This window comes from Pteropus medius, unplaced genomic scaffold (assembly GCF_902729225.1).
Source record: "Pteropus medius unplaced genomic scaffold, Ma_sr-lr_union100, whole genome shotgun sequence".
Taxonomy (NCBI): domain Eukaryota; kingdom Metazoa; phylum Chordata; class Mammalia; order Chiroptera; family Pteropodidae; genus Pteropus; species Pteropus medius.
The window spans coordinates 238456-382634 of record NW_024351544.1 but is presented as its reverse complement, the minus strand read 5'-3'; the positions used below and the strand labels follow the sequence as shown (position 1 = coordinate 382634).

Sequence of the window (144179 nt, the reverse complement as noted above, 5' to 3'; positions counted from 1 at the left end):
TTTTTTATAGAAATATAGAAGATTAATTTTGAAATGGTCCCTTCCCTAATAAAGGAAATAAACCACTAAACACTAATAATTCCTGTATTCCCACTCAATCTCTGTTTGGCAGTTTGGTACATTTCCTTTCAGTTCTTTTTTTGTGTGCATATGTGCACATGCATGTGTGTTTGTGTGCATTTAAATAATACTTTTAATTTTGTATTCTTTTTTTCACTTGTTTATTTAATTGGTATGTTCCCTTGTCATTGTATATTTTTTATTCCTATCATATTTAATATCTTTTCAGGTAGTTATATCATAAATATTTTCAGAGTTAGTCATGTCTCTGTTATTGGATACTTAGCTTCTTTTCTTTATTGTGGTTTGTGATATTGTAAATAACACTGTAAAAACAACCCTTTTGTACGTATACATTTTCTTTAATTAGGAGTATTTTCTAATTAACTCCTAGAGTTAGAATTACTGATCAGATGACAAGAACATCTTAAACACTTGAAGTCTCTAGAATCTTAAATCTTTCTTTCTTCATTTAAATTGATATATTTTCCTATTAAATATGCTCACTAATAGAACATTTATCTTGCGTTTACTTTGTGTCAGGCATTGGAGAAAACAAGAGAAATAATACATGGTCCCCAACTTCAAGGGATCCTCAGTTTAGAGTTATCCAATGATCGGTGCCACAATGAAGTATTTACTTGGTGTGCCGGTGACACAGGAGAGGATGGCTAACTCTTGACAGAGGAGACCAGATGTTTGCATTAAATTTTGAAGAATGCACAGGAACTCACCAGACACAGATCCTGGAGAAGCATGTTGTGCTGAGAAAATTGCAAGTGCTTCATTTTCATTTGAATACAGTGGGGAACCAATAAAATAAGAGCACCTGCTAAAACACTTGGCAAGCTAGGTAGCAAGTACTTGCTAAATTTTTATAGACATCATTTTCATTAATCTTCACAACAATCTGCGAAGTAGGTATTATTAGTTCCATTTTACAGATGGAGATTACTTTGTAATTGAATACTGATAAGCAGTAGATTATAGGCGATGCCCTTAATCCTTGTTTTACTACCAGCTGGATGCAAAAGGGACCTGAGGTAAGGAGGGACCAGATTATAGATGTCTTTATAATTTGTGCTAAAGAGTATGGCTTTTTTTTTTTCTTCAGTGAAGCAGTACTGGTTATTCTCTCTTCTGTGCTCTTGTCAGACTGTATATACTTCTATTACAACACTCCTTATACTTATTTCTAGTGACTGTTTGCAAGTTTGTCTCCTCTATTAACCTGAGTTAAGTCGAGTGTAAAGACTGTCTCTCATTTACATTTATCTTTCTAAGCTCAACACCTCACAAAGCCAGGGATGAAATCAATGCGAATGAATGAATGAATGAATTATTGAATGAATTTTTGAACTTTTAAGACAGATCATTGATGTGCTACAGCAGGCTTCTTCTGGCTTGCGATTGCTGGTATTATATTCTCAGGAATTATCTGAGCTTGTTGAAAGACAAAATAGAAACAAGCTTATAGATACAGAGAGCATTTTGGTGATTGCCAGATTGCATGAGGGGATAGTGGAGAATGGGGGAAGTAGGGAGGACATTAAAAGGTATAAATTGGTAGTTACAATTATTCATGGGGATGTAGGCTATAGCATGGAGAATATAGTCAGTAGTATTATAATAACTATTTATGCTGTCAAATGGGTACTGGATTTATTGGGGTGATCACTTCACAAAAAAAAATTAAATTATGTGAACTTACAATTTAGTGTGTTATATTAAAAGCAAAGGTAATACATTGTCAAAAGTCATAACTTTTTAATTATTTTACTGTATTTTACCATTACCTGTGCTCTTGAAGTGATTTCATCTAATGCCTCTGAATGGTGGAAATATTCTATAATGGTGAGCATCTTTTCTAACTGTGTTCACGTTGGTAACTTAAATTTTTTCACTGTGCCAACCTTCTCTTCTTTTGGAACTCCTCATTGGCTTTTGTGATGTTCATTATGCTTATCTCCCTGTTTTTCTGACTACTTCTTTTTATTTTGTTTCTTTCTCTTTATTTTCCTGTCTTTTAAAAGTGCTTTCTTTGATCCTCCTCTTCAATCTTCTTACTTTGGGTGATTTCACCTACTTCTAAAGTGTGTATTATTTCTGTAGAAATGACTTTCCATTTACTACCTCCAACCTCACTTCTCTTTTTGGCTCCAAAATGCATATCTCATTTCCAAATACCTGCTGGGTATCCTGAGCTAGATATTCTAGAATGAATCTCGAACTGTATCCATTGCATTGTCTGAGACCAGCCCTCACCCCTTGCTGCCATTCTGGCTTCCATGTTTATGTTGATGGAAGCATAGTTACTTAGTTACCTGAGCTTCATTTTACTTAGTTACCTGGGCTTAAATTCTTAATGTTATCCTTGTATCCTTTCTCTCATTTCCACTGGCATTTTTCTTGAAACCATCTGATAATCTTCCTTATGTTCCCTTTCCCACTGAATGTTGTATAGTTGAGATAGTTTTACCATGTTTTGCCTTATATTGTAGTTATTTACGCACTTGTCTTATACTTCTTAGATAGCAAGTCTTTTAAAAGGCAGGAACAAATTTTTAGACTTCTTGGTATTTCTTAGAGCATTTAGTAATATTATACATACTAAATTCTTTATCTTTATTCTTTGACCTTCATTGAGTGAAGGCCTGAAGGAGCTCTCTTATGTTTAAATTGTATTGACCTTATGAATACATTTTGGTATTCTGAAGGCTTCCTTGGACTAATTTCAAGTTCTCGGCTAGGGCTTGCATAATGTAGATTGACAGATAAATAACTTCAAAGTAAGAATTTGAATGTAGTAGGATGAATAATGGCCTCCCAAAGATGTTCACATCCTGATCCCCAGAACCTGTGAATATGTTATCTTACATGGCAAAAGAGATTTTTCAGGTGTGATATTAAGGATCTAATAATGGGTAGATTATCCTGGATTATCAGAGTGGGTCCAATATAATCACAAAGGTCCTTATAAGAGGGAGGCAGGAGGGTTAGTGTCAGAGAAGATCTGAAGACAAAAGCAGAAGTTGGAGTAATGTGGGCCCAGGAACCAAGAAATGCAGGGGTCTTCTAGAATCGTCAAAAGACAAGGAAATAAATTCTCCCCTAGAGACTTCAGGAGAAATGCAACACAACTAACACCTTAATTTTAACAAACTGAGACTAATTTTGGACTTCTGACCTTTAGAACTATAAGATAATAAGGTTGTGTGATTTTAAACTTCTAAGTTTGTGGTAATTTGTTACAGTAGTTATAGAAAACTAATACAAGGGATCTTGCTGGAATGTACATTTTAATATTAGATAAAGCCAAGGAATCAGTTTTTAGTTGTGGAATTTCAAGTATCTGTAACCTGGTTGGAGGAGATAGGTTTTGGCCAATGTATCCTTAGATTTTAAGTCTGGCTAGCTCCATGACTATGAAGTACTGCTAAGGTCTCAGAGACAGAAAGTGTTCAAGTGTGTACATGCTCTTCTAATCGGGAAACAATTCATGTAAACCCAGGAGTTAAATTAACCTTCGGAGAATGAGAAATCAGAGAGCTAGAAACTTCCCAGAGAGTATTCTTTCTATTAGAGATAAAGAGGGTAGAGACTAAAGTGTGAAGTTCGGCCTATGACACAACTACATCATGTTAAGCTAGGCCCAGAATCCATGCTGAGCTGGGACTGAATATTTGTCCTAATTCAGTGTTCTTTTCTCTTTATTTCACTTTTTAGCCACCCATATATTCTAAGTACTGTTGAAAGCTTTCACTTTTCATTCTTTAACAAGATTTTGGCAGATGTGATTGTGTATATTTGTTATCTATTGCTGAGTAGCAAATTACCACAAAACCTAATGTCTTAAAACACATTTATTGTTTCTGTAGGTCAGAAACTCAGAGATGGCTTCACTGATTGTTTCTGGCTCATGGTCTCTCAGTAGTTAAGGTGTTGACTGAGTTTACAATCACTTGAAGGCTGAATGGGCCTGGAGGATGCACTTTCAAGATTGAAATTGGTGCTGGCTGTTGACATGAGGCCTCTGTTCCTCTCCACATGGGCATCTGGGCATCTCCATAGGTATGCTTGAGTGTCCTCATAACATGGTGGCGGGTTTCTCCCACATCATGGAATCTAAGAGAGAGAGAGAGAGACAGAGACAGACACACACACACACACACACAGAGAGAGAGAGAGAGAGAGAGAAAGAGAAGCCTTTCTTTTTATGACCTACTTCTGAATTCACACATCACTTTCATTATATTTGATTCCTTAGAAGTCATTGACTAAGTTGGCTTATATTCAAGGGGAAGAAGATTAGATTCTATCTTTTGGAAGAGTGTTAAAGAATTCTGAGGTACATTTTAAAACTACTGCATCATGCCTTAGAAACATAATAGCTGGAGCAATTACCAACTAACATATAAGGCATTTTGCATTTCACAATGTATTTCCATATTTACTACATGAATGAGCCTCACAAATGGTTTGCAAAGTAGGTATTATTATTATTATTATTATTATTATTCCCATTTTATAGAGAAGGAAAGTAAGGTCTAGAGAACTTAAGACACTTGCCAAATCTAATATTTGTGACTCAAAAACTAGTGCTCTGTTTTGTCCTCCACTTTCACTCTTTATTTCCCCAATACCAGTGTCCTTATGGAGTAAACACAAGAAGAATATAGACTATGTCCCTTTTTTTCCTACATACTTTAGTGGCTCGTTAAGAAGAAATATACATTAAAATGAGATGTACTTTGTGAACAGATCAGCATACATTTTGACCTGAAATCCATTTCCCACTCTCATCTCTTCTTGATCTCCTGCCCTGCATGAATAGATACTCCAATAAGGTGGCCATACATAGTCTTGCTATGGCTGTTAGCTATTGGGGTGCTCAGGGCTGCTAGAAGACAAAGAGTGTGGTTTGTAACAGGACACAAAGGTGTCCTTCTCCAAAAACACAGATATGCCTGGTGAAAAATAGATGTGTTGCCATTTTAATTCACATGGTCACCTGCTTTTCCTTAAAATCCAGTAACTCTACCAAGGATAAAGAAAGGAAAAACAATGTTTATTGATCATCTGATATGTCCTAGATATGATGTTAGTAGCTTTACATACTGGTGAGGCCTTTGAAGATAAGACTTATTTATCTTTGTCTCTTCCTTCTCTTCTCCCAAACAGTGGAGTTCCACAGGGCTTGATTTTTGCACCTCTTTTCTCCAGATGTGCTAACTCTTAGATGACCTCATCCAGTCATAGCTTTAAATGTCATCCATATCCTGATGGCTCCCAATTTGTATCATCAACCCTAATCTCTCCCCAGAGCTACATACTCACTTATCCAGATGCTTACTAGACATCTCTGCCTGGTGTCTTAAACTCAATCTGTACAAAAATGAACTTTTGACTTATTTTCTCTTTTGAACAAATTTCTCAATCACAGTGAATGATGCTAATGTTCAGCTAATTGCTCAGATCAAAAACAATTGGAGTCCTTTCTGACTTCTCTTCAAATACCCACATCCAACACATTAGAAAATTCTATTGATTTTATCTTCAAGATCTATCTCAAGTCCAACCACTTCTCAGCACCTCCATCACTACCTCCCAAACTTAGTCACCATCCTCTCTCCTAATCTGTCCTAATTCTTCCTGCTTTCATTCTCATCTGCCTTCCTTCAGTCTATTCTCCAGTCAGAGTGATCCTTTGAAAATACAAGTCTATGTCTTGTCATTTCCCTGGTCCAAATTCTCTAGTGGCTTCCCTCAACACTCGAAACAAAATTTAAACTTCTTCCCAATGTCTCAAAGGCCTGACACAATCCAGCCCCTGCCCACTGCTTTGACCCCATTTCCAGCCATACTCGCACTTGCTCGCTATGCTTCAATTATAAGTTCAGATTTCCTTGAATGTGCCAAGCATGCTCTCACCACAAGCCCTCACAACTCCTCTCTCCTCTGCTGGAATGCTCTTCCACCAGATAGCTACTTGACTTGCTCCTTTATTTCATTCCAGCTTCTGCTTAAATGTTACCTCCTCAGATAGACATTCCCTGGCCACTCTATTTAGAGTAGTCCTCTCTTCTCCCCTCAGTCTCTGCCTCTTAATATACTCTACTTTTCTTTTTTTTTTACATATATATTTTTAATTTTTTAATTACAGTTGGCATACAATATTATTTTAGTTTCAGGTGTATAACATAGTGATTAGACCTGTATCTATCATACGAAGTGATCACCCTGATAAATCTGGTACCCATCTGATACCATACGCAGTTATTAAAATATTATTGACTATATTTCCTATGCTATACTTTCATACCCGTGACTATTCCGTAACTACCAATTTGTACTTCTCAATCCCTTCCCCCTTTTCACCTCCCTCCCCAAATGTCCCTCCCTGGCAACCATCAAAATGTTCTCTTATCTGTGAGTGTGTTCCTCTTTTATTTGTTTATTTCGTTCTTTAGATTCTACATGTAAGTGAAACACATGGCATTTATCTTTCTCTGTCTGACATACTCCACTCAGCACAATATCCTCTAGGTCCATCCATGTTGTTGTAGATGGCAAGATTTTATCCTTTTATTCCATTTTCTTCCATTTTAGGTATATACTACCTCTTCCTTATCAATTCATCTGTTGATGGACATCCAGGTTGCCTCCATATCTTTGCTATTGTAAATAATGCTGCAATGAACATATGGATTCACATACATGTCCCTTAGTACTGTTTTGTGTCTGTTCAGATAAATACCCAGAAGTTGGACTATTGGGTCCTTCTCTTGTTATAGCTTTTGTTTTAAAGTTTGTTTTGTCTGGTATAAGTATTGCTTCCCCAGCTTTTCCCCTCTCCCTGCCACCATTTTCATAAAATATCTTTTTTTTTAATCTTTTTACTTTTAATCTGTATGTGTCTTTCAATCTGAAGTGAGTCTCTCGTAGGCAGCATATGTAGAGGTCCTGTTTTCTTATTCATTTGGCCATTCTATGTCTTTTGATTTTACATTTAAAGTAATTGTGGATAGAGATGTAGTTATTGCCATTGTATTATTCATAGTTTTGATATTTTCTCTTCTTCTCTTAAAGAAGTCCCTTTAGCATTTGGTTTGGTATTGATGAACACTTTTAGCTTTTTCCTGTGTGGGAAGCTCTTTATTTGTCCTTTGATTCTAAATAATAGCCTTGCTCAATAGAGTAATCTTGGTTTGATTTTAATCACTTTGACTATTTCATGCCAATACCTTATGAGAGCTCCCTTGTAGGTAACTAACTACTTCTCTCTTGCTTCTTTTAAGATTCTCTTTTTGTCTTTATCCTTTGGCATTTTAATTATGACGTGTCTTGGTATAGGCTTCTTTGGTTTTGTCATATTTGGGACTCTCTGTGCTTCCTGGGCTTGTATGTCTATTTCCTTCCTCTGATGAGGAAGTTTTCTGTCATTATTTCTTCAAATAGGTTTTCAATTCCTTGCTCCCTTTCTTTTCCTTCTGGTAACCCTATAATGTGAATGTTGGTATGCTCGATGTCGTTCAGAGGCCCCTTAAATTTTCATCTTTTTGGATTTTTGTTGTTGTTGCTGTTCTGATTGGGTGCTTTCTGCTACCCTATCTTCTGTATCGCTGATGTGATCCTCTGCTTCATCTAATCTGTCGTTGATTCCCTCTAACATATTCTTCATTTTAGTTATTGTATTCTTCATTTTTGACTGGTTCTTTTTTGTTTTCAATCTAGATTTTTATGTTTTCTCTTTGTTAAAGTTCTCACTGAGTTCATCTACTATTTTCCTAAGTTCATTGTGCACCCTTATAAGCAGTGTTTTGAACTCTGCAGCTGATAGATTGTTTGTCTCCATTTTTTTGTTTTTTTTTTCCTAGAGCTTTGTTCTGTTCTTTCATTTGCCACATGTTTCTTTGTCTCCCCATTTTGGCTGTCTCCCTGTGTTTGTTTAAATATATTAGGTAGAGATGCTATGTCTCTTAGTCTTAACAGAGTAGCCTTATGTAGTAGGTGTCCTGTGGGGTCCAATGGTGCAGTCTCCTTGGTCGCCTGAGCCAGATGCTCCAAGAGTTCCCTTGTGTGGGTTGCATGTGCCCTTCTGTTATAGTTGAGCCTTGGTTGCTGTTTGCATGCCAGTGGGAGGGACTGATCCTCAGGCTGATTGGTTGTGAGTATTGGCTGGTGAGGGGCTGACTATGGAGCAGATTTTGCTTTAGCAAGGTTCCAGTGCCTGCCAATCTGCCCTTTAAGTGTGTCATCCTTGAATGCAGCCCCAGGTGGTGCTCTGGCTCTGGCCACTGAGTGTGCCAGAGCAGGCATCACCAAGCAATCCGCAGATGCCACCTGGCAGGCATCACCAAGCAATCCACAGATGCTTCTACCCCCACTGAGCTTGGAGGTACCTCAAAAGGGTAAACTGCGAACTCAGGCTGACTGCCACCCGTGCTGGGCTTGGGGTTGTTCAGCAAGAAGTACCAGGCATGCCAAGGCCTGGAGCTGCTTATTTTGGTTTTACAAACCTTTGAGAGTTCTTAGGAAAGTTTGTTTTTAGACAGGCTATTTGTATGGAAAAGCCACTGAAAATGGCTTGGGTGGGCTCACAAGTTGGGTGAGGTGGGGTCTCAGGGAATCACTAGGGTGGGGCGACCAGTTTTAGCCAGATTGATGAAGACTCAGATATGGCTGCTGCCTGTGTCTGTACATTGGGATAGGGTAGGGCTGGCTCAACAAAAGAACAGTGACCTCGGCCATCACTTCTGTCTGTGAGAAAGCTGCCCTTCCAACCCTCACCATGCAACCAGACAACTCAGTTCTTCTTTCTATGTCCCTGGCACTTTTCAAGCTACTGCTCCAGAGTAAATCCATCTCCAACTATGTCCTCATGTGAGCCCCTTAAGAGAAATGTCTACAATTCCAGCTGCCCTTCGTCTCACTCAGCCACATTTTCAGCTGTTGTTCACAGCCAAAAGTTGTGGGAATTTTCCTTCCCAGCACTGGTACCCGGAGCTGGGGAGCCAGGTGTGGGGCCGAGACCCCTCACTCTTCTTGGGGAGGATGTCTGCAGCTGAGATGTGTGGGTATGAGACCAGCATGATTGGCCTCTCCGTCCTTCCTACCAGTCTCAAGGGGTCCTTTTCTGTATGTCTCCAGTTGTTCAGCTAGACTTCATGAGACTCCTAATGATGGCTGTTCTGTAATTTAGTTATAATTTTGATGTGGTTGTGAGGGGATGCAATCACATCATTTACCTAGCTACCATCTTGATCAGACCTGCTCTATTTTTCTTTATAGCATTGATTAACTGTGCTATACATATTTATTATATATATTTATAATATAAATTTATTAAGTTAAGTGTGTTTTTTACCTATTTGTTTCAATAAGAGATAAACTAGAACTTCATTTTATCCATTAAGCTAATAGTAGGTGCTCAGTAAACATTTTCTGAATGAATGAATGAATGAATTCAACTTTTTATACTCAGTGTCTAATTTCAAGTCTAGAACATAAGAACTTCTCTATAATGGCTGGTTGATATTCATTTCAATTAATTCTCCTAACGAGTTGTAAAAATTTTTTATATAGAAATGTTGTGTAATTTGCCTAAAGGCACCCCCCTGAGCAGAAATTTGATTTATGATTTCTACAAATTTAGAAACTCTTTCGTTTGTACTTTCCCTTAGGGTTTCCATTTCTGTACACAGCTCTGAGGTCTTGGGATGGCTTAGATTACAATGAAAAGTCTCTGCAACATTGTGTTCCTATGAGAAAGCTAAGAAGAAGTCAGGGGAATGAGTTCTGGATCTCCAGAGAAACCCAGAGAAACACTGTTGGTAAATTCTAAGTACCAAGTCCTCTTGTGGGTGTGGGCAATGTGTTCCCTCCTCAAAGAGCTGTTCCAGAGTGCATCCTGTGAATTTTTCCTGGGTAACCAATAAAAAACCCCAGAAAGCAGTTTTTGGCCAAGTCTAGAAGGCTTCAGAGTCCACATCCTATTGCAATTTTCCTCAGATCTCAGGAGAGAAGACGGTGGAGAGAAATGTAAATAATAAATGGCACTCTGTGTATCATATATGCCTATTTCAAAATCCTTAGGAAGCTATGGGTGGGAGTGCTTGTGGTTCTTCATCTTTAGAGGAAACACTGGTGAAACAAATCTGTTACTTTTTCAAAAATCTTCATGTCAATAAGCCTTGCAAATAAGTCTCCTTAGTGTAGCTATCAATCACTTTGTAGCTACAGCTTTCAAGCCTGCCCAAAATAAAGGGCCATTTTCTCCAGGAAACCACCTTTAGTTATGCCAGCCCAAACTAATCAATTCATTACCTTAAAAATTAGTCTACTATACTCTTTGTTCCCTTACTGTCTTTCCTGCTGTTGGGTTTTATATTTTGTCCATCAGTTATAAAGTTATTTAATATTGTTATTGACTCTTTAACAGGTTCGTGGCTTGGTTTCCTAACAGAATTGTCAGCTCAACCACAGCATGCATTCCTCCATTGTCCTCACAAAGCCCTTTCCTTCCACTTTCTTTCTCACTATACTCAACATATAAGTTCATCTCTGTCTGGAGGTTCCTGAAATAATCCAGGCAAAGATAAAGAGTATATTAGGAAGCTTCCAACCTGCTCTCCCACATCCCATCTCAACCATAGTCTAGAATTAATTGTGCTCCACTGACTCATCGACTTATATACTAAGTGCTCTGGGCACTTAGCCGCCTAGACATATCTTTCCCTGAAGGCCTACACAGGTCACATCAGAGAAATTAGGTATATGATTTGGTTTTCTGCTCGACAGTCCATTTTCCCACTGGGGCTTAATCTTCTTCCTGAAACTAGTTTTGACAATTGGTAGAATTAGCGGCCAGCCTTCTTTTCCAGGCTGGATCCTGTTCTCCACCTCATCTAGCTCCTGAATGGAATTCTGTATTGATCAGAGTTGTTTTTCCCCACCCACTTGAGTGTGATGTTAGAATCTCTGCCATTGGGTCCACCTGCTGGTTTTGTTCTGGGGCATTCCATAATTCTGGGCACTCTAATTTAGACAGCAAACTCTGAGGCTCAGAGATCTGTTGCCTCATTTTCCACTACTCTCACTGACCCGTGTGACTGAGTTCCTTTCATGTCTTGCAGCTGAGCCCACCAAGAATTATGATAGCAGTAGAGCAGGAACTCAACAGTTCTAGCTAAGAAAAAAGATTGAGCATTTCTCTTGTGAATCTTTTCGTATAGTAAGAGATATTGATATCGGATGTTGGTACTATCAGTCTCATTTCATGGAGGAGAAACTAAAGCTTTCTTTAGATGAGAAAGAAGAATGCTAGAAGAATCAGGAATTGTGCTGTTTCCTGTCAAGTTCATCCGCATTTCAAAACCCTTCAATGCCTCTAATGTAAGGCCCTAAGAGTTTATCTGTCAGGCTACTTTAGATTTTCATAGCCTTCTAGAGTGTTATGTAACCATAAAATTAAGACTATTATGCTCTGTGTTCTCTTATTGTCTTTCCTCAGAACACTCTACCATTTAAGCCCTTTCCAGAGGTGTTAAGTGATCACCATTCTCTCATATAAAAAGGACGCCTTGAAAAGTTCACATTTATATACAAAAATGGTACACCTGACCGTAACAAGAGAACATGCACTTAGAGTCATATTTCCAGGAATGCAGAGAAGTCTGCTTTCAACTACATATATTGTCTTACCCAACAGTCTGGAGGTAGTGGGTAAAGCACAGAAAATATTGTTAAAGTTTTTGGTTTGAGGTCCATTTCTTTTACTTACTGACCCTATGACTTTTGGCAAATCATTAAACATCTTCCAGTCTCTGTTTTCTCTTAGGGCTTTTTGTGAAAATTAAATGATGCAGTATATATTAAAGAATTTAAAAATATATACATTTATTATTATTTTTTTAAGTTATTTACAAGATAACAGGAACAACCAAGATTAATAAGATAGATATGGTAATTAAATAGAGTTTTTATTTTGTGCAAAGCTAGCTGGCTCATCTGGGCATTATAACTGTAACTTTGTAAGGAAGAAAACAATCTTAGGGTGACTTTCCTTCTTAAGTAGTTCCAAAGACAGAGACTCAAGTGCAGATATTTTATTTGGGAGGTAATTCCATGAAACACCATACAGGAAAGGTAGTGTCAAGAAGGAATGTATTATTAAGCCAACTACAGAAGTGGGTGATTGAAGCTTGAAGATTTCAGGGAGGGGGTGTTAATTCCTGTCTTCCAGTCTGCCATGCAGGTGTGAGTGAGTGTGTGTGCATGTACATGTGCATGTGTGTGTGTGTGTGTGTGTGTGGCAGGGGTGGGGCTGGGAGTGAGAAAGATGTGTGTGGTTATAGTGCAGTCTTCTAAAACAAATTTTAGCCCTAGGCAAATAATTGGCTGTGATATTGTGATTTATAGCAAATATATATTTGGTCTTCCTCCTGGTTCTCCCATAGAGCTCTTAAACCATTGGAATTTCCTAAGTGATGAGAATGATAAAAGTTTCTTTTGTTATGTTTGTGAAGTGACTTTTGAAAAACACCTAGGTGGCCTAAGGATGGAACTGGTTCCCAGGGAGACCAACCATGTGATTAGAGGATTAGAAAATTTGGTCATATCCCCTGACTTCCAGAGAGGGGAGAAGGGCTGGAGACTGAATCAATCACCTGTGGCCAGTGATTTAATCAGTCAAGCCTTCATAAAAACCCAAAATGGATGGGGTTCAGAGAGCTTTCAGGTTAGTGAACATGTGGATATTTAGGGAGAATGGTACTTTCAGAGAGCATGTGCCCCCTTCCCACATACCTTGTACTGTGGGTCTCTTGCATCTGGCTGTTCTTGGATTGATTCTTTTATAATAAACTGGTAATTTAGTAAATAAAATGTTTCTCTGAGTTCTGTGAGCTGTTCTAGCAAATTAGTTGAACCCAATGAGAGGGTCGTTGGAACCTCCCATCTATAGCTGGTCATTCAGAAACACAGGTGACAACCTGAAGTGGTGGCTGGTGTCTGAAGTTGTAAGGGGAGCAGTCTTGTAGGACTGAGCCCTTAACCTGTGGGATCTGCTGCTATTTCCAAGTAGATACAGTCAGAATTGAGTTGAATTGTAGGACACCCAGCTGGCATATGAGAGTTGCTTGGTAATGTGGAAAACACCTCCTCTAGCCCTTCCACCACCACACACACATTGTAATTGGGAGAGGAATTCTTATTGGCAACTGGAGGTTGTGGGGAGCACTCCAGGCAGGATACTGACAAAATCTGCTATAAAATTTATTTGTGGTACTTGAACTCTATGCCACGCACAGAATTCATTATTTTCCCATACAGCTCTCTAAATTACTAATAAAAATTCCATGGCTCAGAAGACTCATATTTAGTTCTGTAATAAATTATAATCCTTTTGAGGTCAGGGATTGTGACTTGTAGCTCTTATAGTCCTAGTGGCAAGCACTGGACTCTGCACCTACGCAATGTTCCTTAAATGTCTGAGCTTAATGATTATGATAATTTATACAAAATCAAGTGGTTAATGACTGAATTAAGAATAATATTTTTATATCCATGATTTAAATATATTGGCGGTTCATGATAACATTATGAATTGTGAGCAAGTATTGTTATTACAAGCCAAATTCTACAGATGAGAAGCCTGACACTAAGTTATGAGATTGAATGATGTATTTAAAAGGCAGAAGATAATTATTTTGATCTGGAACGCATAATTCATAAAAAACTTACAGTAATGATAAAAGCTAATCAGTGGTTATTTAAAGGATTATGTAGTCAACAATGCCTGGAAATTAGAAGGAAAATTCCTTTTTATTTATTAAAGGACATTTAACATAAACTTTAAAAAATAGTTATATGCACTTTAATTGTTCTTAAACTGTTTTTGTAAAACTTTTGCCACACTGCCAGCATTTTTATAGAAGCTTGAAGGAAAGAAATTACTCTGTGAACTTTTTCTTACTAAGGCAAATAAATAAATAAAGATGAAACTTTGTGCATGTCTTTGAAACTCAGATAAGGGTTTCTTTGTGACTCTCACTAATATAGAAAAATCTATTTAAATTTTCTCACTTCCCCTTTCCTTTCAAACCTGATCCCAGTTAGCCTTGGCTCCCACCCTCTCTTTCCCCAGTTATAAAACCAAATGGAATGTTTGTACTGAAGGGACAAGTCTGTGCACTGACTCAGAGGAAACAAGCGTTTATAAACCATGTTTCCCTACAGCCTCGGCACAAACATGCCTGTGGCCCAGTTCCAGTTTGGACAGGGCAAAACTCGGTGGTATGGCCCTGGCAAAGGCGAATCGGAGGGGCCTAGCTGGAAACAAGACCTGGGCTGCAAATGGCCTTGAGGCAACAGCACACCTTGGAGCTCTTTCATCATTAAGAGTCAAAACAAAAATGGCTGAAATGAAGTCAGACAAAGAAATGTTAGGGCTTTGCTGGACTGAAGTAGTCCCTATAAATTTTTTATGTAGTTTGGTCTGACTGCAGCTTCCTTGATGGTGAATCCTTTCTTAATTGTGTCCATGAGCTATCTTCTTTGTGTAATATTTTTTCCCTGGGCACTTAGGCTGACCATATCTGCCTGGAACACAAAGGATTACAAAGACAGTTTGGTTTTGGCTCTGAAGTCAGCCAGATCAAATTCTGAATTCCAACTCACTATATCTTACTTTCACTTGGCAAATGTTTACTAAGGACTTACTTTGTGCCGGGCATGGTTCTAAGTGGCTCATTCGAGGAAGCCAGCAGGGTAGACAAGGTCTTCAATTCTAATTGAAGGAAATAGGAAAAGCAAAACAAAACAAAAACAGAGATGGTCTCACAGTGGTGGCAATCACGACATAAAAATAAATTAGGGAGCTAGATTGGGAAAGCCTCCACAAGATGGTGTGGAAAATGCTTCTATGAAGAAGTGACATTTAAGCTGAGACCCGAATGACAAGAAGGTGCTAGGAGGATAAGAGCACTCCTAACGTAGGCACACACAGAGTCCTGAAAGAAGAATAATATTGATTTGCTTGAGGAACTAAAAGACAGCCCATGTGTCTAGAGCACTGTGAATGAGGGGAGAGTAGGACAAGATGAGGTTAGGGGTGTGACAGATCAAAATGGTTACCTATTCTTCGAGGTGCCTGCCATAGAGAGGTGGGTCTGTTTTCCTTCCCCTTGAGTCTAGGCCAGCCTCTAACTGTTTTGACCACTAGAGTATGGCAGAAATGATGCTGTACCACTTTTGAGCCTAAACTTTAAAATGACTGGCGCTTCTATATTGGTCCTCTGTTGCACTAAACTGACATGTAAGAAGGCTGATACCTGCTAGAGAGACCACCACATGGAGAGGCCCTGAGAATACATGAAGAGGATGGTGCTGAGCTGAGTCCAACCTTCCAGCTGTTGTCCCTGCCAAGGTGCCAGACAAGTGAGCGAAACTATCTTGGACCAGCTTAACTGCCAGCTGAATACCTCTGAGTGACTCTAGTAAATGCCTAATGAAATAAAAGAACCGTCTAACTGAGCCTTGCTCAAAGTCCTGACATAAAAAATCATGAGATATAATTCAAAGGTTGTTTTAAACCACTAAATTTCAGGGTAGTTTGTTTTTTAGCAAATGATATTTGGAACAGAGAAATAGGCTGGGCTAAGTTACCTTGAGCCAGAATAAAGAGTTTGGCTTGAGATGGAAGTGGTACCTCAGGAGAATTTAATCAAGAGATATAGGGCATACAAGAGCTACATTACATTTTAAAACTTAGTTTAACAGCTATTTGTTCCTGACTTCCTAGTTCTTTGCCCTTGTAGAAGTAAACAGGGTTGTTTGAAGATTAAATAATGTAAAATCATTAGCATATAGTGCTTAGCACCTAGTTAAGGGCTTAATAAATTGTAGCTGCAATTATTATTTTTCTGGTTTACCTTCTACCTGAACATTTGAGGAGACTCCAGCTACACTCAAATTCTTCTCAACTAGTCGGCAAGCCCTTAGGGGAACTGTGTGTATGTATTCACATACAGAGACATTTGCCCTTTCAGTTGCTTCTAATATTCACCTGAATTGGCCATTATGTATCTTTTATGACTTCCTCTCCTCCTCTGACCCTCATAGATTCTCATAGATTTTCCAAAACAGCAAGCCATATTAGTCTAACTGAGCAGTAGCTCAGGCCTCTAAAATCTGCTGCTGCTGCTGCTTCATCCCCCAGTATGAATATTCCAGCCTGCTGCCTCTCTGGCTGTCAGTCGATGGATTCATTATCATGCTCAAGTGGAGCAAACAGCCTTGTTCTCTCCCTTTTGGAGAAAGAAACTGCTAAAAGAGTGATTCTTTGACCTCCAGATTCCTATAAAAGTATCAGTGATAAAAGTAATGTTACGTTATGTTTGTTATGTTATGCTATGCTATGCTATGCTATGCTATGCTATGCTATGTTATGTTATGTTATGTTATGTTATGTTATGTTATGTTATGTTATGTTATGTTATACAGATGCTCTATGACTTATGATGGGGTTATGTCCTGATAACCCCATCGTAAGTTGAAAATACTGTAAAGCGAAAATTAATGTAATACGACTGACCTACCAGACATCAGAGCTTAGTCAAGCCTACCTTAAAGGTGCTCAGAACACTTACATTGCCCTATAGTTATGCAAAAGCACCTCACTGTTATTGCCCAGCATTATGAGAGAGTATCCTATAGCATATCGCTAGTCCAGGAAGAGATGAAAATTCAAAATTCAAAGATGGTTTCTACTGAATGTGTATTGCTTTTGCACCAATGTAAAATCAAAAAATCGTAAGTTGGACCATCATAAGTTGGGGACCATCTGTATTACCTGTTTCAGTAATACCTAATAAAAGGTAACTTAGTCCACTCACAAATCAACTGTGGGTGAGCTTGCTCCCTGAACCTCCAGGTATGCTCTCCAGCTGGCATTTGCTGTCCTTCCCCTCGCCCAGCTTATTCTTCCCTAGTTGCTCCATTGGATTAGTTTTTCTCAAACTTGTGTTAAAAAACTTCAGTTTAGCTCTTCAGACATACTCCATGAAAAAAAAAAGTGCTCTGGTAACTCCTTTCCATCCCTCTATTTCAGAGACTCATGGTGCATAGTAAGACCTCGAAACAAACTCCAGCAAGAAACATTGTTTCATTTGGCTTAATCCGGTATCCAGTATTTCTTAAATGTATTTAATCATGAAACTCTATTTTGAGTCTCTCCTGTGAAGAATCTCCTATGAAGAAATGTTTGGTTTTGCAGCCAAGATTGAGAATGATGGATCTAGTAAGAAATGGATGACTTGTCAACTTAAATGAAGATTCTTATTTCTTAAAATCTTGCAGGGCTAACCCAAATTTTGAAATTCGGGGGAAATTTTCTACTTGCTCCTAGTTGGAAGCTATGGAGGTTAGTTTTATTATTGATGATATGATTTTATGATTTAATCTAATAATTTTTTTAAAAGAAGTGTTGTTTGAGAGATAATTCATTTAGTTTCTTCCACACTTCCACGGATTATAAGATTTCTTTAGTTTAGTTTTTACCCCACCTCTTTTAATTGTCATATATGACAAAGTAATACCAGATTTTTTTCTTTTTCTGGGTATTAGTTCTATTGCATAGTGAAAGTATACTGCCTGGGTTTCAATCCTGAATCCATTACTTATTTGCTGCATAACTTTGGGAAATTTACTTAATTTCTCTGCTCCTCAGTTTCCTTACGTGTAAAATAAAGATAATAATAGTACCTCCCTCATAGGGCTGCTGTTATGATTAAATGATCTCATGAATTAAAAGTGAGTTTCACATTTTCTGTTTACAAACATTAACTGCTATTGCTATAATAGTATTACTACTACTATTAGTATTTAAAACGAAGGAGTCAACAATTAGGGTCTATAAATATTTATTTTATGTAAAGATTTGTTCCACTTGAACTCAAATAACTCATCCTGTCCTTATTCTGAATCGACAATGCTCTAAAACAAAATCTGACTTTAGGACTAGTGTATACAGGAAATATATCAATGATATCGATATGAGAAGCATGTTAACTAAATGTTTTCTTCCTCCATTCCTGAATCTATGTAACACTTTATGACAATAACATTTGCTATCTTATTAGTGCTAATGCCATAATTGGAAAACCCAATGTTGATAGTACCATTTAAAATATAGTCATATGAATTTAGTATATTTTAGTCATTTCACATTAAATACCCCTGAAAGAAAAAAATTGTTGGGGAGGTGGAAGCCTCATGTTAACCAATCATAGATCCTAAGCAGTTAAGAGTTCTCTAGTTCATCAGTTCTCCCTATGTTCAGGAGAGAGCCACACATTGTGCAGCAGCAGTCAGCATTAATTATATTTTCTAAATGGGGCCTTCAAAGCATATGAGAATTTTATTTTTATGTTGCTGTCAGTCAAGCAGAAAGATACAGTCTAGTAATCAGAGTGGAGGAAAACATGATTGTCACCTTTCCAGGATCAGTAGTCACTATTAAGTGTCTTTTGTTTCGTTGTCAGAGCCAGACTCAGAGAGCGCAACATGGGATCTTTTGATTTCACAAAACAAAGTTAAGGCCAGGGTTTTGTCTTTGAACTGAAAGAAAGAAGAAGATGCTTGAATCAAATAGAGATAAACTATAGTTTATCATAAACTAAATTTAGTGATAAAAGAAACATTATATAGGTTCTCTTGATCTTCTTCTATATGGCAGTCTTCCTTAAATTATACGTATATTATCAAGAGAGAAAAGCAGGTTCGATGCTCTATTCAACTCTCCTTGCCTTGCTGTGCAGGCAGCTGCCCCAGTAGGAAGCATTCTCTGTATGAGAAAATATTTTGTGAGGCTATCCTTGAACACTTAAACTTATACTAATTGTAACTATACAGAACAGTCATTTTATAATCAGCTTTATTGACCTTGAAGCCTACTGTTTTAGAAGCCGTAAGCTTTTAGGTACATCTTTTGACAAATGTAATGATGGAAGTAATTTTGTAATGTAAAGTACAAGGGCTCCGTACAGAATCTTTATTGTTATCATTATCATTATTTTGGCTGGCTTCCTTGCTTGTATTCTCTCCATCCTTGAATAGAACATTATTTTCTTATGATTGGGAAGAATGGGAGTCTTATGAGGATCACTTAACATCCAGAAGGCAGGGCCGTGCCTATCTTGTTCACCACTGTATCTCTAGGGCTTAACAAGTGCCTGGCCCCAGAAAGTCTCAGGGAACATTAGCTGGATGAATGGATGGAGTGGTGAGTAAATGAAGTGTTTTGTCCTTGAATTATCCAAGTAAATTATTTAGATTTCAAATAACTGAATGCTTGTTTAGTCTTCCACTCTGCTATGGCATTGAAGATTGCTTTTTAAAAAGTAAAAAAATCAATTTGGAGCCATTTTTCAAGAACAACTCTTTCTAGAATACAATATATAACAGAAATATATGGTTTTTTAGTTTTCCACTCTGCTATGGCACTGAAGATTGCTTTTTAAAAAGTAAAAAATTAATTTGGAGCTATTTTTCAAGAACAACTCTTTCTAGAATACGATATATGAAAAGATGTCTTCTTTACTGTGCATTGCTATCTTTTTCAAGATAATTTTATATGTTGCCAAAAGCAAGAAGACAAGTATCTCTCAAACACAATGCAGACAAATTGCCTCCTGCTATTTAATGAAAAAGAAACAAAATTGATCTTACTTTGTGCTTTTATATAAATAAAAATATTTTTTAAACCCTCAGACCAGAAAATTTCCCTTGAGAAATATTGGATGATAGCTCGACATTTCTTTCTTTATAAAAATATCGATACCAACTCACTAATATAAGGGTTTTATCTTCTTTTGTGCAAAATCAAACCATAAAATAGTTAGCATATATAATATACACAGCTCTTTTTTTTTTTTTTTTTTTTTTTTACAAGATCTTCAAAACTTGTACTCTAAGATTTATCTCAAAGTGAATTTAAAAAGTTATAAAAATATTTCTATTGGCAATATATTTTTTCCCTGCTGTTTCACAGAACCAAGAGTGAGAAAAAGGTTCACTGGGAATACATTTGTTAGGAATTCACACACACAGTATCTTGGAATATTTTTCCTACGAATGACTTTATATTGGGGGGTGAATCTTCCAACAGCTTCTAATTCAAGCCATGTGTTCTAGATTTAATAGTAGGACTCACTCTCAAGTATCTCAGGCTTGAAGGACAGGAAATAGAACAGAAATTTCTCTAATAATATTGCAATATAATTACAAAAAAATAACAAAACCAGGAGAAAGATGTTGCCATAGATGTCAATATCTCTAAAGTTGGAACCGAGCTTGTTGTTCTGAGTATCTATGAATTCGGGTTAAATGTTCTTTATGAGAAAGAGAAAAGCTTTAAAACGCTGAGCTAAACTTTAAAACCAGCTTTTTAAAAAAATTTTGTCATTGCTGGCAACCAGAACACAAGTCACACATCAGCTTTTGAGCTCAAGTCTTGCTCTCCCCTTTTTGGGGGTGTGTGTGTGTGTGTGTGTGTGTGTGTGTGTGTGTGTGTTTTCTTTCCAAACTAAAATAATAACTTTATTGCTTTGCAAAACAAAAAACATAAAGTTTATGGGAAAATGACAGTTTGTGGGAAAACCTACTGGTTTCTATGTTCCAATAGTCTCATTAATTTAAAGCATTTCCTGTGCAGATAATTTTCTATTCCCCACCCTCTCATCTGGAAAGCATACATAGAGCCTTTCTTAAAAGTATGCCAGCCACTCATTTACTGAATCTCCATTGTGGACCCAGTATCGTCTTAAGCTCTGTGAGACATGATCCTGGCTCTAACAGAACTCATGGTCTAGCTCGGATTAGTAGATTTACAAGGAAGAACACTGGTGAATGAAAGGACATCACAGAAAACCACGTATCTATGTATTAGACAAATGTTAAAGATTTAAAAGTCAGAAGGTGTGCTTTCCTGCTTTTCTGCCCTTGTTTATGCTTTTCGTTCCACCTGGGATGCCATCCTCCTCCTTTAGAAATTTTACTCATTCTTTAAAAACTAGCCAATGACATTTCCTTATCCCTCTGGTCAAAATTGGTCTTCTCAGCCCTGTAGTTCTATATCTCCCCCCGCCCCCCCGTACTAATCCTATGGGAGTTATCACATGCAGGTTCCTATTGTATTATTTATGTACCTTAGCAAAAAAAATTCTGCTTCATTCCTGATGGGCCAACACTAGGTCTTTTGTATCTTTGGATATTCCACAGCATGTAGAATAGTTTTATCCACTCGTTAATATGTGCTTAATATGTGTTTATTGAATGAATGACTGAATGATCAAATGATTGAATCACAGGATTTTGTGCAAAAGCTCTGAAGCCTTTCTCATACATTATCTTTCTTAATTCTGTAAGGGAGTTACTATCATCACCACCTTACAGAATGGTAAATCAATGATCAGAGAGGTCAAGTAATTTGTTTAACTGCATAAAACAAGTAAATGACAATTGACATTCAAACCCAGGTTTCTTGGCTCCAAGTTTACTACTTGTTCCATTCCCTCATTATATTTCCTACAGTAATTCATTTTCTAGTCACTGCAGCATTTATTTAAATGCATTTTAAATTTTTAATAACTGTAGATTGTAAGCAGTTTTAGGAAAGACCACTAAGGTTTTTAATATCCTTGAAGGACTGATGTAACACCTCATTTTTATTGTTTTAATGACTCATGCCAATTGAAGAAGCAATGCTACTGATGTTGCACTAGATGTTACATATCTCAGGTTGAGGCCTTTTCAGGTGATAAGGCCCCTTTTCTCTTTCCAGAAAGCAGTTTTTTTTGTCTTTCTGTATCTGATAGGTATTTGTTTCAAATAGCAAACTGCTGTCCATAAATTAAAATACTCTCACATTTAATAATCTTGTTATAAACCAGGCTCCCCATTACAGCTTTTCTATTGTATATCACAGTTCTCTAACAGTAGTCTGAATGACATGTACTTGTAAATGCCTTATAATTCAAGTTTTAGATTCTCCTATAGCCAACTGGCTACAAAATATAATGTCTATATAGTTAAAAGCTAGTCTGGCAGAGTGAAAAATGCTTAACTTGGAGTCCAAAGACGTGGGTCAACTAGCTTTTCTTCCATTTAACTAGTTGTGTGGTGCTGGGCAAATCTTTAATGTTTGTAGGTCTTAGTTTCTCCATCTGTGAAATGGAGAGATTGAAAAGGTTTATCCCTAAGCTGCCTCCAGCTCTAACATTTCAGGATTCAATTGTCGTTTTGTTCAACAAGAAAGCCCTATGCTTCCTAATAGTTATAGGAGATTAGTTTTATGCAATTAAGACATCTCTCCCATTGGTTAGCTATGTGAAATTAAATAATTCACTTAAGCTCTCCCTTGGTTTACTCACTTGTGAGGCAAGGATAATAATAACCGCTGCACAAGATTTAAAAAAGACAATTTGTGAGAAAGACTTTTGTAAATTTCAATATCCTGTACATGTATAATTGGACCTCTTTTACTCAAACTGAAAATGCTACTTTGTGATATTAACAATCTGAAACTATCAAGGATAACATAATTCCTATTCTTTCTATTCCAGTTTTTCATTATTTATTACATAAGATTTTATAAAGACACAACAATACATATGCACATTTTGAAGCAAAACAAAATGAACACCCACAAACCCATCACCCATCCTGGATATTAAAACATTCTCAACATCATTGAAACAGCCCTGTATGTTTTTCCCGAATTTGACCCTCTGCTTTCCTGTTAGAATTTGTGTTTTTAACTTTCAAAAACAGTTTTACTACATATGTATGTATGAACAGTTATTGAATGATGTATTGTTTAGTTTTTTTGTTTTGGGGTTTAATAAAAGTGACATCATACTGTATGTAGTCTTTTGAAACTCCCTGTTTTTCCTCACTTAGTATTAAATTTTTTCAGTAAAATTGTAATTTTAATATATTAATGTTATTATCAGCTTAAGATAAAATGATAAATTATATGTTAATTACATATAGTTTATATATTAATATATAAATTACATATAATATGTGTAATAGTTATGTAATTTATGTGATATTTACATATAACTGTACTAATGTGTAAATTATATATAAATTAAAATAAAATTATATATTAATTACAATATTAGTATTATTGCTTAAATAAATCACTTATTTTTGCTATTGCATAATATTTCATTCTGTTAATATACCACACACTATTTATTAATTTTAATGAACATTTGGGTTGTTGACAGCAGTTTTACTATTAAAATAATAAAACCAAAGTAGTCAAGAGAAGTCTTGTATTTTCCTGGAACATATGAATAAGAATTTGTCCCCTTACACCCACGCTTAATTTTCTCCTTAATATTTATCACTATCTAGAATTGTGCATGTGTGAGTACTTGTGCATGCACTCACACACACACATGCATTTTGATAATTACCTGGATCCTCAACTGGAATATAAGATTATATTTTTTCAATGCCATATCCCTAGGACCTAGAAAAGAACACATAGCAAGGGCTCAAAAAATATTTGTTGAATAAATGAATGAATAGGGTTTTGTTTCTTGTTTATTAGTTAAATTATCCTGTTTGGATTTCCTATTGATGCAGAAATCAGCCTGAAATATTAGAGAAAGACCCTGATCGCACTATTCTGGGTTCTGATGCCAGATCTACTACTAACTAGCTGTGAAACTTTGGACAAGTTACTCAACCTTTCTCATTCAGAATGTCAACATTTATACAAAGGGGTAATAATGATTTCTGGGTATTGTGGTGCTTAATATGTGATGCTTATACAAATGTTTACAAACCATGAATTTATGAATATATACTAATTGTTGTTCTTTATGGTCGTTCTTTAAATTCCACATATTTATGGAGATTCAAAGAAAATGAACATGATCAAATTACCTGTTTTGTATCAAGAATTCTGAGGTAAGGCAGAGAGCTTAAAAGAAAATAACAGACTACAGAGAGTGAGAGAGCCTAGTTTTAGGGCCTCCTTTGATATACTTGTGTTGGATATGCAGTATCAAGCTTTAACTGCAAAATCAAGCTATTTTTAACCTCAAGAAAACATAAAGAACCTCTTTTTAAGTAGGGCAACCAAGATAGTGTGTTATCCTTTTCAATCAGCCTGCCTAAATGAAATATTCATCTTTTGTGTCAAAATAAGAAGTGATATATATAGTTGGGTACCAAGAAGGGAAGGAGTCTTTTGAGGGTAAATTCTTAAAAAGTCATGGATGTAAAATAACTGTAGCTGAAATATCCATTTATATTGAATTAAAGTCTTATATTCCAGAGAAATGAGATTTTCTGTTTTTCTTCTCTCTTCGTTTCACGTAGACAGGTGAAGGCAGAGGTGATGATGTCTGGGGGAAGTTTTTCTTCAGCCTGTGTCCAGGAGGCATAGTGGAAAAGACCCTGCTTTTGGGGCTGGCTTGTCCCTGTGTTGGCCAAAGTTAATAATATTGACCTCTGTTTTATCACCTGTAAAATGGTGTTAATAACAATATCGTCCCACTCTGGTTATTGTAATAATTAAGTATAATAATGTGAGTGAAAGCCCCTTGTAAACTACAAAGTATGATGTTGATATTATGAGAACTGTGTTACAAGATTTAGTGTCATGAGACTGAAATCCAAAGCAAAATGTGTTATGAGAACTAGACCTTAGGCAAAAATGTGAAATGATCAGTTTAATTTTGTCCTCTTCCTGTCGCCGTCACCTTTTATTAGGCATTCCTTCTTCCTTCCTAACCTTATCTTCCTCATGGGTTCCCAGCACTCATGCTCAGCCACTGCTGAGGGTCTCCGGCACCCAGACCTGGAACCATACATGTTCTCCACGTACATCTTGTGTCCCCTTCCTTTTAGTTTTGGTTCTGCCCTCTCCTTCCTAAAATAATACCAAGTTCTAGGAGAGTGGGAGACAAAAAGATCATTTGGCTTTGGGCTCACTGGGAGCCTTAAGTCCTGAGTTTCGATTTGATATCTAGATAAGGTATGTTGTCACCAAGATCCACTGACAGGACTGAGGAAGCAAAGGTCCACTGGGAAGCTTTAAATTTTCTAAAATTTGCCCAAAGATGTTTTGACATTTTTACATATCCCAGGAACCCGCTGTTAACTTTTAATACAGTCTGGGTGACACAGTTAATATGAGATTATTGTTAATAGATGCTCATGCAGTAGTCTCTATGGTTTTAACTCATTTTCACATCCCCAGTGAGACTTTAAATGGGTTGGTTAGAATAAACTTAGTGAATCCCTTAAGGGAAAAAAAGAACTGTTCCAAAATTTTTTTTTAAATAAAATATGGATAACCATGTATGGTTTGGAACTGGAACAGGAAACTAGCTTTAGAGTCCTTTTTTTTACCTCCTTCTCTCTCTCTCTTTGCTCTATATAGTTTCTCTTTTATTCTCTCAGTTTCTTTCCACACTTTTTATTCCATTCTCCATTCTTTCCAGGTCACATTCAAGAAGAACTTAGCTTGGCTGGCTTGGCTCATCATTACTGACCTGTTGTTTGAGGCTCTTTAAATTAATCTACCTAGTGTTATCTGGTCCACCCCACCTACCCTTGATTCAACCAGCAGCCAGCACTATGCAGAGAGCAGAACTGAGAGTCTACAGTTTTCCAATAGAAGGGGAACATGACTGACAGATCCAGGACAGTTAAGTGTCAGGGCTACGTGAGCATGAGAGAGGGAAATTGCTTTGAGTGGATCAATGTCTTAGTTTGAGAGGCCCCCTCAAGTCTTATAGTTGCACATTCTCCTCATTCTTCCATCTCTGCTATGAACAAAATTGTTCCTGTAGATGAGACTCTCTCTCTTTCGAATATATATTCAAATTTTCAGACTCCAAAAAGGTGTGGGCAAAGAGTTCTGGTCTTGAGGATTGGGATGGGAAAGCTCTTTCTTAAGGATACATCTCAAAATATTTCACTTAAGATTGTTAGAATTTAAGGCTAATAGTAAATTTTATTTCTCATCTCAAATCCCAGATCCCATTCTGCTACTTATTGTCTGTGAGACCTTGAGAAAGTTATTTTGTCTGTATAGCATCTACCTCCGTGCTTTTGTGAGGATTAAATGAGATAACAAATGTAAAGTGCTTAACTCAGTTCCTGATATGTAACAAGTGCTCAATATGCTTTAGCTATTTTTTATTGTTATTGCTTGGTTACTTCACTTATTAATTCTTCAAATGTGCCATTTAATCAACATTTATTGAGAGCTTACTCTGTGTGAGATATGCTAAAGTACTTAAGGCACCTAAAATCAAAGTTAAAGTGATTTAAAAGATTTAACAACCATCCGACTTACATTGCTAATTTTTTTTTTGCCATCTTTCCCCACAAATGCAGAATCTTATAATATCAGTGAGGTTCGGTATTGCTCTAGGCTATAGACTAAAGGAAATTTTTTTTTAAAGCACATGATAGTGAATCTATGTGATTTAGATGGAATTTTGCTTGAAATTTCTAAATAGTGGTTAGAGTTTATAGTATTTAAATAGACTGGCACATTATGCCAAAAGAGACATTGTCAAGCTTCAGAAAGCATACATTGCTTAAAGTCTTAAATCTGTATAATTTTTATGTGACATTTCTTCTCAAAACAAACATTTTTTTGAATGAAAAATTTTGTGCTAACTCATATCCTTCCCAAACATTCCTTGCCCTGTAATAACTTATCAGTGTGTGCACAGGATGGAAAAGGGAAAAAAAAAAAACTGAGGAAGTAGTTTTCAGTTTCAAGTTTCCAAAGGGTTGTTATAAATAACAACCAGTTTATTTAAACAATGGTATTTTCTAGTTATTATTTATTTATTTTTTTGCTTACTGGGAATTAACTCAAGTGCCTTTTTAAATTTCGATTCATGTTAAAATTCACTATGGGATGGTGAACATAAGTGAATTTTTCTTAGATAATTTGGTGTGCTGGGTCATGGGCAAAAATGTAAATTCTCATATAAGCATTCAAGAAACTTTGGTTGACTGTACTAAACTATAGATGTAGACCAGTATAGAGGAAAGAGCAGAAGATCTGTTAACTCCAGGACATGCTCTAGGGGCTTTCAAACATGTGTATAGCAACCCACAGTAAACAAATATATATATACATTTTGTATTGTAACCTGTTACCAGTAAACACACACATATGTATTCATGTAAATAGTTGAAAGAAAAATTTTGTAAAACTATACCTACTAGCTACAATGTATTCTTTTTATCCTATTCTGTTTCCTTTATAAAAAAGAATGGTATTTGTGACTTACTAAATTAATTCATGACCTATCAAAGACTATGACGTACAGTTTGAAAAACACCGTTTTGAAAAAACAATTCTCTTATATCAGCATGTTCTGCTGTTATTTTCATAATTAAGATAAGTGTAGAACTCAGGGGAAAAAGTTTTTCTAGTTATTTTCCCTAACTTTAGAAAAATACATTTAAATTTCTTGGTTAACATTACTTTTTAAATTTGAATTGACTTAAATTATCTTTCAGTTATAGTTACTTGAACAACAGCCTATTCCTGAAGATCTGACCTTAAAGAAATGGCTATATTTGATTTACTAAAGTTTTCAAACATGAGAGAATTATATGATTAATGAAGACTTTTGAAAAATAAGAAATTCTCAAAGATTACAGTAAAATTATAATTACAAAGTGTTGACAAGAAATTAAGATTTAAAAATAATCTAAGGGGGAAAAAAAACCACCTCATCAAGCCAATGAATAACTCGAGAGTCCTTTCTTCTGTGGCTTACTCATTTTTGCTTTTACTGGCATCAGGAATTATTCCTGTGGTAACCTAGTGTGTTTTCTTGCTATGGGGTGTGCAGCGTACAGTTCTTTAAAACAATTTCTTAACACAAAAAAACTTAGCATGTCAGATTCTTAAGATTTGGGGAACTTAAAACCTCCTATTAGGATAAAAGTGACTTCTTCTACTTTCTTAAGCCCTTTGATTAAGGGCCTAATATTGTCATGAGTGGGGATGAGGATGGTGGGGGTGGGAGTGGGGGATACAGATGTAATTTTTAATAGCAATGATATGGCTAGTTGTCAGCTTCAGGAGTGTTCTGTCATGTAGGCAAGCTCCTAGGTATTTATTGAGTGCCTGCTAGATTTTTTAGACAGGCCCATGGTTCTAGAGCTGTTAAATATTAAGCTGTCTTGGTGCTAGCTGCAAAACTTCAAATTTCTTTTCCTGTGGCTGCCATGTGGCTCTTTATATAGCCCAAGTGTTGTGCAATCAAATTTGGAAACTCCAGACACAGTTGCTTTTGATGCCAGAGGAAGTGAGTGGTGAGGCAGACCTGAGGGCTCCTACATTTATTCTCAGGCCTGACTCAAAGCGCTGTGTGATTTGAGGAATTACCCTAACCATGCTTCCCTATTCTCAGGGAGTAAAACCACAGGGCAGTTTAGGTGATGGGTTTGCTCCTATCTGGTGTCTGCACTGTTGTTACTGTCACTCTGAGTCACAGGGCGTTAGTGACTGTCGTGTGGTGTGCAGTAGTGTAGGAAAGGGTGAATAAATTTAAGGCTGGAGTGGGTTGATCATGGTTCACATTTCAGTTGTGCCACGCTAGCTCTGTCATGCTGGGTATGCTACTTGAGTCCTCCAAGAACTAGTTTCCTTATCTATAAAACAAAGACACTAAAATCTACCAAGTCAGGTTGTTGAGAAAACGAAAGAAAATTAAAAAAAGAAAGAAAGAAAGAAAGAGCTAACATGTATCAAATGCTTCTTATGTGCCAGGCATCATTCTGAGCACTTTTTGTGTTTTCATGAAAATTCAATTCTCACAACAATCCTGTGGGGTAGGTATTATCATCATTTTCATTTTCCAGAGGAGACTGAGATTGTTTTGTACAAGATGATGCAAGTAAGAAGTGCAGAGCAGGGATTCGAATTCAAACAGCCTGATTGCAGAAACTACACTCTTAATACAATGTATTTGTGTATTAATTAGGAACAAAAAACTTTAAAAATCGTTCTCTTACATTCAAAATTTATTCAATGAATAGTCAACAAACTTTCCTCAGTGTCAATTGGGTGTGAAGTGCTGTGCTAGGTGTTATGAGAAAGCAAATATAAGACATTGTTGTCACATCATAGGAAAAAAAATTCACCAGCTTCTCTATAATGGGGAGAAGTATGTGGAGATTTCTATAGGAATTTGGGAACTGGGCAAGGACTGAGTATTTGTGGTGTTGGTTGCTGACTAGCTGAGGGTGAGGTAGAATGAGAGGAGAAGTCAAAGATACTGCTGAGATGTCAAGCTCGGTGATCAAGAGAATGATGATGCCATCAATAGCATTGGGGCATCCAGAGGAGCAGGTGTCGGGTGGGTGATGGTGTTGGTCACAGTGAGACTCTCTGTAGATATCCCAGATTATATCATATAGCTAGTGTGTGTTATCAAATTGAACATGCAGTGAACATGTTTGCTCCTCATGAATGTGTGTCACAAATATTTAATGAGCATCTATTTTGTGTCATGGGCTCTTAGGCAGGCTCTGAGGGCCTTTCCATCCCAGAGTTCACATTTATTGTGAATTTGGAGGAGAAAGGCTATCAATCTGTTGGTCTTTTAAGTGTTATCTTCTTCTGTCTCAATTTGGTTTATTGACTTTTGTCTTTACTGATTCTTAACATTAGTAGTTCCTGGGGCAAGAGTATAAATGGTGGTCCAATTACTACATGTCTTAATTTTTAATGTATAAGTCAGGATAACAAACTGCTGCATAAAAGATATTTTATCTTCCTAATTTGACAAGGATACCCCATAAGCACTTTCACAGCAATGTGAAGTTGACAAGTGTTAGTCGGCTTGGAGTTCTTCGGTGAAAGACGGCAGTTTGGAAAGAGAGCACTGGCCTGTGGCCCAGCTGTATTCCACCTCAGGCTACTCAGTTAAAGGACCTTGGAAACATGTGTGGGGACATTCTGCCTGCATGTTTAAGCTATGCTCACCTCCCACCACCCCTCACTGTAGCCACTCGGCCATTTTGGGCCTAGCCCAATCTGCTCTCAGGAGAACTGACCCAAGAAAGGGGCTGCAATTAGTTCCAGAAATAAGATTGAGGCCATTTCTGTAGGGAATTCCAGAGTTCCAAGAACCTCAGGCATGGTCTAGAAGTGGAGACACAGGCTCTGGGTAGACATGTCCTTTTGCTCTGTGGACTTTTTGTCCAGGGGAGAGGAACCAATGGAAGAGCCTAGAATGTAACCTCTAAAGTGTGGAGCTGAGGGCAGGACCCCACTTGCCTGTGTCAAGGAGTACTACTGACTAATTGGAAGTTTGTTTTCAGTGCTTTTGTGTTTCTTCATTGAACAGCACATATATGTTTCTACAAGATCAAGATGATCCCTGATCTAACTTTTGATATCTGTCTAAATTGAAGTTTTCAAACATTTATTTTTTCAGGCATTGTCAAGAAAGGAAGGAAGGAAGGAAGGAAGGAGGGAGGGAAGGGGGGGGGGGGGAAGGAAGAAGAAGGAAAAGGAAGGAAGAAGAAGGAAGGAAGGAAAAGGAAGGAAGAAAAAGAAGAAAAGGAAGGAAGGAAGGAAGAAGGAAGGAAGGAAAAGGAAGAAGGAAGAAGGAAAAGGAAGGAAAAGGAAGAAGGAAGAAGAAGAAGGAAGAAGGAAGGAAGGAAGGAAGGAAGGAAAGGAAGAAAAGACAAAAAGACATTCATGACTCTGGTCTTATTAAGGGCAGCTGCTTAAAAAAAGTTCTCTGATATTTAACAGCCAAGCCAAGGCAGATGCTCCTCACTTTGCTATAAATTCTGCAGACATTGCCTTTCCACATAAAACCAAGGAAGCCCCTAATTTGTATTATTGAAATTTCTAGTATACTGCAATTCATTTCTCTCAAGATTTCTCCTAATAATTAATTCCCTATATTTGTAATTTGTTTTAGGTTCTTGGAGCTGCTTCACAGTATTCCATCATTTGCTGTGGATCTTAGTCAAAAATCAGGAAACATCAGTTTTTTAAAAAAAATTATTAGGACTTTGCTAATTCAATTCGATTCAAAACCATGCACCATACCCATTATGCCAGACATTGTGTTTGCTCCTAGAAATATCTAAATGAATAGGACCTGGTTACTACTCTTAAAAAGCTCATAGACTGGTGGTTGAGACAGACAGTTAAGCATGTCAATTATAATAAAAAACAATAAATGTTACTACAGGGGGCCATGTGAGAAGAGAAGACTGCAAAGCTGACACTCAGACTTGTGGAGGAAGGAGGTTTGAGAAAGTTTCACTGAGGAATTGGCATTTCAGCTGGGTCTTAAAGATGAGTAGAAGTTTGTCAGACAAGTGAGATAATCGTTATAATTCATTTTCCTTTTGAATTATTTATTTTTTCTACTTACATAAAATTCATTGGATGCCTTGATTTTTTATGTCGTTGCTCAGAAAAATCTAGATTTTTCTATATTTTCTTATTGTTCAACCCATTGTCTCACACATGGGACACAGTTTTGTGTATAAGCTTCAGTGTTATTTATAAAATAGAACTAAACTTCTTACTTAATAGAATTGTTTTTAGAATTCAAAGCAATAATGTGTCTACATGCTTAACACTGTTTCTGTGTGTGAGTTAGGATTGTGTTTGGCTGCATGTCATAGAACTCCAACTCCCACGACTTAACCAATTGTTTTCAGAATATCAGAAAGTCCTGAGGGAAGTAGTGCAGGGCTGGTATAGAAACCCCAGGATGGTGCCAGTGTCCCAAGCTCCTACAAACTTTTTGTGCTGTTTTTCTCAGCATGTGGTTTTCTTTTTATGCTTGTTGAGTCATGATCACAAGATGGTTACTCTACCTCCAGCGTCATGTCCCATTCAGAAAGAGAAGAAAGAAGGAAGGAAAAACAGAAATGCCATCATCAAGAAAGTAAAAACTTATCCTGAAATCTCTATCAGACTTTTGTTTATGTGTCAGAGGACAGAACTTTGCATGTGGCCTCCCCTGACTATAAAAGAATCTGAGAGGGCATATATTTTAGTTGGGTATTTTAGCATCATAAGCAAGAGTGGGGTTCTCATAGTAAAGAAAAGGAGCATGGATATTGTGTAAGCAACCAGCAGCCTCTGCTACAGCTGGCACACAATAACCACTCAATAGTTGGTATCGTCATGGATAAGATACTTGATAAATGTTTGTTCAGTTGGATAGAAAGAACCGTCTTTACACTGCCATTCTGGCTGAAGTCGCCATCATCTCTTGCTACAGTGAGCCTTTTAATTGATCTCCTTACTTCCATTTTTGCCTCTCTTCGATCTATTTCCAACCAGTAGTCAAAGTGCTCTTTAAAAAATGTTAAATTGACTTAAATATAAGAGCTAAAACTATAAAACTACTGGACGAAAATATGAAAGGTCCATGACATTGGATTTGGCAATGATTTCTTGGATATGACACCCAAAGTATAAGGAACAAAAGGAAAAAAAAAATAGATAAATTGAACTACATTAAAATTAAAACTTCTGTGCATCTAAGGACATAACCAACAGAGTGCAAAGGCAATTACAGAATGAGGGAAAATATTTGCAAATCATACATCTGTTAAGAGGTTCATATTTAGAATATATAAAGAACTTCTGTAACTAAACAACAACAACAAAACAAATAACCAAGTTAAAAAATGGGCAAAATATTTGAATAGACATTTCTGCAAAGACAACATGCAAATGGCCTACAGACGCATAAGAAGATGTTCAGTATCACTGGCCATTAGGGAAATACAAGTGAAAACCACAGTAAGATATCACCTTACAACCATTAGGATAGGCGTTGAAAAACCTAAAATAGCGTGTTGGTGAGAATGTGGAGAAATTACAACCCTTATACACTGCTGGTGGGAATATAAAATGGTACAGTCACTGTGGAAAACAGTATGGCAGTTCTCAAAAAATTACAAATAGAACTACCTATGATCTAGCAATTCAACTTCTGAGTATATACTCAAAAGAGTGGAAAGCAGATTCTCGAAGAGATATTTGTACTCCCATGTTCATAGCAGTATTACTCATAATAGCAGTATTATTCACAATAGCTAAAAGGTGGATGAAACTTTGTCATTCAGATGACCTCTCATGACCTGTAGGCCCCACTGACTTGGCAACTCCCGAACTCCCTGACTTTATATGAGGGCACTCTTCTGGCTCATTGTGTTCTAATGTCACCGATCTTCTCATATATTAAACTTGCTAATCTCATTTTTGCCACTGGACTTTTGCTCTGCTTTCCCCCTTTCCTGGAACATTCTTCTCTATTTTTACAGTTGTCTCCTTCTTGTCATCCATATCTAGGCTCAAATATTTTTCTCTAACTTCTCTAACTTTGTCTATGGGTGCCCTCTGCCATACCTTAGTCATCGTCTGTTATATAGCTTTAATTTATTTATGGTCCTTTCCATTATGCAAAATTTTCTAATATATTTATTACTTATCTCCTTCAGCAGAATCTCAGCTTAATGAGGGCAGACTTTGTGTGGTTTACTCCTGTATTCTCAAAGTTGACACATACAGGCATTCAATAAATATTAGGTAAACAAATAATCAAATTCGGCAAATATTTATTGGATCCTCCTTATGTTCCAGAATGTACTAGACACCAAGCATAAAAAAATATTATGTGATCGACTTCATAAAGATCTATCAGTAGACTATAGCCTTTCCTAAGACTGGAGTTTTAAGGACCAGCACTGACTGCAGACCTGCTTTAGAAGAAACGCAGAACTGAGGGATCTAGAGAGGCCCTAGATCTGACACAGATGAACCCATGTGTCAGACTTCACCTGAGATTAGCATGCTCTTAGACTTTAAAATTTCATGAAACTACAAGTTCCCGTGTGCCTAAACCTATTTGAGCTGGGTTTCTGCCCCTTGCAAACCAGAGCCCTAATCCATAAACACATAACAGAGTTGTAGAGAGCCACAGACTCTCAAGGCATTGTCAATGTACATATGTAAGAAGATGGAGGCAAATTTTTTCTCCAGAGTTCCTCTTAGGAAGAAGAAAGTATTTTTTTTTTTTTGAGAGAGAGAGAAAGAACTGAGATAGCCAGGCATAAGTGTAACTTCTCTACATGTGAGAGGGAAGAATGTCATTAACCTAGCAAAAGAAGGAGAAAGGAAAAGAAAGGAAGAAGTGATTTTGGAGACATGAGTTGCCAAGTTAACCCAACCTCGTAATTCCCAAATCATTAATAAAGTTATTAAACTTACAAAATGCTTGGGTTTAGGTGGATGTGTGTGTGTGTGTGTGTGTGTGTGTGTGTGTGTGTGTGTGTGTGCTGAGCAAGTAGTGTGGATGTAAGTAGGATATTTTATGCCTGGGCTGTATTAGTGACAGAACTGATGTGCAATATGAAAGGAGAGGCGAGTGAGCGGTTTGATGAAGAATGTCCCAGGTAGTCATACAGGTAGATATGTGTGTGCTTGGTGTGTGTGGTAGGTAGGGGCTCCAGGTGTGCAGTGCATGGTGGCATGGTGTGTGTGTGGTGCATGTATGTGGCATGTGCGTGTCTGGAAAAGTATGTCTGTGTGTGTGTGTGTGTGTGTGTGTGTGTGTGCGTGTGTGGGTGTGTGTGTGGTGTGCTGGACATTTTCCAGGCTGTGGATTTGAGCTTAGGTCATGTTGGTTCAGATCTCCCAGGGACAAGGGGCTCACGATGCTATCTTATCTGTATATATATATATATATATATGTATATATATATATTTCTTCTATTAAAATAAATATATTCTCAGTACACTACATTTTATATATGTGTTAGTATGAATAGTTATGTATATACATATTATAGCATCTTGGCTTTATATATAAATATTTTTTATCATACACAGAACTTTTTTTCCAAAGCCTTTTTGGCTATTTTAGAAGTTTCAGTGTATTTTATAAACTTCAACATATTTTAGAAGCTCCATTCTTATATTCTATAATTATTGTGAGGTTGTTACAATCATACCCACATCAAATGCTTTCACAGGAAATTGTTTTTCTTCTAAAAACATGGCCCAATGCCAGAACCTAATATAGATATCTGAGTCAATGGTCAGTGTCAACTCCACAAAGAAATGTTATGAATTTCCAACATATTGTATAATCCAACCTTTCTGAAATGACTGATTTTGTTTTAAAAATGAGAAGTATCACAGTACATACTGTGCTCCATGGCTTGTCACCATTGTGGATCAGAAGAGAGATATTGGCCAGATCTGGGACATAAGACCAAGTCAAACAAGACGTAAGTACAGACTTGCTGTCCTCCATGTGGAAGGGCCCACAGACCTTGGGCTGGAGGAAAGCAATTCTTAGAGATGCTGGTTGTACCCATCTCACATCCTTATTATTCAGTCCTTTGGCATTTACTGTGTGCTATAGAGCATGAAAAGATGGCGGGAATATGATCTCTATGGAGATTATAGAAAGCAGTTAAATTTACAGTCTTTAGTTCAGTCCTAGTTTTCTCCACCTTAAACCTCTTTTCTCTTTAAGCCCCATTTTCTTTCCCTGTAAATGGTGATAATTAATACCTACCCTGTAGAGTTGATGTAAGGATTAAGTACAGATAATGAGTACAAAGCTTTTAGCACAGGCTCAGTATGTACTTAGAATCCTCTCAATAAGAAAAGCTACCGTGTGTTATTACTATTTCCATCAGTATATCAATGAACTTATTCACCGATGTGAAAAGCAAGTATGTAGAAATTAATGAGAGGCTTCAGTAAAATAAAGCAAAATGTAGTAGAAACATGTAGACAAACTACATGCATCAGATAGATGATTATATTGTAAATGTTTTGATTTTGATCTCATCTATAGTGATTTGACTGTCTATTAGGTAAAATGAAAATTATTTGAAAAATCAAATTCTCACAATTAGTTAAGCTCCAAGAAATCATCGTGATATCGATATGTTAAACATAATAACAGATCATGATTTCATACACCACCCCCTTCACTCCTTACCTGCACTCTCCCTGCATTCTATTCTCTTTCAGCCTCATGAGAGGAAGTATGAACATTGTGACAGATAGTATGGACTTTCCAGTTAAGAAGACCTAAGTTGAAACACAGACAATTGCTAAACTGTCTGGATCTTTTTCCCTATTAAAAACGGGATCCTCTAACTCACAGTATTGTAAAAGTTTAGTAATTTAGACTCTCAAGTCATTAGTGAAGGGTCTACTACATACAAAGTAATTAATAAAGTTTTTTATTATTGAAAATTTCTGCTGCATGCTAAATGATAACATTCTAGACTTTCAATTGGCCTATTAAATAATGTGCTCAAACATCTTGAAAGTGTTGCTATTATCAAGATGTAGTTCATAAAAAAATATAGCTATTCATAAATTAGGCATTGGTTAGATCAGTATTTCTCAAAGCATAGTCCAGGGATGTCTGGGGGGTTCCCCAGATTCTTTTACGAGGGTCCCCAACACACTTTCATGGCATCTGGAAGATCAGATTCTCTTCTTAATAATACTATGACATCATTTGTTCTTATTATTCTCATTCTCTTATGTGCTTTCTGGCGGCTACTTGATGTATTACAAGAGACTGAACAGGCAAGTAGATATAGAAAATCAGCTGTCTTCTTTAAAACAAGACTTTAGAAACATTTGCAAAAATATAAACAATGTCACTCTTCTCACTAACATGTAATTTTTTTGTTTTGGAAATAGAATTATTTTTCATAAAAAGTTATATTAACATGCAATTGATTTATTATTGTTATTTTAAATGAACTAATAAAATATTTTTAAAATTCTCAGTTTTAATTTATGATATGATAAATATTGATAGGTATAATGCATAACCAGAAGCTCTTCGGAGTCCTCAGTACTTTTTAAGAGTGTAAGGAGTCCTGAGTCCAAAATGTGTGAAAGTCACTGAATTTGATACATTAAGGTCCATAATATAAAATATTATGCAGTCATTAAAAATGTCACAAAAATATATTTGTTGATAAGGGAAAATATTTGTGGTATATTAAGTGACAATAGCAGGTTACAAAATTTATTCTTTATTATCCTATTCTTGTTTTAAATGCATATACATATGAATAAAAGATGATTTTAAGTATTTATGTTTTTAGCCTGTTTACTTTTTCTGTCTTTTATGTATAATTAGCATGGATTACTTTAATAATAAGAAAAAAACCCTTAATTTTGAAAAAAAATCGGTTTACTAAAGTATCCATGGTTGCCTCATAGCAAACAGACTGATGACTCTGAAGATGTATATTTCTTCCTATATCTGACTACAGTAGCAAAAAGATTTAAAAACAGTACAAGATAAATTCTACGTATTTTGCGGATGATGGATTTGAAACATTTTGAAATAACAAATAAGAGTATTCACCCAAAACAACCTTGAAACTTGATAAGGCATTTAAATGTGGACTGAACCAAATTTTAATGTTCTGGAAATATATGATGTTATGAAGGTAGAACCAGCTGTTCATACATTAACCTCATGTCCTGTTCTTGGGATCTCTCTCTCTTTCTCTCTTATCTAGCTATCATCTATCTTGTACTTAATACTACAAAATGGTAACTTGTATTATTTTCTAACGGTATCATCCTTTATTAGCAGGATGAGATGGTGTGTGGTTCTTCAGAGTAGGGACAAGGTCTTAAAATTCTTTTGCAACAATTACAGTACCTGACAGATAATTCAATATGTATAAGGCACTAAATAAACACTTGAAATATTTAAATGTTGCATCTTTCTTTCAGAAGTATTATCTCATTAATTCATTCTCATTTCATGTTAAAACCTTCAAATGTCTTGAAGATAAGTCTAGAAGGGGGTGGAAATTTCTTAATATCAAAATGGTTAATTATTCCTGCAGTATAAAAAACAAAAATAAGCTTCTCTTCTATAATAATATACTGATTTTTATTACTTATAAACAAAACATAACTTTCTCACTACTCAAGTAGCTGACAGATTTCACACTCTTTGGTGCTAATTGCCTTATTTATGTGTATTTTTCCATTTGAAAACAAATGCATGACCAGACTGAGGCTATCCAGAAGGAAGGCTGATCTTCTGTATAAGATCTCAAGCTCTGATGACTTCTAGAAGAAAGGGGAATGAGACAGAAACCTACTGGAGGATTCAAATTATGTGGTGGGTAAGGAGTACCTCTGACAGAGAAAGCCCATGCTCTGACAGGGGCAGAGGAGAGATGAGAGGTGAGGCCAGTTTCCAAATGTGGATTTTTGTTGTTATTGTTGTCATTTTGTTTGTTTTCATCAGGCCAACAGAATTTGGTGATGGCTGGGTGTGAGGAAAGAGGAGAAGTTGGGCTAAGCAAAAATTTCTAGCTTGGGGGACAGGAGATTGGAAAGCCCATCACCAGAGTTGGTGGCAGAAGGAATAGGTTGAAGCGAGGCAGGGAAGTGGATATAATGGACTCACGTAAACTTCAGTCTGAGACTTATATGATACGTAAGTACTTAACTTCTTAGAATTTTCTCACCATTGATGGACATTATCCTCCTTCAGGCTTTCCTTCCTACTGCTCCTTGAGGGTGGATGACGTCTTTGACCCCAGTTTCCCTCAATTTTATTTATATATGTCTTGAGTGTCTAGTTTCTCCAGTTTCTAAGACCTAGTAGAAAGTTTCCAAATTACCTACAACTTCATCCAATGACATTTGTTTGGAAACCATATTAGAACATCATCTGTTTTTCCAGTTTAGTATATAGTCTGGTGTTTTCTATTTCCTTCTGTATTCAAAAGTTTCAGATTGTATTTAGATTACGATCACCCCCGAAGAAGGAAAACTATCTTTTATTACAATTGGTGTGAAAGTTTTGAAAGCAAACGGAACCATATTCCAAAAAAGGAGAGCATCTCATTGACCTTCAGAACCTGGAGCTCTGGGAAATAAACTATACGGGAATAAACTCTATGTTATATTGGGCAGAACGCCAAAGTGAGTCTTAGAATAATCTGATTTATTTTAGTCGCACCGTCCCTAATTAACTGTGTATGTATGTCACTTAATCTCTGCAGGCCTCAATTCACTCACCTGTAAAATTAAGAGGTGATATACTCATATAAAGCAAAATGATACTAATCATAGTTAGTATGTACTGATTGCTTACTGCATGTCAGGCACTGTGGTAAGCATGCACATTCTTTCTTAGCAATCCTTTGAACTGGGTACTGTTTTGCACAGAAGTTAAACTCTTCTGTGGTAATAGTTATCATTAACCAACAGCCAACAAGTACAAGTAATATCTTCAACTCACTTTAGGAGTATTCCCGGGTCAACAGCTATCAGTTCAAGTAAGGTGAGAAAACTGAGGCTCAGAGATTTTAAGCAATACGCCCAGTTTCAAAAGCTAGTAAGTGTTGCATTTGAATTTAAATCTGGTTCTATCAAATTCCCGTCTTTGCCTTTATCCACTAAACCACTGCTTCTCAATGTTCCTACTACTTCTTTCTGGAATTGTCATCTTAGAAACAATAACAAAAAATTAGATTGACCAAAATCAGGGTGATTTCTTCCCTACTTGCCAAAATCAAAATTTTTCAATCTTGAACAGGGCCAACACTTAATTTTAGTTGATACTCCAACATGCAGAGAATGCAGTCCAATAGCTGAAAGACGGACGCTGCCCACATTCCTGCTCGCACTGTGGGGAGGCCAGGAATTGCAGGGGTGTTTATTGGGCTCGGCTCCGTATGGTGGTGAGCTGCCATCTTCCCTGCTTACAGTTAGAGTTCATGCAGAAGGTGCTGTGGACATGATGTTGACTTCACAGTGCTGTTCTGAAGCTTAGGTGGGTGTATTAGTGACTGATAGCTGTTGACCCAGGAATACTCCTAAAGTGATTTGAAGATATTACTTGTACTTGTTGGCTGTTGGTTAATGATAACTATTACCACAGAAGAGTTTAACTTCTGTGCAAAAGTAATAAGTTTAGAAAACTACAGCCCCCTCCCCCTCAAAAACTAGTTAATTCAGGTCACAGTACCTCCTAAGGGCCAGTCACAGTGCTAGGTATTGGGGACATGAAGCTGAACAAGATGTCAAGTGTACCTTCAGGAGATGCGAGGAAGGAGACAGACAAATTAAAACTACAGTATGATGAGCTCTCTGCTGAGGAAAGCACCGTGCACTAAGAGCACAGAATAGGCTGAATCTAAAAATAATCTCAAGGAGGATTTAAGTTTATGGATGGAGGTCCCTAAATAGAAGAACCTTCCAGTTACACATCCCTAAACTAGATCGTAATCCAGTAGAGCAATCATTATGCTGCTATCTAAAAGAGAGGCTGGTGCAGCAGAGTCCATCAAACCAGACTTCCCTGCAGAGGAGATCTTCTAGGGTCTTATGAGTATCTATTGAAAATTTTCTATTAAGGACCATGTATTTTCAGAAATTAGGCCACAAATATTTGTGAGGAGATTTCTGACATAACAAGACTGTAGAAATGCACCATCGTATTAGTTAGAGTAGGCTAACTGTTGTAGCAGATAGAATAACAAGTTCAAATTAATTCCAGGTAAACCTGAGGAACCTGCTTTGCAAAGCAGTCAGATTAATGGAGGTTCTGCCATCTTCTATATGTAGTTTGCAACATTGCCCTGGGCATGGACATCTGGCCAGGATAGGAGAAAGCATGGAGGGTCTTCTATAAGAGGATTTTATGAGCTAGCCTGGCCAGGAAGTGGTACAAATCACCTCTGGTCACATTTAGTCACATTTGGTCTCTGGGCTACTGCTAAGTGTCCTTTCCTAGGGCAGCAGGAAAAGGCAATTCAGCTGTGAGCCCAGGAAAATGAAGAAATGATTTGGTGATCAGCTTATAGTTTCTGCCACAACCATAGATAGGGACTGGAGGACTAACCCAGAGAGACTTTTTGGACCCCCAATTAGAAAGAGGAAGGAGTTCAAGGGAAGGGAACAAGATAATAACACCTGTTGCAACAGTTTAAGTTCTCTTCCACCTCTCTCATGGAATAAGGCTGAGTCACGAATCAACAAACACCTCCAGATTTTGCAAGTAGATTTGCAGACTGAAGTCTGTACAAAATCTGTGTCTATATGCAATTTACAGCTTTAACGTAAGCTATGAGTATTATATAGTATATTCTAATGATTATACTTCTTATTATGACATCATATTCAAACGTCATAATTTTAGGTATTACAGGTGTGTTGGGCACCTGAGTTAAGTCACCAAAATTTGTATAGATGGAGATACTACATTGCAATTTTTAAAAAAACTTTTACTTTAGAAAACTTGTAGATTTACAGAAAAATTGAGAAGATGGTACAGGGTTCTCATGTACTCAAACCCAGCCACCCCTATTACTCAAATTTATGGCAAATTAGTTATAATTAATGGATCAATATTGGCACGTTATCATTAATTGAAGTCCATACTTTATTTGGATTTCCTTAGTTTTATGTTTGTTTTCCTTAGTTCATTTTTTTCTTTTTGGTTCCCTGCCAGGATGCTACATTATATTCAGTCATCGTGTCTCCTTAGGTTCCTCTGGGCTATGACAGTTTCCCAGACTTTCCTGGGTTTTGATGGCCTTGACATCAAATTTAAGGAGTACTGGTCACATATTTTATAGAATATTCCTCAATTGAGATTTGTCTTTTATTTTTTTCATAATTAGATTGAGGTATTGTGTTTTTTGGAGGAATACCGTGGAAGTGAAGGGCTTTTTTTAGAATCACATATCAAGGGTGCCTGCTATCAACATGATTTATCACTGTTGATGTTAAACTTGATCACTTGACTGAGGTGGTGGTTTTAAGTTTTCTCCATTCCCAAGTTACTATGTTACCTCTCTTTTTACACTCTGCTCTTTGGGAAGAAGTTATTATGCATAGCCTGCACTTAATGAATGAGGAGCTATGCATCACCTCCTTGAAGGTAGGGTATCTACCTAAATTATTTGGAATTCTTCTGGGTGGGAGATTTACATTACATTTTTAAAAGGAGCCAAAATGCAAAGGCTAAGTCAATGCTGTGTAATAATGAAATTTTTAAATGCATGGATATGTCTTATATTTCTTTATATATTCTCCTGCAACTAACTTAATAAATAATGATAATAATAATAATAATTAATAATAATAACTAATATATACTAGTTGTTATCAGCCAAAACTGAGTCTTAACAGAGCTATCAAGTAGTTACTATTATTACAAAAATTTTGCAGATAAGGAAATTAAGGTTTTGAGAGGCTGGATTATGAGCCGTTAATATAAATCATATAATGTTTTCTCCTGCTTAAAAATTTAGAGGCCTACAGGCCTTCTATAATATGATCCAGCTTTTTCTCTTATTTCTTCTCTTACTTCATTATACTCCAGTCTCAGGGGTCTTCTTTCTGTTTTGAACTCCAAGTTACTCTTGCTTGAGAGCCTTTGGACTTTCTGTTCCCTAGGCTCCAGATCCTTGAACGTCTAGTTTTTTGTCAATCAGGTTGCAAGTCAAATCTCATATGTTAAAAGAGGCCTTCCGTGGCCAACCTGTTTAAATTAGCTCTCTCCTCCCCAGAATCATTTTCCATCACTTTTCCCTGTATCATTTTCTTCATAGAAGTTGCCACTCTCTGGAATTATTTTGGTAATGCTTCTTATTCACTGTCTCCCTTTTAGGTTTTAAACTCCATGAGAATGATGTCCATACCTGTTTTGTTCAAAGTTGTGTTCCCAGAACCTAGTACAGTACCTAGCATGGAGGGCACTTAGTATTGCTGAATGAATAAATAAGAAGAATCTGACTCAAGTTATGAGATCAGCTGGTGGAGCTGCTCTTCAAACTCGTTTTTTTTTTTCTAATATCGAAACCAACTCATAACCACTTGCTGTAAAGTATAATAGGCATTCAGTAAACACTATTGATTGGTCCCAGCAGCAGTGTTCTTAGAAACTGAAGACAGGGACTCAATAGTCCTCAACTTCTATTAGTCACCTTTGATCAGGACGCCCTATTTGCAGGCTCATTTGCAACAAGCTACCAAACCCTCCAAGTTTGAGTTTCTCTGTCTATAAAAAAGGATAAAAATACCACTTGCCTCATTTAGTTTTTGTGAGGATTAAATGCGATAAATATGTGAAAATTCCATTGAAGTCTCTAAAATATGACATAAATGTTCGTTTTTGTCAGAAAGAAAAAGAAAAATACACATTTTCTTCCTCAATCTGTTCCTTGGAAGATGTGTTGATGAGAGAGGAGTAGCGGGTGGGAAGGAAGACACTGAGCTCTGTTTGGACAATCTTAGAAGGTGTCACATCAAGCCTGTATGCTGAGAATTAGGCCTGAATACTGTCTTGTCACAGTGTTCAATTCAGCAGACATTGGGAGCAGAATATACCACATGGGTTTAAATTTATTTTTCTCTCCAGTTCCTGGGAATAAATCTGCCCAAGTGAAAATTAGTTTCCCTGAGAACTTGACTCAATTATCGATTCACTCTGTAGTTGGAAGAAGGCCTTCGTGTCCGAAAGTGCTGACATAATCACCCTCAGCAAGGATGTGAAATGAGGTGTCTAGGTAATTGGCTTTTGTGACACCACCAGGTTCTAGTTTACCACCACACAGCTTAAAAGGAATTTGCAATAACAGCGATGGTGTCCGAGGGTGACGGGTTTTTGTCAGATTTCAGTTATAATTCTTCGAAGACTTCAGTGTACTGAATTGTCTTTGATACTTTGTTAGAAGTTCAAAGATACACAAGAAAAATGATTAATCTCTGATTTAAATAGATGCTTAACATGTTTTCCTGTGTGTTGAAGAGGAGTAGGTAGGGTCCTTAGTTATTCTGTCCACTTGATCACTTTAAAAAGGACACAGTGAATGAGATGTTTATCTAAGTTCAAGCAGCTATTATGTGACAGAGTGGGACTAAAACTCAGGTCTTCTGATTCTCAGAGTAGTGCTCTGGCCACAACATACATACAAAGAGTTCCATTTTTTCTCTCAAGCTTTTGCATTTACCGCATTATTTAGCTCATGTCACATCCTACTCTTCAGTTTAACACTAACTTTGGTTGAAAAGTAAGTAGATCTCTGACACATAAGCCTATGTTCCCCTTTACCAACAAAAATTATTGCAAATGCAGAGGTTTGCTTGCAGAAATGTCCAGAAGTCTTTTGTAGCTGCTGAAGCACTGATTAACTTGGACTTTAAGTGGAAAATATTCTAAGTCTATACCCAGACGTATTTCTCAGATGAAAGAGGCCATGACATTTTAAAGAACACCTTCATATTTTTCATAAGCTTGAGTCGATAGACTTTCTAAGTAACTTTTTTCCTCATGAATCAAGAAGCTAGTATATTATTTTAATTAAAATTTTTTTAATTGTGATAAAATGTGCATAATATAAAATGTATCGTCTTAAACATTTTTAAGTATACAGTTCTATAGGGTTAAGTTTATTCACATTGTTGTGCAGCTAATCTCCAGATCTTTTTCATCATGCAAAGTTGAAACTCTATACCCGTTAAACAAGAGCTTCCTACTTCCCCCTCTCCCCAGCCCATGCAAATACTATTCTACTTTCCATCTCCATGAATTTGACTACTCTAAGTACTTCATATAAGTGAAATCATATGCTGTGTGTGTGTGTGTGTGACTGGCTTGTTTCACTCACTATAGTGTCCTCAAGTTTCATCTATGTTGTCGTATGTGTCAGAATTTCCCTCCTTTTTAAGGCCAAATAATATTCCATGGTAAATTTGTACCACATTTTGTTTGTTCATCTGTCAGTGGACACCTGGGCTGCTTTCACCTCTAGGCTATTATTAATAATGCTGCTATGAACATTATTAATATCTTTTTAAGACTTTGTTTTAAACTCTTTTGAATATATAACCAGAAGTGGAATTGCTGGATTATATAGTAATTCTATTTTTTTATTTTTTGAGGAACTGCCATACTGTTTTCCATAGAAGCCCCATCATTTTGCACTCCTACCAACAGTAAACAAGGGTTCCAATTTTTCTCTGTTCTCACTGACACTTATTTTCTGTGTGTGTGTGTGTTTTTTTTTTAAGTAGTCGTCCTAATGAGTATGAGATGGTGTTGATTACATTTCCCAAATGAGTAGCGATGTCAAGCATCTGTTCATATGCTTGTTGGCCATTCATATATGCTATTTGGAGAAACATCTACTCAAGTCTTCTGCCCGTTTTTAAATTTTTTTTTTATCTTGAGTTGTAAGATTTATTTTTATATTCTGGATATTAACCCTTAGCAGATATGATTTGTACATATTTTATCCCATTTTGTAGGATGCCTTTCACTCTGTTGACTATGTCCTTTGATGCACAGAAGTTTTCCATTTTGGGGTAGTCCAGTTTATCTATTTTTTCTTTTGTTGCCTATGCTTTTAGTATCATACTTAAGAAATCATTGTTAAATTCAATGTCAAGAATATTTATTAATACGTTTTCTAGAGGTTTTAAGCTTTAGCTCTTAGGTTTAGATTTTTCATCTTTTTTTTTTTTTTTACTAATTTTATATATGATGTAAGGTAGGGGTCTAATTTCTTTTTTTTTTTTTTTTTTTTTGCATATGGATATCCAGTTTTTCCAAAACCAATTATTGAAGAGATTATCCTTTCTTCATTGAATGGTCTTGCTAACCTTGTAGAAAATTATTTGGCCATGTAAATGAAGGTTTATTTCTGGGCTCTCTATTTTATTTCATTTGCTTATATGTCTGTCTTATGCTAGTACCACACTGTTTTGATTATTGTAGCTGTGTAATAAGTTTTGAAATCAGTGTGAGACCTTTGACTTTGGTCTCCTTTTTAAAGATTGCTTTGGCTATTCAGTCTCCTTAGGTTTAGCATGAATTTTAGGATGGATTTTTCTATTTGTGCAAAAAATGCTGGTGAGATTTTGATAGAGATTGCATTAAACCTGTAGATTGCTTTGGGTAGTGTTGACATCTGAACAACATTGGGTCTTCCAGTCCATGAGCACAGGTTGTCTTTGCATTTATTTGTGTTTTCTTTAATTTCTTTCAGTAATGTTTTGTAATTTGCAGAGTACACATTTCTTGCCTCCATTAAATTTATTCCTAGGTATTTTATTCTTTTTGGTGCTACTATTAATGGAATTGTTTCTTTTTTGTATTGTTCACTGTTGGTGTATAGAAATACAACTAATTTTTGTATATTGATTTTGTATCCTGCAACTTGGCTTAATTTGTTTACTTTAACAGCTCTTTTTGTGGAATCTTTTGCATTTTCTACATGTAAGATTATGTTATTTACAAACAGAGATCATTTTACTTCTTCCTTTTCAATTTGGATGTCTTTTATTTTTATCTTGCCTAGTTGCTGACAAGAGCTTCCAGTACTGTGTTAGATAGAAGTGGTGAAAGTGAGCATAATTGTTACTGAATAAAAATGTTATCCTGTGTCAAAGGCAATAGGAACATATAGCAAACTGATTTCAAAGGAAAGCGGTGAAACTGATAAAACTTAGAGGAATTTCTGTAGGGATATTCTTAGACTCGTGGGTTGCTTTTTACTCTCAATGTGCTACAGCCACACATCACATTCTATGCCACAATCACATGTGATCTAGACCAGCGGTCCCCAAACCTTTTTGGCACCAGGGTTGGGTGCTCCTATGAGAAGGCCTGGCGATCTGAGGAGGAGCTGAGGTGATGATGCTAGTCCTGGGAGTGATTGCAAATACAGATGAAGCTTTGTTTGCTTGTCTGCTGCTCACTTCCCACAGTGTGGCCTGGTTCCTAACAGGCCATGGACTGGTACGAGTCCATGGGGACCCCTGATCTAGACCATGATCTCATTCAACACATATTCATGGATGATCAGATGCTAATATAGCCACTGAGATTTAGAGAACAAGATGCAGGGTCCTTGTTTAATAGAACTTACAGTCTAGTTTTGATATATGTGTGTATGTGTTGTGGAAGGGATAAACTACAGTCTAATCAAATAAACAATAAGGAAAAATTGAAAGTGTTAAGTCCTATAGAGAACATATAACAGGATTGTTGGATAGTGACCAGTGGATGGTTAGGGACATCTTATCTGTAAAGGTGACACTTAAGCCATGACGTAAATGAGGGGAAGGACCAGATATATGAAGACCTTGGTAGAGCATTCTAGACAGACGAACCACAGGTACACTAGTCTATGGCAGAAATAAGTTAGGCATGCTTACTATTTTTTTCTCATTATTTGTATCTCCAGCATTTAACTTGGTGTCTGACTCTAGTAGGCACTCAAGAAATATTTATTGAATAAGTGAGACTGGGTATATAGTAAACATCTTGGGATGAAATGAAATGTACATACTTTATTTCTTAGACACTTGGAAAACCTGAGGTAACAGATAAGCTTCCTCAATTCTCTTTCATTTTATCTCTCTGTACCCAAATTACAACACTGAGCTGGATTTTGGGAATGAGGTGTATATTGGGACTGTGATATTCACTTAATTTTTTCTCAATTTATCTGAACTTAGCCTTCATTCAACTAATTAAACAAATATTATTCAGCACCTACTAAGTGTCAAGCATTTGGGATACATGTGCTAGCAAAGAGCTACAATCCTTTCCATCCTGGAACATAAAGATTATTAGAGATAGAGATATTGAACAAATTATTTCACAATCCACATTTAATTATAATCATATTAAGTACTGTAAAGTAAAGTACAGTGTGTTGTGGAGAATGTAACTAGAGACTTAATGTAATTTAGAAATCTAGAAAAGGTTTTTTTGAAGAAATGACATTTAAACTGAGACCTGTAAAAATAAAATGATTGAATTGAATATTTTGCTATTTCCTCTTTGGCTTTGAAATCCTGTGACCATATTATCACTTTAAACACTTTAAATTCTTATGATGACATCTAGGCATAGAGATGGGTTGTAACTTTAAGGTATGAAACCAACTTCATCTACTGCAGACGACTCTGTAATAAGAGGCACACAGAGTCCTAGGCCAAATCGGCTAATACTGCTTCCTACAAGAATATGGATGAGTTCATGATGTCTCTATACTTGTTCCGCCAATTTTTCTAACTTCCTGTATTCTCATTCTTGTTGGCCTGCTTTACCTCCTCAGTTAACCTGTTAACACATCTCCAGTCTGAAAACTGAAGGGATGTGACTGAGGACAAATGCACTCCACTGGTAATGGAGACCTGATTTTGAATTTGAAAGAACAGATTAAGAGAATTCTAATATACAGACTCTCTCTATGTATTGGTGAGGATTCAAACAGCTATAATATATGTCATTTTTCTGGGTTCTCTTCTTTCTTTGGGACCAGCCACACGTACACTGCTCACCTTCATACTAAATGGAGAACACAAAATTCTTCATCTATAAAGATGGCTTTTCAAGGTCTGTTCTCCTCTAGAGCCCAGACAATGTAGCTGAGAGGTGCTGTCCAGCAATTATAGTAAAGTATATCTTCCTGGGCATTTTATTATAAAATATTGGAAGAATAAGTCACCTTAATTCAACTATTCATTGATATTTAAATCTCCCTTATGATTTGCTGATTAACCAGTAATTGAAAAAAACCCATACAGAGAGCTCATTGCCTCCTTAAGGCAGGCAACTCATTCCATTCTTTTAATGGCTCTATCTGTATATATAGCCAATATGTAGCTCCTTAGAATGTCTTCTCAATTGCTCCTATTTATTTTCTGCTCAAACAGGCATGGAGCTGGAATTTTGGCCCATTTTACATGTAGCATTTAAACAACACTGAATGCTTCTCTTCTTTGTCATAGTGATGCACTAAGCAAATTGTGCAAATTGTAACAACCTGGAAAGTTAGAAAAATTCAATGGAAAAAAAAAAGAAAGAAACATACAAAAAACAGAAACAAACAAAAAACAGAAACAAACAAAAAACCCACAAAACTGAAATTCTACTTCAAAAGCACCTAAAAATGTGCTTCTTTCACTACAAATATTTCAGCAGAGCCTGTTTCCTACCCAAGAACAATGTTGAGGAATCTTATTCTCAATCCTCAGAGCAGACCAAAGCTATGCATGGTAAGTGCTAAGCACATGGGATAATAGAGCCAAGGAGAAAAAGAAAAGTCATATGTGATAATTACACTCAATTAGCTGCTCTTCCTGTACCAGTGGTACAAGTAGAAAGAGAGGTAACCTTACTGGGAGAGACAACTGGAGCAAGTTTCTTTTTGAAAGCAGAAAGATTCTCTCCCACATTAGTAGGATTAAAAGCATATGGAGAGAAATAATGAGTTATACTAAATATAGAACATCATCTTATGCAAATGCTTGTACTGAAGAATGGCTGTCTAAATACTGAATGTACATAAATTATAACCATTAAAACAAGAGAATATAGAAATATAGACCTTGGATACCTTTATATTAAATGTAGTTAAAGAAAGTTACTTTTCTCTTTTCATTTTTTTTTTTTTTGAGCAATGTATCTCCTTAGAACTAGAGGGGAGATGTTTTCATTATGACACCAGTTCTTAAAATTAAACTTTAACCCATGGAGTTGTTATTCTCAGGACTATACTAATTGCTAGCTTTTATTAAAGCACCTGTAGGCCAATATCTTTATACCATCTCATTTAACCCCCAGCCCTATAAGATAATATAATACTTTCCTAATTTTTAGATATAGAAACTAAAGCTTTATGAAATTAAGCAAATTGCTCAAGTTTGCACAATCAGCAAATGGAAAAGCCAGACTTTGAACTCAGGTTAAGTGATTCAGAATTCAGGCATAAGATATTTCTCCCCAACACCCAATTATTGGGTAAGTAAGAAGGACCAACGGGAAGGAAAGCAAAATGAGGTGCTGGACACTCTCTCTCCTAAGGATAAACTTGGGTCTGAATAGTGTCATCTGCGATGAGGACACATAAAAATTAGGTTAAAAAAATCAGATAGTGGCAAGGAGCTAGCGGGCAGGAAAGGATGCTTCGATCAGAGGGAATGATATGTGCAAAAGCATGGAGGAAAGAGCGTATATGTGGTACTGTGATGTATCTGTATAGATGGAGCACCATGCGAGGATGGGGGTGAGGGGAATGATGTGACAAATTGTACTTTCCAAAGATTGCTCCTACAGTATCTCCTGTCCTACATGCTCTTCTATAGCCTTGCTACTGCCCCCCTACCCCCAATCACCAGATGGAGTCTAATCCTCTCCCCTTGAATATGGGTGGGCTTATGACTTGGTTCTAACCAATATAAAGTGATGGAAACTACACTGAGAGCTTTCTGTGGCTAGGTTATAAAAGGTGATGTTTCTGCATTGTTAGCTGGAACGTCCACCCTAGGTGCCTTGATCTGCCATGTGAAAAGTCCAATGTCCCTGAGGTCACCATGCTATGAGGAAGCCATGCCACATGGAGAAGCCATTTATAGGCATGTGACAGACATGTGACATAATCACAGACATCAACCATTAGACATGTGAGTGGAGATATTTCCAGATGATTCTAGCCTTCAGATGTTAAATCATTCCAGTCTTTAAGTTGGCCTAGCTGAGGCCCCAAACATTGTGAAGCAGAAACAACAGTCTTTGTTTTGTCCTGAGCTCTTCACCCAACCAATGGTTATTTTATGCCACTAAGGTTTGGGATGACCTGCTATGCAGCTATAGTAATTGGAACAGATGATTGCATTGTGCAAGCAGTTGAGTAAATATGTCTGGAGTTCAGGAGAGAAATCTGGGCTGGAAATTTAGCCCTCAAGAAATTTCTGCATTGTAAAGGAGAGCTGAAGCCTTAAGAAGACATGGAATAATCCAGAGGAGTGTGTAGAATTAAAAGAGAAGAATGTTAAGAATGTAACCTTGGGACATATCAACATTGAAGAGGCAGAAAAAGGATGAGGGACAATAAAGAGACCAAGAAGGAAGTATCAGAAGAAGGAACAAAATTGGGAGGGAGGGTTATTAAAAAAGGAAAAGGATGGGAATGCTTCATGAAATTCTAAGAGGTTAACACTCTCAGACGCTGCAGAGAGAACATTGGAAATGTGACCATGGATTTAACAATAAACGAGTGCCCTTGTCCAGAGAAGTTTCAGAGAGAAGTGAGGATGAAGGGCAGACTGGAGTGTAGTGAAAAGTGGATGCCTTGCATAGTAGGCACTTACTAAATATTTTTTGAGTAAATAAATCTGAGGTGATGAAATAGAGACAAGTTGGTTACAGATAGAACAAGAAATAGTCGTCAGAAAGTGAAGATCCAGGGAATCTTGGTGAGAGGTGGGGGCGGGAGGAAGAGAAGAGATTTTAGCATTTGCAGGTGAAGTTGCAGCGGACCTTTCTTCCAGTATCTATCCTTTGCTGCCCTTGGCCCATACCAGCATTTGGCATGGGACTTGTACAGAGCTCACTGCACACACCCCAGTGGCCAGAGCTCTCTAAAGTTCCAGCCTTGGGACCTTTTTTTTCACCACATCACAGCACTGCCTGGATGACAGTGACATGGGTGAGTTGCCAACAATTTCCAGAGCGTACAGTGTTTTGTTTAATAAGAAGTCAGGGATTAAGGGAAGGAAAGAGCAGTCAGCCAACTATAAAACGTCACAAATTGTGAACTAATATACAAGTGCCATGGAAAAGTTAACAACATCTCCTATTCTGACAGCACCTTCCTTCTTCCAAAAGCCCATAACACTCTATAACTCAGATTTGTTCTGCAAATCACTCAATCCAGCACAAACACACCACTTCCTTTGTGAGTACACTAGAGGGAAAAGGGAGGAGGGAGGCAGGATAATACTTTCGGACAATTTAATATTCTGATTTTTCACTTAAAACCAAGTCTAGAACCAAACACATTGTTTTTTTTAAAAAAAAAAACAACAGTAAGTTAGTTTTTTAATTAACTTCATACTTTCTGTCTTACGTTATCAATTTAAGCTGGTTTTGAGGTAAATTTGCCTGCCATGGATTCTTTACAGGTGACTTAGGGATGAATTATAACCAGATCCTGATGTTTAGTAAGTGGGAGAGAATCCTTGTCTAAATATACATTATAATATCAGCATTAAAAGGATAGTATTTTAATTTGGCTGCCATTCAAGCTTATCGATTCTCTGTTAGGCTGAAGTTTGTCCTGAGCTAGAGAAATTCTGGGTCAATGGAAAATTATGATTGCTTGAAGCAAGTTAGGAAAATGAGTGAATTATGGATCTTTGCCACATCATGTGCCTAAGAGGCCAACTTAGACTAATCAGGATAGCAAATATCCTTTTAAAAATGATCATTAAATACTCTTGCCCTATTTTCGCTTGCCAAATACTGCAGGAAGATAGTCCTCTCTAGGCTCTTATATTCTAAAGCAGCTTGTTATGAGAAACATTAACATCACATAATCAACTTGTTCTAAAGAAAAAATCTGCTTCAAGTCTTTTCCATGCCCTGGGACCTTATTTCCAGATGAGAGCCTTGAACTGGTGTCCTCTTATTATGCCACTGAAGCCAAGTAAAGAAGCTGCCAACAGCATGCTGTTCCTCTTGGCGAATCATCGTGAGACACAAATGTTCTCCACATCTCCCCAAATTTGTTACTAACCGAAAGAACATAAAAATGCTCCAGAACCCTTTTTCATCCTTAGCAGGTGTTAATGTTCAAAAATCATATTTCTTCCCACATAGACAATGGCTTCATTCAAGAGGAACATTAAAGTCAAGTCTAGGAGTCTTCAGAGTGGTCCCGTCCACAGACATTTTGGGTCCAAGAATAGTCTCTGTAAGATGGACACCCAGTGAGACAGACCCCAGTCTTTGTCTGTAGTGATAAGCTTTCCGGGCACCCCTGCTGCAGACCTTTTTTCCTCAAGCCGTGTGATAGTTAATTGTGTAAGTCAACTTGATTGGACCAAGAGGTGCTTAGATACTTGGTTAAATTTATTCTGGGGTGTGTCTATTAGAGTGTTTTTGGATGATATTAACATTTGAATTAGTAGAATGAGTGAAGCAGATTGCCCTTCTCAGTGTGGATGAGCCTCATCCAATTCATTGAAGGCCTGTATAGAACCAAAGGATGAGCAAAAGAGTATTCACTCTTTCTTCCTGATGATCAAGCCAGGACATGGCTCTTCTCCTGTCTTTGAACTCCAACTCAGTCTGGAACTTAAATCATCAGTTCTCCTGGTTCTTAAAACTTTGGACTGCAAATCTGGAATTCTCATCCTCTGTAATCACATAAGCCAATTCCTTTAAATGAATGAATGAATAAATAAATAACATAAGTAAATAAATATATATCTCATTGGTTTCGTTTCTCTAGAGGACTTGGACATATATCGGCCTCTTGTCATGCTTTTCCTGCTCCCAATGTTCAGGCTGCAAAATAAGATGTGGATTATGGCAAAGTCTTGGTGTGTGGAACTGTGCACTGTGACCCAGTGTTTCACACACAACACTGAGTGAGGGGCTTCACTCCTGTCACTCAGATGGTTAAATGAGAGTGGCTGTCATGTGGGAGATAGCATGATTATCTCCCCTCCCCACTCCAATCTTTCTTGAGTTGTTTGATATGAAAGCTCATTTATGGGGAGTTCCTTATTTAGAGAAAATAAAAATACAGATGACCAACAAATTGTTCTTCAAAACATCATTTAATTGACCACCTGGGTTCAATTGTCTAGTTTGCCAATTTTTTAGTCTCTTTAATACTAATATGTCCAGCTGCTCACCTGCTTGCAGGTTATTTTAGTACTAATTAGCAACTCACCCTGAAGAGGGTCATGAGACGTGGAAAAGAATGAAAGTAGAAGCGGTTGATGCTACTGCTCTCTTTCCTTCTGGGTTAGTGGAAGTAAGGCTGAGGTTTAGAAATTATACCTGGATTTTTTGGTGGCTTTTACTGGGGGAAAAAGAAGGGAGCATATCCCACCTCAAAAGATCAGTTCCCATTCTTATGCTCTTAAAATTAGGGAGGCATGCATGTCACTAGGTTTGTTAAAATGGCAACTGGTAATTTTATATATCAAAGAAGAGCTCAAGGAGAGGTTCTGTGAGACTTCGAAAGAAGAATTTATTTATTTATTTATTTATTTATTTATTTATTTATTTATTCATTCATTCATTCATTCATTCATTCATTCATTTAGAGTTAAAAGGAGTTTATTAGAAAATGAGTAACACTCCACAGACAGAGTGCGATCTCCTCTCAGAGGCAGAGAGAATATATTTTAAACATTCGACTCAGGTACTCAAATTTATTTAGGACATAGGAAATATTTCCACAAGAAAATTTAAATAAAATTTATAATAATAATTAGACTGACAGGAAGATGCAGAAGAAACTCTGAAAATCACCATTGCTTAAATTTATCATAATTTTTCTTCATGGTCTTTTCTCCCATTTCCTTCCTTAAATGTTTGATTTTATTTTGGAGTATCCCAAGTTCTCAGAGTAGACATTATTACATTTAGAAAAGACATCCTAAAGATCCCCAAGTCAAAGATTAATGTTTTGATTTTCTTCTCACTATTTGCCATGCTTGTTAGCACAAACGGGGGACAATTCACTGATACTTTATTGGTAGAATCTAAAATCATATTTTGTACACAACGTCTCATTGAGGATAGCTCAGCATCGTCATGAGCCTTATCTTCTCCAGGTAGAGTTAGTCAAAGTGCTGGGCAGAAATCTAAATCTTGTCTTGTCTGACTTTATTTTGGGGGAGGCCATAAAAACACCTTATGATGCTTTTACAAATACAGGTTCTTTTATCCTTGGTATTTCAAATAGTCTTTTAAAATGTATATTCAGTCTGCTAAAGAAATGGGCCATTTTTTAAGGTTCATAAAGCTAGGTCTGTGTTTTCAAAAGGTACCTTGAGATATAGACTGCCAAATGATACTACCACCTATGAAGTAAGAATCAGATTTTTTGTTAATGTTGTTACTTTTTAAAGTATCCTAGGAGAAACCCATAAGGAAAAACTCAAAAGAAACTCTCTGGTCTTTTAAATGATTTTCATTTTTACATCCAAGATTCAATAATGCTATCCTCACTAACCACAACACAAAGTGGGAAAGATTCTATCCATAGCCAGGGAATCACTTTCTATCTGCATTTAATAAAGTTTTTAGAACTCTTATGCCAAACCCCCATGAGGAAAATTACATAACAAGTACTTAGTCAAGCATGGTTGTTGATAAACCATTCATCTTGGTGAACTTCTCTCTCACTTTCTAATCTCACAGCCATGCCCATTGTCATCAGAAGCAGTAGAAAGCAAAGTTTTATTTGTGAAGACTGCTTATCAGAAAAGGAAAGCATTTCCTCTATCATCTATCTTCTATCATCTATCTATCTATCTATCTATCTATCTATCTATCTATCTATCTATTTATCATCTATCTATCATCTGTCTATCATCTATCATCAACCATCATCTCCTCACTCCGTTATAAGCCTCAGGAGCACAAGGATTGTGTTTACTCATCTCTGTGTGTTCCACAGCACTTAACCAGGAAATTAGGGAGGTTTTGAAGAATTGAATTATGTAACATCATTTCCCAAATGTCTAAAGACCAAAGTCCAAGATGCAGAGAGATAGCTGGTAGACTTCTAAATCCCAATATCCCCATTTCTATATGATAAATTGAAATAGATATATCCCCAAGATATTATAGCAATAACAACAAACTACCACTTATGTGGGTGGTACAGATTTTAAAAATGCATGACGACAGACTTTATTATTTGATTTTTTTAATGTGGTATGAGTATCATCCTGCTCACTTTCAGGATAGGGGTCTGTGGGTTGGAAAAATTAAGTGGCTGGTCTTGGAATACACATCTAGTGAGTGCTGAAGTCAGGATCGACACAGACTAAATGCTCTTGTCAATGCCCTAAATGAGATAAGGAAAAAACAAATCAGTCAGTTTCCTGTATGGTCCCAAATATGTATTGTCTAAAAGTCTGAGAATGATGAGTTATTGACAAGGGGAAGCAAAAAAACTGAGTTATCTAAATATTCTACACAAAATTAATGGTTATCTCAAAAATAGATAACTGAAACAAAAATAAACTATAAGCCATTTCTCACTGTTTTCCATCTCACCTATATGAATTGATGCACCAAGAAATTCCTCTGTGATTATATTTTTACAAGTAATATGATTTCAAGCCCAATCAGTTTTTCTAAAGTCAGCAAACTACTCTGTGAGCATAAACATTTGTGTGGAATCTGTGGCTTTGCAATAATTGTTCTCTCATGAATATCTCTGACAACATTGTAGGACTTCGCACATTGCAACCTTTCTACTTTCTAACCCACTGCCTTTTGTTGGGAGTTCTGCTAGTACTTGTGGCAACTGAAACAAGATCGAGAGAGGTTTGGACTTTAGTAGAAGTATCTGGTCAGCCTGACTTGCTGGAATCTGGGTCACGTGACTGTATAAATGTTCATATTCCAAATTTCTATTAGGAGAAAACGAACAATCTCTGAAGAGAAGGTTGGTTCTCTTGGCCTTTGAGAAATAAGTTGCTACCAAAAATACTAGACTAGTGACTACTGAAAAAGAGAAGATAAGAGACAAATAAAAAATCTTACTCCAGAAGAGAAGCTAACCCCAACCTCCCTTCATCTCCCATAGCAGTGGAACCAGACAGCTCTCAAGAGTTTTAGCCATGATATCCTGATGTCTATTACTATGACTAGGTTTTTCATTGAACTTATTGCTTTTTCAATGATGTCCCTTCAATTTTAGCATCAGCAGGCTAAACTAGCTGGCCAGTTGACTGAATTTTTAACTGAGCAGACTTGAATTTTTAAAAGTCTAGGGAAGAAAGCAATGGGAGAATGGATCTGGTGAAGACCTTCCTGGGGTAACCTGGTTTGTTTTGGTTCAAGCAAAAAGACAAAGCCTTTCAGCAGCCACTTCTTTCATGAAATGATACTCTCCTTTCATATGATCTATACTCTCTGCTCTAGAGGATTACTCTCTGTAAAGACTCCCCCTGACCGAACTGTTCCCAGAATAAAAATCAAATTCTTTCACAGAGCATTGCAGGTTCCTCACTACCATGGCTCAATGTACTTCCTAGCTTTATTCTTCCCTTTCTACATTCATATTCCAAAGAGAACAATTAATTATTCCACACACATGCATTCCCAACCCTACACATACCATGTGTCTGTGTGCTTTTCAATATCGTACATTCTGCCTGAAAATACCATCTTTCCTATCTCTGTATTTCTAGATCCTACTTTTTCTTCAAGACCCAACTAGAGCACTTCTTTTTTTTTTTTTTAATTTTATTTTATTATTAGTTTCAAGTATACAGTACATTGGTTAGACATTTACGTAGTTTATAAAATGATCCCCCTAATTGCTCTTTCTCTCCTCTGGCTCTCCACCTAGCTATTACATTAGTGCTAACTGCATTCCCTATGCTGTGCACTTCTTGATGAATGAAGCCTTCCCTGATTCCCAAGCTCACGCTAACCCACCTTCCCAAGTTCTCCCCTACCTCTGGAATCTGTTATTTATGTACATGTTTTGTCTTTCTAGACTGGTTTTCTGTTTGCATTACCCCAGTCTCCACCCAGATGCAGTGTCTGCCTTTCTATACCTTGTTCCATGCTCTGGGATGCTGATCCTTAAACATTTTTTCAGCTGTATCCCTTGTCTGCCATCTCTCATTTGATTTCCAGCCCATGGTGGGGGCACTAGCAGGAAGATCAAGGTTGAGGATGATGGCCCTTTGTTTCCCTCCCTGTTTTAGCACTGCATCTATGCCAAAAGCTGCCTCCTTCCAAGATTACAGTTTCTGCCAAATGGCCCTTCTTCTAGTCTTCAGTTTTCATCAGCTTTCAGTTACACTCTTTTCTCCTCTTGCTCCTTCAGCCATAGAATTAGTAATGGCTTAAAATAGTGTCTGGGTGCCTCAGCAGCCCTTGTTTATTCCTACAACCTACTGGCACCTCTGTATATAGTCCTTTCATTGAAGTCTTTTCATATGTATCACCTAGAGTAAGTTGTATTTTCTACTAGAATCCTGACTGATAAACTTTCTTACCAGATGTTCATCTTGAATGTATTGTTTATATGGCACGGAGAAGGGTTAAGGAGTGAATGTTCTTTTAGTTGAGATTCAACTCTGTCTCTCACTAGCTGCGGAATATTAGATACTCCCTCTCCATCTCTTTGCTCTAGTTACATTAATATGTTTGTTTTGAGGATCAAATGAGACTGTATGTTTGAAAGCACTTTGTATGTCTTTGTATAGGATTCAGTGTTATTCTAATTCATCTTTTAATCCTCCCAAAGTAGTAAGTACTTAATAAATAAGCTGTTTTATATAGATCTGTTGGATGAATGGGTGACAAAGATTGTCTTCTATTTTCTCAGAGTCAGCTATCCAGAAGAATAGTAAGCAGAGGAACCACATATGAAGGATTCAGAGTAATAGAAAACCAATGTGTAGCTTACACAGTTAGTAGAGGCCCAAATAAGGGGGTTTCTGGCTAAGATCTATTTTGTTGAAATATTTTACAGCAACCTTGATTTTTTAACCTATTTGTTCTAATGATTACCAAGAAAGAAGTGTTGGAAAGATATATTTTGAACTTAAAATAAATGGCTGAGGAAGTGACAGAAAGGAAGATACTTCTAAATGTTGACTTGGGACCTGGGATGAACTAACGTATTTATGGAGAAGACTTAATTTTCACCCAAACCTTGAACAGAGCTGGATTCATTAGGAAAAACAATGTGTGCAAGCATTCCAGAGGAAAATCCACTATAGGTCATTGTCCTAAGTGAGGCTAGATGTATTAGAACAATTTAGACCACAAAGTGATAATGTGACCTATTCAGGGGCTTCAGAAACTCAAGAGGGTTACTGCCTCACTTAATCCCTTGGGCAAACTGGAAGGAGATGTCAACCCAATTTTCCCAGAGCAGAAGGATATCAAAGTAGTACAAAGAACATAGGAAATGGAGAGGATACCACACCCCACTGCCAGAGGTGTTTGGAGAAATGACAATTATGTCATTCGGTAAAGGTAGCTTTACAAGCCATCTATTTGAACATGTTTAGTTGTAAAATAAACAAGCTTGGGACCTAAATGGTCCTGCTGGAAAGAGCTAAAATTTCTGAGGAATGCCTGAGGTGAGGGGCCAAAATAAAGCAGTACTTAAGGCATCTGTAGAATGCCATAGAAAACTCAAGGAAGCTGTGCGTCTAAGGACAGGAAGTGTTAAAATAGTGCCTAGTAAGGGCTGGAGCCAGATGGATTTGGCAATTTATCATTTGTGTGGAAAAAAATTCCAAACACATTCCATGTGAACGTTTTTCTGAAGGTGCTTTGTGGTTTGGAATCACTGCAGTTTCTGTGCACTTTTTCTTACTTCCAATAGAAAGTTAGGAAACTGTCCATCATTTACACCTCCTCATTCTCCCTCTCACAAGCCAAGGATAGCGCCTAAGAGAATTTATTCCATTTCCCCCTACAATAATTTATCTTTAGAGAACCTCAACTATTTCTTTAAATGAATAGCAATGCTCTGTAACAAATCTTCTGCATCAATCCAAGCCTCTTCTATTAAGACTTCTTGGTGTTGACCGATTCATGAAAAGAAGTCTACCCTCTTTCTTCCTTTTCATCTCTTCAAAATTCCAGGTCTTCTGAATTCGTAATCGCAACATTCTTTTTGTTGTATTCTTACTATTAAGCACATTGAACAAAAATGACAACTTAGGTGTTTTGGGAGTGAGGTTAGTAAATTTGTTTCTCCCTCATAAGGGACAGGACCAAGTGAGGCCCCAGAGACCAAGATTGGTTTCTTTCATTCATTCATTCATTCATTTATTTATTTATTTAATGCCTACAGCACCTGGTATTCCTAGGTGGTCTCCCATCCGAGTATTAACCAGGCCTGACCCTGCTTAGCTTCCGACAAGATCAGGCACGTTCAGAGTGCCATGACTGTAGACCCAAGATTGGTTTTAAGTATGTGTAGTGGTCACCCAGAAGTGGGTCCAAGTGAAAGATAATGTGAAACTCTGCCTAAGAGGAGAATGGAAGATTGACAGCCAGAAAAGCCATTTTAATCATCTGATCTGAAAGCAGAAAGCAGAGAGAGCAAGAGTTCATGGGCCAAGTGAGGGCCTGGGAAGGAGAGAAGCTTGAAGCAAGTTGGGAATGGGGCATACAGGACTCGATTTTGATTTGGTGCTAGCCATGTACTAATGGCAGGTCAGTTCAACTTCAATGAGCAAAGTCAGGGCAAATAGAAACAGATTTAGGCAGCGTTCTATCCTGTCTGTGTCTGAGCCTCACCCAATATGAAATCATATTCCTTTTTTTAACTCACTAGAGCATCTGCTATTGCAAAGACTGATTTAAAAATATTAATTGACTTTTAAACAAAACAATAAATACTGCCTGGTTTGGGGACTAATATAATTAAATTCCTTTTAATTCTTTGAGACTTAATAACCCATATGATTAAATCCAGTTAAGGACAGAATTTTTGGTTCCGAGTTCATCACAACTACTTAAGTCATACCTTTATTTTCCATGCCAGATCTTAAGTGTCTATTTATTGTACTTTTCACAACAGTACCCTTTCAAAATTCTTCTCATTTTACTTTTAACATCGATCCTCTTTGAATTCTTACATGTCTAAGTAATGAATCTTCACTGATTTTAAAAAAGAACAATATCTCAGACTCTCTAGACAAAAATGCTTTGTGTAACACTAAAGAGTTCCTTTACTATTGGTATTGTTACCTTTGCCATATGTTCTGACCAAAGTTTTCTGAGTACCTTTGAAATGTGATCACCTCTGACATATCTAAAAAATAAAAAATCAAGAAACATCTCATCTACCCAGCCTAATTCCCATAAGATTCCCCTGGAGACACTGAGCATATCTAGATCCAGATGGGGATGTATAATCTGAACTGCTGGTGAGGCCAGGAATTAATAGATCAAGCAGCAAAGAGAAAGCAGCTGAGCAAAAAGATGCATGACATATAGTAGAGAGAAGGCTGCAGCTGGAGTGCAATGAAGCGCTACACCGTTACTGTTGGAAGCTGTTGTGCAGACAGCAGCTAATAATGCAGAGCCAGTATTGGATCAGATCTACTTCTACCACAAATTGTACCACAAACACAAACAAAAGACAAAAACAAAACCCTGTTCTAGGGCGGGGGTGGGTGGGTAACATTTTGAGTTACAGAAGTACTTTAGCAAAAGAAATGTAATGAAAAAGAAAAATTCTGGGCTTTAGTTATACCCGGGAAGATTTCACAAAGAGCTACCTATAACAAAAAGCACTCAGATATTTCTCCAGGTTTGGTATTCTAGGGGTCCCAATGCCCTTCATTTGAGTTAGGTCTCAAGTCTCATGAAACCTGTTTAAGAGCATCACTTGAGACGTGAGGCCATCATAGAACCCACTGAAATACTGGCAGATGTAGTGGCTTCTTTGTGAATAGCGTTGATCAGGTAGTATTCCAACATTCTTTTTAAGAAGTCAGTAAACATCATCAAATGCCTATTATGCAGCAGGCCCTGGGCTAGGCATTGGGGGTGTAACTATGAGTAAAACACAGGTTCCACTTCTGAGGAGCTTTCAGAAACAGGAGGTAAACAGAACAGGATAATACAGAGAGATTTACCTACCTTAAGAGGAGGTGTAGCATGGATAGTAAAAAAGCAGACACTTAACCTGCATTCTGGGGTTTGCATCCTGGCTGTCACTTCTTAATTAAGTGAATTACTTAACCTCTTTGGATATCAATTTCCTCATCTGCAAAGTGGGTATAGCAATAATATCTCACAAGTTGGTGGAGACAATGAATGAGTTAATATATATAAAGCACTCAGAACATGGTCTGGCATATAGTGAGCATGTGTTAATCTGATGGAAAGACAAACGAGTGTTAATGGAAATACATAGGGGGAGCAGAGCATTTGTCATGTGGGAGTCGGAGAAGTTTTCCCTCCCAGAAAGTGACTTCTCAGTTGAAAGCCAAAGGGAGTAGGGGTTAGTGGGTGGATGGGGCACTTGGAACCTGGGGAATGTGGGGGACAACATGTGCAAAGACTGAAGCAGGAGCAATGTTGGCACACATCCTTTCAAATAATTTAATGTTCTTATGTTGCCTGACTCATTTGGCAAGAAAAACAGGTTCATAAGTTTGCTGCCTTCACCAGATGACATATTATTGTTTCTCCAACACTTCTTCTGTGAAATCGTTCCTGATAGATTTGGTTAGCTGCTCTCTTTGCTGTTTTTCCATACCCCTTTATGACACTGGTCACCTGATACTGTAATTCATTTACTTGTCTGTCTCTCCAACAAGACCGTCAGCTCCAGGATGACTGGAACTGTTTCTTTTACATACATCCTGGAATTCCCAGCATCTAGAATAAGATCTGGTTTATAATAGGTGCTCAGTGAAAATGTATTGAACAATGTAGTTTTGTGACAGAGAGGGATTCACTCCAAGATTCCACCTCTTCTAATCTTGCAGACTAATCTTAATTTATCCATTTTCAAGTATTCTATCTTTTCCAGATAGAATATTTAATCTCTGCATTATTCCAGGTGCAAAAATGTGGGCATAATTTTTTCCTCTTCAATTAAGTATTACCACTAAGCATTATGACAGAAAAATAATTAATAAAACATATTTAATATCAACGAGTCTTAAATGCAGGGAAGCTCGGCATTCATGAGGAAACTCTTGCTCACTATGCAGCAACAATGCAAAAGTAAATCTCACCTTGAAGGTTCTTGTTAACTTCGACATCAAATTTGGAATCCTTCCCTCAGTATTCCTTAACTTATCTCAGTTAATTCCTATTCACACGTTTTCCAAGGGCCTGTGCAAGAAGCCCATGGACAACTCATTCATGGGCATTCTTGGTCCTTCTCTTTCCTTCATCTTCTTGAAGATGGAGGTTGAGAGTTGCAACATGCATAGCACTGCTAGCCAAGGGACAGTTTTCTCCTCATTCAGAACCACTCAGCACCTTTGCACATTTCTTTGAGAGACCATCTGAAGTTCAAGGACATCCCCAATGCATAACTTCAAAGTCTTTTTCCACATCATAAATACCATATCTTGTGAAATGAGACTTATTGCACACATACTGCAACAAGGACGAGAAAAGACCCTCTAAGATCTTTGAATGGGAGGGTTGGAGTCAGGGAAGTTTGGCTGTCATTACACATGTGGAGGAAGCCTCAGATCTGTCAAGGCCATGTCCCTGAAGGAAGCTTTGAACTCCATGGAATATACAAAAATTATTGATTCATTTATTGAATCTGCATTCTGTGCCAGGCACTAAGGATAAAGCAAGTGCAAGACAGATAAGAGCTCAGTCCTCAGGGGGAGAGACAGACAATAAACACATGGAGATAAACAAGATAATTCCAGATAGTGACAACTGCTCTGAGACACATAATGCAGGAAAATAAGAGTGATTCAACCAGGGAGACACCTTAGATGGAGTGGTCAGAGAAAACCTCTCCGTGGAGGTGACTTTTCAGTTGAGATAGAATGTTGAGAAGGATCCAGCCATATGAAAACCTAAGCAGGAGAAAACATACCAGGCAGAAGTTAGTGTCAGAATGGAGACCAGATCTATGGTTTCTCTATTCCTGTAAGATTCACTAGCCACACAGAAAAAAAGGGAGGGAGGGAGAGAGAGAAAGGGAGAGAGAGAGAGACAGACAGACAGACAGACAGAGACAGAGAGACAGAGACAAAGAGACAGAGATAGAAGTGAAGGAAGGAAGGAGGGAAGGAAGGAAGGAAGGAAGGAAAGAAGAAAGAAAGGAAGGAAGGAACCATAACCATCTCCAGATTACTTAGGGTCTCTGTATGACACCATTCAGAATGTACATTGCATTCTGATGCCTCTTCTTTTAATGAGGGTGCTGGAGCAAATAGTCTGAGACAGGACCTTGTTGGGGAGCAAAAAAGAAAGCTTTTGTGGCTGTAGCAGAGCAAACAGATGGCGAAGGGTTTGATTTGACTGTTATTGCTAGGATATAACAACACAATAAAATAGCTAACATTACTAATGTTAGCTGATTCCTTTAAATAATTATCTTATTTGTCACAACAGCACTATAAAGAAAATGCTAACGTGTCCTTTTGTAGATGAGGAAAGTGACGCTTAACGGAGTTAAGTAATTGGCCCACATAACTACTAAGTGGTGGAGTCAAATTCATGTGCGTCACTTCCAGAACCCAGACTGTTAAGCATTATGTACTTTGCTTTGGAGAGAGACTGGGAACCAAAGTTCTAACTTCTTAACATCCAAAGCCTGGAGGAACAAGTAAAAATCATGAGAGATCTGGTTTTCACTTTCCCTATGGCCCTTTCTGGAAGAGGAAGAGTGAGCAATTTCCAGAGTGTTTTTTCCTTGACAATGAAAAGAAGGTAAGGGTCTCCAGAGAACTACAGTAAGAAGATAAAAAGTAGAGTTTAGGGAGCAAAAATGGTAAGACCATGAAGAAACTTAGACTATTGAAAGAGTCATAGGAATAGACAGTGAGAATCCTGACTTGCCGTTTTTATTTTAAGTTTCATTTTATAATTACATAAATTAATTCATTTAGTTTTCAGTTATTCTATGACATGGAACGATTATTGAACCCATTTTATGGATGAGGACTCAGAGGTCCAGGGGGGGAGCACATAATTTGCCCGAGATCTCACAGCCAGTAAGTATTAGAGCTGGAATTTCAGGGAAGCTGTCTGGCTCCAGAATACGAGTTGTTAGTCGCTACGTTGACTTCTCAGCATCATACTTTCTCTCTCTGCTTTACCACCAAAATATTTGAAATTGTGCCTCTCAGAATATCCAGAGTGCGTTGCCATATTACTGAAATCCTCGCTTTAAGATATCTAATATTTAATTGGCTGTATTTTTTCTGTTTAAAAAAAAAAACAACATTTATATTACAAAAGTAATACACACTTATCCAAAAGTTTAAATAATGAAGATGTGTTAAAAATAAAAAGCAAAATGCCACGGCTTGATTTTTAAAGGACTGTCATTTTACAGGTAATAGATTTTATCGTTTGTTTGTTTGTTTTTTATCTGTCTTGTAATTTACTCCCAGAGATTACCTGATAACCTGTCTCCTTTTAGCTGCTCCTTCTCACCTGTCCTCCATCACCATTTCTCAGTCCGTACTGCTTTCTGCAGACAATCTGACTTCCTCCTGATGCAGTGGCTAGACAGTCTCTTTCTCACTCTTATCTTGAAGGTTCCTGAAAACTGAAGACCAGTTGGGTGTCTATACACCGTGTGTATGTTTCCTTGCCACGTAAGACAAAAAACAAATTGAGTGGCGTGTATGATAAGACTCTACCCAAGGAACATCCAGTATATCTAAACAGAGGGAATTTGCTCAAGTTTTGATGAATTAGCTGGAAAGTTTTGATAGTTTAGAGCTAGAAGATGTCTCATAGATAATCTAATCCAAATTATTATTTTACAGATAAGAAAACACACTCAAAGAAATGCAGAGGAAAGAAAACATACTTTGGCATGAATCCTGGCTTTGCGTGCAGCTAGCTGGCTATGCAGGCTGGTCAGTTTCCTTGTTCTCTCTGAACTTCAGTCTCCAGTTCTATAACATTGAGAGGATTATTACACTTTACACCACTGCCACTGCCATCACTTTTTCTAATATAAACCACCATAATCCATTGTCTTTTTTCTGAAAGCCTGCTGACTTTTTTACTCCTTGTAATTTGTTCTCCATTCAACATCCAAAGTCCACTTTCATAAAACATAAATGAGATCACTTAAAGTCCTTGAAAGATTTTTCATTGCTTTCAGAATAAAATCCTATGAAGCCTCATATGAGCTGACCCTTGCCTTTCCTGGCTTTATATCTCTTCTTGATTTTCTTCCAGCCATATGGGCATCCTTTTTCTTCTAGGAATAAGCAAAGCTTGTTCTAGCTTGCAGACTTTTGCATTAGCTGTTTCTGTGTCTGGGGTGTTCGCTTCCTGTTTCTTCCCTGAATAGCTCCATCTCATTCTTCAGGTTTCAAATAATCCCTACCCATGGTCATTCTATACGACAAGGCCCACGTGTTGACCTTTATATATAACATAACACTTTAAAATTTTTTTTCACAGCATTTATCATCATCTGTTATTATATTGCTTTTTTAAAAAAAAATATGTTTTGCTTAAATTATCTGAATCTATTCCCAAAATATGTGGACAAGACACTTATTTTACCAGAACAGCATCTTACATGCAGGAATATTTCTCAAATGGTAGATATTTTTATTTGTAACAATGATAGGACACCTAATCATTTAATGTGTAATTATGGAAGGTAACTGCTTGTTCTCACGGGATTTCCTTTGAGCTATCAATCAGTTTTTGTCTTTTTCTATTTCCCTGGGATGGTCAGGCCAGAGTGGGGATAGAGAGTGTAAATAGTGGACTGAGATCAGAAGATAGAAGAAAGTGCACTGTAAGAAGTCTCGTGGGCATAGCCAGAGCTGAGGGGCGGGGAGGGGAATCGTTGTTAGTAATGGTGAGTGCTGCCAGGATCTGAAATCTGAATTTTGCTGAAATCCCACCCCCTGGTTATTCCCACCTCTGGCTATAGCCCAGGAAGTTAGACGTGGAGAGAACACTTAAGGACAGGGAATGCTTGGGAATGCTTGGGACAGGGATTACTCTCTGGGGCTTTCAGTTACCAGGTACTTTTGACTTTGGCTGGAAGGAGGGTCAAGGGTCTGCTTCAGCCACTTTCAACCCTGACACTCCATCACTAAACCATCCACGTGATGTTTCAAGAAAGTAATATTTCAAAGGAATCATCCCAAAACAGCATATTCCCAGGATACAAGAGCTTTTGAACTCTGCTCCGCCCACTGCAATCTCTATCCTCTTGTACATGTCCTTGACCAAGCCTGAACTCTCCCTGTTTCAAGCAGCTCTGAGAAGGAAGTAATAGCAGGGAGGAACTGTGCAGTCCAAGCTCAGGATGGAGGCAGCGGAGAGTCACCCTGTGAGCAGGAGGGAAACCTCTTCTATACCTTCAGGTTTTACACTGATACTTAAGGGATGGACACTTCTCCACCCCCATGCAGTTTTATTGAGATATAACTGACATAACATTGTATAAATTTAAGGTGTACAACATAATGCTCTGATATATGTAGATATAGCAAAATGGTTACAAGTCTAGTTAACATCCACCACTTTGTATTTTATACTTATATAGTTACCAGTTTCTTTTTCATTGTGATGAAGACTTTTAAGATTTACTCTCTTAGCAACTTTAAAACATGCAGTACAGTATTATTAGCCATAGTCGCCATGCTGTACATTACATCATAGAATGTATCTTATAACTAGAAAATCTCCCTTGCTTCCTGTCTCTGGCAACCATCACTCTCTTCTCTGTATTTACGAGTTTGGTGGGCTTCATTTTGTTTGTTTGTTTGTTTGTTTGTTTAAGATTCCACGTATAAGTACAATCATACAATATTTTTCTTTACTTGTATTACGTATTCCACTAGATATATCGCCTTCAAGGACCAATCATGTTGTCACAAATGACAGAATTTTCTTTTTTATGGCTGAATAGTATTCAATTGTGTGTGTATATACAGATATATGTATATACATGTACGTGTATGTATGTATATATGTGTATATATATGCATATATGTATTATATTTTCTTATCCATTCATCTGTCAATGGACACTTAGGTTATTTTCATGTCTTGATTACTGTAAATAATGCTGCAGTAGTGCAGATAGTTCTTTGGGACAGTGATTTTGTTTCCTTCAGATGTATACACAGAAATGGAATTGCTGGATCATATGGTAATTCTATTTTTAATTTTTTGAGGAATCTTCATACTGTTTTCATAGTTGCTGCACCAATTTATAATCTCACCAACAGGGCACAAGGATTCCTCCACATCTTCACCAGCATTTGTTCTTTTTGTTGACAAATTTATCTCACTAATCTTAATAGCTAAACCTGCTTCCTGTGCTCTTTTTGATCACTCTTAGCAAAGAAGATGTGAGCTTAACCTCAGAGCTTATTCTGGGTCTTCTATTTATTGTTCCTGACCATTGTTCACTGACCTGGGAATAACCAGCAGCTTGGGGGCAAAGGCTTCTTTCTTCCTTCATATCCCACCTTGCTTTATCCTAATTATCCCCACCTTGTTCAATCGGATGCATTTGGGACCGAGAACGAGAGAAGGCACATTTGATTGTGGAGCACGAGTTACCATATTCTACTTTCAATTACAGATGACCTGGGCTTAGAACTTCCTGCATCCATTCAGATCACGATTAAGCAGAGGACTTGGAATCGAGAGTATCAGGAACAGGGGGGTGTTGGGGGGGGTGGTAGTGGTAGGGGTAGAAGTTAGGGGTGCAGGGGCTAGATCAGCCTTTGACAATGAGAAGATAAAAGAAGACTGTGGGTACCTCCTTGAATTTCTTGATCTATGTCTCTGCCCTTCTCTCTATCCTTTTGGGAGCAAAGTTTTCCTTTGGCAGGGCTATGGTGCTTCTCCAATTAGATACAGAAAACCATCTCAAAGCCTTTTCTTCTCTGATCTTCGCAGGTTTGGCCAAAGCATTTTTACCATCATTGCTCAAGAGAATATCCTCCTTACACTGTGTCTTGCTGTCCAGGGTCCTTTGGTCTTCCTTTCTCAAATCTTGTTGGAAAACTGTCATCAGGACCATGTTGAGCTTTGCTTTGACCTCTTTGCTAAAGCTTGTTTGATTACCCTGTTTCCACTTCAACTTTCCCTATGATATAAAATACTTCATTTGGAATAAAATGGCACAGAATAAACTCCAAACTGTTACAGTTTTGTCCCTTTGTAACTCTATCCTCAAATATCCCAGGACATGTGCACATGCTGTTTTCTTAGCCCGGAAGGCTCTTGCTCCCACCCTTCTCATGGGAGGCCACTACAGGTCACCTTCTCGTAAAAGTCCTCACTAATTAATAGTCTTCAATGATTTCTTTTGTTATTTTCTCTTTTTTCTTCTTAGTACTTCGGGTATTAGATAATTTTAATATGTAGTTTGTCTACATGTTTTATGTCTATCTCCCCATTTAGACTATATGTTCTAAGAGGATAAGACAGAGGCTGTGCACCTCTGTCTACAGAGCACCTGGCACAGAGCCCTGCAGTATGCCGAGTACTCAGTAAATACTGGGAAGCAGCATCACAGAATGGTTAAACATATGAATTCTGGAATTATATTATTGAACTGGAATCCCGTTTTTATAACATACTGTGTTTGTTGAGCTAGGACAAGTTAATTAACTGCTCAGTCTTCCCATCTACACTATGGGGACAATAAGACTTAACTCATAGTGCTACTGAGCATACATGAAATGTTTAGCATAATACCTGGAAAGTTGTGTTGATAAATGTGACTTCTGCTGTAATCTTAATTCTGCCACTTTCTGTCTTGGTCCCCATGGTTCTTGAAGATGTGTCAGTAATGTCTCACTATAATATCCTAAGCTCTGAATTGTTCTTGACGTTCTTCTCTCTTCCCTTAGAGCAAATGTAATTACCTTGACTCTCATTCCTCAAGCCCTAGGTCTTGCTAGGAGGCCACACATGCTAACAGATTATCAAAATATCTAGCAAACATAAAATAATTCAGACCGTCATCCCTCCTCCTCATATATACACATAATGCTCAAGCTTTGGAAGGCCCAAAGATGAGACACTAAGGACAGAGATTCTGTTGATCATGTCATGCTAGTAAGAAGGTATTTCTTAATAAGCAGCCTTATTTTTGTTTCTCTATTAACAAAAGCAAGCTTTCGAAAGAGTTATAATGACAGCTGATACTTTTTGAACACCAAATGCTAAGCACTCTAATAGTCAAATAGTCACAACAACTTTTTTAAGGTAGTTCTTATTCACATTTCACCTGTGACAAGACAGAGGCTTGGAGATTTTGTCTAGACTCACACAGCTACTAAGTGGTCAAGCCAGGGTTTTCAATACAGGTTGTTTGACTCCAGAGTCACTTGGCTGGCTTTTGTGGTGGAGTATACCAGCGATGCTTCCTCCTAGGCTGGAACATAAGTGCTCAAGTACTTGTTGCTTTTGATGGAAGTAAATGGTTCCAGTTAAGAGCAAGACTAATTTTAGTAACATCTTTCATTTCTGGACAACTGATAAGGGAATTAGGAGCTTCATCTCAAGGCCAACCTAATTTTTCAACCTAAAACACAAAGGGCTTAATGTTTCTAAGGCCTTATAAAAATATCCTGGATGTAGCTGAGTGTTTCCATCTAAATGTTATCTCTGGTTTTCAAAGAAATTATTTTCACATGACTTCAAATGAGTGTCCTCTTGCCTTTCTAGTAAGAATATTTAAATTTGTCTTAAGTCACCTTGGAATTCTATCACTTCTCAATTACTTAAATGTGATGCTCTAATACAATCCCTTCAGTTCTATTTTATTTCTTTTCACCTAAATAATGATGACCTGACATTATTCATCTCCAAGATGAAAAATAAGACAGGTAAAAATCACTCTGTAGTTTATCAGCTTTTCCCCAAGCTTATTGCTCAGCAAAATTCACATTCTACATATCTCAGTTCCTCACTAGTTTTTTTTTTTTCTATATTGGGTCTTTTTGTGGGATTGAGGGAGATGGGAGAGGTATTTTACAAAATTGTGAATACAGGGGACTGCTCTGTATTATTTTTGCAACTTTCTGCGTGTCTATAATAACTTCCAAATAATTTTTAGATTGTGAAATATACACATAAAAGAGTATATTAAAAGAATATGTAAAGTACAGCACAGGGAACATAGTCGATAATATTGTAATAACTATATATGGTGTCAGTGGGTGCTAGACTTATCAGGGTAATCATTTCATAATGTATATAAAGGCCAAATCACTAGGTTGTACACCCAAAACTAATATAATATTGTATGTTAACTAATTGAAAAATAACTTTTTTAAAATAGGTATAATTTGAAGTGAATACCCATGTACCTTCTACCCCAGGTAAAAAAAAAATATAACATCCCATTCCTTTGGCTCTTAGCTTCCAAGATGACCAAAAAGGGACGGAATAACAGTTGTGCCAAGAAGTGTCATGGCTATGTGCAGCCTATTTGCTGCACTAATTGTGCTCATTGTGTGCCCAAGGACAAGGCTATTAAGAAGTTCGTCATTCAAAGCATAGTAGAAGCTGCAGCCATGAGGGACATTTCTGAAGTGAGTGTCTTCAATGCCTGTGTGCTTCCCAAGCTGGATGCGAAACTACATTACTGTGCAAGTTGTGCATTCACAGCAAAGTAGTGAGGAATCTCGTGAAGCCTGGAAGGACCGAACACCCCATCCTGATTTAGACCTGCAAGGGCTGCTCCACAACCTCCACCAAAGCCCTTGTAAGGGGATAACTCTGAAGAACAATACCCTGGAAAAAATAAAATGTAAATTACACTTAAAATATGTGTATATAACGTCCTTAGTACCATGTGCCTTGGAATTTCCAAGTTCATTGTCTCTTCCCCAGGGGTACCATCTTCTTGACTTTTATATTTTTTTATTGACTTACCACAGATATTTGTATCTCTAAATAATTTTGCATGTTTATTAGTTTATATCAATGGAAGTAGTCTGCATCATGTGAATTTTTCTAGGGTTTGAAATTCAACATTATATTCCTACAATTCATCCATCGTATTGATGTAATTTATTTTTAGTGCTGTATGGTATTCCAGTGTATGACTGTGCGACAGTTTCTTTATCCAGTCTATTGATAATTGACATTTAGGTTATTCCTAGTTCAGTGAGCAATGGTGCTTTAAATATTTCATATGTATTTTTTAATGCACGCAAGCAAGTATTTCTCTAGTGTAAGTAACTGAGTAGAATTAGTGGACATAACATAAACACATATTCAACTTTACCAGATATTACCAAACAGAAGTTCAAAGATTCTGTACCAGTTTACTCTCCCACCAACAGTGTATGAGAGTCCCCACTTCTCTACAGTCTCACTAACATTTGATATTGTCAGACTTATTACTCTATCTTATGCATGTATAATGATGTCTTATTCTTCTTCTAATGTACATTCATCTGGTTACTAACAAAATTGAGCATCTTTTCAATAATTTATTGGATATTTGAATTTCTTTTTTATTAAATCCCTGTTCAAGTCTTTTGTCCATTTTTCGTACTGGGTTTTTGCCCTTTTCTTATTGACTTGAAGAGTTTCTTTCTATATATCTTGAATGTTAGTACATAGCTGTATCTTATGTATTGCAAATATCTTCTCTCAGTTTGTGTCTTACTTTTTGCTCTCTTTACGGTGTCCATTCAAGAAAGTTGTTTTTAATTTTAATGTTGCTAAATTTTCTATATTTATCCTGTTTGTGCTTTTATGTCTTATTTAAGAAATCCTTCCAACCTGAGGTCATGAAAATATTTCCCTGTATTATCTTCTGAAAGGTTTATGGTTTTGTTTTTTCATGGGTATATCTTTAATCCATTTGGGATTGTTTTCTGTGGATGATAGGAAGTAAAGGTCAAATTTTACTTCTCCCCTGTGGGTAACGAGTTGTCACAGTACCTTTCTTTGAAAAGTTGTTTTGAGCTCTGTTGTAGGTTAAGTCTACATCTAAGTATGGGTCTGATTCTGGGCTCTTGATTGTGTTCCATCAATCTTTATCTTTGCACCGATCCAACATTGTCTTAATTACTATAACTTTATAATACATCTTGATATTTAGAATGACAAGTTCCTCACTTTTTCTCTCTGAATAACTTACCTTTCTTGGTACCTTTTGAATTATTAGAACCAGGTTATCAAGTTCTATTTAACCTATTTTAGAAGAATTGATGTGTTTTTGATTATTGAGTTTTGTAATTCTTAAATTTGATCTATTTCTCCATTTACCTAAGGACTAATGTCTGCAATGGACAGGATAGGCCAGTTATGCTTTGGTTACTGACAACCTAAAATGCTTAGTAGCTTAACACAGATTTATTTCTTGTCTATGCCATGTGTCCATTGTGGGTCAGCTGGAGATCTACTCTGTGTCATCCTCACTCAGCAGCCGGGCTGATAGAGCATCACCATCTGGACCACTGCTGGTTGCAGAGGCAGCAGAAAAGAAAGACAACTGAATAGCGCACCGGTCCTTAAAGCTCCTACTCATCTCTCTTTGCTAAAAGCAAATCACATTGGTCATACTAGGAGCAAGAAGGTGTCCAGAATGCAGGGAAACCAAATGTAATTGTGAACACCTGAGCATCTTTCAATCAACTTTTATATACTGCTTTGTAACTGTCTTGTTAGATTTATTTCTAAGTCTTTCACATATTTAATGACATTGAAATGGTTACAAAATTTAATTTTCTATTTGCTTCTGGTATATAGAAGTAAAATCAATTTTAGTATGTTGACTTTTATTCAGTAATTTTGCTAAACTCTTTTATTAATTCTAAGAAATTATCTAGAATCTATTTTGGATTTTCCTCATACAACATCAAATAATCTGTGAGTAGTAAAACTTTGTTTCTTTCTTTGTTTCTCTACCTGTTATTTCTTTTTCTTGCCTAACTATTCTGACTAGACTATTTAACACTATTTTGAATGAAATGGTAATAGTAGGCATCTTTGACTTGTTCCAGAACAAAGCTTTTTAACTTTTCATCTTTAAATGTGATATTTACTAAAGTTTTTGTTTGTTTGTTTATGTTTTGGTAGAAAACCCTTAAGTAGACTTCTTTCTATGTGTGGTTTATTAAGAGTTTTAAAAAATCATGAATGGGTGTTAGTTTTAGGAAATACTTTTTCTGCATCTACTAGGATAATCATGATTTTGTTCTTTTATTTTTTAGTGAATTGAATTACATTAGCTGATTTTCTAACATTAAATCATTCTTGGGATAAACTCACCCTGGTATTGATGGTTATTCTTTATAGATTTTTGTCCATTATGTTTGTTAATATTTTGTTTAGGACTTTAAACTGAATTCATGAGACAGACTAGTCTATAATTTTCCTTTGTCGTATGCATTTTTTTCAAGTTTTGGTATTGAGCTGATACCATTACAGTATAACTAACTGATCAAACCATCTGGGTTTGCATTTTTTTTTTTTTTGAGGGAGTTTTTAACTCATTAAAAATATCCTTGTTTTGAATGTATTTTAAAAAATTCTTGATGTTCTTTTTTTTTCTCATTCTTTTTAGACCATCTTTTGGGGGTATTTTTTAATGTTAGAGTTATAATTTGAAACTCGGCAACATACTGTGTAAGAAAAACTGCACATGGAAAACCTATTTCATTCAAAATGAGAAAAAATGCTATGGCTAAAGTGTATTAGGTCTGATTTGAAGTCAAGTGGATTTTTAAAAGCCATATGATAATTACAGTATATTTATTGAGAACAGTTTTATTTGTGGATAACTCACTATGTGTCTGGAATAGTTGTAAGTACATTGTAGGCATCACCTTATTTATCTATGCGATATACTATCTTATATCCATCTTATAGACAAAGCTACTAAGGATAAATGACTCGTCCAAGGCTGCACAACTACTAAGTGTCAAAGTCAGGAATCAATCCAGGCCTGTTTGGTTCCCCAAATCTCAAACTTAACCTCTGCATTATACTACTTCCATCATACATCAGCTCACATAGGACAAACAAAGAAGGGTCCCATTCCACTGACGATTCAATTTCAACTCCAAATGTTATGAAGATTTTCCTAGAATTTCCCAGTTTACAGCTAATTGTTTTTCATTTCTTTAAGCCTTAATTTTAGACTCAGTTTTAACCATAACTTAAAAATGGAGCAGATAGAAGTAGGTAGGAATGGTTAGTTTGAGAGCCATGAGTGATACCAATCTATCTGACAGACTCCAAAGAATTAGCTTTAATAGTCAGCAAATAGTGTAAACTTTTCAGGTTTATGTCTGAAATTAAATTCCTGTTACTGAGAGGCAGCTTCTTTCATTCTTCACTTAATTTTACTCTCAATACATTTTTCCTCTTATTCATTATAGACATTCTACTATAGATGTTTGGGTGTGATAGGGGTGTATGTGTAAGCGGGGAGTATATGGGGAGTGATAGATGTCCCAGGTTTTAATCAATTTGAAAATCAGTTCAGTCACTGACAACTCTGTTTGGGCGTGAGGAGGAGTTCTTTTAAAAAGAAAGAAATAGTTGATACCTGCATAACCTGTATTCCCCTTTTCCTTAGAACACTCATAGCAGTGGAATTGGTGTTCTCTACCTCCTTTATATTTGCCATGTAGGCTTTGTCTCTACTGAGTCTGGACATTAGGGAGGGAACCAATGATTCTGAATGTTGTTCCCTCGTGCCAAGAAGTTGGAGTGCCTTGATCTTAGTAGGAGATGATTTGTTAAGTCCACCTTCAAAGGCAGCCTCTGAAGACAACTCTCACATCCCTACCCCAAGATGAGCCTTTCTAATCTGTGATGAGGGTCCCATATGGAGATTTAATCATTTTATCTCCCCTCATATTCCTCAGTTGCTTTCCATGAGAAGCGATTGTAGTATTGCTAGAGAGGTTGTAAGGTAGGGCAGTAGTGGAGCTAAACTGTGAGGGGCCATAGAAAGTCAATAAGAACATAATTCTTATATTCCTAGGCTAGAGATTATTTTTTTGCCATATTAATGTCTCTATTCTCTATATTATTTCATAATCCTAAGTCATGGCCAACACAGCTTGTGTGTGTGTGTGTGTGTGTGCGGGAAAGAGAGAGAAAAAAGAGGGAGAACACAAAGTCCTATGATATTAAATAGTGATGGAAAGAAATTTGACTTCAAGTGGTGAACACACAGTACAATATACATATGACATATTATTGAATTGTCCACTTGAAAACTATATAATTTTATTAACCAATGTCACCCCAATAAATTTAATTAAAAATTTGTTATTAAAAAATAGATTTGAAGATAATTTCAACCAGTCAAGGTATCTTAATTTACCTTTGTAGTACACAGTTTTTTATACAAATGTTAGTGAGAGATGATCCGAGAACAAAGCGGTTCTTCTAAAATGTATCTTTCTAAATCCTGTTCCACAGAAGAATCATTGGGTATTTGGTGAACGTGCTGCCGTGGGTGGCAGCATGGACCCAGGTAGTTCTGGACTCACAGATATCTGAAAGGATATTATGATCATCTAATAACTGCAAAGTAGAAATTGTCATTGAAGATGTTCCACTTTAAAGGCTGGTCAAATAGGCACAGCCTTTAGAACAAAACAGTACTAGTAATAGGATCCTCTTCATCTCTCCATGGTGGGCATGTGTCTTAATACATGACTTATATTTAGCATTAGAGGTAATGCCCCTCTGAGCTCCCTTAGCCCTCAAATTACCCTTTGAAACCCTCTTACCTGTTCAAAGTAATTCAGTTATGCTGAATTACTTCGATGAGTGAGACTTTGTGTGAGATAAAGCTAAAAAGCGAAATTGGTCTGAATCTTAGAGGGCCTTCAATAGCCTGATCAATAGTCACTGCAGTTTCTGGATAAAAAAAAAAGGCAAATCATTGTATTGCACCTATGGAAGCTTAATCTAGCTTAAACTCAAGAGAGAATTAGAGATAGAGAGCCCAGTTAGGATGCTATTACAGTAACCTAGAAAAAGACAGAAAGGGCTATACTGAAGCAATGGGAAGAAAAGAGTACATATGGGAGAATTAAGAAGTAGAATAGGCAGAACTTGGAGATGTGAGATGAGTGTGGTAGACCCAGCATTTACTTCCATTTTCTTTCTAGTAAATTCCCAATTTTGTTTAGGAACGCACCTCTCCACCTAGTTCTGAGTTTCGGGAAGAAGGAAATTGACTCCATCCCAAGCACCAGTAGGTGGATCCTGGTTAGCTTATAATCCAATTGTGTTCATTCCACTCCCTTTGCCAGGGATTGGCTTAGAGGTAGACATATGTCCATTTTTAGCCAGAGTGATGTGGGGTAAACTGTCCTGGGGTTTTGGAAAATGATTTTTGTTCTTAAGAAAGAAACACCGTTAGACATGTCCCCTTTCTTTCTCTGGAGGTGGTATCTGAATCTCTGGGTAGCCATCTTGTTACCAGGCAAAGCATAGAGGATGGCAAAGCCAAGAGAATTTAGAGAAGTTGAATGGAGCCACCTGGTTTCTGGACTTCTCATCATGTGCGATAATACATTATCTTATTGTTTAAGCTAATCAGAGTCAGGATTTTCTGTGGCTGGCAAGTAAAGCCATCTTTATGTAGTTAATAAGAGAGATGAGAAGTTTAAGGTGACTCTAAGTTTTTAGCCTCAGAGACTAGGAGAATAGTGATTCTCCCATCTCGTGATAGAAAATGCTTAGACTTTAAAATCTGACAGATCAGAGTGCAAATTCCAGTTTCACCACTGACTATGACTTTGAAGAAACTGCTTAACTTATCTTAGCATGTTCTTTCTTTTCCAGAAGCATAATAACATACATATCCTCATGAGGATATTGTAAAGACTTATGAAGTGCTTGGCACTGTAAGCACTCTAAATTTTGGTTTCCTACTTCCCCAGTTCCATATCTATTACGTGGTTCCAGAAGAATAGAGTTTTTCTAAACCTAACCTATTAGCCTGTTGTTATGGACCCCAGCCCTTAGCACAAAGCCTACACAAAATAAATGATCAATAATGATTGAATTGAAATCAACCAAAAGTTAAGAAGCACAGAAGAATGAAGGCCATGGTTTTATGGGGGAGGGGGTTGGTGGGCTAGGCTAGGAGTAGGGCTTAGCCCAGTTTTGTAAATGCTTAGTTTAACAGCATAGTGGAATATCAGATGGGATAATCAGCAGGCAGTTTTAAAAGGGAAAAAATATAAGTCAACCACCTGTTTTTCCTATGCTACCACAGTACCATATTTGAGTGGTTTTAATATTAATTTTAATTTTAAGTGGTACTGGGAGGCATGAAGGAAGAAACCATGAGTACTAAGTCTCATATTTTTTAGTTGATAGAATAAGGGGCTAAGAGACTTGGGATTCGAGTTCTGTCTAATCTCTAAATCTTTCAACTTAGTGAGAAACAAACTCCTTTGTGTAATATCTTATAAGAAAAGCAATGTAATGTCTTAAATCAATTGGATGGGTGGCTTTGGCATCACACAGAACCAATTTTAGTCCCCCTTATTACTGCAGAAGTTCAGTTACCAGTGTTTGTATAGCACATGGCAGGCAGGGAACTGGGTACCAGAAGAGAGGCTCACCGTGTGCCATAAGCAGGACACTGTAGGAAGCCTCGAATTTGTGTTTGTGGTTAAAGCCCTCCTGTCAGGCTTTTCATGGGCCATCTCAATACCCGAGGAGCCACAGTGGGTATATGATACATCTAGTGCAACTGCAATAAATTTAAATTGACTTCATTTGCTCATTGCTTGGGTGTAGAAATTTCTGGATGTAGAAGGCCAGATTGAATACTAAAACAAATTAAATGACAATGTTGAATGCTGTAATCATATTTCCTGGTGACAAGGGCTCGGTCGTTTTTCTGCCAACTGAATAATCCTCATTTGAAAAAACACAGATGCATGTTGGCAGGGCCTGTGCATACTGTTAGAAGCTCAAATATAGTTATTTAAATTACCAGATGAAAGCACGAGTCCTCACCCAGCTCAGCTGTTGTAAATGCTTATAAGATCAGAGTGCTTGTCCCAGGCCTTGGATCACAATGTTTTTGGATGCAGGTGAGAGGAGAATTACAGGAGTAAAAATTTGGGAAGCTGAGGAAGAAGTTTTGCTTCTTCACATCTTGTTCTCTTTCCAATTTCTGCAGTAATATGAAGAAAGGTGTTGTATTACTTGCTTCCATCATGCAATGGGGCCTGGGTGTCTTCACAAAACCATGGCAAGTACCCAGAGCAAGCCTTTCTTTGTAGAGATCAGGAAACCTCCCCCATCCAATATGAAATGTAGATATTATTTATCAAGTGTTTGCTAAGTGCCAGTCACTGTGCTTACATGAATTATCTTATCTAATTCTAAAAGATATCTTGGAAGAAGAGTCTGTGGTTATTACCATGTTACAGATGAGGAAACAAAGGCGAAGATACATTAAGTACCTGACCCAGTATGACATGGTTGGTTAAATGGCAGAACACAGACTTGAACCTGAACTCAGGTTTCTTAGATTCCAAAGCCAACATTCTTAAAACTAGACTAAATTGTTCTAAGCCTACTGCCCAGTGAGTGTAGAGTATTGTAAAACAGAGATGGCCAATAACTCTGGGGCTTTGGAGCATTTCACAGTACTGGTAGACAGATATTTGGAACAGGGCCATATGGCTTCCTGAGTGAGAGAGCTATAGTCACAGGGTTAGCTTAATAAAGGAATTGCCTTTCATCCTTCACACAAGGATAATGAAATAATATGAGCTATGAAAACTTATCACCTGCTTGGCAAAAATCCCTACAGAGTTAGCCAGAAGAAACCTAAGATGATTTGGAGTTTAAGAAGTCTCACAAAACAATGTGGACCCTGTATCCAGTGCTAGGCTAGCTCTCCGGACAGTAAACTCATGCTCAGGCCCCAATGCATTTTCCTTCCCAATGCTTTCTTTTCCTATTGTCAGACATAGTGTGTTGGATTCTATTCCTGCCTAGACCACAATAGAGAATATTTGTTTCTCCCTTTCTGGCAACTTCTAGTTTCCTTTTGCTCATTCTCAAAAAATAAGAAGAGATCTTGCAGGAACCCTCTAATCATCCTAGATGGGGGTCCTTTTGGCTTATACGCTTCAGAAAAAGGAGATTCTATCATTTTCTTTGGTCTTCTGTGCTGCGGTCAACAGTTCTTCCTATGTTTCAACCTAAGTTTGTTTTCATACGGCTTTCCCTCATGTTCTTGAATTATTTTTGGAAACTGGCTACATGGAAGAGGGGCTAGCTAGAACACACGGAGTTGCTATGTGGATAAACTGAGTCCTGACTTAAGCTCAGCTTTGTAGAATTTGACAGCTCTGCTTATTAAAGAGAATATACTCCTTGTAAGTCTATTTTTATATCCTCAGATCTTTAGGAAGCTTTCATTGGAAGGGAGGCACTCTCTCTCAAGAGACTGAGCAACTTGGAAAGTAATAGGGGCTTTCAAGCATTTCAGGTGCTCTCTGTTAGAACCAATCTTTTTGCTTTTGAAATAGTTAATTGAATAGCATTTATATTCATAACACTACAAGAAATCATCCAACCCCATGTGCAGTTGTGACAGCTGGAAAGTATTTTTCAGTCATCTTCATGCATCGGATCTTATGGAACCTTTGTTGCCCCCTCTCCCTCTCCCTGTAAGCCTATAAAATACATTTTCTTCTGCTGACACTGCACCGTGAACTTTCTCCAGCAACTTATTCCCACACCACCTGTTAATAATGCCAAGAGCAATGTATTTAACTCCCTGCATACTGTGCCAAAATGTTTACACAATTCAGCTTATTTCAGACTTTAAAGTCCAGACATAAATCCTAAACTAGTTGTGTCCCTTCCAAACACTCAGGGAGTTGGTTGCAACATTTTTGTGGGTAGAATTGGGTAGATTTTTTCCAACTATTTTTTTAATAAAAAGCGGGATACTCCTTTGGGGCTACTTTGCTAATTGTTTTGGAGGTCTTTAAAAATGAACTGTGTTTCAGAACATTGTTAAATATATGAGTGCATCTTTTCAGTTAAGTATCAGTTTTACTGGCAATGCTCTTAAAACAAGAACTAAAACTTCTAAACTAAAAATTTGTTAATATAAACATCTGAAGATTACTTTTTATAATTCATCATCTGAATTAATAGTAATACAAACTAACATTTATTTTGTATTTGTTTAAAATTTTAGTTTATTATTATTATTATAAAAATTCTGTATTGTACAGATTTTAAAAAGCTACATTTTACTGCTGACAAACCTGAGACCTATACTAGGCAATGATCTGGATAAGATCCCACAGCTAGTAGATAACAGAGCTGGGATTTGCACTTTGATGTGTTTGCCTCTAAAGCCAAGAGTCTCTGTACTGCACTAAAACTTTCCAAAATGATTTTCTAAGAACATTACATGAGGAGATACTAATAGGCATGTCTCAAAAAGACTGTTCTGTTGTTGATACCTTTGGAAACCTGATAATGCGTTCTTCCTCTGGAAATTCACAATACACAAGCATACTGAAGGCTCTGAGAAGACCTGCAACAACAACAACAACAACAAACAACAAACAATTCTGTGCAACCCAGCAGTTTCTAAACTTACTTAAGCATGGTGTACTTTTTCCTTAGCACATCTATTAACACACAGAGGAACATGGTCTTTGAAACACAATGCGAGAAACACTTCGTCTGCCAGGCTACCTCCCAGCCAGAGTTAAATGCCCCAAGGCCCAGCTTCCTTCCCTCTACATTCAGTTTCCAACTGCCTCTGAAGTGCCTTTTAAAGAGGACATATATAAAGCTATTCTGTCTCCCCTCAGCCATTCCTTATTCATTCACTCAGGGCTTCTCCTCCCTGGTAATACTTTATCTGACTTCCTAAAAAGGATTGTTCCTCTGACCTTCTGCATATTTTGAAACAAATAACAAAAATAAGGCATGAATTAATCAAAGCTCAACTGTTTTATTTAGATCCTCAGTGTCAAACATATTTTCATTTGAAAACTTCTATTTGTCCAGCAGAACTCTTTATTTAAACAAACATTTTCATGAAACCCCACATAGTGACAAAGGCAAATGAATTGGTCAATTCCTTTAGAAAGCATTCGATATTGTATATACATCATCTAAATCTAAAATAGTGTCAAATGGTCCAATGACAAAATAATTAGTAATTCCCAAGATTCTGAATAAAATTTTTTTCATGAAAGACTATTGTCTACTAAATACCCAGCACTTAAAACTGAAAAAATCCTTACTTACAATCACTATAAATATTTGAAAACTCCTTAAGTTCTAATTGGAATGTTCGGTTTTTCCCAAACGCCTGGCATTGTGTAGATATAGACAGGAATTTTGAATCATTGGCTAAATTATTTCTCTCTGTTCTACAACTCATTCAGTTCATATTGTACTAATCTGGTATTTTATATTATGCAGACAACCTTATTATTGTTAGTTGGCTCCATGCCAGGAACTGTTGTTAGCTATACATATCTTTTTATTGGTAAATGAGTAAAATGGAAACTAGGCAAAACCAAGAAGAAATAGCTATGTTTTCCCTAAAAGAACTTTGATGCTAAATTTATTGAACGATGCAAATTTCTGTTTCCATCTCCTTGGTCTTGTCACTGTTATCCATTTAAAGTTATAATGTTTCTTTTTCAAGAGATCCTATAACAAGATTCAAAACTGAAAATTAAGAACCACAGTTTGGAGTATGCAGCATAGAAAAATCAACAGAAACTGTAAACTTCATATGACAAGAGCAATTTTAAAATGTCCAGGGGAGAAATAACCTAGCAAAGTAAGATATCAGATCCAGAGTCATGGATAAAAATGTCAAAACCTTGTAGCTAAGAATAAAGTAAGGAATTAAAAAAAAAAAGTTGTCCTCTGCATTGGATTTCCTCCAGGGCAACAACTACTGAGTCATTAAGAAAAATGAGAGTCTGAGAGTTCCTGATTGCCTGTGACAGGCTTCCATTTCAGATGGAATGAGTGCACTGCCCTTGCCAATAGCACTGATTCAGCCACTTCTGCAGGGTGTGGACAACATCTCTGAAGAGCAAAAGCAGAATCTGGCTGCATCTGGTTCTGTTCCTGGTCAGTTTGCATTTTCAACCTCAAAGTAAGGGAGTATGATTTAAATGCAGACATTTCTTAAAGTTCAGTTTAGTCCAGAATGTTTGTAAAAGGCCAAAGCTGCAGAGCAATGATGGCTTTCTTATACAAGGAACAAAATTAAATGTTGTTTCTCAGCTGGACTAGGGAGAAACGTGATCCAAGCCACATAATATGCTATTAGCATAACTACATACTATGTAATCACCATGATCATCTCCCTATCAGGGTTGTAATGATTCCAGAGTAATGATGGGGTTGTACCATGCTGGCGACACTCTTTAGGCTGATCAGAGTGATCATCCTTGTGATTAAGGGCATTGTTGAGTTTGCTTTCATTGGATAGACCTGAATTTGCCCCCTCTTTGGAGAGAGTAGCATCTGTGAATACTATTTTTCTTTTACATGGGAATTGTTCTTGCTTTTTGATGTACAACTTGCAGAAGTCTGCTATCCTAGAATCCCAGAGCCAGCAAGGTCCCTCGGGGTCACTGAGGCTGCATGTACATGCTACACATTAATAGGGTCAGGACGGTCACATCTGGCCATTGCAGCTCATTTATACAGCTGGAATCCAGAAACATCAGTTTCACTGTACATGCTGTGCTAAGCACCCCACAGAGCCTTAGATATAAACGGCTCCATCTACAGCACTGGATTCTGCCTACCCAGGCTGCTCATGGGTTGACCAGATGACACTGCGTGTTATGATTTGGGAAGAACTAGCACTTGTGCCCTCAGAATCTCCCCATCTGCTGGCTCTTTGCTTGAATTTCCAACCATTAGAGTCACTCCTTTGGGTTAAAGCAGTGGTTTCCCACTCTTTTTTCTTTCCCCTTTAGTACAAAGAATTCTTTTTTAACATCAAAACGTTTTATAGATCTCCTATATAATAGTTATATTTTTAGATTCTGATGACAGAAAAAAGATGCGAAAAAAAAATTCTACTAAAATCTCAGTGGTACTTGTACATGGATTCATATTTAATAAAATTTAGTAATACCTAATATATTTAAAAACGAGTCACCCATATATTCATGTTATAGTATTTATTAAGTTTAGAGATGATGCTTTGTAAACATATGGATTTGTAGATCTCTAAGTCTACATTCTTGCTTCTGACTCTCCCACTCCACATACTCCGTGCTTTATCACCAAGATTTATGGCCCATTGAATGGGGCCACAGAGTTAACTAGCGTTTTATAAACTTGTGTTCTCTGGAACATGTTTCATAGGGTTCAAAATAAGTATGCTAAGAAAAAGAAAACACTGGGAAAAATCTGGGTTATACAAAGTTGAATAGTTCTCTTTAATTGCAGGACTTTTCAGAACCTTAACTATTGGCATGCATTTTGAATCACTAAGAAGGAGGTACAGATTTCAGAATTCACTAAATTTCTTGAATCACAGATGCTTTTTCTAGGCATACCTATTGGCATAATTGAGAAAAGTGTTCTGAAGAACATCACTTTGGGTTAAAACACTGTTTCCAGAAGATCTGTGTTGAATATAAACACATAACCTGGGAGAGGGAAACTAGTAAGCCCTTTGCCTCCAGTAGGTTATTACCAAGATTAGCTCTATGAGAAATTGTTGAATTGCCAAGAGGAAGGTCTTGAAGGAGTATCTTCTCGGACTAATCTCCTCTAAGGATTCTGAAACATGTGAACAATATAGCTTCCTGTCTCAAGTGACATTTATGATTATGCTTATTATCTCATTAATTTCGCCCTCCCCTGCCCCTTATAAAGTAGCTCAGAGCCCATTAGAAAATCGGACAGCACAATGAATGAAAATATTCTGGTGCTACAAGGATAAATGTTCTCTAGATGTGGTATGAGAAAACAGAATGTAGAATTTCTGTCTTTACGGTGGATACAGGTTTTGCTTATTTGCTTTGTATGGCATTCAAGGTACACCTCAGTGACAGAATGGCAAGTTCTTGTTCCATTACAGTATGTGTGTCATGAGTAGATGTGAGCTGGCTAGTGACTACCTTCTGATAGCTTCAAATGTCCCCAAGCCTGAATTGCCCTCTAATTATCCACCTTCTCTCATTTATTGACATAAGCTGAGACCCAAATTATACCTATTAGAGTTTCACAGTGTAAAGACTGTGAATTGGATTCCTATTGAAATTCTCGCCTCCCTCACAAAGATAAAAAGTTAAATTTATTAGTCTTTAGCAATCTTAGTGTGATGCTGAAAACAGGATTGATGAGGTTAGAGGAATGTGTAGAAAACTGGAGAGCATTTGGGTACTGGGCACAGGCTCACTGCAGCCACCTAAGAGGGTGTCTCTTGATAGAGACCCAAGGGACTCCTAAGGGAGCTAGTTTTGCCCCCAGTTACGTGGCAAGCTTACACAGCAAATCGCTTGAGGTAAAACAAAGGGCAGACCATCTGTGCTTGCAGACACAGCTAAACTAATGTGAGAGAGAAAATAGGAGCAATTACTTAGAAATTTTAAAGCCTCAAGCAATTCTTCCTCAATCAAGTGAATATATCAGGTTAGAGTGATTTTTGGACTTGAGGTTACTAGCAGAATTGTTTCAATTTGTCATTTTTTCTTCATGTGTAGACACTGCTAATGAGCATATCTTTGCCACTCACTTACCTCAGTGGAGTCGTAATTTTGTTTTATAGCCCTTTCACACGACATCATGTTGATCAGTTAATAATTTATCAGGAACCTCAAGCCAAATAGTAAAACTAATGTGCACCAAACTACATCACTATATCTTTCTTCTGAACCATTCAAAGGGATAGGAAGAAAGTTAAATTACAAAACGTCTGTGCTACTTCATGGTCTTCTTACAATATGATTTTAGCTTTCTGTGCAATTAGAATAAAAATCATTCCAATTAAATGGTTAAACCAATGTGGTACTCCTATTAAAGTGTTAAAACACTTATTATGTCAAACAGGAAAAAAAAAATTTTGTTCCCTTTGAGATTTTCTCCATTAAACTAGTTTTCTAATTACTACATGCTATTTAAATAGCTTAGACTGCACTTCTTATCTCAAATGATACAGTTCAATTAGCCTGTAAAATATTTCAGGTCTTCAGTGACAAAGAAATTTCACACAAATCTAATCTATATAAGAGGACACATATCTCTTAAACTATTCTTGGTAGCTATCACCTTTCCTTGTTTTCTTCTTATGATCCCAAACTCAATTTCATTTTATTCTCTGAATGTGAACTATTATAATCAGTATTAATAGCAGCGTCAACTATAATTTATTAAGCATCTACTGTTATCAGGAAGATTATATGCATTCTTTAATTTAGTTATTTTAATAATAGTCCAATTATATATATACACACATATATATACATATACATAAACATATATAAAATCTGCTGTTTATAGATAAGAAAATAAGATGGAGAAGTAATTAGAAAGCTTTTCCCTTTAGTTAATCAGAGTCCGAAGTGAGATTTAAAGCCACTTCTTCATCACCGAAGTTCATGTCCTTAACTACAGGGTCTACTCTAATCTTTGTTGGTCCTTTAAACAAAATTTATTCAATATAATTGTCCTGTTCTAAGTTAATTAAACAACTAGTGTATGGTCAAAGTACTATTGTTCTTTCTTTGTATTATGACTTTTTAAAAATATACACAAAACTGAAGAAAATAATATAATGCATCCTCATATATACCAAGTGGTATATAATCTCTCTCTCTCTCCTCTCGCTCTCTCTCTCTCTCTTGCCACACATACACACACACATGTACACATATAGTTTAATTTATCTCTCTATTTCTTTTCAGGAGCATTTAAGGGCAAATTCCAGTCTTTGTGATCATCTCATCCATGACTATTTGGTATGTATTTCTATCTGGAGACATTTTCCAATATAGCCACCATGCCATTATCATACTAAACAAAGTTATCATCTAATACATAGTCTGCATGAGTCAGGGTCCTGGTAGGAAACAGCATATTCAAAAGAGGTAGTTAAAGAGATTTTAATGAAGGGACTATTTACAAAGGTGCGTCCAGGGTTAAAGAAAATCAGCAAGAGGTGGGGCAGTACCTGAAGGCTAGCAATAATGAAAAGCTATTATGACCTAAAGATGCAAAGGGAAGAAACATACTGGAACTTTGAGAGAATATCCTGATAGAAGGGAGGAAGAAGGGAGGATAAATACTTTGATCACTCTTCTTTCACCCTCAGAGTTCCTCTTGGTGCCTCCCATTAGCCAGACCCCCCAAAAATTCAGAGGCTAAGGGATCCCAGGTAATCCATACAGGAATTGACAATCTTTTTTTCTGTAAGTAGCCAGACAGTTAATACATTTGGCTGTGTGGACCACACACAGTCTCTTTTCCATTACTTCTTTGTTTTTCTATGTAACCCTTCCCCACCCACTCCATACCCCCGCCAGCTTTATTGAGGTATAATTGACAAATAAAATTATAAGATATTTAAAGTGTACAATATAATAATTTGATATACATATCCATCGTGAAAGGATTTTCCTCATTAATTAACACATCTGTCACCTCACGTACCATATTTACCTGTTTTTCATTGTTTTGTTTTGTTTTGGTGAAAACACTTAAGTTCTACTCTACTAGCAAATTTCATTTATATAATACAGTGTTATCAACTGTAATCACCATGTTATACATTAGATCCTCAGATCTTATTCATCTTATAACTGAAAGTTTGTACCCTTATCAACCTCTCCCTCTTTCCCCTACCTGCAACCACTTTTCTACTCTCCGTTTTTATGTTTGAGTTTATTTTTTAAAGATTCCACATATAAATGATACCATGCAGTATTTCTCTTTCTCTCTCTAGTCTATTTCACTTAGTATAATGCCCAGAATTTTCATCCATGTTGTCACAAATGGCAGGATTTCCTTTTTTAAAGCTGCATAATATTCCTGGGTGTGTCACATTTTCTTTATTCATTCATCTGTTGATAGACACTTAGGTTTTTTCTATACCTCTATTGTTAATAATGCTGCTATGAACACAGGGGTACAGATATCTCTTCAAGATAATGGTCTCATTTCCTTTGGGTATGTACCCAGAAGTGAGTTTGCTAGATCATATGATAGTTCTCTTTTTCAATTTCTTGAGGAAACTTTATGTTGTTTTTCATAGTGGCTGTGCAAGTTTACATTCCCACCAACTGTGTACAAGGGTCCCTTTTTCTACATCCTCTCCAGCACTTGTTACCTTTTCATACCAGGCATTATAACAGGTGTAGGGTGATACCTCATTGTGGTTTTGATTTGCATTTTCCTGATGATCAGTGATGCTGAACACTCTTGGCCATTTCTATGTTTTCTTTGGAAATACATCTATTCAGGATCTTTGCCCATTTAAAAAAAATTTTTCCTGTTGAGTCGTATGAGTTCCTTGTATATTTTGGACATTAACCACTTTTCAAATATGTGGTTTACAAATATTTTCTCCCATTTCAGAGGTAGCCTTTTCATTTTATTAATGGTGTTCTTTGCTGTGCAGAAGAAGCTTTTTAATTTAATGTAGTTTCACTTGTTTGTTTTTGCTTTCGTTACCTGTGCTTTTGGTGTCATATTAAAAAAAAAACAAAAAAAAAAAAAAACAAAAACTTATTCCCAAGACTAACATCAAGGAGCTTTTTCCTTATGTTTTCTTCTGGGATTTTTATGATTTTAGGCCTTACATTCAAGTCTTTAATGTATCTAAATTGACTTTTGCATGTGGTATAAGATAGGGGTCCAGTTTTATTCTTTTGCATGTGGCTACCCAGTTTTTCCAGCACTGTTTGTTGAAGAGACTATCCTTTTCCCATCATATATTTTTAGCTCTTTTGTTATAGTTAATTGATCATATATGCATGTATTTATTTCTGAGCTTTCTATTTTGTTTCATTGATTTATGTGTCTGTTTTGATGTTAATAGCATACTTTTTTGATTACCATAACTTTGTAATAGAGTTTGAAATCAGGAAGTGTGACGCTTCTAGCTTTGTTCTTTCTCAAGATTGTGTTCACCATTTGGAGTCTTTTATGGTTTCACAGAAATTTTAGGATAGTTCTTTCTATTTCTGTGAAAAAATACCCTTAGAATTTTGATAGGGGTTACATTGAATCTGTAGATCACTTTTGTTTGTGTGAACATTTTAACAACATTCATTTTTTTAATCCATGAACACAGAATAGCTTTCTGTTTATTTCTGTCTTCTTAAATTTCTTTCATCAACATCTTATATAGTATACAGAACTTTCATTTCCATGGTTGAATTTATCCCTAGGTATTTTATTCTTTTTGATGCAATTATAACTGGGATTATTTTCTTAATTTCTCTTTCTAATAGTTTTTTGTTTGTGTATAGAAACATAAGTGCTTTTTGCATGTTTATTTTGTATCCTGCAACTGTGCTGAATTTGTTTATTAGTTCTAACAATTTTTTGGTGGAGTCTTTGGATTTTTCTATAAATAATATTATGTCATCTGTAAATAGAGACAATTTTACTTCTTTTTCAATTCAGATGATTTTATTTCTTTTACTCCCTTAAGCACCGTAGCTAAGACTTCCAGTACTATGTTGAATAAAAATGGAGAGAGGGGACATCTTTGTCTTGTTCCGGATCTTACAGGGAAAGCTTTCAGCTTTTCATCATTGAGTATGACGTTAGCTGTGGGTTTGTCATATGGTCATTCTTATGTTGTGGTATATTCTCTCTATACCCTATTTTTTGAGAGTTTTTTTTTTTTAAATGACAAAGGGATGTTATATTTTGTAAAATGCCTTTTATGCATTATATGATCATATGTTTTTTACCCTTTTTAAAAATGCTGTGTATCACATTTATTGATTCATGAATATTAAATCATCTTTACATCCTTGGAATACATCCCACTTGTTCATGGTGTATGATCATTTCAGTGTGCTGTTGAATTTGGATTTGCTAATATTTTGTGGAGGAATTTATGTTCATCAGGAATATTGGCCTATACTTTTCTTGTAGCATTTTCATTCTGGTTTTGGTGTCAGGGTAATGTTGAGTTCAAATATAAGTTTGGAAGTGTTCGCTCTTCTTCTATTTCTTGGAAGAGTTTGAGAAGCATTAATAGTAATTCTTTTTTAAATGTTTGTTAGAATTCACCAGTGAAAACATTTAGTCTTGGACTTTTTATTCGTTGGTAGATTTTTGGTTCTTGATTCAATCTCCTTACTAGTAATTGGTCTGTTCATATTTTCTGCTTCTTCATGATTTAGTCATAGTAGGTTGTATGTTTCTAGAAATTTATCCATTTCTTCTGAATTGTCCAGTTTCTTGGCATAAAATTGTTTGTAGTAGTCTCTGTTGATCCTTTGTACTTGTGTGGTATCAGTGGTAATGTCTGCTTTTTTATTTGTAATATCATTTGAGTTGTCTCTCTTTATTACTTGGTACACCTAGCTAAAAATTTGTCTATTTTTGTTTATTTTTTCAAAATAAAACAGCTACTAGTTGTATTGATTTTTTGAAATCAAAAGAAAAGTAAAAATATCTTGAGACAAATAAAAATGGAAGCACAAGATACAAAAACTTACAGGATGCAGCAAAATCAGTTCTAAGAAAGAAGTTTATAGTGCTAAATGCCTACATTAAGAAAAAAGAAAGATCTCAAATAAAAGACCTAACTTTACACCTAAATGAGATAGAAAACAAAAGACAGACTAAACCCAAAGTTTGTAGAAAGAACGACGTAGCAAAGATCAGAGAGGAAATGAATGTATAACCCTTTAAAAATAAAATTTAAACATCATTTTCAATTCTTAGGATGTACATGAACATGCCATTGGCTAGATCTGACCCACTGGCCATAGTTTGCTGACCTGCCTTAGTTCAAAAAGACCAGCTCCCTGGGATACAGAAAATGTGAAGTACGGTATAGAGTAGTTCTGGAAGAGCAAATGGGAAATATCTAGATACAGTCATATTTGCAGATGGCTTGTTCAAATGAGGATCCTAACTAGGTACACACACTGCATTTAATGGCCGTGTCTCTTTATGATATAAACTCTTCCCTTTCCTTTTTGATTAAATGCTACTGATTAATTATAAACAAGGGCTTTTTCCTATAGACAAAAGATTTTGCTAATTGCTTTCTTGTGTTATCCTTCAGTATGTTTCTCTATCCTTTATATTTCCTGTAAACTGTTAGATTCAGATTCAAACTTTTAGGAAATAATAATTCAAAGTTAGTACACTATACTTCCAATTATATCGCATCATGCTTCTGACTGTCTCATGTTTACTATGCCAAGATTATCCATGGGTTCAGGTGTTGTCAGTCCTATGTCTCTATTAAATTTTTCATTAAACTTACACATACTGGTTTACTGCATCCACTGATGGTTATTTCCTTTATCCATTATTTTATGAGGTTCATAAAATAGTGATATTTTAATTCTATAATTCCTTCTGCATTTATTAGCTAGAATTCCTCCATAAGGAGTTTCTTTTCCTTACTATATATTTGGTTACTTTGAAATATAGTTCATATTGGAAATGCAAAATAAACACTTGATATTTTTCCTTTATCAATTTTAACTTATTGTTCTAGTAATCTCCAGTAGTAATCATGAGCTTTTAAAAAAGTATTATTTTGAAATATTAAAATACTTATATTTTATATGTATATTATATATAAATACTTATATTTTATAGAGAGAAATCCATAAATTTAAAATAAAAAAAATCACATACACGTAGTGTATCAATACATTGCAAACATTATTCTTTGTCTTCCTCACATTATCTCATTTTAGGCAAATAGGCACTTTTTCATGTTAGCTCCTGTCTCTCTCTCCCCCTTCCCTTCCATTCTCCTCCTCCTCCTCCTTCTTTTTTGGATGGCTTCAAGCAACAGAAATTCATATTCTCACAGTTCCTATGGCCAAATGTCAACATGTAGACACTGCTGCATCACCTCTGGAGGCTCTAGGGAAGATTCTGTTCCTTCCCTTTTCCAGCCTCTGGTGACTGTGGGCATTCTTGGGCTTGTAGATATAACACTCTAATTTCTGCCTCTGTCTTTACTCTGCCTTCTCCTCTTCTCTATGTGTCTCTTCTCTTTGTGTCTCTTGTCACATGAACACTCATCATTGGATTTAGGGTCCACCTGGATCATCATGTGATTATTAATTTAATTACATCTACAAAGACCCTTTTCTAAATAATATCACATTCATAGGTTCTGGGGACTAGGATGCAATCGACTACAAATGCCTTTTTGTGATTTATTTTGTGATGATTGATCTATTAACAAAAACTGTGTTTCTGAGGACCATTAATGCATCACAATCTATATTATTGCAAATACAGATACGTCGATTGATATTTTGTTTTATGTCAAAGTCACAAATAGTAAAAGTTTACTAATGATCTATGAAATATGAAATTATCAAATAAATGATATAAAGCAGCCACAGACTGAGAAAAAATACATTGCTTTTGCTAGTACAATTATTTGGTTTCCTGTCACCCTTTGGTTTTATATATGTATTTATGTGGGGATTGAAGAAGGCAGTAGGATCAGAGGTTAAAAAATAAAAGAATGCATCAAAAGGTTTTACTCCCATTTGATAACAGAAACTCGAATTGGCTTTTCACATCTTTGAGAATTCACTTTTACTTTTTGTTATAATAATTTCTATCCCAGTGATGTCTCACCACTTTTATATAATAGGAGAATGGCTTATCCATTTTGTAATAGTACAAAAGAGTTGTAAGATACAGAGGCACTAGATGCACTTTTTTCTATGTCTTTTGGAACAAAAGAAAAGTAAAGGAAATGTTAGATTTTTGTTTGAAATCCATACACCTCTTTTTCAAAGAATCATCATTCCGAAGAGAGAAAACTATTGCTTGCATTATAAGCATTCAGAGAGAGGTACCTTACGTACTCAGAGTATCAGTTTCATCTGTCAGTATCATCATAGTCGCTACAATGTGGATTCCTGTGTCCTTTCAATAGCTTTCTTCCTTTCTGGAAGAAAGAGCAAAATATCTCAGACTTCTCTCATACATTTCCTGTCCTACATCTGAAATCATCTATTTCTCCAAATAGATGTTGCTTTTAGTAGAAAATGGTATTTAGAGAACACAATATAGGTGCTAGGGATACTCACTCTAACAGATTGTCATTGTTTCTAGGCTCTATTTCTCTTAAAAGTAAAATGTTTATTGTTTATTTTCTATATAATTTGGTGAAATTACATCCCAGTTGGCCAGGGACATTCTGGGTTTATGATTATTCACCCAGCACAATTATTAATGGTACCTCTTAAAGGTATCCCAGTTTGGATAAGTTATATGACCACCTTACTTATAAGTGACTTAATCTGTTATTGTTGTGTGCCAAGAGAATGGTTCCTTTAGCTTTAAAATTCTGTAATTGCACTAGGATATGTATTGGTTTCCCCATCTGGGTAAGTTTCCTCAGATACATGGTACACTCTTTCAATAAGTCTTCTTTAATTTCAGGAAGCGATCTCATTTTATAGTTTGTAGGAATTATTCTGTGCCATGGCTTTGGATTTTTTATTTAGGCATTCTAGTCATATGTATGTTGAATTTTCTTTATACATATTCTATATCTATTGTTTTCTTTTTTTATTTTCTTATTTTTCTTCGATTTCTTCACTTTCTCTTTTCTGTTCTCTATTTCTCTTATTGTCCTCTCTGTTGTCTAGTCTCATATTTCTTTTAGTTTAATCTTCATTCTGAGGTGCTTTTTTTTCTTTATTTTCACAATGTCTTCCTAAACTCTGGCAGAAATTTTTCACATCCTGCTGGCTTTCAACCATCTCATTTCTCAGATTTTCTACTTCTCAGTTATGCTAAGTTTTCATAGCTCCCATACTGTTCTTATTTTTATCTTAGCTATTTTGTAATATTAGGCTATAGTTTTCATCAGCTTTGTGATCGTATTTTTCTGTTTTGCCTTCGTTAATGGTTAATTTTCCTCTTTTATTTCCCCCATAAAACATCCTTATATGGGGTTTGATTGCAATTCTTTTCATTTCCTCTTGTTTATTTAAGATTTTCTTTTTCCTCTTATTATTATTTTAAAAGAAGATTCCTGTGGAGACAGGTTAAGACGGTTTTCCTAGAGAAATGGTTCTAAGGCTCTCTCCTTTGTTGTTATCTTGAAATATTATATATATATATATATATGTGTATATATATATACACATATATATATATATATAGTCCTGCTTCCTCTGGACTCTTTTCTCTCCATTTTTTCACCATTATTTCTACACTGCTCATTTTTTTTTCTGTACATATAGCATTTTTTTTTCTCAGAATAAGTCTTTGTCTTTCCAGAGGAGAATATCTTGGATATATCTGAGGCCCTTGAGGGTATAGGCTTCCTAGGACCTTCTGATTTTCTCGTAGTTCCTTAGTATGTTTTATTCGCACTCATCTGCTCTCTAGAGTCTGTGGAGTTTCCTCCTTCTTCTCAAGGTCACGTGCTGAGGATTCCATCCAGAGTGAAGTCATATCTCTTTGAGACTAAGAATTTGATGCAATTTTTGTGTTTTAAGTCTCTTCAGATAATTGGAACTCTCTTTTCTAGCTGCTTCCACAAGTAATAACTGCACACACGTCCTGAATAGTTCCTGCTGTTGATGGTGGCTTGGCATTAATTATTTATACTCTGGAGGTCAGGAAACTCTTTGTCATCTATTTTGTTAAAGATATTGTTGTTTTTATTTTTAAATCTTGCCATTGTATTTTTTCTACTTGTTTTGTTTCATTTTATGAGAAGATTTGGGGATATTTATACAGTAAATGCCATAATAATTTTGTTCAGGCTGGAAATTTGAGGTCACTTTTAAAAAACTGACCTGACATAGTTAATTTCAGAAGCATAGAAAATAAGACATTCAATTCCATGCCACATGGGGAAAAATTCAACCTGAATCAGGAATTAGCTTTTCACGCCAGATATTGTCCTCAGGCGCTACCAATACTTCAGGCAAAATAGCAAGGAGGGCAAGTTTGTCTCTGGTTGCCTTCCTTCTACTTCTTTCAGCACTGCATTAGGGCTAATGGGCACAGGTGTTTTGGGTCTTCTGAGCCTTGCTGTTATGGGTCATTATTGGGCATACCCTAGAGGGTATAGGCCATGAATTCAAAGTCAGGCCAAATCAGGGTAAGTCAGAAAAGCTAGAAATGGGCAAAGGCAAAAGGATACCATCGTGAGTCAAGGTGTAGGCCAAGGAGTCTACAGGCAGAGCCAGCAATTGCTTTTGAAGGGCTGAAGAAGCAGATAACCAGAATCAGAGCAACGGGTAAGACCCTGACAGGAAGCCATCCAGGCTGAGGCCACTTAGACTTTTCTTTGCTTCTGTTCTTGCTGGCCAGATCTGCTGCATTTAAAATGTTCGCTCATTGTCTATTCCTCAGCAGGGCTATGTTCTTGGACAATAATGAAGCATCTCTTCTATCTTAGGAGCCTTAAAAACTGGTCTGAAATTTTGTTTCCATTAATAGAGCTACTGTTATCATTGTAACAATTATCTCTTTATTATCATTTAAAAATTTGAAAATTCTTTGCTCAGTATCTGAGGGCACATTTAAAACATTCAGAACAAGTACCCTGAACTACCTTCTCCTTTCTTCAAAAGGATTCCATCTCTCTATAATTCTTTCTTTCCCTACTGTGACAGAGAAAAAAGAAAGGTCTCCTTCTGACCAAACCTAAAACCTCAAGTGTTCAGAAAAAAAAAAAAAGTCCCAAAGACATTCAATGGAAAAACAACAAAAAATTTTACCATTTGCTAAAAGTTTATTTGCTAATCTCCATGCCATGAGTGTCACTCACATTATCTAATTTAAATTTTTATGAAAAGTTGTGTGGTTGGAGGCATCCGTTAAGGTTTAGTTCTAGACAACATGAACTACCCTTACTATTTTAAGAAGAAATTTAATATAGGGAATTAGGTGCTTAACAATCATCAGGATTGTTAGAGAAGCAAGCTCTAAGCTAGTCCTTCAGGAATGGCTCCCAGAAGAACCACACAGAACTGACTATCCAACCAGGAACTGCTAACTCCTTCACAATAAGGAAGCTGCTCTGGAATTTGATGCCTTCAAGATCCTTCTCTTTAGCAGTTGTCACTGGGTCAGGAAGTTGCTGCTAATTCTTCGTTCCAGGAATATCCTGTCTTCACAGTGACTCAGGGACAGGTGCCAAATGTATACTACCAAAATCGATGCCTTAGATACTGCCTCCCCCTCTCCTCACTAAACTCAGTTTCAAATTCAGATCTTACCAGAGTGCTTGTAATAGGCAGAACCTAAATTACATTAGGAATTCTTGCTAAGAGGCAGTCACAAAAATGCAGTTTTTGGCTTTCTAGCCTCAGAACTATAGATAAACATAGTAGGACAACTATGAGTCCTATTCACTGATGAAATGGAGCTGAGCTTTTACTGGAAGAACAAGTCATATGACCAGAACTGAAAGAGCCAGGACTTAATCCAGATCTAAACTCATGTTTTTGACTACCTCACTCTTCTGTCTGCCTCCCCCTCAAAATTCTTTGGTCAAATAGGAGTGAGAAAAACTCCTTTATAAGCGTGGTCAGGACTTCCTTATCCAGTTTTTACCCAGACAGTGTCACCTAATTGTTTATCAGTTATTAGTTCCCCATTTTTTCTGTCCCATTAAATTTCCCAAAGGTAGGAGGAATCTTCTAGTATCTTATAACTTATGAAAACTACTGTCATAGTTTTCAGTCTACTGTATATGGATAGGTTCATACTTTAAATATTCTGGATTATTTCCAAAGGTGGCAAATTATATTGCTTCAATTTATCATGGAAAAGTAGTTATTTCCATTAGTCAAATTGTTTGACTTTAAGACAGAAAATAAAATGGAAGTACTGGTTCCTTTTGTAGTGAGCCTCAGAAAGTACAAATGTGTATCAAAATGCTCTAGGCCATTTATTCGTGTACTCATATCTTAACATATTCATTCCTTGGGCAATATTTTATTGAGTGTCTATTATATGCCAGAAATATAGTGGTGTATATACGTGCACTGTTCCTGTTCTTATGGTGCTCACAGTCCAGAGATGAGGACCGACATTAAATAACCATGTAAAGAAGGTTAACATAGGAGAATAGTACTGTGGGAGTAACAGGGAAAGGGTGAGCACATGCTTTTCTGGAGGAGTTTCATCTAAGCTGAAACCTGAAGGATTTATAGAGATTAGCAAGACATAGAAGGAAGAGATAAGTGTCCTAGTCATAAAGGGGCTGCAATGCCAAAGTCTTGGAAAAGGGAGAAAGCAGGGTGCATTTGAGATAGTGCAGAATGATTGGGGAGCAGAATGATTGGAACGTGGGGTAGGAAGGAAAATGAATCAACATGAGCTGTAAAGATGGACGGGGAAGGTCATTTGCAGACTTGGAGATTGATTTAACAGAATGAAGCTGTCCGTTGCATTCAGTGTGCTGCTGCTAAGCCAGGTGGAAACACATGCTAAAATAGTAATTGCCAACTGGTTAGCTAGTTCATGTTAGTATAGAGAAATAGATACTACTGAAACATACATGCAATTGAAGGATTATTTTTTATTATGTATATTGTACCTCTGTAGTATTGAGGTAAGATTTAGCAAAGATGGACTCTTTGCAAACGTGTATTTCTAATATTCAATGAATATTCAGAGCAATGACATAGAAAATTATCATCCTTTAAAAATGCACTCATATTTTTCAGTATTCTGAAAACCAGGCCTCTGTTGTTTAATCATAGGAGATAGAGATTTCCACTTTTAAATAATTAAATTTTTGTCTTCTTTAAAAATTCCCTGCATTATTCATGGAGAGGGATTATTTCATAACGATTTATTTTTCAGAGTGAACATTGTAATGGTAATTTTTAGCTATTACCTTTAGAGGAAAAAAAGAAAGCAATGTTCTTCTTTCCCTAAAGTTTTGAGTTTTAGGATATTCTAGTGGTGAAGAAGGTGTTGGTGACTGGGAATGTGGTGAAAGCTGTCCCAATTGTAGGTACTGGGATAGCTGGAGGGAGAATATGTAGGTAGGTGGCATGGGGTATCAGGAGAGTATGACGGCCCATTACCAGTCAGTAGCTAGGCAGCCGTTCACATCTGCAAGGCTGTGGTGTTTCTGGCCCATGGGGGGAGCCCAGGTCTTTAACTGATGAAATTTTGAGAGTACTTCTTTGATTATCTGGCTGCCAACAAAATACATGACACCAGAGCAAGTTAGGAGGCTTTAAGATTCATGAAAAATTCACCCCTACATGTGTAAGAATGAAATGAATGACAGTGGAGTGGCAAACACACAACAAAGCCATGCTGCATGGGAAATTTGCTTTTGTTGTCTATTTCTGCCTTCCAGGGACTAAGTAAACTTTTCCTGCTCTCTCTTCTGTCCCAATTTATTCATTTCTCGAAAAGTATCAAATGAGCTCCTATAAGGTTCCAGGCTCTCAGCTAGGTATTGGACAAACAACGGTTCATTAAATCATTTGACAATTATTTACTGAATATCAATTATGTGCCAGGCAATGTTCTGATCACTGGTAAACAAGACAGACAATGATTCTGCATTCACAAAGTTTACATTCTGAAGGGGAAGACTGAAAATGTAGAAAAGAGCTAAACAGAGAATTTAAAATCAGGCGATATAATAGTAACATGGTGGCTACCTATCTTAGTTTGGGTGCTAAAGAAGGCTTCCTGGAGGAGTGACCTATGTGCTGAGATACGAATGGCAAGAAGAGTAAGTCCTATGAAGATCAGAGAGAGGAGAATTCCACACAGATAGACAGCTAGTATAAAGTCTCTATATCAGGAGTGATTTGGACATGTTCAAGGAAAATTCAAGTCCTTTGTAGCTGGAGTATACTGAGGGGGAGAGCAGTACAAGAAAGGTTGGAAAGGTAGAAAGAGAAATTTGGGGTTTCACAGGCAAGGGTAAGATGCTTAATTTTTGTGTATATATTGGAAAGCAACTGGAGATTTTTAAAAAATTATCTATCTTATCTTTATCTATCTATCTATCTATCTATCTATCTATCTATCTATCTATCTATCTATTATCTACCTACCTATCTACCTTTCTATATCTATCTGTCTTATCTTTATCTACTATCTGTCTCCATAGAAAATGTGTTGCTTTATTTGATATTGCATTCATGGTATGTTACCATTACCATTCTGCACCTGGCTATTTTCGTTTAACAATATGCCTTGGAAGTCTAAGACACTGGGGGGTTTTAAGCAGGGAGATGATGTGATATGATTTACATTAAAAATATGACTCTGGCAGCTCAGGGGGAATGCATGGTATGTGTCTTAGTCTGTTTGGACTGCTAGAACAAGATACAATGGACTGGGTGGCTTAAAAAACAAATCTTTATTTCTCACAGTGCCAGAGACTGGGAAGTGCAAGATTAAGGTGTTGGCAGATTTGATGTCCAGTTAGGGCCTGCTTCCTGCTTCTTCTTTTTGTGTCCTCATATGGAAGAAGGGGCAAGGGACTCTCTGGAGTCTCTCTTATAAGGGATAGTACCCTTATAATTTTTTTTAACGAGAGTCTTACCTCATGACCTAATCACCTTCCAAAGGTTTTTTTTCCAAATACCATCACATTAAGGATTAGGTTTTAATGTTTCAGTTTTGGGAGACATAAACATTTAGTCCATTGTAGTACGAGAATAGGATTGTATGGATTGTGGAGAGTTGAGAATGAGTGAGGTTGGACTCTGCCCTTAAGAAGCTTATAGTCTCTCTCTTCTCAAGATGTACATTTGAGTGTCAGCCTAGTGGCCTGTGTACTAGTCATTATTCTCCCAAACTGAACTGTGAGATCCTGGAGGCCAAGCAGTGTCTGTCTTGTTCATCTCTGTGCCTCAAACATCTAACAAAGTGAGTGACACTATAGTAGATACTCAATAAGCATTTGTTGAATGGATGAATTAACAAGGCTATAGAGTTTTATTAATTAAGCACCAACCCTGAATAGCATGACCTTCTTCTTGTGATAAGTCAGTGTTTGTGATTAAATATCTACTGTGAGATGTCTTAGAGAGACACCTTTATGTGACAAAATGAAGACTAATGAGTACGGTTTTGGGGTTTTTTTTTTTTTAATCTTTGGGATATAGATAACAATCAGGGTTGCTGAAGGCCCAGACACTAATTCATATAAAATGACTAAGAATATTAGAGATGTTGATGCCAGAGAAGAGAAGACTCGGGGCAACATGACAGCTGCCTTTAAATACGTAAGGAACTGTCATATGGAAGGGAGAGAGTGCCGACTTTATATTTCTCCGGGGAAAGAGGCAAGAGCACAAGATATCCATCTCAAATAAAGAAAGATAATTTTCTACAGCTACCCAGTAATAGAATAGGTTCCCTTGTGAGATAATGAGCACATTGTCTCCAGAGATATTCAAACAGAAATTAGATAATAATCTGTCAAAGATGCTGCAGCAGAGACTCTTGGAATTTCTATAATGATAACAATAGCTACCATTTATTTAGCACTTATCCTGTGCCAGACACTCTGCCAAGGGCTTTACAAATGTCATCTTATTTAATTTTCATAACAACTCTTTATGGAACAAATTATCTTTTTTTTTTTTTTTTAGATGAGGAACCTCAGTCTTAGAGAAATTAAGTGATTTTTACAAGGGCATACAATTAGTAAGTGGAAGAGTCAGGAATGGATCCAGTCTCTCTGACTGGAAATCCTTTATCCTTCACCACATTGGCCTCAGGCATGCCCTGGAGATTCCTAAACCATGGCCTATTTCTCAGTCCTCTTCAGGGTTAGGCCACAGCATTACCAAAGGGAAGAAGTGGTACTCAGAGGCAGAGACATTTACTGGCCATTGCTTGTGGGTGTTCAAGTCTAGGTGCAGTGAGGAGTCATTTCTGCTTCTTCTTTCTATGAAGCTGAAAGAAGAGAATTCTGAGACAGTTCTTCCCAAGAAAATCTTCTGTCATTTCTCTATCTATTTAGCTTCTTCTAGTCCTTTCTAATCCTTGCTTCTACAGGACACTGGAAGTGACAATATTATGGATTGAATATTTGTGTCCTGCCCCCTCAAATTTATATGTTAAAGCCCTAGCCACCAATGTAATGGTATTTGGAGATGGGGCCTTTGGAAGGTAATTAAGTTTAGATGAGGTCAGGAGGGTGGAATCTCCGTGATGGGATTAACGTCCTTATAAGAAGAGAAAGAAACTAGAGCTCTCTCTCTCTATCTCTTTCTCTCTTCACCACATACAGACAAAGAAAGTGTCTGCAAACCAGGAAGTGGGCTCTCACCAGAGCCCAAATCTGCTAGCACTTTGATCTTGGACTTCCTAGTCTCCAGAACTGTGACAAATAAGCATTCGTTGTTTAAGCCATCCAATCTATGATATTTTGTGGTAGCAACCTGAACTGACTAAGACATATAGAAAATAGTTTTTGTTTTGTTTTCTTTGCATTTATGGAAGAGAATTATTGAATGAGAGGACCGTTTTTATTTATTTATATTTATTTATTTATTTATTTATTTAGGCCTTTGTGGAGAAGAATATAGTGTTTATGATCTCCACAAAGCCAGGCAGACATATTTGGATTTTGATGAAACTAGCAATCTGAAAGGCCTGTCTAATATTCATGCATGATTGACAAGTTGGTGATGATGAAATCAGCATTATTTCCCTTTCTTTTCCCATGCTGTCCTAAGCCCCATGTGGGTAGTTTCCAGGGCAGCTCTGGTGGAAAGTGCTTCACTCTTGAGTACCAAAATGCACAATCTTTGTAGCCAGTGAAAACCAAAGGACCAGCTTCTCTCAGTCTAGACACAACACTGACCAATGTATAATATAGGAAATGCCACTCAGTCATGTACTTAAAGAGCAAGACGTTTTCCCTACAACCCAAAAGAGAACACTTGGAAAGTAGAGAACACGTGGATTGTTCTGTGGAAGAGAGCAGGGGAAAGAGAATGCAACCAATTTTTGAGTGGCTATTCTGTGTCAGTAATTTTTTCTGTTTAGACAACATAATCCCCTTCTCCTTGAACAACACTGTGAGGATGTTATTCTTTACTTATCAAAAAGTTAATGAGCCCAACTATGTGTTAGGCTTCCACTGAAGATACAGTTGTGAACAAAACCTACAAAGTCCCTGCTCGCCAAAAGCTTACCTTCTTGAGGATATAATAATAATGTTAATTTTTATTGAATAAACATGTGCAAGGTTCTGTTTTATGAGCTTTGTACACATTATCTCATTAATTATTTCAAAACTTCACAAGGGAGGGAATATTATCAGTCCCTAGTTTGCATCTGAGGGAAACCAAGGCACAGACAGAAGAAATAACTTGTGCCAGTCACTTAGCTAGTCAGTGGCAGAAGTAGTATTCTAACCTCACCCAAGGGGTCTGGCATCAGAGCTCATACTTATAATCTTACCTTTTACTGCCTCTATGATACAAATATGACCCAGATGAAGAGAATGGAGCTCATGTGGCCAGCGATTGGGCAGAGTGGGACTTGAACTCAGGTCTGTCTTGAAGCCCACCCTCTTTTGTCAGTCTACTGATAGTTGTAGAAATGTCGAGTCACTGAAACCAGATCAGATTGAGTTGGAATTAGTTCCTACCATATCAGTAGAGCTCTTCTCTGAAATTAAAAAAAACAACACACAATTTAAGGACGATCTGTTCTATAGTAAAATGTTTTGAACCTGTATATCATCGTAATAATATGTCCTTACCCCTTCCTTCCTTCCTTCCTTCCTTCCTTCCTTCCTTCCAACAAATATGTATTGAGCACCTTCCAATTATCACAGACAGTGCAAAGTGCTATATTCATAATACGGATTAAAAGTTTCTTTAGATACTTTGTTTTTAGTTATCAAGGGCTGAATAAGCAGAAGATAAAAAAGGTTTTCATTATTCAGCGATTTGGTCAATATGTATTTAATAAGTTTGAAAATTTCCCAGGACATTCAGAAAAGATGATTATTTTCCCTCCGATAGCAGTTATTTTTAAGCTGACAAATGTTACTTCTTTCTTTCTTTTTCTATCTCTTGGATGTTTTAGAATGTGCGCAAGTCAGCAAAACTTGGGTTGCTTTTCTTCTCTATTATCAGGTTTTATCCTAGAGGGCAGGGCCTGGCATTCCGGAGCTGGGATTTCCAAGTTAGCATATGTTTCTTCAGCTGGTCTTGTCATTGCTGAGCGCAGAGCAGCAGAGTGCCCAGCCTGAATAAAGTGTCAACTATGTTTTAGCTCTTATCATATTTCCCATGCTCAAGTGGACTAATAAATGGAGTCTTTCAACCAGCATGGTGGACAAATTGTGAAAACAAGGACATGTGAAATGAAGAATGTAAGGATGCTTCTTTGTGAGCCTGTGTTTACTGAGAGATGAGGCCTCATAGTCAAGGAAACAGCTCTGTTGTGAAATTGACAGTCCTGTAAAGGGAAAAAGTCATCAACACATCATGTTATGTGTGAACACTAGGAAGGCTCGGTTAGCACATCCCCTACTAGCTCACTCTCTTAGCAGTTCTGAGAAGATACGGAATAAGATAGGGATTTTCTTCACAGACTTACATTGACAAGTTTGATAAACACAAAACAACAACAATCTGACAGCTGTTACACATGACTTCCCAGTTCTGGTGTATGGTTTATTGCTTTGCTCAGGATGGCGGCGGATCTGGAAAGTCCTACTAAGGTATACCTTTCTGAGATCCTTGCTATGATTTACCCTTCTCTCTGGAAACCCACAAGCCATTCAGAGTTGGCCATCTGTCTTTGCCACGTAGTTACAGGTCACACCGTCTCTCACAAATTCCACAGAATGTGTACAGAATATAAGACAGCCACAAACCAGGAGTGTACAAAAATCTAGTTTTACTTTATAACTACAAGTGCTTTCCTTGACTCTGAGCTCTCAGGTCTCCCTAAAGCAAAGAATTTATTTTACGATATTTGTGTATTTTTAGTCCAACCAAGTGCATTTATCTAGCCTAAATAAGCTACTGTTCCCTCAGTCACCGTTTAGGTTCCCAAAGACCATTCAGTCAGTCCTTCTCAGACACAGTTCAGGTCAAAGCTCTGTCTGTCTGAGCTGTCTCCCCGCTACCATCACCCACCCCCACCCTGGTTCTGGGCTGTGCAAAAGCCAATTCACAGCTGCAGTAGAGCAGGGCAAAGGCAGGTCATATCCTAGGGCTGGTCAGAACTTGGTGACAGTTTGAATGTGAAACCTAAAGGGAGGGAGAAGTCAGAGGTGACACCTAGATTTGGATCCCAGATGGCATGGGGAATGATGTTTCCATTAATAAACACAAAAAGCAGACATAGCAAACACATGTAAGAGGAAGAAGAGCTGGTTTTATGAAATGGAAAACTCTGATGCATTAAGTTTGGAACATGGTGACTTTGAAGTACGGGCCAGATATTCTGGTAGGACTGCAGGTCTCGGGTTTGGGAAAAGACCAGAAATACAGATTTGGCGTTCATCTGCATAGAGTTGATGGTAGATGCTATTAGATTTGTGTGTCTTTTAAGGGGAGATGACTAAGAGAAGAATAAAGGAAGAATTGGAGAGGCTGGGGATTAACCAGAGTCACTGAAGATAAGAGAGAGAATTTCAGAATGTCTAGATGAACTATAAAAGTGGCCATTATGTTGTGAATTAAGTAAAAGAATGAAGAAGGTACTAAAAAAAAAATCCACATAAAAGAACAAGAGAAAGAAAGAGAGTCTAGAACAACACTTGTGGCCTTAGATGTCTCTACATAAATCCAATATAGGTCACAAAGTAAACTTGAAGTTAAACCATGCAGAAGGACACAAAGAGTGACACAAACTCATCAACATGTCAGCAAGGCATGGTGATATGGTCCACATGTCTGGAACACAACAGTGAAGAATGCTTTGTTCAAAAGAGCCACAGTTCACAGACAGTATAATTACATAGCAAGATTATTTACTCTGATATACATATAGATCCTAAGGTAGAGAGTATTTAGACAAAATAAAAATGTGCCAATTCACGGAAGCAGGACTGCTGTTGGAGTTTTCTATAGAAGGCCTGGTTAGAAGCAACAAAGAGATGATAATTTCCTAAGGCAAGCTGCCAATCTGGCACACAGGAAGATACTATAGTGGGCAGGGAGGAAGCTTTCAATTCTATGGAACTTTGCTCCCAGTTTTAGTTTACTGAAAATTAGGACATAAAAATTTCACTTCTTAGAAGATGGAGAAATAAATTGAGGTTACTATCAGTTTGGGTTTAACTACTACCAACAAAGCATTCACTGACTGGCCAAGCTCCCTTTGACAATTAACCCTCACTCCATCTCAGCCCACACTGCTTAAGCATCCCAGCCTCTCTTTCTGGATTGAGCTAGGCCAGCTAGAGCTGATCTTGGGATGCTTGCTCCAGTGATCTGTAAGAAGCGCTTGCTTTCTGCTACACTTAGGCCTCTATGGGTCACCGGCTAAAGGGAACCTGCCTGGGAATTAATCCAACAGAGGAAAGCAGAGCTTAAAGATGGAGACATCTTTCTGGACACATCATTGAACATGTTGATGAAGCTTTAACTTTGTGAAGCATAAAGTATCTGAAATTTCTCATTTAAATGGGCAGATAATTTTTATTTTATTTTATTTTTTTATTTTTGCTAAGGTCAGTTTGAATTGTCATTCTTGTCTTTTGTAACTGAATGAGACCTAATTAGTATGGCTTTTTATTTGGTCTTCTTGATTTTAATTTTCTGGCCCATCTTCTACTACAAGGTTGTAATATTTTCTTTCTAAACCAAAAATGTAAAAAGATCACTGCCTTGCTTAAATCCTTCTCTAGTCTTCTCAGTAACTACTGAATAAAGTTCACACTTCCTTAGGTATTACATAAAATCTGTTATTATCTGGTTTTAAATGATTCATATCTTGCCGCTTTCTTCTATCTCTCCTAAATTCTTAGTTTATTCCAGTGTCTTGCGGAGTTCATCAGCCTAGGACTAGATTTTATGTTAACCTCTTTGCTTAGAGTTCCCACACAGGAGAATAATGATAAGTTTGGACTGCATCTATTTATGAAGCACAAAGTTGGGGATTTTAATTCTTAGAGATGATTCTTTTCTGTCCATGTACTATTTTCGATGGGCAGAAAGTTTTCTTTTTGCTTCACTAGGCTAGTGAGTAGAGTTTTATTAGTTTCCTTTTCATAGTTAGTGCAGCCCTTTGAGACTCTGGTTTTAGGCAGGGGTTTCTGTTCAAGTGTCCTCTTTCCTTGGGTGAACCTAGACCATGTTTCCCGTTCCTTAATAGGCATTAAAGCCTTAAACTCTAGGGCCTATATCCAATATACTTGTCTGATATTTCCAGAGCTATAGCAGTGTCAAAGCTTCTTAATTCTCCAGTTCTGAACTCCTTTATTGCTGGTACATGGAATTCTCTTTCTTTCTTTTTCTGTCTGCTTTCCTTCCTTCCTGCCTTCCTTCCTTCCTTCCTTCCTTTCTTTCTTTTTCTTTCTTTCTTCTTTCTTTCATAATTCTGGCACATAGAATTCTCTTTTTTCTTATAACTGTTTCTTTGAATTTTTTTTCCTAGAGTTTGTATTGTATTGAAACTAAGGTTTCAATTTAGTTGTAGCTGGGGTACAGTTCCCTCATGTAAGCTTTTTTGTCCCTACCATATTCTACATCTTTAGCCAGATCCTATTGCTCAACATTTTTTTATACTGTGCTATTTTCATTGTCCATTCATTCATTCTGCAAATATTTTTTGCACGTGTATTTTGTGCCAGACATTCTTCTAGGTGCTTGGGATACAGCAATGAAAAAAAAAATTAGCAAAAGATTTCTGAGCTCATGAAGCTTACTTTTAGACAGGGGGAAACAGAAATATGATGAACTAGAGCTACATGGACTAAAATGAATGAATCTCAAAAATATGCAATTGTATAAAAAGTAAGCTTCAAAATGGTATATACAACACAATATCTATTTTCTTATGTTAAATATAGTATTATTTATGGATACATTATACCTAGTAAACTAAAATATGCAGAGGAAGGAGACCACCAAATTCAGAAAGTAGTTACTACTGGAAGGAAAGGAGGGAGAAGACGGCCCAGTAAGGACTATGCAGGAAGCTCATTTGCTTTGCTAATGTTTTGGAGTTTGTTTTTTTTTTAAATTATATATATTATATGTGAAGCAAAAGTGGCAAATATTAAGATTTAGCAAAATTGTGTTGTGATTACACATAGTTATTGTAATATGCTCTGCATTTTCTGAATGATTAAAATAATTCGTAATAAAATGAAAATTCTAAATAGCTTATAAGATGAAACTTAAAAATAATACAAATAATAAATAAATTATATAGTATGTCGAAGGATGGTAAGTGATAGGGAAAAAAGAAGAGGAAGAGTAGGGTAAGGGGTTTCAGGAGGCAGAAAGTTTGAGGTATTAAGTCGGGTAGTCACTGTAGCATCCCTTGAGAAGGCTTTTTAAGGTAACTGTGAGGAGATTTTAGTTAAGAGTTGAAGGAGGTAACCTCCTGCCGATCTTAGACAACCAAGGTGGCAGCCCTAGGAGGATCTTGGTGAGTATGTTACGGAAGCAAAACTGCAGGATTCGGTGACAAAGGAATGAGGACAGTCTACAGTGCATGACAGGTACATGATAGATTTTGCTACCTTTCAGAGAGACAGAAGATGTGGGAAGATAATCAGTTTCTAGAGGAAAGAATATGAGGTCTTTAGTTCTTTAGGGGAAGCAAAGTTCATCCTGGAACTTAGGTCAAAAAGACATTCCTCTAGGTGTTTGTTTATGTTGGGAACAAAAAGGTATGTGTGAGATGTATCTTTAATCAATGCATAGTATTTTTTAATGGATTACCCATGTGTAACCCAGGAATATAATAAAAAATAAAACTCTGTGAAAGTAACTCTACAGGGGCCCGTGCATTAGAGTAATTAGCCTTTGATTACCTCTCTTGATCTAGAGTTAAATTTTAGAGTATTTAGGCTTTAGGCCAGGATGTATAGAGAGACTTTGGTTATGCCAATTAATGTTGCTTTGACTTCCTCCCATTCCTCCCAGTCCTCCTTAACCATCACTCCATACCCAACCTAGTTGTCTCTCTGGACTCTCATGGACTAAGAGTAATCCATTATCACTCAGTAGCTTTCAGGTATTTAAAGACAGTTACCATTAGTTCCCCCAAGTTTCTTCTTCTACGTAAATGACATTGGCTCTTTCAACTGTCTTTCATATGAGCCATGGCATGTTTCTCAGAGCCACTCTCAGCCCCACCACACTGGCTACCTTCTTGCAAAGACATTCCATAGCATTGATGTCTGTCTTAAATCCCCAGACATGGTCTGACAGCACAAAATACAGTGATCCTATTGCTATGAATGCAGCCCAAGATTACATCAATGTTTCAGTTAACATCAGCATATAATTTTCACATGCACAACTACCATGCCTGGTTTCTACCATGCTGAAGAGGTTAGAACCAGGACAGACCCTTTCACTCACTACTAGATACATTCAAACATTCTTGGGTTGTAGTTGTTCAATAAGTAATACATATTACAAACCTCATTATTATCCAGGTATTTATATCTTGTTTGCAAAAAAATATATATAAAAGAATTTATCAAATGCTTCAGTTAAATTTAGAAGCAATACATTCATATTATCTATAATCTATTAAAATTTTTTTCATAAAGATAATAGAACGGTTTTGTGAGACTCAATAATCCATGCTGACTTCATGCAACAATCCTTGCTTTTCTAAAAGCTCACATACCACATGTTTTAAAATCCACTCTAGAATTAGATTCAAACTGATGTTATATTGAACGATCTACAGCTTCTGGAATCTATTTACCCTTTCTTTTTGTGTTCAGTAATAATTCTTTTTCGAGTTTCACCACTGTCCATTATCACTGATATAGGAGGAAGGGCAAAGCTCTGGCAACCAGGGAACCATGCTCCTAGCTTGCTGTGTAACCCTGAGCAAATTGCTTGACTCATTTGTAAAAATTAAGGATTTAGACTATAACCACTAAAAGTGCTTCTTGCTTAGTTTCTTTAATAATAAACTATCTTTCAACAATAAACTATATATTCTTCTGATTTCAATGTATAGTCTTAGAGTGAATTGCTTCCCTTTGGTAATAATAGATGTGCTACCCTGAAAAGCAGTTCAGTATCCAGTTTGAGTTTCTTTTGTTCTTTTTTAAAAACATCTTTATTGAAATATAATTCACATGCCATAAAATTCACCCACGGAAAGTGTATTAATCAATGGTTTGGGGACTATTCAGAGTTGTACAACAATCACCACGATCTAAGTATAGAACATGTTCAATTCTTGTTCTTAAGCAGCAGCTCACTCAGGGATCTGGACATGCTGGAATGACAGTCTGAGATCCAGGGCTGAAAACCTCCTTTTTTTTTTTTTTACAAATATAGTAGTTAAATGCACTTCCTGTATTTAAACTGTGAAATGCAACATATAAGGACAAATGTTTATGTATAACTATTAAGAGTACTTCCTATCATAAAGATTTATTGTTGTTTCAACTGCAGTTTTTTTTTTTAATTTAAATTTTAAAAAGTCAGACATTTGTATAATCCATGAAGTGATCTCCCTGATTACGCTAGCACCTTCTTTGATTGTTTCTCTCATTCCTAGATCGTGTGGCCTCATTCAGAAGCACAGCTGGTATTTAGAACAGCACTGGCTTGATAAGTAGGAATGAAAGCTTTTGGAAATGCCCACAAACCTTTTTCATGTGTCCACTAAATGCTTATTCACTGTATATTCCCTGGGTGGTAGACATTATATGACTGTGGCAGTAGCTTAAAGAAACGAACTCTTGGTATCACAAAATACTTTCCCTATTCTTAAGTCAAAACACTCCTAAGTCTCTCAATTCATGAACAAATATTCTTGAAGCTGCTATGTACCAGGTTCTGGAGATGTAAGGCTCTGGAGCTTCAGGGGTGAATAAGACAGGCAAAGTCCAACTATCGCAGCACTTACAGTCTAGTTGGAGGAGAGAAGCAGGAAACAATGATTAAAACTCTATCATTTTAGATAGAGATAAGCACTATAAAGAAAGTTAAATAAGGTGATGTAACATAGTTACCAAAGGGTATAAAATGACAGAGTTCAGAAACATTTTTATACCTATCATCTTAGTCAGTCTTCACTGACTAAGTCAGTCTTTCCATGACATTGAAAAGGCATGTTATTACAATTCCCATTTGATAGATGAGAAGCTGAGGTGCAGAAAAGTTGAGTGACTCCAAGAAAGTCTTACAGCTAGTGATTGAGAGAGCTACGATTTGGGTCTGGTTGTCTGACTTCAAACCAGAATGCTTTCTACCATGTCATTTAAGAAATAGAAATGGTTATGCAAATTATGGTGTGTCTATTCCATGGAATATCATTTCATTATTATAAATAATTATGGACACTGGTGGTTATGATATAACATTAAGGAGAGATACAAAATACAAAATTATACAAATATCATGTAAAAATAAGAATGCCTATGTATACGAAGACTAGAAAGCGACACACAGAAATGAATATAGTTTTGCTTTGGGAGTGTTTCTTTTTCTGGTTTCCTAAATTTAAATTAAAATAAGTTTATATTTAAAATAAAATTAAGACACTGGATGAGTTATTTTGACATCTCTACTATAACATATACTAGTAACATATACTAGTTTCTATAAAGATTAGTATATTTTATATCTTATATCTACATATCTAGTCACCATAAGAGCTGAAGGAATAATAAAACATCTGTTGAAAATGAAGTTTGTAGAAAGCAAAGGGCCAATTACTTGATCCTCAAAAATAGGTTTGTGAAAGGCCAGCCTCCTAGCGAAGCATCACCTGGGTTAGAAAGAAAACTCTCAAGAACCATATTCTCTCTTGCAAACAAAGAAATAGGAATGTGAGACCCTTTCTGTCCACAGGATATGCCTGTTTCTTGAGTAGAGGCTTTTCAATCACTCTAGGACTATAGAACAAACGACTTGCTAGTTAAAAATCTCTCACTGGCTTCACTGGGAAAATTGTGAGTGCAATGTGTAAATCAGAATTCTAGTGGGACACAGATAGATAAAACATACACGGGTCATTTGAAGAGTCTTGAATATGGGGTAATTTTCAAGGGTGGGGCAAGGTGTAGGGAAACCACCACAGATAGTGGGTAGTGCAGTGGCATGGGGCTATTCACAGATGGATGCTGTTATCACCTTCCCCCTCCTCCCTTCCCCACTGAGGAGCAAGGAGAAGACATCCAGGGCATTGAAGAAGTAGGGGAAGATTCATCTTGGCCCCTCCCTTCTTCACAAACTCCTCTCCCTACTATTAAGTACTTGGGGGGTATAGAAGAAAAAGCAAGAGCAGCAAGGGTCTGGAGTCCAATATCAACAATACAAAATCACTGAGTCCTTTATGATACAAGAGACATAATCTCTCTTAATCTGTGGCCTTTGTGCACTGATAAAGAACATGGGTTTTGGAGCCAGACTCTTTGAGATCAATTCTTCAATTCTTGCCACTGCAACTTACTGCATGATTCTCTCTCTCTCTCTCTCTCTCTCTCTCTCTCTCTCTCTCTCTCTCTCTTCTCCCCCCACCCTTCTTCCCCTCCTTTCCCTTTCTCCTTCCTCCCTCTCTCTCTTTTTCCACTTGTTATTCAATTCCATTTAAGAACAAAGTGCTTCAAGAATACTCAATAAGTGTTACCAATTTCTGTCTGTAAATGAGGATTATCGTCCTATTTCTTAGTACTGTTACAAGAATTAAACAAGAAAACATATGAAAGGACTTCAAAGATTATAGAGCAACGTATAGCAACACCAATGTCACAGGCTTTCATTTCTCCTTTTTCTATTTCTCCTTCTCTCCTTCCTTCTTTTATATCCATTCCAAAAATAATTATGGAGCCAAGCACTGTCCTGAGCACTGAGGAGCCAGTGGGGAGCAAGTAAATAAGGTCCTTGTGACCTTTAAGTTCACATTTAATGGAGCGTGTGGGTGATAAGCCAACAACCATCTCAGTGGGCAAGGTAACGTCAAGTGATGGTAGGTGCCGTGAAGAAAATAGAAGAAGCAACTGGGTTAAAGAGTGATAGTGGGAATTTGGGTAAGGAAACTACATGGTATGGTCAGGAAGGTCTTTGGTCAGGAGGAAGAATTTGAGCTGAGCCATGAATGACGAGAAAGATTCTGGCATGGGAAGATTGACTGGGCGGGGGTGGGGGGTTTGATAGAAGAATCTAAGCTGAGGGAACAGGGTACAAAGTCTCCAACATAGGAGTGAGCTTGGTATATTCAAGGGTGTGGGAGAAGGCCGAGTGTTTGGCGTCTGGTAGGGGATGAGGCTGGAGAGGTGGGCAGGAGTTGCGATCGCAAGGCGCTAAGTAAAGGAATGTTGTGATTTGAATCCATTTCTTAATCTTACTTAGATGCTGCCAAGGTGAGTGTGAGGATTAAGGTAGTACAGGGAAGGGATCTAGTACTGTTTTGAGAACAGAGCCATCTGTGAGGGCTGAGACAATAGGGAAAAGACACTGGAGCTGAGCTTCTTTTTTGCAGAGTAGGAAGAGAAGTAATGTGGTCATTAACACTAGGGTAGGTGCTTAGAGACAGTTCTCAGACCCAGGGAGCAGATTTGCCGGGCTGAGCCTGAGAGCCCAGCCTTTGCCTTGTCTTCCAGTACATGTGCCCACAGGCACAGTGACCTCCAGGTTTGGCTGAGATCTTAGGCTCTGGGACAGAGTCTAGTTATGTGTCCATTGGGTCTCTTGACTTCTTTCACACCCTCAGTTGATTCCCAGAACATGCCAGTCACCATCCAGAAAAGGACGAATTTACTTTCAAACAGTAAATGAGGATTTGGCCAGTGGAAAGAACCTCGCTGGAAGACTCTTTGCACATGGTAGAAAGAACTTTGGAATTTGAACCAAGTTCTGCCCCTTTTTATTTAGCTTTTTGACCTTTGGCAAACCACTTAATTCCTCTAAGTCAGTTTCCCCATTTGTAAAATGAAGACGTTACCTACATTCCAGGATTGTTTGAAGAATTTAATAACATAATGTACAAAAAGCTATATTTTCATTCCCTCTGCTTCCACCCTTCTGTGGCCATTTACAGTCGATAAATAGATTCTGAAGCTTTTTGGATATTCTGTGTCTGTCAAAGAAGCAATGCCAGAGAAGGCATCTGAAGAGCAGGTTTCCTCTGGATTAAACTCAGCCAGCAAAATAAGCTTCTCAGTCCAATCTCTTTCCTGCTAGGTCAGATATCCAAAAAAATGTGCTTATTCTCCAAGGTAACAAGCAGATGCTTAAATCAACAGAAGCGAGAGGGTCAGACATTTTAAAATAGAAAATAAGGTTTAAAAGCTCAATTTGGCCAGTGAATACTCACCTCTCACAAGCATTTTTAAAGCCCAAGTGTAGAATTGGCTCATTTTCATAAACTCTGCTTCGGATATAGTTTCTCCTATCTGGGTAGCCAGGCTGAGTGCCCCAAGAACTTATAGAATGATAGCATCTGTGATCTTCATGGAAGAAATATTCTATGCATTTACATGGAATGTTTTTAGTCTGTTTGCCTCTGTTTGAATATTTGAGTGGATACTTGCTGCACAAAATGTTTCATTCCAACTACTGCTCCATGGGTTGCTAAGGTGGAAGTGCTCATGAATAAATCTCTTCGTAAACACACTGGAGAAAGGAAAAAACATAAAAAAAGGTGTATATCAGTATTTTAAATGCTGTGACTTCGATTCAATTTAATTATTTTCTCCCCATGGCTTTAAATTGAAAGTCTTCGGAATCAGGAGTTGCTTCTCCTAAACTTAATTATTTTTCCTTGGTTGAAAAAAAAAAAGAAGAAGAAGAAGAATGAATTCAGAAATAAAGGGCTGCAAAGTGGAGGCAATGTGAAGAGAGAGAGAGTGGGAGCCTTGGGCTGGGCACCTGGAGCCCTGGGTTCTAGGCTTGGTCCTGTGATGACTGATCAGCTAAACTTTTCCTCAGTGCCTCTGTCTCTTCATTCTTAAAAATAGAACAGATGATCTCTAGAATCTTTTCTAGCAATAAAAGGTTATGTGGTGACAATATTCAGAGATGTCACTCTCGCCCAGCATTGTAAATCTTGCAGAGTTCTGGAGTACTGGAAGAGGAAGATGATTTGATGTGTTCACCACTTATTGACTGTGGCCTTGAAACGGAACAAATCTCCCTGAGCTGTGCCTTCTCACGTGTACAACAGAAATCATGTGCACTCCCTCTGTGCATCTCTCAGAACTGTTGTGAGGGTCAAAAATCAAAATAAGATAATGAATGAAAAACAGCTAAGCTAAGAGCACTCCAAAGAGGTTGGGATGTTGAGAGTCTCTGGATAGAAGTGTGAAGTCAGGGCTGGGGTGGAGATGGAGAGGGTAATTGGTGAGTCCACAAGGATGTGAGGCAAAATGGCAAATGCTGATTTCTCTGCTGAAGTCTGCAAGGGCTCAGTGGAAGCAGCCAAGGCCTCAAGACACCTCCTGTTCCCGGCATTGTCCAGTGTGAGCATCTAGGCTGGGCCCAGAGCAGATCAGACTAGGCCCTGCATCGCTGTTCACAGTGAAGATGGCAAACACGTGGACCAAGGGAAGACTGCATTGTGAAATTGTCCTTGCCACCCTGACAGCCACGCAGAATGATAGATTCAAAGTAGCTTCCATATGAAGATATGAGCTGTCCAGATGGTCTAAAACATGAAGGACCCCTGCAGTCTGTGTTCAGAGGTCTAAAACATGAAGGACCCCTGCAATCTGTGTTCAGGGGCCAGTCATATTATTTGTTAGACTTCTACTTCATAACCTTTCCCCAGCTATATGCAGTTGAGCACAGATTATTGAACAAAAAGGCACCCTGGGGGTGAAAATCTCAAAATGTCAAAGAGTGATGTGAAGGATGCTTGCAATGAGTAATAGGTTCTCACTCCTTCCAGCCATTCCCCATCTTTTCTTCTCTTAATTAAGAAGAGATTTCTGCTATGTATTTGGTCTTCCGTGGTTTAATATGGGAGTGCTGTTTTTACTTTGGATGAGCTATGAGCTTAGGCATATTCCTGTAAGCAAGAGTAGGGTCTCACCTGGAGGGATGATCAGCCTATTCTCTTGAGATTCTAGGCTAGCTTGAGAGCATTCCCCAGGGCAGCATTGAGATCTAACTGTCTTTCCTCATAGGAAAATCCCCCCTCTCTGCTCACTCTGGAGATCGAGGTGTTGTTTATTGTGGGAGGTGATGAGACCCTTATCCCTTCTGATTCACCTACCTACCCCTCAATTGGCCATCTTTCTGAATCAGTTTCATCTGTCATCAGGGTGGATATCGGCTAGCAAAAATAAAAAATCAGGTGTTGTCCACTCTCTGTACTTTGTCCAGAATCATAATAATTGGAGCAGACAGTATTGGTTACATCCCTGATTCTCCTTTGCTGACAGAGCCCAGATTTTGTTCTGATATCTACCATCCTCTGAATAGCCATATGCCCAGGGAAGGTGATGTAATCTCTAGATCAAGAATAACTTCTGATTGATGAAAGCTGACCATGGTATTCCATGCTTCCTGTCAGTGATTGGTTTATGCATAGCATGTGACCTAGTCCTGGCCAATAAGATATGGGGTGTGGGGAGTACTCCTGGGAAAGATTTTCCTTGTCCTAAAAAAAAAAAAGAGACATAGGAAGCAATGACTTTTTGCTTCTGTTGGACTTTGCAATCTACATGTGCTCCCTAGAATTGAAACAGTCATCTTGTGACCACCAAGAGAACAAAGCTGATATGCTAAAGATGACAGAGTAGAAAGCTGAAAAAAACTTGGTTCCTTGGGAATGTAATCAGGCCCCTGAAATAACCAGCTCTGAAGTTGTACCACATCTAGGTTTCATGATTTTTAAAGCTAAGCAATTGAGGGTTCTCTTTCATTTATAGTCAAAGGAAATGGTCCTCTATAGAAATCGGCACCAAGAGAGGTTGTACACAATGACAGGGAAGTGGGCAAATATGGGATCATTTACTTGGCCTGGTTGGGGTTAAAGGCAGTGTACTAGGTGTATTAGGTGGTAAGACTTGAGTAAATCATGACAGAGAGTAACAAAAGAATTCAATTTTCAGCTCAGGTCACCTGAAATGGAGTGCCCAATACAGACAAAGCTTGAGGAAACCAGGTGGCAGCTACATAAAACCTTACAGAAAACTTGATAAAATCATCTTGTATAGGCCAAGATGATTACTTCCGTTTGGAATGGACAACTTCAAGAGGGAAATTGTCAAGCTCAAATTTCTATTTCAGGTTTGGGATGAAAATTAGAAATTACCTAAGTCTAATTAGCTAAGGCTGAAGGAATAAAACTAAACATCAAGTTTGGTCCTTTAGATTCCTGAATTACAAAGGTATTAATATCACCCCTTTACTAGTTCTCGCATGTGAAAATGAGGGCATGTATCAGAAAGAGGTGAGCTCCCAGAAAAATGGAGACCTATGAGAAGAGTTGGATGGTGTATTAGTTTGGATTCTTCAGAGAGATTTATTATAAGAAACCAGCTCAAGTTATTATGGATTTATTATAAGAAACGGGCTGAGAAGTCCCAAGATCTGCAGTTGGGAAGATGAAGACCAAGGAGAGCCAAAGGCATAGTTCCAGTCCATGTCTGAAGGACTGAGACCCAGGAGAGCCAATAGTATAAGTTCTAGTCCAAGCCAGAGGTAGGAGAAGACCAATATCCAGCTTGAAGACAAGCAGAGGGAGTAACCTCTCCTTTACTCAGTCTTTTTGTTCTCTTTAGGCCTCCAACAGATTGGATGAGGCCCACCACATTAGAGAGGCAACCTACTTTACTCAGTCTGCTGACTCAGATGTTAATGCCATCCAGAAACACCCTCATAGGCACACCCCAGAATAATGTTTAACCAAATATCTGGGCACCCCATGGCCCAGTCAAGCTGACACATAAAATTAACCGTTATAGATTGTTTAGAGTCCTCTAAGCCCTCAAGTCCCCTGAGCCTTTCTTGCTCTCTCCCTGTCTACTGAGGCTGTTTAACCCCATTAAAACTTTGCAATGACCTAGCAAAGAGACAATTATCCTCTTTCCCAGTTGCACCAATGTCCCAAACATCTGCCAGGTATCTAGAGTCATATCACAAAATGTATCAGTGGGCTAATTACAAAATTAAACCCAGGAGAAGATCATTTCACACCAAAAAGAATTTACTAATTATTTTGGCAAAATCTAGTAAAGATCAGTGGAGGGAAATTCTGAGCATATAAGATCAAATAAAGAGGAACACAGTTCTAAATGAGACTGAATTTGTTAATATGCGTGAACCAACCAGAGATTCTGAATTCAATACGTTGGCTTAGTATATCTTACCTATTTGCTTGGTTGCGTAAAACCTAGACACATCAGTGGGCCATGCTAAATGAAAATAAGTTGTTAGAAGTTCCTTGCTATAATGTAGAAGAAGGCATTCAAAGACATAGGGGGATAACAATGTTAGAATGGATTTATCCAATAAGATTCACAAACCTACACCCTAATGGTGTGTCTCCTGAGAAGACCCAGAAGATACTCCCATCACCAAGGCATTAAGAAATATATTGCTTAGGGATGTACTTGCATCTTTTCAAAGCAGTGTAGTGACTGTTCTCTGTTGGCCAGGGATGTTGGCTTTTATTTTCACTGTGATGTTTGAAGTGAAGTTATATACTGAGACTTAAAAAAGAAGATATACAAAGCAGTTTGGAGAGATTAGATGCCTGATATAGTCACTATGGGAAAAGAGGAAGAACTCATTAGAACTATGTAGAAGTATTGCCTAGCAATGTCTGGGGCCTAGTTGATGTTGGAAAATATGAAATGTTGGTGACATTGTGTGTGTGTGTGTGTGTGTGTGTGTGTGTGTGTGTGGTGTGTGGCTATCCTAGTAGCAACCAGCAACCTAGTGATAGGAACTGAGAATTAGAGTGGTTAGACTAATTGTGGTTGATACTTTTCTAAATATGTATAAAAAAGACAAGGGGGTAAGTGAGTTAATGACATTGAAAGAGTTCAAGTGTCCTGTCATGGGGAATAGGCTGGACTAGGAGGGGAAGAACCAGGAGAGGGCTGTCAGAATTGGGTAGAATGATTAAAGGATTAGCTATCTCGATGAGACTGAAAATTGAAGGTTACATAGGAGAACAGAATGGCAGAGACTGGCTAGCTATTTACCATACCAGTTTCTTCTTCCTTCCGGATCACAGATATGTTATTTTTTCCTGCCTTTCTTACGAACGTGTGTCCGACTTCTGACAGTAGACTATGGTTGGAAGAGTTGCGTGCTGATTCATAGGTTTGATCCATAAAAATTTCCATGTGTGATCCTCCTTGCCCTATCCTTTGTCGACCTGGGAAGCCGCGTGTTGAAGATAGTGGAGTCACAAGATGAGTTAATAAGGAATTTTTGAGCTGCTTCATATGCAAGATGAAACTTGCCTACAATTGCACTTGAAAATCTACTTATACATCTACCATACTGCCTTCATTTCCATTTCCTCCCATTACAATAGAGGAGCCATCCCCTCTTCCTATCAAAACCTAGCCCTTTCACCTGTATTTGGGTTTTCATTTCCCCCAGCTTCTCAGAAAACTTATACTATTATAACTTGTATATTAAAATTGTTGTTCTCTTTTAACTCTCAAACAGTATCAGCTGGTTCTCATTCACAAAAGCAAAATAAAACCGTTTCTACCTCCACAATCTCCTCAGTCTACTTCTACTTGCCAAAAAGAGTCCTCAATACTTGGTGTTCTCACTCCCACCTTTATCTTCAACATTATTTGGCTTCTTACTCCATCACACCAACAAATAGCTCCCATAAAGGTCACCATTGACTTCTCTGTAATTAACCTCAAAGGAAGTTTTCAGTCTTTACCTATTTAACTCTTAGCATCATTCAGCATAGCATTCCTTTTCCTCTTGGCTTGATTTTCCACAGATCTCCTACCCATTCCTTCTTTGTCTCCTCTGCAACTTTTTCCTCTTCCACAAACATCAGATTTCTTAACTCTTCATTCTAGCCCCTCCTCATTTCCTGCTCTGTATTTTCAGTCTAGGCTTGTGGTATTCAAATGGACTGCACCTGGAGAATCACAGGAACTTTAAGAAATATTGATTCCAGAGTGCCCTTCTTCCCCAGAGATTTTTATTTAATTTGTTTTGTGGGCAACCCAGCTATTTGGGATTTATAGAAGCCTCCCAGAGAATTCTAAAGTGCAATCCAAGTTGTGAATCACATTTCTTGGTTATTCCATCTCCACCATGGCTTTAATGACTACTTTGATTCAGATGACTCAACAGTTTTTATCTCCATCTCAGAAATCCCTCTAAGTTCCTAACCCATAAAATCCATTGTTTTTTTGTTTTTTTGTTTTTTTTTGGCATTTTCCCTTGGATGCCTCAAAGGAAACCTCCCACCTTCCCAGGCTCACCTCACATCATGTTCTCCCTTGCCCCTTGTCCTTTCCATGCCTCAAATTCTCTTCTGCTCTAGAGCCTTTGTACCTGTAGTTCCCTCTACCTGGCCTCTTCTCCTTTATTTAGTTAATTCTTACAATTCTTGGAGTTCTTAGTTCTCAGGCCACAGCCGCTTCCTCTAGGAAGCCTTTCCTGGCTCCCTAGATGTATTTCAAAGTTATAATTACAGTTATAATTTTAACTTTATTTGCATGATTATTCATTTAAACCTGTCTTCCTTACTAGGCTGAAGCTGTACTTTGTTTATTTCTTTACCTATTTTGTGAAATCTAAGATGCTGACTATAAAATGTATCATTATTTTATATATTACTAAGAATAAAAAAGCACTGAAAAGTGTAACATGGCCACTATTTTAAGAGAAATATGGATTTTAGATTTTATAAAGTAAAATAATATATATGTATCAATGAGCACTGTATTACTGGAGCATCACACAATGATTAGTTCACAAAAGGCACTTAGATATTTCTTTACAAAGTAAAAGAAGCAATCTTACGGGTGGAGCTTCTAGTGTTTCAAAGTTTTGTGTAGATAATGGGAAAAATATTTGAAAGTTGGAGAACCTAATTCTTGCATGCAAAGATTGTTCAGAGGAAGCTCATAATATAAAATGGCACTTTTCAAAAAACGGACTTTACTTTTTAGAAGTTTTATATTCATAGCAAAAGTGAGCAGAAAGTACAGAGTTCTCATGTGACCCCTGTCCTTCCACATGTATAGCCTTCCCTATTACCATCTTCCACTAGAGTGCTACATTTGACACATCATAATCACCCAAAGTCCATAGTTTACATACGGTTCACTCTCAGTGTTGTACATTCTATGGGTTTTGACAAATGCATAATGACGTGTATCCATCATTGTAGTATGATACAGAGTAATTTCACTACCCTAAAAATTCTTTGTGTTCTGCCTATTTATTTCTCTCTCCTCCCTAACCCTGGCCACCATTGATCTATTTACTATCTCCACAGTGGCATAGTAACAGTACAGTGACCCAGGAACTCAAATCAATAAAGTCCCACACCTCCCAGAAAGTCCTTGTTTATTCTCGGAAAGCAGCATATTTCCAAATTGACCAGCCAGGACTTATTGGTATCCTAAAACAGACCATCTCTGAGCTATGATTCCTTCAGCTTTTTCACCCCAGGCCTCTTCTGCTCAGTTTTCCTGTAATAGCAGCCTTCTTGGTTAACATTAGTATCATTTATTTCCTTATAATTTCAATCTATAACTCAGCAAGAATTGGAAGGAAAGAAGACTTGGGGTTGTTTCTATTTTAGAACAAATAATACCTTGTTTCCAGCAAGGTGCAAGCCAAATAGAAGGCATTTTTTTAAAAGAGAAAAAATGATTCTTTCCCTCAAGTACGTGCAAAAAAAAAAAAAATCTGTAAGTTAATATTGTTCATCTGGAGTGAAGCAGGGAGAAACTAAGCAGTGTATAGAATAGAGAAATTAGATACTTTGGAGTGAAGTTTTCCATGTGATTTTATTAATCTGGTGATTCACTGGTTGAAGGGAATTACCAGAATTTGGGGCATTTACCTATTCAAATAGAAATACAAGTGTGAAATACTAAGTCAGCTAGCTGTGTTTTGGAGTTACCTTTTTTTTTTTTTTCTTTAATGACCCATGTTAACTTTTGCTATGTTGGGACAACAAAATGGAAATTCCTCCATTTTCCTTTAGGATCTTTGGTGAATTTACCACGTGGATAAAAAATGCCCATGTTACTCTTTTCACACAATAAACACTGCATATTATGAGCTCTGTGGGTAACAAAAGAGTGCCTTCTAAATAATCAATTCTGTATTTTCCTCTTTTTTTCATCCCCCCCTCCCCCCGCTCTTTCTTTCTTTCTTTTGCCTAGAACGTTGTGACTTCATGTGCATATTTGGTTTCATTTCAACTCTAAAGAGAAGTGTGATGTTCAAGTGGCCATCTTAGACATTTGAAACATGCAGAAAAGACAAAAATCAAAAGATAGAGACTTGAGACAGCAGGTAGGAGGATAACATGATTAAAGCAAGCTTCCAAGGTGCTTCATTTTACGTCAATTGTGAGTAATACTGGTTCATATCTATTTCTCTCCTTTGTCTACTTTGAGAGAAAGAAGTTTGGCTAATTGTTTCCTTCCCATCCCCACTAGCATTTAATTATTAATCACAATTTTGGGGGTGGGAGTAGGAAATAAGTGATGGAAATTAAAGTTTTTTTCTTAAGTATTGTCCTATAATGGTAGGGCACTTTGTATTTGCAAAGCAGATGTCTGATTTCCCACTTGCATCAGTCCTGATGAGCTAGATTGTGCTACGGAAACAAGCAACCCTAATTCTCAATGTCTTAAAGCAGCAAAGTTAATTTATTGTTCACAGCCCATACCCATGTTAGACCATCAAGGTGAACTTTTTCATAGACATTCAGGACCAGGCCAACAGAGACTCCATCTCAGCATGTGCTTTCATGATAACGGAGGCAGGAAAAGAGCATAGCCATCATGTCCATTCACTTTTTATTGGTCAAAGCAAGTCATAGGGACATATTTGATGTTATTTGGGTGAAGAATTATAAACATCCCCCAGAGAAGGGCAGAGTAAATTTGTGAATAACTATACTATGCTCCATGATACCACACAGTTAAATAACTTGAAGCTCATTGAAGAAAGGCTATGTCTTCTGATCCCAGTGTTGGGTATTACCAACTCCAAGTACCTGACCTGTATTTATTGCTTCCCCTTCCCTTCTGGAGGATGCAGAGGATACTCCCTAATTCTTGAGTATCACTTACATCTTGTGGCCTATAAAACCCTTTCGTTTTAATGTCAACATCTTATATTTTCTTAGCCTCTCTAAGACACTTATGGGTCATGTGGTTATTTGGCTTAATGGTGACTGTACGTGTGACTCCAGAGTTACATAACTGAGTAAGCAGCTGTCTCATCTAATTTCAGAGGGCTAAAAAGACTCCATGAAGACTCTCCCAACTTGTTTCTTGATGCCTGAACCTCCCCTAATAACTATTATTATTAATAGCTCTCATTAATTGAGGTATTTATGCATCAGGAATTGTGCTAAGTGCCTTGTTTTTACAATCTCACTTAATCCTACAAAATGAGGAACATTAGCACCCCATTTAACAGATGAAAAGTTCATGATTCTTTAATTTTGCCAAAATTGTTCATTGAGTGAGGGATTAAACACTGTCATCCGACTGTCAAGCCTGTACTGTTGACCTCCATACTTTATTGCTTCCCAAAACAGGGAACAAGACTTTGCATTTCACAATAATATATAAAATTTCTGGGAGAGCGGCAAAGCCTTGGTATAGTACAAATGAAGCTCCTTTCAGGACGGTTCAGTTTTTTATTTTTGTTTGTTTGTTTTTAGTTTCAGATACACAGTACACTGGTTAGACATTTATGTAGTTTGTGAAATGATCCTCCTGATTACTCTATCTTCCCTCTGGCTCTACACACAGCCATTACCTTACTGCTGACAGCATTCCCTCTGCTGTGCTCCCCATCCTTGTGACCATCTATCAAATACAATTTGTACTTCTTTAAACTTTCACTGCTTTCTCCCAGCCCCCACCATACCCCTCTTCTGCCAGTCATCACCCGGTTGGAGGACAGTTCAGTTTTAAAAGGGGAAGATTGAGGAAAAATTCGAGGAAGGCTAGAGGAGGGATGCTATGGGATAAGAGTAGGAAATGAGAAGTTACCTGTATTAATTTCCTAACTAAGTAATTAAATACCACAAACTGGGTGGCTTACACAACAGATATTTATTATCTTACAGTTCTGGGGTCTAGAAAATCAAAGTGTTAGCAGGGTTGGTACCTTTCGAGGGCTATGAAGAAGAATCTGTTTCATGTCTCTCTCCTAGTTTCCAGTAGGCACAGGCATTTGCTGTTTGGCTTGTTGATGGTATTCTCACCGTGTCTTTTCATATTGTCTCTTTTTATGCACATCTGTGTCCAAATTCCCCTTTTTATAAGGACAACAGTCATATTGGATTAGGGACCCACCCAACTCCAGTATGGCCTCATCTTAACTCAGCCCATCTAAAACAACCTTATTTTCAAATAAGGTCAAGTTCTGAGGTACTGGGGCTTAGGACATCAACATTTGAGAGAGACACAATTCATCCCCTAACAGTTCCCAATAAGGGACCCTCACACCTCTTTATCACTGGAGTAGGAGGTGCTGCTCCTATAGCTTCCCCAGACACTGTCTGGAAAGGTAGGTGACCCAGCCCAGGAGAAATAAGGGGTTGCTGATGCCCAGTGTGGTGGATTTTGACCTGTGAGAGACATGAAATTGGAGATATCTGATGATGCGGCCTTGAAAGCAATACAGATCATTGAAGAATCACATGGTCCTGAAAGCCAGGCAAGTGTGTGCATCTGGAGAATAAAACGGAATCACATGTGCTTCCCCAAACTCCCCCATCCTACCCACTGGGCTCCTCCTCACTTTCTTGCTCCCCCTTCTTTATTATCCTTCTGCATAAAACCACTCTTGCCTCAGGCTCTGTTTTCTACTGGAACCCAGGACCAGCAGTCTGCCTGCACGAAGAAAAGGGATTTTTAATCTAGAACATTTTCCTGGTTTTTTTTCATAGTCATTATGTGTCTTTTTAAAAGTCCCTATCCCACCATCCATCCTTCTTAGGCATGACATTTCATTCCCTAAATAATCACCTTTATATTTTATTTTGGATAATTCACTGGGTGGAAAATCAAAGATACACTATTTAGGCAACACATGAGTACTCATAAAAGAGCTTTTTAACATGTTTTCATTGTATATTTTCTGATGGAAATCTTCTATCATACTCCCCAATGGTGGCATTATTTTGAAGATACAATGAGTAAAGATAAAGAAAAAAAAAATCTTTTCTAGTTGGTTTGTACATGTTCAATTCCTTCTCAACCTTGGTCTCTCAGATGCCTACCAAATACATAAAAGACTTAAAGACAAATAGACATGTGGCTGATATCTTTGGGCTCAAAAGATTTCACAGAAAACTAATATGTCCAAAACAATTGCAGTTACTCTCTCTGACAGGTTAACTTTGTAAAAGTGTAATGTGTGTATCACTTTTATGCCCAGGCAATGGAGATAGGACTCAGCCACTCTGACTGACAGGGATTTGTAACTGCAGGGCAAGATGGTATGTGGGACTTAAATATCAGACCTGAAGTCAGGAGGCGTTGGTTAAGCTCTATCATTGTCATGAGATGAGACCATGGCCAGCCACATCATCTCTGGGTCTTAGTTTCTTCATCCTGTAAGGCAGGAAGGAAGGGTGTATGTGGCCTTTAAGGCATATTCCAGTACTAACATTATGCAATTTTTGATTCACATCAATTATAAATACAGTCAAATCACTGGTCTACTGAGTAAGGAAAAGCAGTCATTACTATTTTATGTGTAATTAGAACTCCTGCTCACAGCTTTTTGGAGAGTAAATTTGTTAAGACCAGCAGAGAAATTCTTATTATCTAACTTGGTATAAGCAGCCAGTTTAGCCAGAGAGGTTCTCTTCCTGGAGATGAGGTGTCTCTTAGTTAATAAAGACCACAGAGCTGGCTGCTTGGACTAGTAACAAGTGAGAATCACAGCCTGATCTCGGAAGAGTTATAATGTGAGGAGGCCATTTCAGCCAGGGAGATTGCCAGGAGTGTGCTATAGCTGAAAGAATAAACCCCAGTGGCTTCAGCATTGGAGAAGATCTGTGTGCTTGGTACTCAAGGAGCCAAGGAGCATGGCATGAGATGTGGACAAGAAAGTCACAATAGTAAATGTTAATGCTGATTGAAAAAATAAATAAATAAAAAAGAAAGAAAGTCATACACTCCTTCCCCGAGATACCTAGAAGCCTTCTGAGGCTGGAAAGAGGGGCAAAGGGGGCTTTCTGAAACACTGAACCTTTTTAAAAAACACTCTTAATTGTTTAGATGAACTAAACTTAAACTCTTCTGGATACTTATTTAACTTTCTCTTCTCTGCTTGCCATTAGATGAGGCCTGTTGATGGCAACTTGATTAGCTGTAGACCAAATAAAAAATTGCATTTTCCTTGTGCGTCTGAGTTATGCTGTAAGTTTCATGAGCTCTAAACATGAGTATTCTCACCATATATAGTAGAGATAAAGACAGTGGATGCTCTGAAAGAAGCAGATGAATAGCCTTGACACTACCCTCTTAGATCTTCCAAGGTACCTCTGAAGGGCAAAGTTTAAAAACATTAGTATTAAGTGCTTGTAGCCACATGGCCTCTGGTGTTAATCTTAGCTCCCTTACTTAGCTTCTGGCTACAGGCATATCATCTAACCTCATTGGGATAATTATTGTGAGGTTTAATGGACATATTTAAAAGACAAAGAGAGGGCTATACACACTGCACACAGGGGTGCTACATAAATAAGATGGATGACAGTGTGACTTTGAGAATGATGGGAGATGCCATGGTTGGTGTTTCTGAAAATTAATATTTCATTCACCTTGGGATCTTACCAGTTCCTAACTGATTTAACCAAATAGCTAAAATTGTGGGAGAATCAACTTACTTTCAGTCAAAAATCTGTTTTTTGCCCTCAAAAAGTAGTTTTTTATTTTAAAAGAAAAATGAGACCCAATTGTAAGTTTTTTTAAATTTACAATTGGCAAATATTCCTATCGCCTAAGCAAATGGCAAGATTTGAAAATAATTTTCCTGTCACTTTTTTTTTTTTATGCTTTCTCACTTCATAGTAGTGAATGAAATAGTAATCTTGAACACCACCATTGAAATCTAATGTCTACCTTAGTGGAATTATTCTCACGCCTTCATTCACAAAATTTCTCAGGAGATATTCATTCAGTCTACTAGTAAAAAATTCTCACTATTCAGATACTATGGCGATACTTAGGTAAAGCAAACAGTTATATTTCACAGTAATTTATAACTACTCTAGGGGGTAGCATGCCATAGTCAACAGAACCCAAGAGTATGATAGAGGTCTTGGCCTGGCTCTTCCATTAACACATGGCCGATTGAGACAACTCCATTCTTCTCATTTATAAAACTGGATTGTAATATCAGCTTCCCAGACATTTGTGACTTTTTACTACCACAGGTAACATTTTAAAAAGGAAGTTATAAATTGTAAAGCTGTGTTCATTTTTATTTTATGAGCCATGGTGATAGTCATCAGCAGTGCATGATTCTTCAGCGCTATCGCTAGTTAGTATCTGTAATGAATTTCTCGGTAAATGCATATATCCCAGGGACTTTTCTACCCTATACAGTCCAGGTATGATTATTTAAGACAGGTATGAACTCGACAGCCAGTCTTTCTCCTTGACCAACACCGCATCTGCCTGGACCTACCTACCTTAAGATGAGTGCAATCAGAGAGGGACCCAGAGTTCATAAAGCACAGGGGGTTGTAGTATTGGAGGGAGATAGAGTTCTGCACTGTCTGCCATCCTTAACACTGCTCTTTGCAGGTGGCCTGGCACCATGTTCTATATTGAAACTTTATGTTTAATTTTGTTCCCTGTCCATAATTGCTCTTAAAAATATCTTTTTCAGAATAGCACCTTGCAAAATATGTTACTATTTTTCTCATAATGAGCTATTTTCACAATAACAAGAAAGAAACCAAATCTTCCCTCTGGATCCATGCCACCACATTCCACCTGGCCACCTCACCTGGTGAGGGGGAGGCTGTGAGAGAGTGCTAATGCTGGGCCACCAGCCTGGGCCAGCCATCTGCTCACTGAAGTAAGGCTGTTATTGCCCTTACTTGTCACCTGATAGAGTGTTCCCTCTCTTAGGTGACACATAGTGAAGAATGATATGCAGTTCTCTCATGAAATTTAACTTAAAAATGATTTTAAAAATGGCTGGTGCTACAATTAATAAGTTGAATTTTATTTATTCATTTATTCAGAAAATCATGGGGAGAAAGTACAAGAGAAAGAACAAGAGATAGAAACCAAACCATCTCTTTCACTTACTGACAGATCAGATAAAACATGCTTTTAGGATTGTGTTAGTAGATTTTTTGCAGACTTCCTTTTAAACTTAGCTTTTTCTCTCCCCTCAACTTGTGTGCGTGTGTGTGAACTAAGGAGTGGAGACAGGGATTGGTGTGCTGGGATCTCCTGTTCCACTGACCTTCTGGGGAGAGTCACAGAAGATGGAAAGCAGTCTGACCCATGGACCACGAGGAAGTCTTAATGACCTCAGGGTGCACATGGACTTGTGGGAGGAGGCAATGGGAAATCTCTGGCTTAGCTCAAAGGGTTTGGCTTTGACTAAGGCTTAAAAAAGTGACCTCTCTTGCCTGTTTCACAAAACTTCTTTTCCAATTCCCTCCCAGAAAAGAAAGGGAATGGGTATAGGCAGAGTTGGTTGCCTAGGGGCAAGGATAGCTTTGTTTGGGGAGTTGGAAAGAGCAGATCAGCAAATGTGGCCCTCCCTGATCCTGTGGTGTTTGGACTCAAAGGTCTTATCAGATCATCTTACCTTTGCTTTTGTGATTTTCTAGCATCTTGGAATAAGTCGCATTAACCTATTAGCGCTGAAAATGTCTCTAGAGGGATTAGGGCTCTCTGGACACTTCACACCAAGACTTTGTTTGGTTCTCTGTATGTCTACCCAATACTCAACAGCAAAGTATAGAAATGGTAAAATCTTGACTTGGGCTATATAACTGTACTCAAATCACAAAAGAAGACAGTAAGTGTCTCCGTAATTAATGTCATTGGATGACAATTAGATAGTCCAAAAATCAAAAAGGGAGAATTATAAGCCAAAAGGAATTTGAAACCACAGACTCTTGGGCTTCTGGCTCCCTCTATTTCCAGCTTCCCATATGTATTGACTTCCCTCAGTAAGCTACCAGATTCTAGAGGATAAGGACTATGACCAAAATTATATCATTAACGTGTCTGTGAACTTTTGTAGTTGTGCTCCCTCACTGGAATCTTAGTTACAAAGGGACTTTGTCTTATTCATGACTGCATCCCCTGGGGCACATAGCTATACTCAATAAGTATTTTTAAATTAATAAATCGATGCATTTATATCTTCTTATATAGTAGAGCACCTGGAATGATAGTAGACCCTCTGTAAATGTTAAATTGCACTTGGAGGCAATTCTCACTCCTTTGCATGACATATCTCCAGTTCATGAACCAGAGAATGAGGCTAATTGATGAAAGGGCAATGGCTAAGGTGCCAGTCACTGTACTGAGTAGATCAAAATGAAGTTTCTCCTAGGCCTTCACGCTATCATTTTTTAAAAATATGCTTTGACACTGGCAGAGCCTCTTTTCATTTTACTCATCAAATTTATGTTAGATATGGCCACCGACTGCTTTTAAATCAATTTCCTTTTCCATGCAGACAGCTCTCTGTGTCGTGTAATCAGAAGTCAGGAAGCCACAAACTACACGAATTACTTCTCTCTGCTCTTCAAAAAGAAACAGTATTCATCATAACAGCTACCAAGTCGGTTCTGTGCTTCTCTCCTATCTTTGAAATACATAAAGCGCAGGCATTTTAGGAAGCAGGTGGGTTTCCCACTAAATCTTCAATTGAAAAGATGCTCTTCCAGTGACACTCCATTATGTCTCAGGTACTTGTTGAAAATCTGGTTCAGTATATGATAAGAAAAAGGTTTACGTCCTGTGATATCTCTAAGTAGTCTTCATCACTTTATATCCAATTGCTTCATTTACTCTCCAATTTGAAAAGTCAGGTTGAAAAATTGTAGTAATCAGAGAGAATTTGGGCATAAATTTGCTTGAGAATCTCCTAAACTCCTATTTATCTAAAGCCTAAAGCCAGACTTTTATTGAAAATGGCTTTTAATTAGTAGTTAGAAATATTCATCTATTGAGACTCTCTGATCAGGAAATTGAGACGTGCTGAATATCAGTATATAATGTTGTCCTCATTTATTTTTCTGGAAAGAAAAAAATATTTAATGACTTCTTGATCAGTGAGACAGCTGTCTGCTAATTGAACTTAGTTTTGCAGAGAAAGAAACATATATTACAGAGTTTGAAATGTAAGATAATGATAAAAGGGAACTTTTATCCTCAATTGACACAAACCTCAAAAGTAAAAATTTATAAAACTATTTCTTCTCATAAAATTATTAACCTCTCCTTTATTTTGCCTTTTAAGGGGCTTGTCAGAACAACACTTGCCTCACGGAGGTTGGCTCAATGCAGACCAAGCTCATTCACAAATCCCTTAAGTCTTCTAGCTCCAGGAATGGGAACCAAGTGTGTCTTATTCGTCATTATTAGGTAAGATGCTTAGCATAAAGTGGATGCAAGGGCCAAATGAATGATATTCCATATCTTTGTTCATGCTCTTCCCACTTCCTAGAATAACCTCCTTTATCTTTCTACCAGCCCAAATGGCCTATTTTCTAACTTAATGAATATGTCTTCTGCAAATTCTTTCTGGGCAAAATTCTATTCCAACTTATTGTATCCTAATAATTAATTCATCATTCCCTCCAAGTAGTTTAGGCTTTGATTCTGTTTATACTCAAATATTGTTTTCTAATTACTTTTCCTCAACTCAACTGCAAGTTCTCTGAAGGCTGAAATCATTTATTATTTTTCTTCCTCTACAGGGCCTAGCATAGTGCCTCATACTTAGTAGGCATATCATAAACAATTAGTAACTTAGAATGTTAATGGCAGCAAGTCTTCAGACAAAACATACCATCAGAAAAATCTGGTAATAAATGGGGCCATAATCTCTTTAACAAGACCCTCTTCTTCATCCTAGGCCACAAATCACTGCTTCCTCCCTACTTGATCTTCTAAATCATGAAGTCCTGATGTTTTAGTACTGAGAATCTAATTATTGTTGATTTACTCCAGGCTTTATTGCCTTATTCATGACGTTGGTGAGCCAACTCATCTGTCCAGGATGTCTACCAGGTAGGCTATAGATTCTAGTGGAAGGTTGTGCTAAAGTTACAGAACAATAAGAACTCAATTTCAAGTGCTTAATAAGATAGCCAAGCTCTGAAAACATAAAGTGCTATTTATAGGAAAGTGATATTATTTCGTGTGTGAATGCGAATGTTTGAATTTTTACGGGAAAACAGACTAATTCTAGTTTTTCCTTGAAATTTAAGTATTATGAGAAAAAATCTGACTCTACTTAGGGACTCAAGTGAGATGAGTAGGCTTATTTCAGGTGACAAGTTTGGGGGACGTGTCTTGGCCTGGGTTCTCCCCAAACCAGAGCCCAAGAGAGGCTTGTGTACAGGTAGTTGACTTAGAAAGTGATCCCAGAAATCAGGAGAGAGGGAAAAGTGAGCAAAACAGAGAAGGAGGGAAGTCAGTAGAAGTACGAATGATGGATTGGTCACCATTATGCTCAATTCCATGGGACATTCTGAGGAAACTGTGATCACCCAGAAAATGGAAAGAGATTGTAATTGTCCATTAGTTTCTCTCCCGTGTGTCTTCATACTTTGCAAGAAGCTCTAGGGCAGGTAGAAAGATGGGTGGGCCCAAGGTAGGTGTTATCAGGTGGAACCTGCACAAAGCTGGTTGATACCTTCATGGAAGTGGTTGCCACATTAGGGGTAGAGGAAGAAGAGAAGTTTTGAAACCGTATTCAAGGATGGCTATAATTAAGGAATGTTCCCTTTGGTATTAGCACTGCCAGTGGGTGGGAGGATCCTGATGGTACTGAAGGGTCTGGCCTCCAACAAGCTGACCATCTTGTATTATGAAAGGCCTCAATAAGAAATGGCCCAGACACAGAGCCTGTTCAATTTTTTATGAATTTAGTTTGTTATAACAAGACTTTTCCCCTCAAACTAAGGAATCACCCCAGCTTACAGAGGAGGTAAGGCAGCATTGCTTAATAAGAAGTCTGACTTCCATGCAACTTTGACAGAACTTATCACATCTCCTTGGAAACCATTCCAGTGTCAGTATCAGAATACCCAGGCACCCCATATATCTCTGAGAGAGGTCCTAATAAGAATAACATAGAGCTGAAAACAAAGGATGCCCTTCAAGTGACACTACACATACTCGGCCCACTAAAAGTTTCAGTGTTTATTGATTTTTTCCCCTAAATTTATCCAGTTGCTGATTTGATTGTTCCTTCATTCACTCAAAATTAATTTTAAAAAATCCATTTAGTCCTTTGACCCTAGGCAATCCCATGACGAGTTTATAATCAATAATATTTAAAGTAAAACAAATCCATCTTCCAGGCCAGTAACTTGGAAAAATAGTCATTGCCAAATAGCATCTAGAGTTCATTATTCTTAACCACTTGATAGTAGCCGAGTGATACTCAAGTGCAAAATATTAAAATTTTATGGACAAACATTTCCTCTATCCATTTCTATCCTCAAATTCGGGGACAATTATCCTTTGAAGCAAAAAAGTGAGGACTATTGCTCAAACCCATTCCCAGCCAACAGGAGGATAGCCAATTCCTTGAAATAACTTTCTCAGAATGCTAAGAGATGATATTAAACAGTAAAAACACTAATCTGCAGCCATGTTTTCTTTTCAGACTATGAGCCACATGCTTTTCCCCAATGACAGGTAGCTCCCGCTTTCCATGGTTGCGATCTGGTTCTCTAGCTTTTCCTTTGATTTGGTGAGTTGTTTCACCACTACCACCACCATCCCAAGCACCACCACCATGTTTTTCTAAGACAGTTTTTGTTTTTAGCTATTTGGTTTCTATTGTTTTCTTCCTTATGAAAAACAAAATGAGTCTGTGTTTACTGGTCACGGATATTTCCTAAAGCAAACTCCAATAAAAATATCGAGAATTTCGTGTGTAGAAGGTAAGCAGGGATAAGACGCTTACTGAGAAGCCACCTGTGCTAACCATTGTCAGATTTAAAATTTGGTATATGTTTGAAACAAGCTATTATTTTGTTTGTTTTTCATGCTACCAAAAACCTCTTCTCAGCAAAAATGCTATAAAAGCAAGGGGCTACTATTTATTCCAAGAGCTAGGCTAAGGACTGTGTTAATATTAACTAATTTAATCTTCACAATAACCTTGCCGAGTAAAGCTTGTCATTATCTTTTTTAAAGACTTTAATATTTTAGAGCAATTTAAAGTTCACAACAAAATTGAGAGGAAGGTGCAGAGATTTCCCATATACTCCCTGCCCCCACCCATGCACAGCCTCCCCCATTATCAATATCTTCCACTGGAGTGGTGCATTGTTATACCGTAAACCTACATTGACACATCATAATCGTGAGGGTCCATAATTACATTCCTGTTCACTCTCAGTGTTGTATATTGTATAGGTTTTGACAAGAGTATAATGACATGTATCCGTCATTATGGAATCATACAGAGTAGTTTCACTGTTGTAAAAATACTCTGTGTTCCACCTATTCATCCTTTCCCGCATCCTCCCTTTTCCAGAATGTGATATGGTTGATATTATACAATGTGTAGTCTTCAGGTTAGTAATATGCCTTTAATTTTCCTCCATGTCTTTTTGTAGTTTAGTATATCATTTTTTTTTTTTTATTGCTGAATTATATTTCATGTCTGGCTGTACCACAATTTACTCATTCGCCATCTGAAGGACATTTTGCTTCCAAGTTTTAGCAACTATGAGTAAAGCTGTTACAAATATTGGTGTGCAGGTTTTTGTTTGGGCATAAATTTTCAGCTTTTTTTGGTACATACTAAGGAGTGCAATTGCTGGATCTATATATAGTAAGAGTATGTTTAGTTTTGTGAGAAATTGCCAAACTGTCTTTCAAAGTGGCTGAACCATTTGCATTCTCACCAGTGGTGAATGAGAGTTCCTGTTCTCCACACCTTTGTCAGCGTTTAATGTTAGCGTTTTGAATTCTGGCCATTCTAACGTGTGTAGTTGTACTTCATTGTTGTTTTAATTTGCACTTCCCTGATGACATATGATATTGAGCATCTCTTCATATGTTTATTTGCCATCTGTCTATATTTTTTGATGAGTTATCTGTTAACATCTTTGGGCCATCATTGTCTTTTTAAAAATAAGCACACCCAGGTTTGCAGTAGCTAAGTAACTCAATCAATAGCTTATTTTCTGCAAATCATTTGAATCTAAGATTTTATCATTCCAAATTTCATACTCTTTCCACAAAATTTGTATAAGTCAGAGAACTTTAAACAGGGACAGGAGGAAAAGGCAGTTGCTTTCAGAACACCATTTTTTAGTCCTCTTTGCACAGTTTTGGTTCAACCAAGTATAAAACATTTTGCCCTGAGCACTTTTTCCATTAATTTCACAATCTACATAATTCATAAGGAATGTAATCCACGGATCTCTAATCCGCTTACCTTAAAATCATCAAAATATCCCAGGCCAGAAACAGCTTGGGGTTTGAGGTGCCTTTTGCCTTTCTAATCCTCCCACCCCCAAAAGTTTTTACCTAGCCCTAAACAACTTGCCAAGAAGGAGTGATGTCTGAGTCCAGAAGATATCACCTTGATTTAACACTGTTATCTACTTAAAGAGAGACAGATTGTAAAATTTGTAAGTTAATTGTTATTCTTCACATGCTAACACAGCATCAGATATTCTAAGACACAAAAGAACTGGGTTGTTCCCCCTCCTTACACGTCTCTCCAGCTATTCCTCCTTCTTCCTACTGATAATAATATGTGTACATGGAATCAAATCCTTTATCTTGAAGGGAATTCAAAAGAGCTTCATATCTTCAAAATTTTAAGGCATTATTATTCCCATTTAACAAACAAGCCCCCTGGGGCCTGGGGATGTTAAATTATATGCCTGAAGTTACTAAGAAATAGAGTAGACTAGAACTCTTACTGTAGTATCTTTTGTTTTCTTTTTTTTTTGGTCTTTTTTTTTTTATGTTATGAGATCAGTCCATTCTCAAGGAATCAGCTTTTGGGTGAAAAAAGACTAAAAATCGGTTTTGGGGGCTTCTGTTCCCAGAGTGAACAAAAGTTGGCCCACATCAATGAGCACTTGTGTAAGCTGGGCGCTGAGTGAGTTTGAGAATTCTATGGGAACTATAAGCATACAGCCTGATGGCCCAGACTCATGGGCTCATGGGCTAAGTAGGCACATAAGCACGTAGTTATTGCATACCCTGGTGAGTGCCCTGACGGAAAAAGGGCAGGGTGTTCTGGGACCCAGAGGAAGATCACTGACCCCTGACATGCTTTTGGGGAGTGGAGTGGGAACTCTTCAAGAGGGTGTGACATCTAAGCTAAGGCTTAAAGGACAAATGCAATTTTATTTGGTAAAGGGGAGAAAAATGTGGAGAGATTTTTGGGAAAGGTATTTCAGGAAGAGGGTAGAACATCTGTAAAGACTCAGAGATGAGAGAGAGAAAAACAGATTCTGGAAACAAGGCAAGGATGTTGAATATAGAGGGCAAAGGCTAACCATCTAGGGCACAAAACCAAGGAAGAGCTCAGCTTACAAAAGCGCCTACCACGGGCTGTGTCTGGCTGGCCAAAGCTCATTCAGGGGGCCTGGCAGATTGAGTCAGAAGACTGGTGGTGAGGCCCCAAAGGCTCTCTCTGCACAAGTCCACTCTCTGAAGCCCAACAAAGCTATGGCAATCCTGACAACTGTCAGCTACAACTAATTACGGATTGTTCTGAGGCTTGCTAATTGGCCGTGGACCATTTTACTACACCACAGCTGGTAGAGGCACTTGAAAGTGCTTTACATGGTCAAAATGAACTCAGAGGATATTTTTAGATCCAGCAGAGATAGTCTGAACCTGCTGTGTCTGAGGAAATAGAAAAGAAACAGTTTAGCTCTCTTGATTTCCTGTAGGGAATATATTTGAGGCTCAGGGGACAAAATATGTTCTTCAGGCCTTTCTTCTAGGTGGTGAAATCAGTCCTTCCTAAATGTGGGCTGTGGGGTAAGGTGCTGAGCACTTCCAATGTCAGCTTTGCAGGAACTGCTAACTGAGGGAAGCCTTTTCCTGCCACTGTCTGATGAACTGGCTTACGAAACTAGAACTGCACTGTTATTTACCTGCCAACACATATATATATATGGGGCAAAGAGTGGCCTGGGCATCTCAGTGTGCCCACTCAAGTTCCACCTTGCACTTAAAAACACAAACCGAATGAAACAAACTTACAGGATAAACAAACAAACAAAATGCTTGTATTGCAAATATTTGCTCTTTTACATAAAAAGGAATTTTCTAAATTGGTCAGTTGGCCCAATTTCCCCTGATTGGCTTTTTATTTAACTTTGACATCTTGCCCAGTGTCACATAACACAGAGTGAACATACAAACAAACTCCAAGAACTATCTTCAAGTACTTAATATATGCTATGCATTAAACACTTTTATCTTCATTATACCATTTAATTCTCACAGTAACACCTTGGAGTAGGTATTATTTCTCCATTTCATAGACGAGAAAGCTGAGGAACAGAGAAATCAAATGACTTCCCCTAAATCACAGCTGAAAGAGCCACAGGCCATCAGGACCCAGAGCCCATTTGATTGCAAAGCCCATGTGCTTTTTATTACATCACACTATCTCCATAAAGGGCAAAGGAGATTTTGGGGTCAATGAAACATATTACTTTAGGAGCAGTCACTTTGGGAAGATTTAGCCGTGGCTTCTGTTGGCAAACTAATAAAGGAAGTAGAGGAGATTAGTCAGACAATTTAAGTTTTAAAAAATAAAAAGGAAAAATTACCCTCCCGATGAGTGAAAATCCTGTCCCAACAACACATTTCTTAAAAAAAACAAAAACAAACAAAACAAAACATCACATCCTGGAAATAGTTGCAACTAATGACCCACTTATTTCAGAGAATTTTTAAACTAAGAACACATCAATGAAACAAAAGTTGACAGTCATTGGAGATTGAAGTAGTAGTTAAACTACCATCAGGAAGAAGGGGTCTGAGCCCTCTGCTTGAGCCAGGAGACAGAGCTTCAGGGAAGCTGTCAGGGAGCTGTCAGGGAAGAGGCTTTCTGCTGGAATGTGGGTCTAAGGCCCCTTTCTTCCTGCTAGAATAAACTGATCTATACAATGTGATTTAAAACATCAGAAGCTGAGCCAAAACATCTGCGGTGCTTGGTCAACTCAAGCACAAAAGATCACCCACATCTGTTTATTTGAACACACTGATCAATCAATTCAGCTAAAATGGCTGATCACAGAAGTCACTTAAAAACAATGCCTAAGACAGAATCGACACTGGGAGGATCCACAGGTCTCAGTGCCTTTAGGCTGGCTTCACCTGATTACCCAGCTTTTGCCAGTAAACCTGGGTCCTGCTTTCTCTCCAACTTCCAGCCTTCTTCTTGTCCTCTAAATTCACTCTTTCTGTTCTGGGCAGTCCCCAGCCTGGACATGGGAATACCACCTAGACTTAGTTTACTTGTATCTTTGCCAGAGGACTGGGACAGCAGTGTGCTGTGGTCATACTTATGTATTTCTTCTATATGAACTCTCCTAAACAGCCAGTAGTACCTCTACAGTGGTCCTGTTGCATTAAAAACATAAGAAAAACAGTTCGACATTTCATCCTCCTTAAGGAATTGTCACATACTTTTGAAAATTAATAATTTTCTCATTTTACATAGATGGGGCATAAGCCACAAATTTGATAGTATTCATAGTTTTCCTTTTTCCCTTTGGTCTTTATCTGCTTACCGTCTCCCATCACTTCCACCTCAAAAATAGTTCTTTTCCATCATTATCTGCTAACTGGTTTTGTTAGTTCCATTGTTTTGTGGTACCATCTTTACCACTTTATTAGGTTCTCATAAATATATGAGTTCACTCTGAGTACTTTAATTTATTTTATTAGTCTATTTGTTTGTTTTTGTACCAGTATCATACTGTTATTACTAGGGCTTGTAATATGGTCATGGCTGATAGAGTAAGCTTTCTTCCATCTCTTTGATCCTCTTTTTATCCACATATATTTTTTCCCATCTTTATTGAGGTATAGTTGATGAATGACAGCTTCTAGATATTTCTTTTAGATATATACCCGGAAGTGGGATTGTTCAATCGTATGATAGTTCTATTTTTAATGTTTTGAGAAATCTTCAACTTTTTCCCATAAAGGCTATACCAATTTACATTCCTACCAACAGTGTACAAATGTTCCCTTTTCTCCACATCATTGCCAGCATTTATCTTTGGTGTTTCTGACAATAGCTGTTTTAATAGGTGTGAGGTGATAACTCACTGAAGTTTTGATTTGCATTTCCCTGATGATTAGTGATATTGAGTACCTTTTTCTATGCCAATTGACCATTCATATGTTTTATTTTGAGAAATATCTATTCAAGTCTTTTGCCCATTTACAAACTGGATTACAGTTGCGCACTGCATAACAACATTGCGATCAACTACAAACCACATATACAACAGTGGTCTTATAAGATTATAATGGAACTAAATTTCCTGCAAGAAATGGAAGGCAATGTGATTCAGGAGGAATTTTTTTTCTCTGATGAGCAATCTCTGTGAGTCTTGGCAATAGATTCCCTCTCACTCACAGGACCTCAGTTTCAAGTCACTGACCTGATAAAGCACAGAGGAGCCTGTCCCCCAGCCCACCCACCCAGTGTTACATATTCAGAGGGCGCTACTACCCTCCCAGATCTAGCTTGATGGTCTTCAGAGTAGACTGTGTAAATTCTTTGTTGAGGAACTAAGACTCTGTACAAGGACACAGATTCACAGGAGCTACTTTAATAAGTATTAAGTATTACCATCACTTTAGTAAAATCTTTCTGAGGTAGTATGAAGCCACCTAGTCCCTGTTGGAAATTTTCAGGCTGCAATGATGTATAGAAAGGATAAGTTTCATTTCTTCCATCAGTTCAATGCCAGAGAGAGACCTTTGTGCCACATAGGGTCAATGGTACTAAAAACTAATTTCCAAAGTCAAAATATTGAGTCCTCTGTTTTCCACCCTCTCCGTGTTAAATAGCCTCTTTTTAAAAGAAATACCACAAAATTCTTTCATCTAACTATGGCTCCAACATGTGATAGCCAAAACCACATTGCCATGACAATCCCCTATATGTTTATCTCTTCATGTTGATTTCTTAATCCCACCGATTCTTGGGCTGCCTTTCACTCCCTTCTGACGGTCACTGTTGTGGTGGTCTATGCCTTCCCTTGCTGGTTTCTCCTCGATATTTCCAATCAATCCAGCCAACAGCCCTATTCATGGAACAGCACTGATAGCTTCGATGTTCTAATTTTGACTCTGTCAGGAGGAAGCAGGGAGAGGGCTTGTGGAACAGTGTTTATAAAGTCTACAGCAGTGTGCGGTAATGTCCCAGGTCTCTACATTCACTCAGCACTTACTGATTCACCCAGAGCAACTTCCAGTCCTGTAAGCTCCATTCATGGTTAAGTGCCCTATACGGGTGTACCATTTTTTATCTTTTATACCATATTTTTACTGTACCTTAACTTTGTTTAGAATTACAAGTACTTACTATTGTGTTACAATTGCTTCCAGAAGTTAGTACTGTAACATTCTCTATAGGCTTGTAGCCTAGGAACAAGAGACTATACCATATAGCCTAGGTGTGTAGTGGGGTATACCATCTGGGTTTGTTTAGGTGCATTCTGTGGTGTTCATACAATATTGAAATCAGTTATGATACATTCCTCAGTCATTAAGCAATGTATGTACTGTATTTGCTTTTTCTGCTATTGAGTTGTAAGAGTTCCTTATATATTTTGGATATTAACCCCTAATCAGATATTTGGTTTTCAAATATTTTCTCTCATTCCATAGGTTGCCTTTTTGTTTTGCTGATGTTTCCTTTGCTATGCAGAAACTTTTTGCTATGCAGAAAATTTGAAGCAATCCCATTTGTCTATTTTTGCTTCTGATGCTCATTCTTTTAGTGTCATATTCAAAAAATCATTGTCCAGACAATGTCAAGAAGTTGTTTTTTTAAGAGTTTTATGGTTTTGGTCTTACATTTAAGTTTTAATTCGAGTTGGTATTTTAATATGGTGTTAGATAAGGTTCTAATTTCATTTTTCTGCACATAGATATCCATTTCCTTCAGCATTCTTGGCACCCTTGTCAAAAATCAATTGATTCTAGATGTGTGAATTTATTTCTGGATTTTCTATTGGTCTAGATGTCTGTTTTTATGCCAATACCATACTGCTTTGATTACTGTAGCTTTGTAATACATTTTGAAATCAGGAAGCATAATGCCTCTAGCTTTGTTTTTCTTGATCGTATTGCTTTGGTTTCTTGGGGTCTTTGTGGTTCCTTATGAATTTTAGGATAATTTTTCTATTTCTGAGTAAAATTTTATTGGAATTTTGATAGAGATTGTATTGTATCAGTAGATCACTTTGAGTAATATAGACATTCTCATAATATTAATTCTTCTAATCCATGGACGCAAGATGTTTTTCCATTTATCTGTGCCTTTTTAAATTTCCTTTATCAATGTTTTATAATTTTCAGTGTGCAATTCTTTCACCTTTTTGATTAAATTTATTTGCAAGTATTTTATTCTTTTTGTTCTGTTGTGAATGGAATCATTCTCTTAATTTCATTTTCAGGTAGCTCATTGTGTATGGAAATGCAACTAATTTTTATATGTTGACTTTACATCCTGCAACTTTACTGAATTTGTTTACTATAATAGTTTTTTGGGGTTTTCATGTGTGCATGTGTGTGCGTGAAGTCCTTAGGGTTTTCTATATAAAATTCATTCTATCTGCAAACAGATAATTTTACTACTTTTCCAATTTGGATGCTTTTTGTTTCTTGTCTAATTGCTTAGACTAGGACTTGTAGTACTAAGTTGAACTGAAGTGGTGAGAGTAGGCATCCTTGCCTTGTGTGTACATGGTGGTGGTCAGGGGAGGGCTTGCTCATACTTCAGAGGATGAACAACTCCATTAGCTGGAGTTAGCATCGGCAAAGGCTACAGGAATCCTTGCTGGCAAAAGTTACAGGTGTCTCTGGTGGCAGCAAGAGCTACTGAGTCCCTCCTGCTCTCCTTCCCTTGAGGCGATAGGTCATAGCCTAGGGGATTCCTCTTTGTGCCAAGTTGTGCCAAGTTGGGCAATGGAGTGATACTGGTAAAATACGTTCTATGCTTTTCTATGTGGCTATCCTCAGTTTTTGTGCCCCATTGGGTTGCTGAAGCTTTTTAATTCTGTTCTGGAACTCTTCCAGAGTGATTTTCAATTGTGTGTAGTTGCTAAATTGTTTTTTGTAGGAAGGGGGGACCGAGACTGGGACCTCCTAATCCATCATCTTCTAATGTTACTTCATATGCATTTTAAAATATCCTCAAAAAATCCTCAAAAAAAATCTATCTGGAATTTTAATTGGTATTGCATTAAATTTATATTAAATTTATAAATCAACTTTGTCAAGAATCGACCATTTTTACAAAACTAAGTTGTCCCATCCAAGAGAATGAACTCTCTCTTTGTTTAATCAGAATTTTTTCTATCTTTTAACAGAACATAGAAGCTTTAGATATTCTTTATTAAGTACTATATACTCTATAACTCTCGTTACTATGCTGAATACTATTTAATTTCTGATTTTATTTTCGTAGTTGGATTTTGCTGCTGTAGAGAAATGTTATTTATTTTTTGTGAGTTGACCTTATATCTGGCAACCTTGTAGATATCCCCAATAGTTAGGGATCAGTTATTAGAGGTGGAATTTCATTTCTTCTGGCTTCAATTAGGTTTACTTCTACTTGCCTTTACAATGAGAATGTCTTACAATCCAGGCATATATTATTGCAACTAAGACTTGTCTCTGCAAATGTAAAAATCCACAGGAAGCCTGGAGAATAGTTGGGCAAATGGGTAACGGATTTTTTTTTGTTTTGTTTTGTTTTGTTTTATGGCCAAGGAATATACAAATTCTTAAGCATAAAACCAAAAGTCACCCTCTGGTCCAGAGCTAATAGAAAATCACTGATAATAATCCCTACAAACCACCTAATTCCCTTACTTTCTCCAAATATGTCTTTTCTGACCTCCTCATTTCTAGAACTTTCAGGGCCACAACTTGAAGCAAAAGAAGCCAAGTAAACAATGGGCCCACATTAGTGGCAAATACTCTGGAAATCAAGATGGAAACTCTCTTGCCTCTATCTCTTCCCAGGATGTCAAAGAAAGAAGCACTGGAGCAGGGTTTATACATCCCAGGAGGAGGAGGGGGCCTTTCTTTCAGAAAATTTACCAAGCAGTCTTTGCACCATTGAGTTATAATTGGTGTCTGTCTAGGCAGAGTGAAAGGAAGAGTTATGTAGGACACAGAAGAGCTAAGTGACTTGTACAATTTAATGGGGTAGGGGAAATCTGAGCTATCCTCTTAGAATTTGATCTGTATTGAGAGCCAGTCCAGTAGAGGTTCTGGTACTTCTTTTCTATTTCCAAAACAGGTTTTTTAACCTGAGTTATCCAGATAATTTTTTCCCCCGGTTCTTTACTTATTTTGGGTAGATTTAAAAAAATAAAATAATAAAATAAAATAAAATATAAAATAAAATAAAATAAATAAAATAAAATACCTCTGATAGATATTTAAAGCTATTATTCTCCTGCAATACTTTAAAGAGCCACCATTAGTGAGCACGTTCTCAGCATTTGGATATAAGACTTGCACTCACTGCTTCCAGTAATAATTTATTTCAGATAATTTTGCTAGTGGAGTATGCTTTGTGATAGGTGCTCTGACAGCTCAGAAGGCAAAATCCAAACTCTTCTGGAAACTATTTTGTAAAAGAGAAATGGTAATGAGGAAGGATTACCAAGGGGAATTTGGGAATCTGGCCACCCAGTTAGGCCACTTTCTTCTCCAAGGACCTATAACTCATGCTCATAGTTTCAATATTTATATGGACATGGCCTTTGAACTCTAACATTTTTAAAAGAAGTTAAGCTATACCAGAAATCTGAGATCAGTGACAGTCACATTGCTCTCCTTGGAAAGCAAAAGTGCTCTTTGGAAAGGACGAGGGACTCACCCCTTAATCATACTGCCAGTCACTTATCATAAGTAAGTTTTGCAAATGGATAAGAAAACACAAACATTGTTCCAAATTTAGGAGGTGAAGGAGGACAAGAGAGAGGAGAAGGAAAAAGGATTCAAAGGAGATGGGGGGGGGTGGGCATGGAGAGAAGAGAAGAAGGAGGCTTCTGACTATGAAAATCCACAGTAGAGAGAGGGAGATAGATACAGTGGCTTCCCACCCCTGCCCTGCCCCTTATCTGCAAAGGATACGTTCCAAGATGCCCAACAGATACCTGAAATCACAGAGTACGAAACTCTATATACACTATGTTTTTTTCCTATACATAGGTACCTATGATAAAGTTTAACTTATAAATTAGGCACAGTAAGAAATTAACAACTAATAATAAAATAGAACAAGTATAACAATATACAGTAATAAAAGTTATATAAATGTGGCCTCCCTCTCTCTCTCTTTCTCTCTGACAACCAATCTGATAACTGAGGTGGCTACTAAGTGACTAACAAGAGGGTAGCATATATCATGTGGATATACTGGACAAAAGGATGATTCACTTTTGGGGTGGGATCGAGTGGGATGGCAGGAGATTTCATCACACTGTTCAGAATGGTGCCTGTTTTAAAATTTATGAATTGTTTATTTCTGGAATTTTTCATTTAATATTTTTGGACCTTGACTGACTAAGGATAACTGAAACCACAGAAAGCAAAACCATAGATAAGAGGTAATTATTGTATTGTTAAAAGAATAGAAGTGTTAATGTAGAGCTCACAGCAAAAGGCCTTGGACAGTGGAGCATCTGGCAGATAACCAATAGAGAGACAATGGCTATTTTAAATCACATCTGGGTTTGCCTTTAGCCCTGTGAAAAGAACAGAGGCTTTAGAAGCAGGAAGAGTTGAGTTCAAATTCTGGCCTCACTGCTTTCCAGCTTGTCATTTGGGCTTGTCACTGAACCTCTTTGGATCTCAGTTTCCTCATCTGTAAAATGAGGTTAACATCACCTACCCTTCAGTGCTGTCAGAAAGATTCAAAATAAAGATCCTTGCACAATATAGGTCCTATAGTATAGTAACCTGGAGGACAAACCCTTGGTCTTTCTTAAGACTGATTAGCCTGGAATGTACTGAAGCTGAAGACTGTGTTTTTTTGTGATTTAATTGTCTTGATGGAAGCCAGAAGGTAAGACCACGCCCTTGTAAGTGGAGGTGGAGCTCCCCTCACCCACCCTGAAAGGAAAGGAGCATCACAACTGATATCTTTTCTTGGATGAGGTCAAGGTCAATTCTGGGATAGGGAACCAAGACACTAGAGGTAGACAAGTATTGTAAGTGGTCATTTTTTCCTCTATGGAGTCTAGAAGCTGATGATAGTTGGTCACGCTGTAGAATATTCTCCCCAAAGAGAAGAAAGATAATCCCTTCTAGATAGTGGCCATCTGGGAGCAAGTCAGGAAGAGCCATCTCAGGATCTCCTGAACATCACCACA

General features: G+C 37.3%; 1 pseudogene; it reads left to right on the top strand.

Annotated features, from left to right (window-relative positions):
• The first annotated feature begins 71263 nt into the window (after window positions 1-71263).
• LOC120586938 (40S ribosomal protein S26-like) lies at window positions 71264-71605 on the top strand (annotated as a pseudogene).
• The last annotated feature ends 72574 nt before the right edge of the window (window positions 71606-144179 follow it).